Source organism: Ambystoma mexicanum, chromosome 5q (genome assembly GCF_040938575.1).
Source record: "Ambystoma mexicanum isolate Mex_15411 chromosome 5q, UKY_AmexF1_1, whole genome shotgun sequence".
NCBI lineage: Eukaryota > Metazoa > Chordata > Amphibia > Caudata > Ambystomatidae > Ambystoma > Ambystoma mexicanum.
The window spans coordinates 1,128,197,467-1,128,341,645 of NC_090933.1; positions in this window are offsets into that span (position 1 = coordinate 1,128,197,467).

The window sequence follows — 144,179 nt, forward strand, 5'->3', positions numbered from 1 at the left end:
TGACTCAGTAGGCAAGTCTCTATGCCAATAAATGCGTGGTTTAGTTTGCTTGAATGTCTTTGTAGCCCAAGTCCGCACTATTGTTCTTTATTTCTTTCAGGTGCTGTTATGGGCGGTTTTCTGATGGAGAATTGCCTCCTCCTACAACGCTGAGCAGAATTTCTGCGGGTGAGTATAGCGCGAATGCGTGGTGCTGAATGTCTTTAAATGGTCTTTTTTTTCCTGTGCGCGACTAACCTGCTGTTCTTTCTTTTCTGCAATGCAGGTGCGGCGCAGCTCCGGAGCGGTGATCGGTTGAACAGATTCAACAGAATACGAGAAGAAAGCAGTCTCCGGGTAAGTATTGGCTCTCGTTGCAGATATCTTCCTTTCTGCAGATGCGACGATTCGGAGAGCGGCTGATGGCACGGCTCTTCGGATGGATTGCTTCCGGTAAGGCCACAATCGCTGTTCTAATTCCTGTTCTTTTCCTTTCCTACTTCACAGGTGCTGATGGCTCATGGTCCCAGGACAGGTATGGCTGCTGGAGATCGGGTACAGGGACTGAGCAGACACGGTGAGCGTTACGCTGCAGGAGTACAGACTAACGCGAAGCGTGTTCTGTCTGTAGGGTGTGGTTTAAATAGCCCTGCAAGTAGTTCCAGGTACAGTAGTCCCTCCAGCCTCACCCTGCACAAGTAATCCCAGGTAAAGTAGTCCCACCAGCCAGACCCAGGGTTAGGCTGAATGGCTCAGCTCAATTAGGCTGGACTGTGTGTAGACCCATGCAGTTTACCCCAAGATGGAATACTATGAGCCTGGCGCCAACGGTGCCAGGACTGAGTCCAGGAAGTTCCAGGGCAACCTTTTGGGGCTTTATAAATCCTCATGGGTGGCAGTTACTGGGATAGGTTGGTCGGCTCCTGATGTGGAGCATGCATCATGACCGGAACATGATATGTTTTCCTTCATACACATGCACCCGGTTCTCAGATAATACATTGTCTTGGCACTGGCAGCAAGAGTGTAGAATGTTTTGGTATAATGAATTACGCAGTAACCCCTTGAACCCTACCCTGATGATGTCTGGACAAAGGGGGCCGGGCAATGCTTTCTAATGCTGTGAAGTTTGCTATATATGTGCCTGTTATACTTGTGTTCTCTCTCTCTCTCTCCTCATGGTGTCATTTACACATTGTGAGGCCCTGAGATCCATTTGATCAAATGCTAATATTGAATAAATATATTTGACTTTGGATCCTCGTGACTGGCGTGTCATCAGTATATGTTGGATGCTTTAATTCCAGTTTTTGATCCATCAAAAGGTACACCATTATACTGAGCTTTTGGTTGGAATCAGGGATTTTGATGTTTCAGTTTGCCAGTGTCCGAAGGCCCAAGCTCAGAATAAAAGGGACCTACACAGAGTGAAAGGGAGGTGTAAAATATGGTATCCGTTGCTTTCACTTCAAATTAGTTTGAAATTGTATATTAATTTGTGGGGCAAGTGGTAAAAGAGAGTGGGGAAGTTTAGGGCATGGGTGGTATTGAAGGGGAAAGGGAGAATGAGGTGCACCCCACAAAAAATAAAAAATCAGAGTACAATTTCGAAATAATGCCCACAAAATAAATGACATCAAAGTAATATAATTCGCTGAAATGAAATGGAACCTGAAAATATCATTGGAACTGGGGTAAGTGGGGGAAGAGACAAATAGAAAGTGATTCAAATAGATAGTTAGACACAACAAGCAATACACACATCGAAAGTGGGACAAATAGGGAACTACATGTCTGGGCGGGGTGACAGCATACATTTAGTAGAAATGGATAAGAGAGACCCAGCAGGACCCAGGCACAAGATACAATCTTTAAACATTTCTCATGTCTAAGTCCCGGACCACTTAAAGAATAGTTTAACTGAGTATATGCACAACTTTTTTTCCATTTAAAGCACTGACTATTCATTTTGGTATAAACAACCCAGATTGTGGGGCAACAGGAACATTCCATGCAAAAGCTATTTTGCCCCTATTGTATCTGCCTCTCACGCATAGCAGTGATGTTCTGTTTCTTGGCACTTTCTGTTCGCAGAGGGACTCACTATGTTTTTTTCTCATACATGTTTCTTTTACCATAGCTCTCAACTCACCCGCTTTTGGCAAGTGTCACCTGCCTTGCAAGCAGCTGAATCACCAGACAAGTCCTTCATACGCCCATTCACTTATATGGGCTCTCACCCGCCAAAAAGAAAATTGGGTGTTTTCACCCGCCTTGGTGACACAAAAGGTTGGGAGTTATGCTTTTACACATCAGATATTTGCTCGGATGGACTAAAAATTGTTGCAAATGTCTCTGCGACCTCTGTAGTGGCTCACACTTTGATTGGACCATTATATCAGGCTGGTGGGCAGTTGGCAGCCAGTGCAGCCTACCAGCACAGGGTTTATCACAATATCAGCACCCGGCCTGGTTGTGTGGTCTTGTATGAATGCTCACATGTTAGGTAATGGCCGCATTCTCTTAGCTACCTCTGTCCACTGCTGCGACCCTGACCAAAACGGCCATATGCCTGCATCCTGCTCATATCCCCTCAGTTTCCTTTTTTCAGTTTGCTAAACGAAATGCAAGCCACTTACCTGATGCTGCCCACGTCGCATAAACGGGCCTCATTTGGAGCACCTTTTCTATGTTCTTTGGCGTCCATCTTGCTTTGGGCTGGATTTTCTTTCACGCAATGCCGTCATTAGCACCCCAGACGTTTTACTAAGTCTGTTTCATTCAATACATACAAACCCTCTAACCCGTTCCAGTCAGCGGTCGTCAGTTCAGTTGTGATGTAATAATGACGTGGACCAATATGCATTCCGGAATACACACCTTTAACCTTCATATCAAATATTCCAAAGTAATGTCGTTATCCAGTCAACGACATTTCCCCATTTTATTGAAAATTGCTGCATGGTTTGATTTGCATCTACATTTTAATCTGAAATTGTTTGTTTTAATGCTTCTTGGAGCCCACTGGACTATGATAATCCTTGGATTTATTCTGCCGTTCGAACAGCAGCATGTGGATGAAAGGGTTTTTGAAAAAAAATGTTTTCTATATAATCCGTGCGAAAGGTTTGCAGAAAAATAAGTAACCCCTTGGTTGTATCAGCGCTCTGCTGAAGAATCCTCTTCAAAAAGGCTTAATTGTATCGGCTGACCTTCACATAATGGCTTCCCTCCTGCTGAGAAAACAGACCTGCGGCTCATTATCATTTATTGTGCACTGATGGCACAGACTGTTTGATGCATTTAAACAGCCAATTCTACCTTTCACTGGTACCCACTTTGCTGGCGCCAAAGAGAACTTTTTTGAGCTGATGCTCTCCTTTCTCTAAATAAATGTTTGACTAACACGTTCGCGTTGATTCGTCCGAATAATGCACTGTTAGATGAGTGCGGCTGCAATTTATTCTGTTCTTAGGTGTCATTAAAAATAAATGTGTAGAGAGTGACCAAATATTACAGATGTGTTGGCCTCTCACAACCTTTGTCTGGTGATAAAAAAAGCTAAAACATCTGCATACTTAACTCACACAAAAATCCAGACAACCACCTTCTCGCACAGCAAACCGCACGCACTTCTCCACACCGCAACAACAAACAACACATAAGTCGCACCAACAGCACACAAGGACTCACATCGATTCGATATTCACAACCAAGCTCAGCGCACGGTGAAAACCGAACTGAAGCTGCCCACAGGACATCACCTTTCTCACTTTCCTACTGCCTCTTCACCCTCTTCACGCGACTAATCCCACACCGCCTTCTTGTTTGCAGATCCACCTGAGCGCCCGAGGACTAATTCCATTGTTGACGGTGCGCGGTACAAATACCTTTAACATTATCAATAACATAAAGGATATTGCCATGTTTTGTACATTAAGGGCCCGATTCACAGAACCTTTAGCACAGTAAACACCCTGATTCACAGAGCGGTGCATAGTGTATTTTTGCAGTGCAAATTAACTTTGCACCAGTACAATGTCACTTTGCACTGCAAAAATACACTTTGCACTGCTCTGTGAATCAGGGTGTTTGTTGGCAGTGCAAAGCCACTTTGCACCATGCTAAAAGTTCCATGACTCCCAATTCCAAAAGCTGTATCCACAAACTCTAGCTGCATTCCCCACCTGGCATCCCTTGTTCCGAGTACCTCTTCTAATTACTGATTACTAATTATCCTGTCCTCTAATCATTTCACACATCTTTTTATCAATCACTTCCATACTTTGTGAGTTCCTCCTGCGTCAGCCCCATCCCCGGTTTCATTCCCTTCAGTCAATCACATTATAGCGCATCAAACACATTATAGACAGTTTCATCCATCTCCAGCTACTCTTTGTTTCCACCACTGTTGCTTCCACTATCACTACTCGTGCCAGCTCACTACACTATTCGTCATAGGTGGAACATTCCTTCGCAGCTGGGGTCTAGCTCAGTGACAGAAGTGTACCAAACAAGTAGTGGAACGGTGACTTTGGTGGGGTACAGAGTAGGAAGTAAAGGAGCAACACATGTTTCAAGGGCTGCAGTCATGGTGGTTGACAGCCAATGGAGTTGAAATAGACTGCAGTTTAGCTGTAACTGATATCCGGCGCTAAAGGGGAGACGTGTGCTTTAACCTCATAAAGAACTGTTTCCGGAATGGTGAAAATGGTTCCAAAAAGTAGTGGAGCTGTTAACAGTAAAAAATAAGAGTAGTGGAACACCGCTCCCAACCTTTCCCACTCACTTCGACCTCTGGGCTATTATCGTGCGAACACTAATAGAGCAGGGCGCTGCTATGTCACTGAGATACATGGACACCGGGTGGACAAGCTCACTGAGAGCACCACAATCGGGCCTCCTGCCAACCATTGCAGGTGTCCCGGCTCAGATGTTCTGAGGCTAAAGTCGACCAATCTAACGTCATAATCTCTCATGTGATTCTCGGTCAGCTGGCATGTGAATTGGCTGCAGAAAGAAGACATGCCCATTGTTGCATTCCCAAACATGGACTTCTGGAGGCGAGAGGCTGAAACTTGTGCCCTGGCTCTTTGTGGTCTTTTGGCAGAATAAAGTTGTGAATGCAGCTGGACCAGTTTGAGAAGGAGACATGCTATAGGGGCGCATTGCTGCAGTTATATGGCACAGGGCTTAGTCTAGTAAATCAGCAAGGGCGGTACACCCTGCTGCACTGTGAAGTCCTTTTGGCATGGTAGCCAGTGCATGTCGTCAGGTCATGTGGGTCTGAGCTTCCGTAGACTGGCACTGTGGGCACGGTGCATAGAAAGGTCCCCTCAGCCAGGGCAAAAAGACACAGGCAAAGGGAAATGCTGTTAGTGAGTGTGAGTTGACAGCTTGCTGCTTGTGCATCATTTAAGATGGGGAACACCGGGGACACGGGGCACTGATAAAAGCCCAAATGAATCCAAGTGTTCAAAGGACAGTTGTTCTGCCCTCTTCCATTCAAGATGGGCAGGCATTGGAATGTTTCCAATATCTTTGGGAATAAGATCCTTTTACTCATTACTATGCAGATGATGGAAATTGGAGGCTGGCCGAATGGCCCATTGTCCCCTTTACAGTTTTAACTTTGTCTATCAATATATGTTTTGAAGATGTTTACATTGCATACATGTTAACTTCTAGGAATGATTGTAGGTCTCATTAATGCTAGTAAATACCCGATTTTCCTTTCCCACGAAGAAGAAAAAGGATGAATTGAAAATAATGTAGACAATGTTGAGACAGTATCTAAGTGAAAGTAGTTAGAGGCCCCTTTCCAGCACAAGTTGCTAAAGTGAACTAAGTCTAAGGAGTGGGCAAGGTGTTACTTTTAAGAAATTAATACTTCTTCATAGCACCTCCAAACAATTCTTCTTCAGGAGAATTTGCAGGTAGATAGATAGAGATTTGTGGGGTATACTCCTGACATGAATGACTCTAGGTTTGCACTTTAAAATAAGCCTTAAAACCTCTATATTCTGCATTCGACCAGCTAGAGGGATACAGAATACGTGGGTGGTTAGAATTGAATAGAGCACACAAGAGACACTTTGGGCCCGATTCATGGAATTAGGTGTGCTGAAAATTAGGTACTTCCGTGCGAAATCGCACGCAAGTCCCTGTTTGTCGATTCATTGAACACAATGCGTGGGGCTAACCCGGGACTTGCGACGAATCTGCGCCGGTCCATCACGGCACTGTGACCCGACGAACGGCTTACATGATGGTCCAAGAGAAGGGCCAGCCGGGCCTGCGCTGCCACCTAAAAAGGGGGCAGGGCACGTGGAATGAGGAAGAACAAGAAAAAATGTGTGCATTATGAGGGTTGTACCACCGTCAAATAAACACACCACCCATACCAGGCACGTCATTTGGGGGTCGCCAGTGGTCACGAGAGTGACCGCTGCTATCTCCCGAGCGACCTCTGAAATATTTTTGCGACAGTGGACCTGGACTGGAGGTTGCGCTTTTAAAAATAGTTTGTTGTTTCAAAAAAGCGTGCAAGCTCCAGATTGCCTGCTGCCATGCCTGGGCTGCAGCAGGAACGGGAGTGGCAACAGCATCACAGTGTCTGTGATCGTAAATGTATCCTTCTTAATCTTGAGCTGAGCTCATCTGGAGATCGGGTGGGGCTGAGGGGCAGAGCTCTGAGAGCAGACAGCAGCAGCAGCAGCCCGGGTGCATGCAGTGAACGGAGACTGTTAAATCACAGCAAGGTAGGGTTTTCGTTTTGCAAAAAGATTTAGCAACCTATGGCGCTTACGTTGTGTTGTTGACCCTCCTTGACCAATGAATCGTTTACCTAACAATCTCCTCTCCATTTGGGTGCTGCTTGGCATTCTGCTCAACAGTCTGGCTCTGTGGAGAGCATCATGCAGGAGAGAAGAACTAGTTGCTTGACAGCTCTGTACCTAGTGGTGTCCATCGATCCGCATGGCACTGAACCATTTCAGTTGGTGCTATGTGCTTGGTTGGCCTTTGCTTCAGCGTATGGGAATCTGAAATGGTGGTGTAGGCTAACATGCAGAGTGGCATGCACCTAGGAGGGGCAGGTCCTTTTCAATGTTGATTTTGTGTTTATTTTTTGTGAAGGGCTCTGTTGTCGACCTGTACTCTTGTATGCTTGAGAGCGGGCTTATGCACAGAACTGTTTGGCAAATAACTAGTTATTTCCTCTTGGAGGAAAACTGCCTGCCCCTAGCAAGCTCCTCTTGTAATGTGCAAAGTGGTGCCATCCCTGGAACGGAACACAGATTACAGAAATTGTTGGTGCACTTTTTACACAAGTCTGTGGAATTACTGAAACCTGGGTGTGCCCTGTTTACCATTGCCCACAAGCAGTGTTAATACAGCTGCATGCTCTCGTTTTCTGCCATTATGTGGTGCTTTGGCTGATGTCTACTCCTGCTTACCGAATTCTATGCTTTTCGCAAAAGATTATGGGCACGTTTTAGAAACAATTATCCTTGTTTTCAAATCCATACCTACTTGTTCCAGAGTTGGGAGAAGGGTTTACAAGTTACTGTGTGTAGTGTAATTCGCTTGTGCATTTATTATAAAAAGGCAACATGTTCACAGAAATGTTTGTGCACATTTTGAAGCATTCCATCCCCTTTTTATTTGCAGGACTTTGCATGCAGCTGTTACAGAATAGCCATGCTGTTTATTACAGCAATGTCACCTCATGTTATTTTACAGAATTATGGGGGGTACATACCCAGAAAGTCAGAGCTGGCATGCTGTTCAGGATGTTTGTTTACATGGAAGAGGTAATGGGTGCCCAGAGTATGGGATGCTGTATGAGTGCTCTGTTTTCCCCAGGCTACTCTAAATTCATTAATACACAGTTATGAACCCTCCCAATGATATGTATTTTGCAACATCTGAAGCCTGAAAAGTAGATCCACGCAAGCTTGAGCAAGCTTGACATGTGGCCAACTTTGCTCCAGACCTGCAGATGAACTTGCCTGCTGTTAAATCTCAGTTATCAGTTTAAAGGTGTCCACTACAGAGTGTAATTTGCTTTCTGACTTTGAGAACATTCAGACATGTAATTGCTCATGTTACTATAGCTCATAAGATAGCTCAGTGGGGTGATCTGCAGGTTACAGGTTCAAATCCCAGCAAGGCCAGCTCAGCATTACATCCTTCTGAGGTTGATAAATGAGTACCAACACAGGTTTGATGATGTAGTGTCTATATGAAGCGCTTAATCGTAAGTGCTATATAATAACACATCATTATCATTTGGCGTTGGAGGTCTGCTTGCATTCATAGTAAATTGATAATATGCGCCTATACATACTGATATTAATGCTCAACATGGTAATCCATTCTTGTATGAAATGTGTATCACATTACAGTGATATCGTAACCATATATTTAGTAGTGTACTTAGGAACAATGCTATGTGATGCTTTTTCCTGTTTTATCAAGGGGTGAAAGGTCGTGTTCCCTCACTTCCTGTGATGTCGCATTGCTTCCTGTGATGTCACTCTTGGGGGCATGGGCCTCTGATGTCACTTCCGCTACCCGAGGCATTTTGGTGAAATGACGTCCCTGACCAATACGTGTGCAAAACAAACATATTCATGGAATTGAACAGGGAACGTCGGCGTGCGGAAAAAAGAACACGCAAATCCAGGAACACTTACGCCACGCGATAGCTGGCATAAATGTCAACACGCACACTAACCAATGCATAAAAAGCATGCGCGATCAACAAATGCATGGCTACAGCCACGATGAATGCACCATTTGTTGAAGCAATCATCCAGGGACACTGCAGGAGGAGGATGGCCAGGGTCTGGATCTTACACCCAAGGAACAGCCTTCTTGGGATGCCTGATGACCAGGTCTATGGCAGGTATAGGTTCCCCCCCATATCATCCTAGACCTGGTCACAGAGTGGGAAGGTGACCTCACATCACTCACCATATGCCCCCAAGCACTGAGGCCCTTGCAAAAGTTGCTGACTGCTCTGCATTTTTTGGTCACTGGCTCATTCCAGCGGACCACCTCCATGGTAGATGGCATCTCCCAGGCCACACAGTCTCGCTGCTTACATCAGGTGTTGGCAATCATAACTTCACGTCCTTCTGTCCACTGTCATATCTATATGCCCAGAACACTGTCAGAAAGACAAACAGTGGTCCAGGATTTGTATGGGGTGGCGCACTTCCCAAAAGTGCTAGGTGGCATTGATTGCACCCATGTTGCTCTACGTTCACTTAGAGCAGCAGAGCACATCTACCGGAACCAGAAACATTGGCACTCCATCAATGTTTATGTTGTGTATGATGCCAAGGGCATCATTACTGAAGTGTATGCCAAACTATCCTGGTAGCACACATGATAGTTACATCTTCAGGATGTCCCTACTACACCGGGCCCTGGAAGCTGGGAAGCATGGCAACATATGGCCCATTGGTGAGTATGAATGGCCATACACATGTAGGTATGTTGCACACAGACCAATAGACACTGCCAACAAATGACAATGACAACCATTCTCACCTCTTCAGGGGTCAGTGCCTACCCTCTGAGCACATACAAGATGACGCCCATACACAGCCCCAACACACCTGCTGAGGTAAGGTACAACACTGCCCAATTTGCAACTCAAGGCTTAGTGGAGCGCACATTCAAAGTGCTCAAGTCACGTTTCCGCTCCCTTGACCACTCTGGTGGTGTATTGCTATATACACAACCAGTAGTCTGCAGGATCATTGTGGCAGCATGTGTATCCTGCACAATGTTGCAACACGGCATGGGGTCCAGGTGCACATGGTGGTGGCACACCATCCACACCCACAGGCACACCGCTTGCATATGGCTGGGCAAAGGGCACGTGGAGAGGCTGCACGTACCCAGTTTGTGCAATCATTTTTCACCTAAAATCCTTCCCCTTTGGAGTGCACACAAGCACGCCAAATACCAGGTGCCATTCAATTATGACAATGGCCCAATCCACTGTGCCCACAAAACCAAACTGAGAAAGAGCCCTTGAAAGTGCAAAATTGTGTGCATCCCTTAGAACTAAAAAGACATTTCATTTTGTGTTTCCCAAAGAAACACATTGAAGAGGGAGGACACCACTACCGCCATGCCAACCATTACATGAAATCACCCCTTTGGCATCAAAAACATCCCATATGACTAACTAACATACAAGTCAAATGCATACGCAGCGATAAATCCTGAAACATGTCTGAGCTGCAACCATACATGGCTTAAAAAATGAACATGGACACAAAATACAACATGGACAATGGCATATAGCTGCACACATGTCCTAGAGTGTGTATGATGCGCACATACATGTCCCTATTGTGGGGTGTAGAAAAGTACTGCTGTATCTATGCAAATGTTACTCAACTAGTAACATGACCACAATAAACCCCATCCCAAAACCAACTATTAACAAGAGGTAATAGACAATTGTGACAAAGAGGGTGAACCAGCAGAATGGCCACATCCAGACATGCAGCAACTAAACTAGCCATTCCATAATGATCAAGATAAATGCACCTCTTACCTGTCCCCTTGGAATGCAGTTGACAGTCAAATTTCATCCCATGAAATAGCCATCATGCCCTGACGGAAGGATCTGCAGACAATTAACAAAATGAATCAGAGTGGAGCTAACACATCCATGCACCCAAAAACTGAAGACCCACGGGCCCCCCTCAGTGACATACAACACATGCAAACAACAACTCACAAGACAACCATCAACATGTGTCCCAGCACACATGCATCAACACCTGCAAACTGCATGCAAAACAAACACACAAAACACACACACTGACAAACAACAACAACCCCCACACTGCCTGCCCCCTCAATGACATGCTGCAAATGTGCATGTCACATATCCCCAGGGGAGTTGCTAGGTCTGGAAAAGAAAGGGGCTATGCTGATGTCGGAACTGTTGGGACTGGGGGCTAGCTAGCCTTTTGGCTGTAGCTCCTGAGATTCTATCCGGGGCTACAACCAAAAGATCAGGGGCTATAGCCTCCTTAGCCCCCCCTAGCAACGCCCCTGCATATCCCCATTCACAAGATAATAGCATATACACAAGGCATGTATCAGTCAACATGCTGCATGAAAATGAGAAGATATCACTGATGTAGATAATAGAGCCCCCAAAAAAGCAAGGACACCCCTGGAAGACTACCAATGACGTGATGAGGCATGCCATCACCTGCGTAGTATTGGGGCAGTGCACTGAACACAGTGCAAAGCACAAGAATGCAAGTCTGAAAATACTCAGCTCATGCTCTCCAGACTGGATCATGTTTGACGCAGCAATTCACAGCAGCCAATGTCAGACTGGAAACCTGGCCACCGAGGCAACTGCCATGGAAGACATAAGCAGACAAGACAAAGCAATGTGATACTGCAAGCAAGGATAAATGTATGCTAAACGTAGGATGCAAAGTAAAAGTGTAAAGTCAATGCAGACTTCATTGTGACAGTATACAATTGGTACACATGTGCATTCAATTCAATGCAACAATTCACCCAGCAGCGGTCAACTTGAAGCTGCAAACACCATGGTGCAGCATGCATGGGACATGCATGGAGCATGCATGTGAAAACACCAACACTGCAAAACGTAATGTGCCGGAACACAACATAGCATCCCAAAAAGTCCATGCTCGTAACTGGGGCTGGACACCATAATTGGGGAACCCAAAGCAAGAGACGCTGAATGTGCCGACAAACCATTACCCCACAAACATTTCAAGGGATGTGAAGTGTCACTCAGTACACATGGTCAAAGTGCAATGAGACACACACCAGCACAACCATCAACACCTGTCACAGGCAACAAATAGCCAGCCCTGCCACCCACTCCCAACCACCCAAGAAAGGCCCACACAGTTGGATACAATTGGATACCATGGGTACTGTCACACAGACATGTTCAACTGATGTACAACACATGGTTTGTATCTACTCTTGTGTACACTGGACAGGAGTAAGTACACCACGACATGGTTCACGTGGGGCAGTCATTCAAATGCAGCCAGATGTGCACCAGAATTATATATCTTGGTGATGCTTCACTTCACGTACTCAGGATCGACAAAGTTGGTCAGTCACCGGATGTGTCCTCGCAATTTTCCAGCCCTCCCACCCCTTACAACTGCTCCAGTAGAATGAATTAGCTCATAGCCTCTTCATTGCTCCATCAGCTCCTCCTCCTCTGGTGACCCCCCTCCATTTGCCGGAGCAGAGGCTAGGTTGACACCCAGCTTGGACTTGGTGCGACAGATGAGATCATTCCAGAGCTTCACTAGCTGTGCAGAAGTGCACTTCTCAAACCCTAAGGCGTTGATCTCATCCGTAAAATGCTGCCAATGCACCATATGCTGAGCAGGTGTATGTGTGCTCCACGGTTGCTGGCACATGTCACAGTAGTGAATGGTCACGTCGTCCATGAGGATCTTGATTTCTTCATCATGGAAGTTCTTCCTCCTCAACATGCCATTGCCCTGTGCCATATCATGGGGTTGAGCCTGTTCCTGCTGTGCAGGCTTTGCCTTCTTGCCACAAGGTGTTGTTGCCACCCCTGTGTGACAGGGACCAATCTGGGGTCCTGATGCCGGACCACAAGTGGCCTGGGACATGGCATTACCCCTTGTGGCTGGTGCAGCTGCCTCCACAGCACCTCCCTTACCCTATTGGGCTGAGGCAGCTTCTTCCGCAGCACATCCCTTAACCTTTCAGGCTGGGGCAGCTGCTTCTGCAGCATGTCCCTTACCCTTTTGGGCTGGAGCTGCTTCCTCAGCACATCCCTGAACCCTTGGGACTTGGGCAGCTGCTTCCGCAGCACGCCCCTGAACCCTTGGGGCTGGGGCAGTTACTTCTGCAGCACGTCCTTGAACCCTTGGGGCTTTGGCAGCTGCTTCCGCAGCACATCCCTGAACCCTTGGGGCTTGGGCAGCTGCTTCTGCAGCACATCCCTGAAGCCTTGGGGCTTGGGAAGCTGCTTCCACAGGACGTCCCTAACCCTGCCTACGTCTACCCCCTTTCCTCTTGGGGCCTCTCCACTCATGTTCCAGGTGTAAGGGAAAAATGGAAGGCACACCAAGCAACTGTCCTGGGCAATTTGAGTGAGGGGGCAGTCTATGTGATGGAAGGCATATTTCGGTGGGCCAGCAAGGCTGAAATGTAACCCAGGTGTGAAAAATATGGTATGTGTAACACACAGGCATCCCATAACAAAAATAAAAGAGTATGCGCTACCAGGATATCTTTCAAAATAGGAAAAAAGCAGTATGCGATACGTAGTGGCACCCAGCAACACAAGAAATGCATATGCGAACCCCAGAAAAGTACCAGGAAATTACAAATAATGCAAACGTGACTCACAGTTAACCTTGCAAATATCAAAAGTAGAGGCGCGTATGCGCAGAGGCAAATCCCTCACGAAAATAAGATGTTTGTACGGTCGCTGAAGTGAATGGATTGCGTGCAATCCCAAATTACAAAGTTACGCGCTGAGGGCCTTTCCTCGGATTTCACATCTCCACGCTTTTCCCGTTTTTTACACGCAAATTCTGTTCACTCTGTTTCCGGCTGCCTACATTGCGAGACATGGAACACCCACGCTCCTGCGCCCGTGCCATTTTACCTGCCTCAAACTGCCTCCAACTTAGCCATCTGTTGCTGCCTGTTCAGTGTGTGTGCCTGCTGCCCACCTGCACTGCGTTTGGAATGCCTGCAGCATTATTTCTGGGGTGCTGCCTGGGCTTACGAGGGAGGACCTGCGTTTTCACTGGGGTGCAGCATGGGCTTACGAGGTGAGACAAGCAATTTCGCTGGGGTGCAGCCTGGGCATGTCAGGTGAGGCAGGCCTTCTCACAGGGGTACTGAATGGTGGGCCAGGGGTGGCGTGAAGGCTTGCGCTGTGTTTGTCTGGGCTTGAGAGATAGGACCTGCCTTTTCGCTGGGGTGCAGCCTGGGCTTGCGAGGTGAGGCACTCGATTTCGCTGGAGTGCAGTCTGGGCTTATGAGGGAGGACCCACGTTTGCGCTGGGGTGCAGCCTGTGTTTGTGAGGTGAGGTGTGAGATTTTGCTGGGGCACAGTCTGGCTTTGCGGGGGAGGGCCCGCATATTTGAAGGGTTGCAGCCTGGGCTTGCGTGGGAGGACCCGCGTATTCACTGGGGTGCAGACTGGGCTTGCGAGGTGAGGCGCGCAATTTCACTGGGGTGCAGTCTGGCTTTTCGAGGGAGGGCCCACATTTCTGCTGTGGTGCAGCCTGGGCTTGTGAGGGAGTACCTGCGTTTTCACTGGGGTGCAGCCTGGGCTTGTGAGGTGAGGCGCACAATTTCACTGGGATGAAGTCTGGCTTTTTGCGAGGGAGGGCCCGTGTTTTTCCTGGGGTGCAGCATGGGCTTGCGAGGTGAGCTGCTCCTTCTCACAGGGGTACTGGATGGAGGGCCTGAGGTGGTGAGGAGGCTTGCACCATGTTTGTCCTTTTGCTTGCTTTTTGGTGTGCTTGGGATCATGTTGATGGGCGTTCCTTGCGCAGCTTGGTTTTACTTGTGCAACGTCTTTTAATGCGTCTCTAAATCCACGAATACACGTATCATACAAAATATTTTATGCACCGCGGCTCGCACAGGGTCCTCTTTGGAGCGTAGCCCTTGCTCAGTTTCTGCGCCTGATTCCATGAATCGAGCCCTTTGTATGCATTTTTCCATGCATAGATTTGCAAGTCCGAGTTTGAACAGTAGGGTTAATTTACTTAGCACCTTCATAGTGCTTAGATGACAGGTTCTTTGGGTGTATGCATTAATTGAAGAGAAGTATAGCTGCAGTATAGCACATACATACAGATTCATTGAGCTTAAGCATTCACTGCAAACACATATAACTGTGCTATATGGCCTACATGCAGCTTCGTAGAGCTGTATGCATTCATTGCAAACATGAATACCTTTCTTAAGCACTTAGAAAGAGCTTTCCTATAGAAAGTATTAGTTACATACATATACTATGTTGGATTTATGATTTAGACATTTAACAGTGAACAAGTGAAAGGGGGATTGTCATTTTGAATTAGACGTTAAAGTCAGGAAAATCCATTTAAAAAATATTCCAATCGCTAAGCTCAAGAAGATTTCAGAACAAGTTAAAAAGATTAACAACAACAACAACAACAACAACAACAACAACAACAACAACAACAATAATAATAATAATAATAATAATAATAATAATAATAATAATAAGTGGGTAGGAAGGTAAGCATTAATAGAAATACTGAAGAAAAAGAAACACAATCTATTAGTACAGGAACTATGGGGATATTAAAAGTGGACACCCAAAATGAGACCAACCATTTACCTCCACCCAAAATCTGGCACTAGTTATCTGCCAATTGTGATGTTGCTGAAAAGCGCAGTAGACAAGCTGCATGGCCCGACTGTGCACACACCCACAAGTAAGGATGGGACCATGCAGTGATGCCGGAAAGCATCACTGCGCATAATAAAGGTGTAATTACTCAGCATTATGGTAACATCATTGCATTTTTGCTTGATTCTTACATTATACGAAGAGAAGAGCAACCTCTAGCTTATAACCGTGTAATTCAAAGAGCTCTCATATTATTACAAAGCCAATAAAGGATGTAAATGTTTACATTAATTCAATGGAGAGTTTGCTATTCTTTTTCTTTCCATCAATAGATCTGTCAGCATCCTTGAGTGAACTTATGGTCACAGAAAGAAAGGTAGGGGATGCTGAAAAATCAGATGTATTTCAAAATCCTAGGTCAGCACCTTTCCACCTCAGCCAATTTCTCTCCAGAAGCCATGGCATGGATTGCCTCCTTCATAGGAGATAGATCCATCACAGTGTTTGCAGAGAATGCCAGTGCCTCCCCAGCACCTATCACGTGTGGGGTGCCACAAGGTTCTTGCATTTTCCCTACTTTGTGTAATATTCATGATACCTCTATTTGCCCTCATGGATTCTATCGGCATATCTTATACAGACTATGCTGATGATACACAAACTCTACTCCCTCTCTCAGGCAACTACCTTGAGGATTCCACTACCTTAAACTCTGTCTACCTGACCATGCAGGTCAGGTCCATGGCAACACCGCGTCTCTGCTTCAATGATGACAATGCAGAGTTACTTCTGGTGGGACCCCTTCATCGATTAAAAGGCTCGACCCCCAATACTCCTCATTTAATATTGACTGCATCCCAATCCCAGCCTCACCTTTTGTCAAAACATTATTCCTGGATGGCACCCTATCTCTCTCACGGCAAGTCAACGCGATAGCCTCCTCCACAGCCTATTCCTCCAAATTAATCAACGCATCCAGACCTTTTCTTTCCCCCGAATAGCTGCCTCACTAGAGCCCGAGCTACTATAAGATCTAGGCTCGACTACTGCAATGCCCCCTTCGAGGGTACAACTGAGCACAACATTTGAAAAATGCAGGTTATTCAAAACAATGCTCTTAGAGCGGCACTGAATATCCCTTAAAAAGATCACATCACTGCAGCAAGAAAAAAAGCCCACTGGCTCCCGATTCGTGAACAGATTATCTTCAAGACACTTTCCATCATTAACAGATTCTGGTTTAATAATGCAACACACTACCTATCTCAGAAATTCACTAAAACGTCCTCGTCCAGACCCACCAAGGGAAACATACACCCATTGCATCACCCAGCCTAAATTTAAATGGGCTTAAGTCGGAGGATCCAGGTTTCCAGCTGTGGCAGCCAGACATTGGAACCTTCTCTTGCCTACTCTGCTGGCTGATCACTCATACTGGACTTTCCAGAAAACGCTAAAAACATTGTTGTTCACTTAACAGTAAACGACCCAGCTCCGCCTCTACCTGTGACAAAGTGATACAGAAAACAATGCCTGTACTGAATTCATGTAACCTGCCATGTATCAGCGCCTTGATGCCTCAGGGCTTAGCGTGCTCTATAAATGTAAACATAAATACATTTTTTAAGAAAACACAATTAGACATTTGCAATGCAATTATGACTGGATTGTGGATCAGTTAACTATTGTACATGTTCTTGTAGATTCAGCTGTGGAGGATGGACCTGATAGTCTGAAATGCATTGGCTGTTGTTTCTTCTGCCTCTTTTGTGAAAATGCAATCAAACTATCATTAAATAGAATGCATAGTATGAAGAGCGGAACACCTTGTGTTTGTACCTGATTTGATATTACTAAGAATCAAGTGTTTACTACAAGCAGGCATCCCCATCCCTGGTGATGTGTTATCAGGATTAGTCAAAATGTAATTGAGAACAACCCATCTGTGTTTTATTGTTCTGTATAGATCTATTAAGTTACATTTCCAGCCCTATTGTTATCCGTGTGTATGTGGAAAGTAGGGGATCTGGAGGGGGGCATATAAAAGAATGTGGAATGCAAACTGCATCAAGGGTTCTTTTGTCTTAGGTCCATAAAAGACAGAAGCCATAAAAGAAGAAGGATAGAATATGTTCTCGGGTGTTGCAATATTGTTTTTGTTATAATGTACATACTAATATAGAATGAAGTTACACTTACCATATGGAATGTTATTCACTATTTTAATTTGTTTTTGGTGTTTGTTGACCACTGGCCTAACTTCAAGAACCAGTGCAGTGCTTTGCAACACTGGGTCAATTGTACTACAGGAAAGGGTCACAGGTTACAGCAGGGCATGCATATATTACATTTAAGCAATAGGGGCAGTAGTTAGGGGTGGTGGGTGGATTGGGAGTGCCTATGGTGCACGACAAGGTGCTACTTGAAGTGGAGGGTCTTGAGCTTCTTTCTGAATTACAGGGAGGCAGGTGCAAGCCTAGTGTTGATGTGTGTGAGGTTGCACTGATGTGGATTCGATTCTAAGAGAGTGCAATTCTCTTATGAAGGCATATGTCTTTCTATATTCTGACTTACTGAAAACATGAAAAGAAAGGATAGCTGAATGATTTTCTGTAGGGAGATGCAATAAGATAAACAATTATAGGTAAGGGAATGCAAAATAATGTACTAACTTTTGAAGGAATGGCGGGTGTTCTGGAAATGATGTCATTACACGTCGTTTTGTAATAAAATTCATTGAAAAAACTTTGTTAGAGGTTAGAGGGGCGTTATGGTTAAGTTTCACAAATAAAAACCTATGAAATTCAATGAAAATACTTTGTTAAAGGGAGGTTATGGTTACAAGTAAAACCGACAAACCTCTGAAATACGCCAGTTAAGGTAAGCTAAACAACCATAACTCGCGCCACCACCGTGCACTGCTAAGACTAACACCCAGGACATCATATATAACATCACAAACATTCAAGGTTGGGTCTATAATCTTTCTGAAAACCTTTGTCCACATTCGTCAAACTGCAACAAAGTAATAAGCCATCTAAGAATGTTGAGACCCCCCCTCTAATTTAGCCCCCTCTTGACAAAATCCCACCAAACTTTACAAAAACATTTATATCTAGATCTAAAATCTTTTTGCAAACTTTTGTGTAGATTTGTCAAATGGCACCACATGTATAAGCCTTTACAATATTTTGAGACCCCCCTCTAATTTTGCCCCTCTTGACAGAATCCCACCAAACATTGCAAAAACATTTATATTTAGATTCAAAATCGTTTTGCTAACATTCATGCAGATTCATCATATAGCACCACATTTATAAGCCTTTACAATATTTTGGGACCCCCTCTAATTTTGTTCCCTCTTGACAAAACAGCTCCACACTTTCCAGTTTCATTGAGTGGTGCCAAAGTTATAAGCCATCCAAAAACTGCTTTTCACCAACCCTGTAATGCAGAAATAGGCATAGATGCAGCCGAACATCTGAAGTGTTTGCAAACATCACAGAACTGTATCTGGACTGTTCACAGACTTCGGGCATGAAAAATACCCGTTTTTCAGCTCCCCAGAGATTTTTTAATAAGTTTGACAAGTTCAATGTTGTGTTTTTTAATATGTTTTTACTGCAAAGTTCGCCGACACCAGCGGCTGTCCATGAATCCAACATGTTGGGCATTTCCAAAAATCTGACGCATTTCATGCCTTTCACCATCCAATCAGTGGGTGCATCCGAACGGAACAGGCAAGTGAGTCAGTGGACCGAACCCAAATATCACTGATTTTGTTTTACCTACTTTTGGGCTGTTTTAAAAAGAAATACTGGATGGATTTACACCACATTTACAAAAGCACACTTTGAAGACCAAGCCGCCTACCCTGCCGCAGATTTGGTGAAATTCCGTACAGCGGTTTGGGCTGTAGATGTGAGCAAAATATTTTTTCCATTGCGTCTATGGAAAAAAACAGAAATTTTGGGACCCCCATTACAACTTTGCCCCCCCTTGATGAAACCTCACCAAACTTGACAGAAAAAATGCATACGAGCCATATACATTTTCTTGCAAAGTTTGGTAAGGATTCGTCCAGGGGGAGCAAAGTTATGAGCCTCCCAAAAAGTGCTCTTCCTATGGGTTGAGCCACTTAACCATAACTACAGGCCCTGTAATATTCAAAAAGCTACATTAGTGAAAAAGAAGTCAGATCTATCTTTAGTTCTATATGCAAGCAATGTTTGACTTTGTAGCACGATGTGAAGTGGCTCTACAGAAAAAAGGCTTCTTCTTTAATTTGGAAAGCATTTATCAAGAAGATGGTTTGGTGAACTAACAGTCACCATCATCATCTTAACTTTATTTTGGCATATAGCCCTAAAAGCTGTTGCACATAATACATTACAGTGTACAATATTTAACATGATCAACAATTACCAAAAATAATTGATTTACACAATAAGTTATTAATACACTTTCCAGAACAGCTTTCGAATGAAGATACATATAAATTCCAACTTTTATTGTAAAAAATAGCTAGGGCTATATTGACAGTTAAAACACTATATAAGATTTAAAAAACATAATATCCAATATTAAGATGGAAACAAAGTGTGTTAAAATTGAATATGGTTCTCTACAAACAGAAAAGAATAAAATGCAATCCCAATTATAGCTCTAAAACAACAATTAGATAAGGCCCAGCTATGAGTACATACAAATGTTCCTTTGGGTGTGGAAATAGGGATCATATTAATTGATGGGATTGCAGGTGTTGTAGAAGAATCAGTTACTAAACTGTACCCTTAAGCAGCTGCGTTCTTTTCATCCAGGCTAGATACACATATTTTGCTTCATAGCACGCTAGACTTAAATGTGCAGCCTGTCTGCACAAACTAAGCCCCTCCTCTGTTCCACGGACTGTAAGAGTTCATAAGGAGGAGGCTGACACACAGGTGCCATGGTTGTTGGCATACACCTTTATTAGTAATGAAAATAAAGAAAAAAGAAGAACTTTCCCTAACTCTATAATAGGGCTTTCCCTCACTCAACTAAAATACTAAGGGAACAGTCAAAATGTCTGTGTAAATCAGTAGTCCACCATCCTGTGTCAAATCCCTGCTTCTGTCGCTCACACCTATAACTAAACTAAAGAGGTAGTGGATCTTCTTGGTCCAGGAAAATGGCTCCCTTCTTCTGGACAGTGGCTCACATTTCCAGCAGTTAGGTGGGATCTTTACCTGAAGGAATGACCCAAACACACATCAGAACGACCCATCAGAAAGGTGCAATCCAACAGCCTTAGAATACCCAATTTCAAACTCAAAAAAACAGGAGGCTCTAGCTTTACAGTGTTGGCAGCGCAACTATGGAACTCTATCCCTGATTGCTTAAGAGCCACATCTCCCTTCCACTTCTTTAAGAACAATGTTAAAAGGTGGCTGCACTCCCGAGACCTGCGACCACATTTGCATGTATCCGTGTACCTAATTGTGCATATTACATCGAAGTAAGAACCTCTGTAATTAATGTATCTAATGTAAATATGTAAATTTCTCCTAAAAAATGTATTTGCATGTATATGTATTCTATGCCCATGTCATCTGTAACTATGAAACCTGTAATGCGCCCATATGCCTACGTGCTCGGTGCGCTCTATAAATGAATAAACAAACAAACAAACTGCCACAAAGAAGATGGCCCAGGAGTCTATTTGTGGGTGTGGGTCCCAGACCTGTTTTACATCACTCATCAACCCTTCTGGTATCCCACAAACCAGCCCGGCAAACCCAGATACCTGCAGGGCACTTGCTGGTGTTTTCCGGTCAGTTGTGGGCTTTTCAGCGTTCCCTCTCGGGCTGCTTTGCCAGTGGCTGTGGTGGCTCGGAAACGTCTTCTCCTTCTTGGGTTGTGCTTCTCTAGCTCACTACGCATACCAGTACCCTCGGTCGGCTGGATGCCCGTTGTTCCTTCTGTTTCGTTGGTCCATCCACGGCGGACCTGCCAGGACCGCCTCTGATGGCACAAAAGCATCTAGACTCCGGTTCTCCCCGCTTGTCCTCACTCGCCAGATTTGAATCTTGTGACTCCTCCAGCCAGGGTTTCTCTCTCTCGTGCCTAGTCCTTCCTCTATGTCAATGTGTGCTTTTCCAATGGGAGTTAGAGAACCACTAGAAGGCTCACTAAAGGTTCTAGGAATAGCCAGTAGAACTCTGAACCTCTTCCTCACCCCAGTACTTACCCATTGTATTCGTTTTGGGAAGTCTTTGCTCTTCTTTATCCAAGTATGAAGCAAGGATGTTTCTCTTGGGTAGTCCTTACTCTTCCTCATCCTGGTGGAAGTTAAGTACTGGGTTTCGCAGAGACACATGGATGTCTGTGGTACAGAATTGAGGGATGAGATGGTGGGCCTCATGGACTGAGGGAGGTAAAGGAAGTGGGTGGAATAAGGGATGTTGTACCGCTTTCTCCCTAGATCATTGTCCTTGTCCCTAGAAGGGGAGTCTCCCTCCATGGGATTGTCTCAGGCTGAGTACCACCCCCAGGCTGTTGGTACTCTTGTTCAGAGAGGAATTGCCATAGCATTTTGGTGCTGGACTGCCCATGTGACAAAGACTGATATGCAAATGGCTTTTTCCCATCTGTGAAAGGTACAGTGAGCAAAAAGTGTGTGCTGCAAACTCTCATCTCAGAACAGGTTATCATGCTATCTTCTTTCTGGAGAGGAGCGCCAGCTACCTTTTTTTAAATATTTGCAAGGAACTTGGGGTTGGTCACCCTAACTCACCTGGGGGCAACCAGACGTGGACTCCCTGCTCCCTGTTCACTGTGCTCTGAGAGGCGCAGCTTCACCTCACTGATGAGGCCCAACAAGGCTGAAACACGTGTATGGGGTTGCTGTTGGTACTCTTGTTCAGAGACGAATTGCCATAGCATTTTGGTGCTGGACTGGCCTTTTGGGCGGGACAAAGACTGATATGCAAATGGATATTTCCCATCTGTGAAAGGTACAGTGAGCAAAAAGCGTGTGCTGCAAACTCTCATCTCAGAACAGGTTATCATGCTATGTTCTTTCTGGAGAGGAGCGCTTGCTACTTTTTTGAAATATTTGCAAGGAACTTGGTGTTGGTCACCCTAAGTCACCTGGGGGCAATCAGACATGGACTCCCTGCTCACTGTGCTCTGAGTGGCGCAGCTTCCACTCACTGATGAGGCCCAACAAGGCTGAAACACGTGTATGGGGTTGCTGTAGGTACTCTTGTTCAGAGAGAAATTGCCATATCATTTTGGTGCTGGACTGCCCATGTGGGCGGGACAAAGACTGATATGCAAATGGATATTTCCCATCTGTGAAAGGTACAGTGAGCAAAAAGCGTGTGCTGCAAACTCTCATCTCAGAACAGGTTATCATGCTAGGTTCTTTCTGGAGAGGAGCGCCTGCTACCTTATTTGAAATACCACCCCCAGGGGGACTGTCGGATAGTGGTCTCAGCTCCCTAGCCTCATGGGAAGGGGCTCCCCCACAGGGAGAATGTGACGACATCTAAGGATTCCTCACAGCACGTTGTGCAAAATAAGCCAAGGTTTCAGATAAGCAGCTCACAATGGTTTCCTCTCCTCATCCACAGATGGCACAATTGCTGCTAGTCAATCCCTTCCAAGAACAGGAAAACTTAGTGACATTCAGGGTCCAATCTAAGATTTAAGAAAAGTGTACGAGCATATGAAGGAGAAATATACTCTAAAAATTCATACCCAAAATGATCTTTAGATGCCAAATATTGTGGTACCAAGGATAGATGTTCACATGCAGATACCAGCTTACAAAGATAATCATTATAAACTGCCTGTTAGATGCCACCCATCGTTTTGTTACCAATTTAGTGGAGATTTTCCTAAAGGTTGCTGAGTCCTAATGCCAACTGCTTCTCTCAACATGTACCAGCCAAGGCAAGTGACGTCTGCCTTCTAGAGACTTGGCATGTTGAAGGGCGTCTTTATGTTTTACTAGCCCTGGTGTCCCCCATACCCGGATCCAGTACATCAAGGGTGTTAGGCCCACTTCCTAAACAGTCATGTTGCGGTCTACCTTCATGTGTAAGGGTATATTTGGGGTACTAACTGGGAGAGAAAGCAGTATCTTTAAAGACTGATTTTCTATATTTGCTATAAATTACTATATCCCAAAACCTCTGCCGCATATCATATTGAGGCTGTAGCCTGGATTTTATCGACCTCCAGGGCTGGGAATAATGCACATCCTCTGTTCCCTGCAACCGGCTTCCTTACTGCCCCACTGTTTTGTCCAAAATGAGTATAGCCTTGTCAAACGTCTCGGGAGGAAAGCTCAGTGGCAACGGATACACGATGACACGAAGCTTAGAAACCTCTGGGTATTAAGAGTGTTATAAACAACCTATCATATCATCAATGTTGGTGGACCATTGAGAGTTTTCATAAAACCTCAGGCCAAGATCACCCTCATGAATCTCTTGTTGTAATTTGTTATTATCAACCTCAATATTCAACTGACACGTCCTAGAAAACTTCGGTCATAAAACTTTGGGCTTAGTTTTCCTTCCTAGAATTCATTTTGAGCCCATAGTTTACACAGGTCCTGGAAAAGATATCCATCGCCATAGGAATAGTGGACAAACAAACTGCATCATCTGTGAAAAATAATGCTGGGATTTTATCGCAGCCGAATCTTGGAATATCTGTGTTAGCTTCCAGCAGGGTAGTTATATTCACATTGATACCTATACAAAATGGCATTGGCGGCAGAACGCACCCTTGCCTAACACCCTTCTCTACCCCAAATGATAGTCTCAGTTTCCCACCTAATCCCCAAAGTAATGTGGCACAGTTCTCAATGTAGAGGAGTTGGATTAAAACAAGCAGGTGCGATGGAACATGCGTCTCTACCAGTGTCTGCCAAAGTTTTGCACGGTGAACACCATCGAAGGCGGACTTGAGATCTACAAAGATCTCATAGATTTGTACTTTTAGCAGCATTGTGTATTTCTGAAGAATTGTCATTAATTATACGCTGCCATACTGCGCCGACTTGCAACAAAATATTTATTCAGGCATAAATATTGCGAGTACTATGCTCGTGTACAATGTACTTGAAACACAGCCAACACGTGATTTGACCCAGGGGGTCTTTCTCCAGGCTGTACACATTTTGACCAACTCAAAATTGAATAAAACCCATAGGTCAACATACCATTGTACAAAGACTGGATCACAGGTGATTGAATTAATAAAACAAAAAAAAAACATATCTTAGATAAATCAATGTACATGTGTCAACATTACATATTAATCCACATTGGATTTAACAATGAAAAAGATTTTGAAAGAAATAATTTGTTCACAACCAAAAATCATATATCCATTGTTTGTCAATGTGTGTGTGAACACAGGACAAGCAATAAGAAAAGGACACCGTGGAGGGACAAGTTACCTACAAACACGCAATTGGAAGAAAAAGAAAATAAAAGAACAAGAAAAACACAAAGAAAAGCAAATTGAAAATATTTGGCTTGTCATAAACCATTGTCCGTGTCCAAAATAACACCCGGGCAGTGTCTCACCCTCATGAGGATGCTTCAAATCAAATGTGAGCCCTCTTGCTCAATGTGACCACAACTAGCTCATAATAGCATATTCAATAAGCCTATATGAATCAGTCAGTCTCAGATTGCAAAATGTCATACATTCTGGGATCCAGAGCCCCTGTCCAAATAAGGTTCCAGCCAAATCCTTGTCCCAATCCCTCATTTTCATTTCCATACACATCATCATTTCTCTCCCTCATTCTCATGTACATCCTCAATCTGGTCCCCCATTACCTTGTTCTTTCTTGCCATCACTGTATGCTTCCTTGTCTTTCATTACTATTTCTATGCACATCCTCAATCTGGTCCCCCATTACCATGCACATCCTTGTCACTGTTCCATGTGCCTTGTCATTCCAGCCCTTGATTTCCATTTCCATGTGCATCCTCATTCCTATTCTTCACTGCCCTCTGATGCTTATGTGATTCCCTCAATACCATGCCATCCTCACCAGGGTACCTCATCACCAAGTACATCATCCAGTCCCTCATTAAAATGACTGGGTATATCCTCTTCCCAGCCCCTCGTTACTGCATGCATCATCATTGCTGCCCCACATTAGCACATCCATCCTTACCCCAATCTCTCGTTAGTATGTAAAATACTTACCCCAGTCCCCTTTTACCAATAACCGCCTGCATCCTCTTCCCCGTTACTCAATACCACGTACATCCTATTCTTGGTCTCTGTGCGCATCTTCATCTCAGCCCTCGTTAACATTACTATTACTGTATGCATTCTGGTCCCAGACCCTCATTACCATTAAGGCCCCTCATTAACATTGCTAACCACATCCTGTTACGCTCACCTGGTTCCCAAAGGGGCGTCGATCGGACCCGGACAGCTGCGGTCTCCACCAACGTGATGCATAGTGCCGAGATGACTGTCTGGACTGGCCCGCCTAATCTCGTCTGCTTGATGCGTAGAAGTATTCTCCTGCAAGTGGAGAAAGGGATTTAGCCACCCGTGGATTTTAGTGATAGCCCACTCCCACTGTTCTCGTTCTCCCTTCTTGTCACCTCCGATATCCCCTTTTAGGAACCTCACCTTATGTTTTTAAATGATGAGCTCTCCATCCTGCATGGATTGCAGGGGCGCGTTGATGCCAGTTACTTCACTGGTTTCAAGGTGTGGAAGAGTTCCGGAGAATATTGACTCTGAGGTTCCTGGGAAGGTCCAGTAAGTATCAAGTTCATAGAGTTCAATATGTCCGATGATTCACTCTTGTCCCCCCTTCCTTCCTTGTCTTGCAGCTAAGATCGTGAGAAGATACCCTCGTGGCAGCTGGTGGCGCTCAGGTAAGAGTCTGTATTACCCGACGCTGTCCGTTAAATGTTGCACGTGTTTAACGTGTTGTTTTCTCTCTCTTTGCAGGTGCGGCACATGAAGATGTGGAGAGTTATAGAATAATGCCTCCGGTGGTAATCAGGTAAGTCTATGGTGATAAGAGTTTTATTTGTTGGTTTTCTCGGCTCACCTTGTTGTTTTCTTTTGTCCCTCAGGTGCCGGAGTTCGGCGAAGAAATGATGGAAGCAGCGCCGAATCGAAAGATGCTGCGAGGACTGATGAGTATGGCGCGGCGCTGCAGCTGGAGATGCGATGCGTACAGAAATGATGTTCTTTCCAGATCCGGAGGCGAGATGGATCCGGAGTCAGGTGAGGAATTCGAAATAGTTCATTTTCTAATCTTGTCCTTTTCTTTCCTCTTTGTTTTAGGAGCTCCAGATTCGAGGCGGGGGTGGCAGAAGACTGGATGCAGACTGCAGGCACGGTGAGCATTACGCTGCTGGATGCAGAATAACGCGAAGCATGTGCTGTTTTTCGGGCGTGGTTTAAATAGCCTCCAAAGTAGTTCCAGGTACGAAGTTCCCTAGAACCACGCCCGAGTAAAAAATAGTCCCTGTAGCAAAACAGTCCCATCCAGGCCTCACGTTGGCTTGGACTCACTAGCAGCATGGTCTGCATCAGGTAAGTAAAGTCTATGAGCCTGGCGCCTATGGCGCCAGGACTGATTTCCATGATGAGCCTGGCGCCTAAGGCGCCAGGACTGAACCCAAACAGCCCCCAGCCAGGGCTGTTGGGGTTTTAATAAGTATCTGGATGCCTACTCCCGGAGCTGATGGGCTTGGTCCTGATGCCCGGGGCTAGGCATCATGACACATTCTTGGCTCATTCCCGCATTGCCATTAATGAACGTATGTTATGTTATTTGCCATTTGTATAGCGCCTAGTGCCTCGAAGCACTGTGAGGATGAACGCCCTTCAGAAGACCATAGTCTGAGTTGAGAAGTAGTGAGAGGAGTGGTAAAATGCATGTGTGCATTTATAGCCTGATCGAAGGTAGGTAGGGAATGGCTACTTCCACAATAGCAGCTCATCTTATCAAGTGTGGGACAGGTGCTGTGTCAAATTGTCAAGATATGTGAACAACTGTACCAAATTTTGCATGGGACTCAGCTGTATTCTCTGGGTGGTGGCCTTTGGGCTGTTCTATGTTCAAGGTAGGGTGTAGGCATAACGTATGCATGTCAAGTGTGTGCGGCTATGTGAACAGCTGGAAAGACCACCATCGCGCTCAACTGCATTCCGTGGGGTGCATCGCAAGATTGTCAGCAAAATACAGTGGTGGGGGGATTCAAAGTAGCAAACCCAGCTTTTGGAATATTCTGTGATTTTGTGGTAAAACACAAAGAGTGGCCAGCTCCAGAGTAGCTACCTAAATTAGAAGCCCTACTCAGGCAAAATGCAAGTGTGGCAAAATACAAACAGTGACAAGATTCAAACAGCAATCTGAAATGGGAAACCTAGTCCTGAAACCTAGTCCCTCAAGATGCAAGTGTGGAAAATCACAAACATTAGAAACCGCAATCTACAGTGGGAAACGTGGTCCCGCGAGAGGAAAGTGTGGCCAAATACAAACTGGTGAGATTAAAGCAGCAATATGGAATGGATGGGGGACGTATTCCCTCAAACTGCAAGTGTAGCAAAACACAGACAATGGTTACATTAGAAACCTAGTCCCTCAAAATTCAAGTGTGGCAAAATAAAAACAGTGGCGAGATTAAAGCAGCAACCTAAAACAGGAAACCTAGTCCCTCAAAATGCAGGTGTGGAAAAATAAAAACAGTGGCAGGATTAAGGCAGTAATCTAAAATGGGAAGCCTAGTCCCTCAAAATGCAAGTGCGGCAAAGTGCAATCAGTGGTAAGATTAAAGCATCAATCTACAATGGGAAACTAGCAGCGCTTTCAAGCACTCCACCTGTGTATAAGTGCTGTATAAATAAACAATAAATAAATAAAACCTAGCCCCTCACAATGTAAGTGTGGCCAAATGCAAAGTGCCAATATGTAATGTACTGAACCCCCACTTGGAATACTTGGGGAAGCTCTGTGCCAGTGTGGCAAAATACATAGTTGCAAGATTCAATAAAGACATCCCTTACCTGGAAGTAGCTATAGGTGGATAGCATGGCACCCTGCGGGGCTGGGGTTGGGGTTTCAGGGCGTATGTGCTCATAGGGATATTAGGTTTCTAAAGGAAGGTGCCTACCATCCCTATCCCTCATTACCATGTGCATGCTTGTCTCTTTATTCATTACTATTCCTGCAAGCATTCTCGCCCCGGTCCCAATAACTGCACTTCTTTGTCCCAGATTTAATTGTCATTCCTGTGTACATCCTCTTCCCATTCTCCCATTACCACATGCTTTTTTGGCCTGGTCCCTTCTTTACCAAGCACATGCTCATCTCATTCCATCATTACAGCTGGCATCCTTGCCCTGGTCCTTTAGTGCTGAGCCCATCTATATCCCGGTCGCCCATTACCTTACACATCCGTCTCATGGTCCTTTGCTGCCAATACCATGCGGATCCTCATCATGGTCACTTATTATCATGACCCCATGCATATTTGCCCCTCATTCCCGCACACATGCTCATCCCAGTCACACATTACCAAGCACTTCTTTGTCCCAGTTCATCCTTTCCATGACCTCATGCATCCTCACCCTGGTTCCTCATTAAAGCATCTATCCTTCTCCCTGCTCCACATTATCATTACCACATGCATATTGTCCTGATGTCTCATTAAGATTACCCCGTGCATTCACCCCTGTATATTATTAGCATTTACAGGCACATCCTGGTTCTGGGCCCTCAGTAGCATCGTCATCATTATTCCATTCCCTGTTTACTGCATGCGTCCTCATTCCAGTCCCTCATTACCATGACTCCATGAATCCACTGACGGTCTTTCACATCCACTAGCCGGTCTCTCATTCCCATTACCTTGCCTATCCTCATATGAGTCCCCCATCAGAGCATACATCCTCATGACAATTCCTTATTTTACCAGATAACTACTCACCCCAGTCTCTCATTCCCGCGTACATCTTTGTCCTGGTGCCTGATTACTCTTACTGGGTGCATTCTCATCCCATGGTGACACTATTGGGGGACAGATGATTTCAGAGTATGGCTGAAAGAATCCCCATGGATGCAGTTAGATATGGCAGAATAGGGTCAGTGTGCACAGCAATTGCATTGGCAGTTCTGTAGGAAGAAACAAAACGTAGGCTAGCACAGGGGCAACGCCCATGTCTTGGAAGCAAGACCACGCAGAGCAACAGAGGTTCGAATCCCAGATCCACAGCTTGGTATAGTAATGGGTGCATTATAAAAAAACAAATCAAATAAAACAAAAAAAGAAAATGTGCAGTCGTTGACAGCAATGCTGAAAATGTGCACAAGTTGAGCCTGAATTATCAAGGCCACGTCCCATGCTTTACTGAAGGCAATAGCAGTACTGTGTGTTTGCACCTGGCAAACCATGCTCAGGAGCACAGCAAGGGACATCTGCACAATATAATTCTGCAATTCATACATTTTTAAAAAATAAATCACTCAGTACATCAGTTAGCATTAAAAAGGTACATCGTCAATAGTGCCGAATTATTCACAAATACATATCTTTCAATAGCTTTTTTTAAGTTGTAATTTGTCTACGTTTAAAACCATACAAATCAAGACAATTATGACCCAAGTATATACAAATATACAGAAGAATGTATAAAATATAACAAGGATAATAAAAGAATGAAACAAAAACAAGCGTGATCGCATTTATACGTTCGGTTTTAAAGTGCATTATCAGGAACTGTGAACCAAAAGCAGAATGGCATGTGCTTATAAGCATACTGTATTTTCAATTCATACATTTCACGGAATAGACACAAAAGTGGCTTGTTCTGCCCATTTCCCATAATTAAACTGCTGACTAGTGTTCACTAGCCATAATTTCATTACGGGACTCATCTTTATCAGCACTAATAAATTAATTAAACAAAGACCATTATTGTATGGCACCTTTATCCGATTAGTACATCAATTTTCCAATGTGTATTTGTCTACTCACCCATTGTTCTAAGGTGTGCATTTAGGAAAACAAAAAGTGCAAAGGATATACAACAGTGCTCTCCAACCAGTAGATCGTGAGCTGCTGGTAGCTCGCCTGAGGATTCTATGATCAGACCCCAAAATAAGCACTGTGTGTTTATTTTGGTGTCTGAAGTGCCTGAGACTTTTCCCCATCCCCTCCCACCTCCCACTCCTCTTCCTGTAAAGTAAACAGTCTAGAGCGGTGTGCAAAGTGAGAGGAGGGGCTGCATCTGGGTTCGAAAGGCTTGGGCAGTGTCCCAACATGGGGTTAACTATCAATAACAAAAGTAAATGGCAAATGTGTGTTGTGGCCATTGTCAGCAAGAGGTGCAATCGATGGCGCATTAGAAAGGGCCTGGGTGCATGAATCTGCATGCTGTGGAAAACAAAGCTGGGGCTGGGATTGTTTCAGTCTCACTGTGTTTCTTTAGATTTATTTCAGCTAGACGTTCAATCAGAATGGGGGAAATAAAGATACAGCTGTAATCGTTTTATCATCGCGCGTGTTATAGAAAAATAACAATCTGTGAGTCCCAGCTTGCAAGACAAAAGGTACATCTCGCTTTGCATGTTCATGGTAAAACTGAGAATTATTTTTAATATTTTCAGATATTGAGTTCCCGGTTTTAAAGTTCCAGTACCCAACCTGTATTAAAGCTAAGGATGGATTATGACGTGATATGGAGGAGCCCATCTCTATGGATGTCCCAAAACAGGAATTCAAGCGATAACTGCAATTTTACATTTAAGTAAACATGGAAAACTACTAGCTGCATTGTATTCTGGTTCTTGTCCACTTAGATTTATAAAACTAAACACGAATCTAAAGTGACATGTCTATCAATACCAGAACTTAAAAAAAAACATAATGTGAGATGTTTTACGAAACGATTGTTGGAATTAAGTGGGAAATGTGAGCAGTGGTTTGGATATATATATTTTGATGTGCATAGGATTAATATAGCTTAAACCTAGTTACTAAGTAACAGAGCACTGTACAAAATAGGGTGCTGCATACAGGGAGAGAACATAGAGGCGAGACAGGGTATGGGAGAACAATTAACAGGGCTGATCACCTTTGCACAAATCGGGAGATCTATAGAGATCTATCAGTAACCTGTACACATGTTCACATTCTGGCAAGGGATTTTCAGCTTTTCTATACTGGGCTGAAATGGTGCAATTTATGAGCACGGTTTTTGCTAAAAATTCAGCAAAACATATAATTTACAAGTAATGATCTAATACCTGAACAATTACAATATGTCAGAGAGTTGCACATGCAAGCCAAGCATGGCCCATTGATCATGCACCAGAATAACATGATTCCTGCAGGGAGAGGCAGCAATCCTGTGAGCTGTTCACTTTGCTACTGCCTCCTTCATAAAAGGGAGCAGGGTGGCATGTCGGCATCCATTCTGAATATGTCGCCCCTTGTTACAACCATACCCTTTGCTCAAAATGTTAATTTGAAGACTCATATGTTGTCTCATGTGTGCACACCACAAGTCACCACTACAAAACTGTTTTGTTCCAGTGTGAAAAGAAAATGTGCATCTTTAATCAACGGTGTCTAAGTTAAAGTGGGAATAAAATAGTAACATTAATAGGAATGTTGCAGTAATACACACAAATTATGAAAATAATTTTCCAAGAGGAATTTGTCTGCGATTCTAAAAAGTAGGTAAACTAAATGCTGCAATCCGAATGCTGTTAAAGAGACATCCTTCAAAAGGTGCTCATTATTTCATGAAAAACAAATGCTCTTTTACAGATGGTGCAGTTGTGAAGGGCAAAGTGTCTCCCATGGCGAGTCTGTTGTAAGCAAGTTTAAAAACGGTCCTGAATGTATGTCTGCCATGTCGGGTGTGCATTCACTGTGGCTAAAAAGGTATTTGCACTATCAGCCAATGTTATTGTCTGTCTCTGTGAATCTGCCTTTTTCAGACGAACTTCCTGAAATGAAAACCTTGATCCCATCTGAGGGCTGATGCTGTTTCAAGCTTTACACCAGATTACTGAGCACTGGTGGATAGCATGCAGGTTAAGCCTTCACATTGAATGTCCCGATTAGTTTACTACTTCTAATATGCTTAATAATTTTTAAGAAACAGCATCTAATAAAAAGTTATAAAATAAACTAAAATAAACATGTTTTTGCAGTTATTGATATATTAATATCACAGTCAATGCATACAGTATTCCTTTTTTATATGAAGGGCAAATAAACTGCCCAAAAACATCTTGGTCAAAATTCTCATACTTATGAATATCACCACCCTAGTAGCTCCTGCCTATTGGCCATTAACTACAAGTAGCTCTTGCCAACGAAAAGGTTAGAACCCCGGATATAGAAGTTCTGTCATACAAAAAACTATTGCCATCCGTTCCAAATGTACATAAAGTGTTAATGGCCTCCACTAAAGTCTGTCCTTTGTTGCATAACTGGCATCTACAACAAAACACATGTTGATGCCTAAAAGATCCAGTAAAGTAAATCATGAGTTATGACCTCATGTATGCTGCTAATTAAGATCTCACCATATATCTTCTACATCATTAAGTTCAGTGAAGAGCTGTTGTGCTTGACACACAGTTTTAATGCTCAGAGTGATCAGCATAAACAGGTGATAATGTGAAAGGGGTTAAGAGGTATAATTATCCTATAAGCATCTTATCAATAACAAATCATAGAGACCAGTAAGGCCTTAATAGAAGAGCAAAAGGGTCAGATTTTGGCATGTCATCAGGGAATAGGGGCTGAAAAAGATGAGTTAAGAAGGGAAAGAGAAACCCCTGAGCATAACCTCAGGACCCCTGACTTTAATCCCTTCTCATATGAACTAAGGGCCACCGGGATGGTAGACTCAATCGGCACAATCGGAAATATGGGACTGACAGATCAGTGCCTCCCAGAAATGGATGGGCGGGCATCTATGTACAGATTCCCAAATATTAGGGCTAGCCTCTCTGATCAGGAAGACTCCAGTGAGGGGAGAATCAGAGAACTGGATCCTCAAAAATATCACCTGCCAAGGGATCAGTCAGTAAAATTTGGTGGGGAATTCCATGAAACTAGACCCACAAAGAGCATCCTAAAAACCTCTTCCCAGCTAGGGCAGTGGGGGGGGGGTACTGAGCCAATCCTGGGAGCAAGGGAGAGTCAGAGGACTCTTCTGAACACCACAGGTCTCAAGAGACTAGGCCCCGAAATTCTGCAAGCCATTCCCAAGCCCGCAGAATCAGGGAGAGCCTAGAGGATCAGATAGCCACCTCCTGTAGCAGTGGCTCTGAGTCAGAGGATGAGTGGACAAGGGTGACCAAAACTAAAAAGGCCAACAAAATTAAGAGGGCGGCTACCCTGAAACAAATCAAGGCCATTAGAAGCGTCATAACTCCCTATCATAAAAATGCCAAATATTCAGTGCGGGAGCACCTCGAGTTGTCTGAGCAAATGATGGATACTTTCCACCTGAATGATAGCCAAAATTGCATTCAATATGTCAAGTGGACATTTTCCCCTGAATACTCCAGCTTCTTTGCGGTGCTGGAGGATCATAACCACTCAACATGGTCTACCTATAAGGCGGCCATCTTAAAGCATTTCCCTATATATAGAAACCCTCAAGAGGCCCGCAAGTCGGCCTACAATCTGCAATGTGGGGAAGACCAGGCCCCACAAGAATTTGTACAAGAGTTGAAATGTGCCTTTGCGCAGACCACCAGGAAGGTGCACACAGACAGTAGGGAGTTAATAAATACCTTCTTTCATGCAATCCCTGAATACATAATGACCCACCTTGTGAGGGACTTTCATGAGAAGAGATCACTAGACTGGGTCATTGAACAGGCAAATCGCATTTATGAAGTGCAGAAACTGGTAGAAAATAAAAGTACCAATAAAAACCCCAAACCAACCAACAACCCTGCTGCTGCTAAGGTGGCGGAGGTGAAGGTTGCCCCCATTTTAGATCTGGAGATGGGGGGCCTAAAAACATTCCTGCGCAAAATCCTCCTAATCAAAGACCTAGAAGGCCCTCGGGCCAATCCCAAACAGGGAGTCAGGGAGGTAACCCCACAAATGGGACCCCTAACTCACCCGACTACATCAGCTCCCGTTACAAAGGTAGCAGACCCATCCTGGGCTATGTGTGGACTCCCCCAGCCCAAGGGGGGGATCCAACCAGGCAGCTGCCGACCCAGGAAACTTCCATCCTAACTTTCCCCAGGAGGGCAGTAATCCCCCAAATGCCGGGATGAGTTTCTTTCCCCGGTACCCACCAAACATCAACCCCCAAAACAACCCTTCTTTCTTTCCCCACTTTCCTAAGCCCAGACAGCCCAATCCGGGAGAGGGGAGGCCAAAGGTGGAGGGGTACCAAAACTATCCCAACCAAGGTATTATGGGAGAAGGGATAGTTACCCTTCCCATGATCAATCTAGGAAGTGTCGGGTCCAGCACTTGTCTCAGGATCTGGGTCACATGTTGAGGGCTCAGCAGAACGCACAGATGAACATGGCGGCCCAGAACCCCTCAAATCAAGGGTCTGGTACTCCAGAGCAATGATGGGGAGAGAACCCTGACAACCCACCGGTTCCCAGGGAGGAGGCACAGAGGGAAGGGGGTGGAAAAAACTTAGAGGAAGCTTCCTTTCCCACCTGTGAGAAGCCCCTGGAAACCCAGGAACCAGAACCAGAATCTCCTGCCCCTGAAAGTCTGCAACCTAAGGAACAAAGGGCGGGAAGGAGAAATAAAGGGCCTAAAAAGACCCATTTTGTGGAGGAGGTTATAATCTTCCAATTTGAAGGAGAGGGGTCCTCAGAGGATTCTTGGAAAAGGATCTTCTCCTTCAGGGATGGGGGAACTCCTCCCAAAGAAAAATGGGTCCCGAGAGATCCTGATCAAGACTGGGTAGATGCGGGGATCGAGGTAAAACCGGCCATCATTGAACCCAAGAATGACCAGCAAGAAAATCACCTTCCCCAAACCAATTCTGGTGACTGCCTCCAAAAAGGGGGGGCAGACCAGAATCAGAACCAGGGGAGCCCAAAACTCCCCCTATATTCAACTGTCACCTTTCTCTTACAGGTTCCCAAGATCCCAAACAAAATCCTACCCAAATCCCCCCTTTGTCAGAATCAAAAGCAAATAAATTAACCCACCAATTGGCCCAAAATGTGCATTATCTTTGCCCCCATGAGGAAAAGGGGGGTGATTTTATGCCCCGGTCCAAATACAGGGGCAATGTACAATTTTTGGCACTGGTGGACACTGAATTCCAAGCCACCCTTCTGTCAAAAAGGGCCTTTGATCAGCTGAATTCGGGAAGGGGGGAGAAATACCAAATCCCTCTCACCCCTCTTCCTGGACAACTTCAGAACTTCAATGGGAAGGAAATTCCCGTCAAGGGGACTGCGGATTTAGACCTTAGAATTGGACGACACCAGGTGAAGCACCCGGTCATAGTTGTGACTCCAGAGGGCACGCCATGTTTACTAGGGAATGACATCCTGCATAGATTGTCCCCCATCATAGATTGTGTAAACAAGGTCCTGTGGACCCAGACTAACCGACCAATAAAATTAAAACATAGTGTGAAACATGTTAGTTTAAATGGCACATGCCACATGGTTGAACAAAAACCTGACCAAATTGAATTCCATTTCCAAAACCACCAAATCCCTGATGTGACAGTAATTGCAGTAGTACAATAAACTGGTGATGGAAGTCCACTCTATTTCTGAAAATCAACCTTCCTTCCAGTCTCAAGTGGCAATCCACACTGGAAGGGAATACTCTGAAATTCTATACACATTCACAATCAGAAAATCCCACTCCTATAGTCCAAAATGATGAGAAATCAGCTCAAAACTTGGCTGACATTCAGAAAATTGGAGAACAGTTGTTCATCCCCATCCGGTTAAATGGGGGGAAGGACTCTGTTCTCGCCCATGTGTGCATGAACAACGGTAAGAGCTTCATCAGCGAGGCCATGTTCCGAAAACTCAGAAAAGATCCAGCCATTCCCACATTTAAATTGTTAGACAAATGGGAAATGGACCTGGAAACACCCAATTCTAAACATCTCCTGCCTAGCAGGTGTATGCTCAAAATGTCCATAGGCAACAAGAGCATAGTCCATAATTGTTGGGTCGTGCAAGATGTTCCTGCTGCATTTTATTTAAGCAGTGACATTCTCAATCGCTTTGCCATTAGTTTGGACCTAATAAACTTCAAAGCCTGGTCCTGATTAGCGGGTAATCCCATGGATTTTGATGATCCAGAGAAAGCATTTCGATCAGCTCAACTGCTGCCATATGCAGTTGAAATTCAGATTGGAGAGGAAGTCACCATCCCAGAATGGACCTGACAATCCTCACTTCAAGTAAAAATTAAAAGAGGACAGAAACTGAAAAATCCTGACGCATATGTTCACCTCAATGCCCATTTCCAACAGCAAGGGTTGGGGTTAAACCCAGCACCACTAGTCAATACAGAACACAACACCATTCCAATAGTGGCGGATAACAGCGACTTTAGGAGTATCACTCTGGGCGCAGACACCACTATTGGAATGGTGGTTGATAACCGACATTATTCCATAGATTTAGGTAACAAACTGGTATGACCAATCCCCAATGACTGTTTTGACAGTGATAGCAACAATGACACAAAACCAGACAGGATCTTCACCCGGCATAGGGGGAATTTCCTGGTGTACTCTTCCTGCCCTTATGGTAAGGAAGAGGTGACCTGTGACTTTAGGAGGGATGAGATGATCTTTCAAGTCCACCAGGGCTGCCTTCCCCACCTGAAGCCATCAGTCCAAGTCAGTACTTTGACCAGGGAGTTCTCCACCCAGCTGGAAGAGGCTGCTGAGATAGCCAAACCAGAAGTCTTTCCGGGCTTCAGGCAGATGGTTAAAGAGAGAGTCAACCTAGCTGATGCCTGTGAGACTCTGGAGCAAAAGCAAAAAATGAAACAAGTTTTCTTAGATTTTCAAGATCTCTTTGCGGTGGACTCATATGACTGTGGTTGCACCGACATCCACACAACAACAATTCCCACAGGCCCTGGCATGACTTCAGTGTTTGCGGAGCCATATTGCTTGCCTCTCGCATCAGTGGAGTCCTTTACAGAAATAATTAAGAACCTTGAGTCCCATAGGAAAATTCGTCCAGACCACAGCACCTTCAATTATCCGGTGCTGTGAATTTTGAAACCAAACGGCCAGTGGAGACTCTGTGCTGACCTAAGGGAGCTCAACAAACGGGTACATACTTCTCGATGGCCTCTTCCCTACATTGACCAAGGGCTGGCCCAGATCCAGGGGTCAAAGGTATACACTGTCATTGACCTGACCAATGGGTACCGGACTGTACCTGTCAGTAGGGAGGACCAATACAAGCTGGCCTTTACCTTCAGGGGGCAGCAGTACACTTGGACCCGGACTCCCTTCAGATACATCAACTCCGGCAATGAATTTAATATCTTTCTGCATAAGGCCATGCCCGACTTGGGCGAAATGGATATCCTGGCCTATGCAGATGATGTTTTAATCAAAAGCTAAACTGTGGAGGAACACATAGCAGAGATCTGTTATGTTCTGACACAGTTGAGGGCTGCCGGAGCAAAACACTCTTTCCAAAAGGCACAGTGGTGTAGGACCCGTGTCAATTTCTTGGGGCATGAGATAACTCCTGAGGGTCTGTGTCTTCAGGAAAAGAAAGTAGAAGCACTCCAGAAACGAAAAGACCCCACAACTGTGCGGGAGCAAATGAGCCTCCTTGGACTGACTAATTATAGCAGAAAGTTCATTGAGCTCTATGCAGAGATCACGAGACCCCTGATCCATCTGTTGAGGGGGGGTCAAGTGGGAGTGGCATCCAGAACAAACCGAGGTGGTAAGACAACTCAAAAGAAGCCTCTCACAAGCGCCTTGCCTAGCTTACCCTGTCAAAAACAAGGAGTTCTCCTTGGAGACAGAATTCTGAAATACATGCTTGACTGCGGTATTATACCAAAAGTATGACAAGGTCAATAAAGTAATCTCCTATGCGAGTAAGACTTTATCCTCTCTGGAGGAAAAATTCAACGATTGTGAGAAGGCACTCCTGGCAACGGTGTGGGCATTGAAGAATTACCGCCCGTTTATCCAGGGGGAACACATCATAGTGGAGACTCCACATGAGCCTCTGCAATATCTTCAAAATGACAGAATCCGGGCCGGAAATGTGAGTAATTCCCAAATTACTTCTTGGATTCTGTCAATGCAAGGCTTTCCTGTAGAGGTCCGATATGGCCAAAACAAGAAGAGGCCCCTCGCATAAGGTCTGGCTGACTTGCATGATTGTGCCAGAGAAAACTGTCTCGAGAACGAAAGTCTTAAAATCAAGCACAACATGGAGGCATACCTTAAGTCCCCACCCAAAGTCTACGAAGAAGACTATTGTGAGGGAATGCCCACTGTCTATGTGGATGGGTGCTCCTACCATGTTGACAACAACAGGGAAAAGGAACTTGTGGCCGGCGTGGGGAATGCATGGGTGAATGATGCCCCAGAACCCTCCGCTGGGTACATAATCGGTCCCCAGAGTAGTCAAGAGGCAGAGTTTATGGCTGTGCATCAAGCCATCCTCACTGCTGTCCAACACCAACTCCACAAACTCCACAAACTGGTCATAATCACTGATTCAGAATATGTACGGAAAGGGTTCGTGGAGCATCTGGTTAATTGGAAAACCAGAGGCATGCTCTGTGCTAACAATAAACCACTGAAACATGGAAAATGAATACAGAATATTGATGATCTGGTCACCTCGAATGGGGTGACCGTCTACTGGAAAAAGATCCAGGGTCATTCTAAAGTAGAGGGACCAGACAAAACTGGAAATGACCTAGCTGGTCAGCTGGCCAAAACCAGAGCCATCCAAGGGGATCTACTTGAGATCGAGTCCCTGTTGGGGGAAATCCAGGTCACTGCTATCACTAGGTCCCAGACAAATGCTCACAATGAACTCTCAACTGCCCAATGGAGTAACGAGACCACAGATGCTGATTTGATTACGGCTCAAAAAGGGGATCCAATAATTGGTAAGTTTTATCAACACATTGAGGACCCTGAGAACTTTCCCCTGACGGATAACGATCACGTTGGGAAAGAGGACCTCAGAGTGTTGATGAAATGTCCAAAAGTTTTCTGAATCCAAGATGGTTTGTTGGTGAGCAGATCCATATCTGGCCATGACCAGTAGGTGGTCCCTACTTCATTCCGAAGCCTGATGCTAAGACACGCCCATGATGCGGCCACAGCCGGTCAAGGGGGGTTTCATACGAAATTAGAAATCTTGCGAGAGGTTGCATACTGGCCACACATGGGGTAGGACCTCGACCAATACTTGAAGGGGTGTCTTGTGTGTGCACAATTTCAGCCAACATCACTCACAAACCGTGCTCCCCTCCAAAAGAAGGGGGAGACACTGCCTTGGTCTGATTTGCAAGTCGATTTTATCAGGCCCGTGATTCGCTCCTCTGGGGGGAACGAGTACATGTTGACCAGAACATGCTTGTTTACTAAATGGGTGGAATGTCTCCCGGCCGCAAATTGCTAGGCAGAAACAGCAGCTGCCCTGATGATCAATCACATCTTCTCGCGTTTTGGACTACCCCAAAGGATTTAGTCAGACCGAGGTAGCCACTTTACTAGCGAAGTGATGACAAAGATGTGGGAGATACTTGGGGTAAAAAGGAAACTACACATTGCCTACCGGCGTCCTCTAGTGGTGGAGTTTAGAGGTACAATAAAACTATTGTGAGCATAATAAAAACGTTTGTGGCAGATTCTGGGCCAAGTTGGGACATTCGGTTACCCCTTGTCCTGATGGCCATCAGATCTACCCCTTCTCCTGCAACAAACATTTCTCCATTTGAGCTGATGACTGAACGAAGGACGGAGCTACCCCAGAATCCGCTCTACAGGACCCAAGAGCAAACCTTGATAAATGCCTCCGCAACTCATGAGTATGTTGAGAATCTGAGAAAACACCTTCAACATGCTTTTTCTTATGCTCAGCAGAATCTAGAAAGATCTGCAGAAAGTATGAAGACCCACTATGATCTTAAGACAACTAAAAAGGAATATCAAGTAGGACACCGGGTCTACTTGTACATTTTCCATAGGAAGCAAGCCAAAGAGCGCAACTTCCTCCCAAGTTGGTGGGGTCCTTTTGAAATTGTAGACAGAATCTCACCAGTCGCCTACAGAATCTGCATCCCCAAAGGCAGTTTGAAGAAGGGGAAGACAAGAGGGTCCCCATAAACCAGCTAAAGAGTTGCCACCCGAGGCACACTTTGCGGCAGGTAGAAGGGCTTACTGGAAACCCAGAAGGGGAAATTCCGGACACCTAGAAAAATTATTAAATCTTCATTGATTGCATCTAATAAAATGAGTAAAGGATCACTGAGTAATAGATGGGGACTATTGCTAATTATTAAGGAATGCAAGTGTCTTTCCCACTGCTGACATCCCACGAAGATGTGTGGACACAGTAGTGGGAAAATGTCCTTAACCATGCTATGTTCTGTTTTCTAGCACTGGAACTAAGGATCATCAACTCACCAGGGAGGACTCCTCGGGGACCGGCAAAAGAACCAAGAGCCTGGAGTGCCGCTCCATACTCCCAACCAGAACCAGCAAAGAGAGCGTGTTGCATCTATCGCTTATGGGAGAAGCAACCAGATGTTTCATATGGACCGGAAGAAAAATAATCCCACTTGCCCAACTCCCCCACGACCGGAGGGGAGGTCACAATGGATTCAGGGGGGGGATATGTGGATATAACCCATCAAAAGAGCTGCATGCCCTGCCACATACACCGACAAATTGGTGTAAAAGCAGGAATCACTGCCATCATCTGTCATCACTGCTGTCATCTGTCATCACTGCTGTCATCTGTCATCTGAAAATGCCCCTAAATACAGTTTCCTGATCATTGGCAATCTTAAAAAGTGCTGTTTTGGCACTAAATTCAGTTATTTTCCCCAGTGAATTGTTGAAAGGCAAGTGTGCTTAAATCATGGATCCTTCAGGCAGTCAGAGGAATCCAGGCATCACAGCCTGACAGCTGCCTAAAGGAATTGGCTGTAAAACCTAGCTTAAATGTATTTTCTTTGTCCTGAAAAATTGCAAAATCCACTATTTCAAGCATGTTGGTGAAGGGCTAATTCTTTTAAAATTTTTAAATCCTTTATACACTGTACTTATATTTTATATGTGAACTGAAAAGATTTTAATGTATAGGAATCCAGTCTGAAGCCAATCCACATGTGAATTCTGATCTGACAGTGCCTGGCCTGGGAAAACTGACATCTCCGTTTGACACTCTCTTGAGAACAGGAAGGCTAATGGCTGTTAATGGATCACGCATAATCCATCAAGCCATTCAATGGGGCTGCATTAGACATTCGTCTGCTGACTGACCAAAGAACAAAGGACATGCTGAGAATTGGCCTCTGCAAGGAGGAGCAGGAAGTGGGGGAGGTTTCTCAGTGAACTTCAAAGGACTGGCCAACTGCTCACTTTGGAAGAAAGAAAAACAAAACTGGACTGGATTTTGAATGGAAATTACTTGTTTTTTCCTCAGAACGTTATGACATTTAACATGACAGCCAAAATAAGTAGACAAGTGAAAAATACAAACTTATAAATCTGAACTCATGCTAGACAGTTGAAGATGTAGTATGAGTTCTTATTACATAAGGGACCAAAGATACTCTAAAACACTGATTGTGGCCAAACTATTAATGTTGCAAGCTTAAAATTGTATGTACACGATCCACTGATGAGCGCCTAGAGATGTGTCAAATTAGATATGATTGATCCAAAGTGTTATGGTTAAAAGTTATAAAAATCCATTGAATGACCAATACAACTCTCACAAAGATGGAAATTGAATGTAAATGTAGACAATCAAATGTGAAAAATATGTGTCTAATTTTATAAGGGTACATAATGGTAGAAATGTACATTTGTGCAAAAGTATGTTTTGGGTAAAAATCCAGGTGGGAGTTCCTAAATCCTGTCATAAGATGACAGCTCTGATTAGGCTGCCAACCAAAACAAATCACATGCCTGTAGCCACTCACAGACATGGGGGTGTGTTTTGAAGTTCTGCACATGCCATAAAAGTTGTAATGGATAAATATATGAGTTTGACTACACATAGACACACTGCTTCCAGAGAGACTGCTTCCAGAACACACTGCTTCCAGAACCCATCCAGATGTCCATGCAGCACCTTATTGCAGAACTTTTCAACTTGTAGCTGAATCCAGAATTCTACGAAAGATCAAGATTTCTTGGCAGAATCCAGATTCTAGCATTGCAAAATTATTGCTAGCCTGACCCCATTGCAAAAGTCCCAAACTTCAAAGGACTTAATTTTAATTCAGCTTGACTGGCTACCATTAGGCTTGCCCGCTGAAAACTTGCATCCGGCTATCTACCGTGTCCAATAACCAGAAGGGGCCCTTCCAAATCCAGTCTGAGATACAGTCCAAAATTGACCAGAACTGCGCCGCTGATCCAAATCCCTCCAGAAGTGCCCTATGCCGGTAGACGAGACCTAATTCATTGACCAGAGTTGACGGTCCGAAACAGTGTGATTGACTCGTTATATTAAAAATCGCATAAGGAAAAGTTTACTGCAAATTGACATTTTAAAACGTTTTACACGTGTGAATTAGCTTTAAATTATTTCCCGCTTTGACTTTGAGATTCCAACTGTTTCATTTTGATTAAATCATTGCTGGTGTTTGCTTGCATCTGTCCAAAGCAGCTCCCGTAGAAATTTATAATAATTTACGCATTTTTGACCACATTTGTTGTTTTTGCTCAGCCAATTTCAAAGCCATTTTGACGATGGAAAAGTCAATTCCGTTTTTCTCGTGTGTTTAAAGGGGAAAGGTGGGTGTGATATTCTGTTTGATCTGTGTAATACCTGAGCACCTGCTCTCTCCTCACATCTATTTAAATTGCCTTATGGTGGGTTGAGGGGTGTTGCAGGAGGAACCCTTAACCATAGTGCTATCTGTTCTAAACCAATCCAAAAGTATACTTTTCTTTGCTGCATTTGTTTTGTGCTCAGTATTTGATTCCTAGTGTATTAAAGATATTATTCAGTGTTCAACCATTGGTGATTGTTGTTACCTTTTAAAATATATTGTGATGTAAATTCTAAATACAGAAATAAATAATTACCTATGCATACTAGCCTGATTTCTGGTTCAGTGTGACGGGGGGAGGGTCTCAGGAGAAGGGTGTGAGATGAGTGGTATATCGTTCAGAATATTGAATTTATAGATAAAAATAAATAAGGGATTAATTTGCGCACTACATGCTGGGCGAGACTTGGGTGTGTGCCAGATTGAAATCACTTACACCAGTCAGTCTCAACTGAAGGAATCATGGTGGAAGAACCTAGCGTCTCCCATCACAGTATTGGCGAGGCGCCATGCTAGAGTGGCCCATAACAAATAATTCTTTGTTGTAAGTGTTGTACAAACCAGTAAAAAGTATAAAAGCAGTGCACAGGCAGAGAAAAAGATTATGATGCGGAAGAAAATAGAACTAGAGGGCTTAAAAAGAGAATGAAATGATGCAAAAGCTGGTGCAGTAGTAGTGACAACCAGTACACGAGAATGGCACAGGTGTTGCACGAGAAAAAGAGGGGATAGAGAAAAAGCTGAGAGGAAGAATGAAGGCAGCATACAGAGGTCTAACGAGATGACAAAGAGACATTGAAAGAGGATATGCACAGACACTGTGCAGGGACAAGAGCACGGGAGGCCTGGCAGTCTTGCTGTAGTTGGAATAAAGGACCAGATGGCTGAATGTAAAAAGGATCTAAGTGGAAGAAGAGCATAAGCAGGAACATCAAAAAAGAGAAGCAGGCGGAAAAGACGAGAGTAAGGGTGCGAATGTTGGTGTCAAAGTGACAAAGGAACGAATCCTAAGGATGTGAAGGGGATGAAAGTGACACAGGCCCACAAGCATTGTGCTGCGCAGGCAAAGGAGCGGTGAGGGTCAAAGATCTTCGCAAGTGTGTGGCCAGAGAAGGGAGGACGGCATGGGAAGAGGAGGGAACAAGGAAGAGGGAACTCCTGTGTTCCAAATTTCAGTATTCAGATGAAGACAGCTTTTTCTCACTTGCCTGAATTGTTTCCGGAATGCCTGTTTTGGCTTGACACACTAGATAAATGTTTGCTGCTTGAATCTTGCATCCACATCTTGTAACTCACCACGTATCTATACTTCCATGCACTCTATAATCCAGTGATATGAGAACTATAGTTAAAGCATTCCTTTATTTTTACAAGAAGATTCCATTCCCTGGAATTAGCACACCTCCTTCACCCTGTACTGCTTTTGGAATATATCAGTGAAGATCAGACTTTCATCTCATTTGTGCAAGTTTGTGTTCCTGGGCTTTGGGCCACATTACAATTTGGCGATATGTTGACAGTGTATCTGCCAGAATCACAGGACCATAGGACTCTATGGGGAGTTAAGCGGAATTACCACTAGCGCTAATTCGGCTGGCGGTAATTCTGCCGATTTTTGGTGGTAAAGTGGAAGATTTATCTCCAGCATTTGGCATAAGGAAAATCTTCCACTTTAATACCAAAGTTGTAGTAGGGCGGGGCGGTAATGCGGCGGTAATACATTGGTTACCCGGTTACCACTGCATTATTACTGTTTTTTCCAGCAGCACCACCATACTGGTTATGAGGCAAGCTACAACATAAATACTTGAGAAGGTTGTGCACTTTAACCAGCAGATCGCATGTAGTTAACTCGATCCCTTTACAAATGTAGCAAATGATGTTGGCGATAGTTCAGTAATTGGGCTAATTTTCAGTTGGATTGACCTTGTGTTGCTCCTGGATTGCAAGCACCCCTAAGCACCCCTTGAACAGGAAAATAGAGCAGTCCAATATTGGAGGTGTCGGTTTCAATAATGTGCAGACTGTAATGACGCAGTACAACCAGTGTCTTCTGGTTGCATTGCCACATTAATGATGTAAAGGGCATACTGTTTTGGTTTACTGAGAAGGTAAAACAGCGTATTGGACCACTGTCTTCTTAACAGGATTTGCTTTTTGATGTATACAAAATCTCGTCTCGGGTGGATAGCGCAGCGGCAACCTGCTCGCCTTGGAAGCAAGTCGACACGAAGCAACAGGGTTCGCTTAGAAACCTCTGGGTATTAAGCGTGTTATAAATGACAGATCATATCATATCATATGATTAGTACACATGAAGCAGTGTTAATTGTTTTCCCAAAATGATTAGTTACATTCAGTAGTTTTAATCATCGTGTATCATATCACACAATTGTTCAATGTTTTTTTGGCTAGAGGGTGACATTTATTTTACTGCTTGTGACTGGTGTACTATATTCCAAGAAACGCACAGAGTGCCTCTGCTTTCACTGGTAATGACCTCATGTTTTGTAGCAGGGCTATCTGTCAACAGTTATGTCTTTTGAGGAGGGAAACAGCATCGAGTTCTAAACCTTTCCGCAGTGGAAATGTCGAAGGTTTTAGTTTGCTGCTTCTGCAGTCGTTGCAGCCAAGCTTGCCAGGAATCTTCTACCTAGGGTGAAAGTGGCTCTACGCTGAGCCAAGGTTTCTGAAATACAGGCTCAGATATTCAAAAATCCATGTGCCAGGAAGTGATTCCAGGAAAAGAGTCGTAAACATGTATTCAATTTCTTTATTTAACATGCGTGCTGCACTCTTTCTTTGAAAATAGTGTTTAAAAGCATGCTTTCTTTTTTTCTATCTGTTCTTTCATCCTTCCTTTTTCTGGCCTTCATTATGCTTTACTCATAGGTTCTCAAAATTATCAAATGTGCTTTGTTTCATTATTCATTTGAGGCATTTGGGAATACACAATAATTGAATTTTGCCAGGGGAGCCGCGGTGAGTGCTGTAGTTTCTCATATATTATCTCAAGGTTGATGATTCTGAATTATTGATGTGAGTGCCCCCGCCGTGCTCCCCCCTCCCACCTCAGATGGACTGGGAGCTGCTGTGTGCAGAAGCCAGGTTGCTTTTATTTCCGTTAGTAGCAGCTCTCAGGGCATTGATCGAGCGATAGCGCTGTACTTTGATAATCACTCTTCTCTTCCATTAGGCAATAAAAGAGAAAGTGCAGTTATTAGAAGCTGACAATCGCTCCCCTGCAAGATCTTACTTACACAGCCGTCGTAAGCCGGGGAATATCGCACAGCAGGGGGCAAGGCCACCTTACAGGGAAAACCCCTTTGTTGACTCAATCATTACAAAATACAATGGGAGCGCCAATAAAACATGCGTCAGGCCATGACTCGGGTTCATGTCTGTGTTGCTCTCAATTGCCCGTGTGTTTCTTTACTGAACATATGTTTTGTGACCTGATTTGTTTTACGTGGCCATTCACCCAGACCTACAATGTTCTTGCAATGCATCCCAAATTGCCCCAGTCTTACCTCTGAAAGTGTTTCTTATTCATCTGTAAAACATCTGTCAGATGTATGGTGTATGTTGCTGCTTACCAATCTCAAAACCTTTAGTCCTTCGGTGCAAAACCTTCACACTTTGGTTATTGGTGGCTCCAGTTACAAGACACTTATGCCTGTATGTCTATTTGTGTGAAGCATTTGCTTAATGTACAAAGCCATGCCATTGAAAAGGTAGACAAATGGGATGGACGTATACATTCCACTGGACAGCATTTTTATAGAAACAATATAAACAATTATAGGGTGAGGCTTCACCCGAGAAGGAAGTTTGATCACAGGTCACTCGGTGACCAGAAAACATATGGTAATCAAACCTACACTTGCCCCAGCTGACTTGCCACAGTCCTCACTTCATTGAAGGACTTCTTCCTTCCAGTCAGATACCTACAATATGTAATACCCATATTATTCTATCAGTCCCTTGATGGTACTATAAAGCCCCTCCCGATGATTACCATACGTAATCCGGCCATTACCTCCTGCCTCCATCTTCGTCACAGTCCTTACCGAATTGAATATATATTAGGCAGTATCGGCATATACTGCAGAATGTCCAGAACATAAAGCGCCTAATTCACAGAAGCGTTTTATAACGGCGCATTCCCATAGGAAAAGGCTCTGTGAATCAGGCCCAAAGAAACAAACTCCCCTGGTGCCTAATTGCTGTAAAAATGATTTGATTTATAAGCAAATTATATTTTGTGCAACAGCCCAGAAGCATCCTGGACCCAATGTCTGTGGACAAATCACTTCCAATAGACAATTCCTAGGGCCTCATGAAAGTGTGAGGAATGGCCCATGTGGCCGTATTGCCAGTGTCTCTAAATGACAATCGCTACCGCCACTCTGGTTGTACAGCCCTTAGGGTCCATATAGGAGAGGCTGTTTAGAAGAAGTAGGCAGGAAGATGCAGAGAATAGGGAGGATCACAGGGCTGCCATCACTGTCAGCTCTCAGCACTATTGATAAACAAGTCACGGTTGAGGAAATATCAGAAGAGAAACTACCCAAGACTTCCACCTCAGAATTCCTAGCCTTCCTTCAACTGCCTTCAGCGCATTTGAAATTCTAATCCCAGTGCCCCCTCACAACGGCCCAAACAGCATGGATGCTGTACCTCCATGACACCAATACCTTGACAGTATAAGCCACGACAGTTTTCACCACATGTATACACCTACAGGGGATCCTACCCCCTACCTCTCCTGTATTGGAGTCATGACCAATGTTCCCTCTAAGCTGTGCGCACGTGCGCTTGCCCAGCTTCCTTCTCGGTGCCGCTCAGAAGATTTTTAGCAACGCACACAGGCAATTCTCACCTATTCAAAAAGATTTAATAAGGCAGAAGCCACAGCAATTACCTGAAATGGTCTTTCTCTTAAAATAAGCAACTCGTCTTGATATTCTGCTAATTTACATTACACCTCTATGCACCTAAAATCCCTAATAGCAAAATACAACAGAAGAGGTTGAAAACTAATATGGCGTTCACATGTCCGAATTTCTGTTACTCATTGTGCCTTACCAAAAGCGTCACCCACACTATATAATCGAACTACCAGCTCAAATATCGGATGCTAGTAAGCAGGCTATTTGGATGTGTAACCAAATTCCATACTTCCTCTTCTTTGTACATATGTCAGAAGAGGTTAAAAACTAATATAAATAACTGGTTCCATGAACAGAAGAATCTAACCAAGATATGCCTGCACACATTAACCAAAAATGTTCCCTCCCCACTCATGACTCCTAAACCTGACTCTACCACACTTTTACCTTATGATTCTAACTTCTGCCCCAGAGTACATTAAGATATTACTGGACAACACTGACTCTTCCTCTCTTGGCTCTGGGAAAGCGTAGCAGACGTTTACCTACATCTGCTTGTTTTATGTTTGTTGTAACATGAATAACGTTCATGCGCCAGAATTTCTGTTACTCATTGTGCCTTACCAAAAGCATCACCCACACTATATAATCGAACTACCAGCTCAAATATTGGATACTAGTAAGCAGGCTACTTGGATGTGTAACCAAATTCCATACATCCTCTTCTTTGAACATATGTCACGCAAATGCTTTGAAGCGGCCCCCTTGTAAGTTAAGGCATTATAAAACTCAAATATTAATTTGACCTCTAAAGATTTAGAAAAGACAAATGTGATGCTCAGCGTCTCCTACTTTAGCATTACTAACATTACCCTATAAGTAGAGAGCAACATTGCAATATCATTTACTTAGCCTACAAGGGATAATGGGTATGGACTATGCCTGGGATTACCCTTCTATAGTATCAGGGCACCGGATATTCAAACAGGACGATGCTTTTCACACAATTTGCATCATTTCCAAGTGTTCAGAGTTCCTTTGGGCATAGACCTTCACACATTATATGGTAACTCGCTTCGATACAAAGACAGTTTCACTGAGCACTTGTGCAATCCTACACAATGATATAAGGGTGGGGTATGTTGCAAACAATCTTGTATGCAGTGCAAAAGAATTTTGTACATGCAGAGTCATGATATTCGTAAATGCACATCCTATGTAGAAGCTTGCTTGCAAAGTATTGTGGTCTGCAAATATCCCAGTGAGTGTTTACTGCTACAATCCCTCACTTTTTGCAGTGCTCTATCAACTAGTATTGGAGGCAAGCACAGGGGCCGGGAAGGATATGGGTGGAAGCGTCACTCCTTGCAGATGATGAACAAAGCAGCAAATTCCAAAGAAGTCAGATGTTTCGACAGTACATTGAAGGAAATTTGTTGCGTGTTTGCTAAAGGATAGGAAATTCTAGTACCCATCTAGACAACAGCACCTTCTTTCTCTCTTTATGCTAAACAGCTGAGGGCGTTTCAATATAGCCAAGTGTTCTGTATGTGCAGTCTCTAGCATCTCCCTGCATCTTATCAGCTGATCAAAAAGAATTACAGAAGCGGGATCCATAGTTACAGAAGAAGGCACTCAATCAGTTGTATCTCTGATGAATTGATGCAATTAACTTAAAAGGCATATATGTGTGATTTTCTTCAGCAGTGCTCCATAATAAACCTCAGTAAGGCTCTTTTTTTAAATTTTATCTAGGCTGTGGTGCGGAAGGGTGGGCAAAACTATACACTTTATTATGTGCCCTGTTATTTCACTCCCTATGTCAGGGGCATAAGCAGGGCTCTAATCAGATTTTGCTCCCTACTTGGTGTAAATTATTTTTCAGGGAGTAAAAAAGTCATTAGCTATATGCCAATATTGATAATTTATACTTATTAAAAGATGTTCTTTCACCATAAAATTCCTTTTTATATCGGGCAATAATATTATTAGAGTTCCTTCCTTCCTATGCCACTGCTCAACTGGGCTCTAATTCTAAAAAAAAGCAGTAGAGCTTTGTAGTTTGAAGCAATGATATGTTCATTGTTTCTCATTTTTTGTTAGGCACATGTTCCTTTTTAGGGAGTAAAAATGCATGGTGCATATGTCTCTTAGCTATAAGGCTGGTGTTATACTACCAACAGGAGAACATAATGTGGATAGTAAGCAGAGGCACATGAATTTTGGATCATCATATTCTAAAGTGCAGTTATTCTGATGCAATTATCATCCTTACACAAAATATTAGAAGCATGTTCTCCTGGCCATTGAATTACTTCATTATAGTTACACCTGAACTCCTTTCAGCATGTTTTTGACACATTGCTTTTAATTGCCATTAATCCAGCTGCAAATGTATTCTGTCTGAGTTTCCTGACAGCCACATCAGTTATGACAAGAGATATTTGTGTTTTGCAATACAAATGAGTAATTTTCCAGTGGCATTAAACATATGTGGGCCTCATTACAACTTGGGGCAGTATCCCGCAGTAACTCCACCAGAATATGGCCCAAATGAATTGCTGTTACCGCCACTTGTTCCGGAGGAATTCCAGCCGGATTACCATTGGTGGTGACGGCGTGATTACCCATTCATATTGAGTCCATTGGACTCAATGTGAATTTTTTGGCGGAATTACTGCTGCAGCAGAAATTCGGACTGTTTCGGCGTTGAGTTAAAGGATTTACCTCCAAAATTTTCCTGAAGGCAAATCCTCCACTCCAGGCCTGAAATCGTAATTTGGCGTAGTGGTCTGGCAGATATTGAAGTTTTGTACTGGTTGATGCGTTTTCTGTATAATCACATATGACATATTTTATTTTAGACTATATGTGTTCGGAAAAAGTGTTGTAAGATTTTTAAAGAATTGCAGTGGCTGGGGAGAGGAAATTCCTTTGCAAACTCTCTTCTGCGATGGTAGCTCACAAAGTGGCTTACCTCATTAGTCTGTTGTGCACATTGAAAATAATGTGCGCACAACAGCCATCCGGTTCCGCACTTACAGGAAAACAATTAGAGGGAACATTGGTCATGACCCATGCTCTGTCTAATCTCAGCTACTGTACTAATAATACAGCGAGCATACGGAAGGTGGTATCCATTAAGACAACCATATCAAATACCCTTGAGTTGACGACAGCCTACAGGTGGAAATCCCTGAAGGAATATGAGAAAGAGCTAAGAAAAGGAGCTGATGGCATCATAAGAAAGTATGCACGACGTCTTCAGATTGTTAGGCGATCCTCTGCACACCAGTCCGCTACACACCAGAACACTGCTCACATTTCCCCAACGTCTCCTCCCACGGTTCGAGGCTCAAGTGATTCGGTGAACCCAAAGGACCGGAAACTCCGTACCAGCTATGGTGTACGGGCTCGATTGCAACCCTTTCTGCATTGGCAATTGCCTTGGAGAACGTATAGCAGAAGGTGCGGTGTTACGTCTCCACGTCGATCACGTGATCCAGAGTGGCGTTCATCACGTGACCTTGGTGGACGTCACATGACCCAGAGACGTCACATGACCCAGAAACGCACAGTATAAAGGTCTGAGAGACAGAACACTCATTGCTTCTCAGCTGTCTTCAGACTCTGTTTGGCGTTACGTATTGCTCCACTGTTACCTTGATCACGGAACTCTACCTCGGACTCCTTCGGATACCCTTTGTACCTTTGCTTGGAACTGTTTACCTGTTGCCGGACTTTGGAACACATCCTGACTTGTCTTTGGATCATCCCTTGGTACTTCACTGAACTCCTACGCCATTTCCCTTCTGGGGATCCAAGTCACGCGTCCACTCCTACAGGTGGCTGATCCTACATCCACACTATCTTACGGTCCTACTATTTCAGGGACCGCCGCATCATCTGAGTCTCGAACCTCTACTAGGTTCCCTGGGTTTTCCTAACCCCCGATAGGTAAGACCTTTTAGATCCTTTGATTTAATGAATATGTATTGTATTTGCCTGGTACTTAACCTCGTTCCTTTTTGACAGCAGCATCAGTGTTCCAGAGGTTCCGTGGATCTGGGAAGTCATCTCCCACCTGTGGCCTCAAAGGTCGTACAGTGGGTTTCTTTAGTTCCCCTGTACGTCACTTGGGGACGGAGGTCTCATCGGTCTACACGACACTCAAGTCAGAACACAGATACTGAATGAAGATGATGTATAGATCCTAGAGGAAAAGGACGAAGTAAAGAATCAAGTGAACTCTCAAGTGTAAAAGAACAAAAGCGATAGTTAGGTGAGGTTTGTAGAGGATGGCAATCCTGCCTGCTCTACAAGAACTGTTGTGAGTGATGAGTGTGTATTCTGGGGGGAAAGCCTTGTGTGCGATGGGTTGGAAGCCGTCAGAGAAACAGGTTTCCGTGATGAAGAAGAGATCTGGGTTTTCAAAGGTGATGATATTAATATGGTCTAGCTGCACAAATAACTGTTTTCTCCTGCTCTCGCATACTCTCCTCACTACCACTCAGCACCCACCCACTACATTCACTACACCAAGACACATTGCACAACACCTCTGCCATGAGAATGCAGCTATCCCTCACAGTAAAAATGTGGTCTAGCTGCACTTATGATGGTCCTCTTTTTCTCACATGCTCCCACGAACTACCTATCAGCACCCATCCACGTCCCATCTTGACATGGGTGTCTAGCAGGGACTTGGTCTTCCCTACCTACCTTCGTATTGGCTAAAATGCACATATACATTCTAAACCTCTCTGATGACTTTCCCATACCTGGACTTCTGCCCCTCAAGGGCATTCAACCTACAGTGCATTGGGACATTCACAACTCCTAAACCTTAAATCTTGACACTTTTTCACCATAATCAAAACACAGTCCTACAATATCTTGAGTAGTAGGTCAACTGGCACCTGACACTTCCCATTCTAGAGACTCAGTGAGAGACTTTAGATCCCCAGGAGGATATTGGGAGCCCTCAGCCCTCTGGTACAAAACTAGCTCAACTAGTCAAATCTTCAGGAAATCATTCTGTTATGGTATGTTATTCAAATTCATAATGCGCACGTTCACCCAGAGGCATCTTGGTGCAAGGATAATCACAGTAGTACTACCGCAATCCTGGGGACTAGTAGAAGAGCAGCGTTTTAGTAAGTGACGGAACTTCATTACTTTGTGCTGACCTTTGCTGGCACTCTGCCTCCATTCCTTTTCTCCCTCTCACCACTGGTGCTCTGAAGTGATCATCTTTGCCTTGGCTGCTGTACAAAACATTAAAATAAATTAATAAAGACTTAGGGCCTCATTACGAGGTTGGAGGTAGCCATGGCGCTATTAGTGCCATGGCTGCCTCCAAACTCGTTCCAACTCCGCCCTGGTGAATGGAGCAATTACCGGTCCATTCCAAGGTTGGCGGGACCTGTAATTCCCCATTCACCAGGGACATTCCCCATTCCCATTTGAGCCCACATAGGGCTCAATGGGAATGGGGAAGGCGCTAATAACGGTACCGCAAATTGCGGTACCGTTATTAGCTCTAGAATACGTTTGCGGGTCCCGTCCTTAACGCCTGAAAAAAACAGGTGTTAAGGAAGGACCCGCAAAGGGAACTCGTAGTAGGGCGGTAAGGGATTACCAGCACTGGTGCCCTTACCGGTGCCGGTAATCCCTTACCGCTCACCTCGTAATGAGGCCCATAGATTCCAAACATATAAGACTATTACAAAGAAAAATTACTATTACAAAAAAAATTACGGCCGCGCATTCCAAGGGCCGTGGGTTAAATAGGCCTGTCTGTGTCCTTATTCCGCATTTCCTTTGTTTCATCCAGGTAGGGCTGCAGCCCTTTCCTGCACCGGACCTCATCCCGTTATGGTCTTACCCCCTCCCTTCGGCGTATGAAGAAGAGGCTCTTTCTGCTTTTTACTACGTAAGCAACTATTAACTTTGAATACTGGAGACGTCTTATAAGGGCACTGAAAAATATTGCAGTCCATTTCTCAGATGACACAACGTGTGCATCCAACCATTCAAAAATGGCCGCTCCGCTCGCCTGATCAGGTTTGAGTTTGCCGCACCCACAAGTCAACGATTGGCCAACCGCTGTATTTACATCTCTGCCTGTGACCGAAGGCGGAAGCAGGCCGCGCAGTCGAAGGGCCATGGTTAAAAGGGCCTGTCTGTGTCTGTCCATGGCTGGATGTCGCCCGTCACCTGAACCAGCTGGTGGCCATCCCCTCCTGCCTTTACTGTAAGTAAACTTGTTGGGCCGACCCTCTCTCATGCTGCCTACCTCAATATGATCAATCCTGTGCTGAAAGGATAGCATCTTCACAATTACAATACTCCATTGTACTCCTACGTGATCATTCCCTCACCCTACGTGCCATATATTCAGTACCTCACATGCCAGCAGGAGCTGAGCCCACAGCAGAACAGTTGAACATACTGTAAGTGGGAAGACCACGTGTACACCATAGCTACTTTGTCCACGTGATGCACCTATCCCTCTAGATATTCTTGGTGCACACAGGCTGCATGGCTCACTGACACCGCTAGATCTCACTGTAATGGAGTATGGTCCTGATTTGCAGCCCACTGTACTGTCTGCAATTTTGTTGCACACCAGTTCGTGCCTACGTCGTACCGGCATGGCCTTCATATCTGCATAAATAGCCTTGCCTGCATCTGAATAAGCCCATGCCTATGCCCAATAGCCTATGCCTATGCCTGAATAGCCATGTATATGTCTGATTAGCCTATGTATAAGCCCAAGAGCTTATGTATATGCCTGATTAGCCTATGTATATGCCTGAATAGCCTATGTATATGCCTGAATAGTCTATGTATATGCCTGAATAGCCTATGTATATGTTGAATAGCCTTTGTCTATCTCTGTATAGCCTACACCTACGCCTGAATAGCCTATGTCTGGATAGTGTCTGCCTATGATTGAATATGCCATGCCCTTGCCTGAATTAGCCTATTGTAGAACCTGATAATATAGAGGCCTGGTTTGTTATCAGTACAGAATCATTACACAACCATTATCCATCATTACCTATTGTTCGAGAACCATTACCCATTTAGGAATCATTCCATCATTGCATCCTGTTTAGTTCTGTTTAGTACATGCAGACGTAGCATCATTATACTATCCACATTACATTATTAGACTGCCACTTTGTAACATGTGTATTTGCTTATAGAATGACACACTGTCATATTTGAAATGCCGTGTAGAGCCATGTAGAAACACAGTATATTTGTAGAGACACATGTAGAGATGTTGTTATGTATCATGTATGCATGTAGAGAGACACGTATGCATTGCACTTAGAATATGCTTTGAGCATATAGATAGCGCTTGGATTTGCGAGAGAAGTCGTAAATGCTAGAAAGCATTTAGCTGGCATTATAAAGCCATTTTGAATGAAAGGAGACACAGAAATGCCATTGGGATCTGTGTGAAGTTGTTATGAATTAGTGTGAAGGAAAGTAATGCAAACAGAGGTAACACGACCCTTGTCCGAGTGGAGAGCGAAGGAGGCCTAATCAGCATGGCTTGGTGTTCGCGGAGACAAAAAGGTGGGGGCTGCGCCACATGGAGAATGGGAGAGGTGCTTTTTGCAGGGAGAGCCTTGCACACAGACACGGAGAGAGGGACAGTGAATAGAGGAATATATGGGAAGATGGTAGTATTGCAGGCAGGCAGACAGAAGGCAATGCTAGTAGATATGATGAAATGTCACATTGACACAGAACACGACCAGAAAACAGAGTTATTGCAGTGAAAGTACATGCTACCCAGACATTCAGGCACTGCCTGAATATAGAAATGCTGACAGACAGAGAGCGGCATTTTTGGCTTAGAGAACAAATGTAACCATGGAGAATGAGTACGTCATTGAATAGTATAACCAGAGGTTAAGAGAGAGGAGTTTTTAGATGTTGATGGAGTTCGATGAGAGAGAGACGTTTTGACGTGGCAGTAATGCAGCCTTGGCAGACCAGCTTGGGAGAGATCTAGGGCTTGGCAAAGCCTTGAGGCAGTTCGAGTGACCAGATCTTGAGAGGCTGACACTGACTGACTGGCTCATTGCAGAGTTAGCGGGAGAGGAGAGGCACAGAGCTGGAGACCAAGGGAAGCAAATGGGAAGTATGGTTTATGGCCTAAACTGATTGATTAGAACAGACACTCACACATAGATAGTTGGGGAAATCAGACAGGGATTGTCTAAGAGAGTGAGTGAGAAGCATGGTGTGAAATGGAGAGGAATGCTGAATGCTGGCACTTGCCATATGTATATTGCATTAGACACTGATAGATCCAGCTACTCACAGGCTTGCATTAGAAGCCTGTAAGGCTTATAGTTACCACATAGCATGGTAGATTTGCACCAAAAGTATACAAGTGCAAATTTGAGATTTGCATTGTTTTAGGCATCTTGCCTTGTTATGTATGAATAGATGTATTTCTATTGTCATAATTGAATCAATTCTTGTGTTTTCTTTGTGTCTTGTGTTTTGTGTCCATGGGAGTAAGATAGGTGTATGTTATTAGGCATAAGATAGGAGTAACACAGAGCACATATGCCCTGAGATACGAAAGCAGGGGTGGCATAGTGATCCACACCCCCCTAGGAGATTGGCTAGGGTTGTCTAGGGTTGGATAAATTATCTAAGACCGGTGCATGGTTGCCCAAAGGGGGCTTGACCGTGGTAGGGTTTGTTTTAGGACTAACAGAATGGCGCCCAACGTGGGGCGTCACTAATGCTGGCTGATAACATGGAACAGAGGGTTCCACTTATCGATTTTGCAGCAGTCGAAGTTTGAACATCGTGTGCAGCTGTGTTTTGTTTTCTGTTAGGTTGTGGGAATACATTTTTTATGTTTCATGTTTTGTCTGTCTTGGGGTTGTTATGAATTAGAGCATGCTTTGTCCACAATGTTGTTCACCGTAGGAAGGGGAACGCAATTGTCTGACTGACTTTGTCCGGAATTTGAGTTTGGGAATTGATCCAGAGCAGTATTTCATGACTGGCAATTTTTTAAGGGGAATGAATGTACATTTATTTAGCCGAGCTAGAGAAACAGTTTTTTCTTGAAGACGCTTGTGGCATTTTGTTTGTTTGGAAATCCGCGGAGACTGACACTTTTTGGGGAAATCTGACGTTTGTTTTGGATTCCTATTGGTTGAAATTTGTGTGCACATTTTTGGCAAGCTGAAGACTATATCTGCTTGTTAGAGAAGTCTTGGAACTTCTTTTTTTAAACTCACTTGAGTGTCGTGAAAGCAATAAGAAATCGGCTTAGAAATATGCTTGATGACTGGGATGTATCACAACCATATTGAAAGTGAATAGTGAAATAGCTATGACAGAGATGAGTCCATACATTGGCGAGTTGCAGGCAGTAATATATCATCTCAGAAATGTAATTAAAGACTGGGAAAATGCCCCAGCAGTATCAGACTCATTGAAATCCTTTTCAACAGCAGTGATGGGCAGGAACAGAGTTCCTAGAGCTATGAATATTGTTCGCGGGGAGAAAGAGTTACCTCCGAATAATACGAGACATGAAGAGAGTGCATAGAGGGATTGCTTATGAAGATTTGAGGCATTGTGAAACTGTATCATTGGAAACATCTGTGCATGAAGGTAGTTATGTGAAAATCTTTGATTTGAATATAAATGACATTTTCGGTGGAAGTAACAGTATTGTGCCTATGTTATCGAGTAAGAAAATATTTTGTCTAATGACACTGAAAATTGGATAGCATTGAAGGAGAACGTTGATAGAGTGATTTGTGCTGAAATTGGAAGTTTTTAGATAAAGGAAGCCTAGAATTTTTGGAGTTTGAATGAGTGCATGGAGAGGAGGTTTGTTGACATTAGACATCGCGCAGGATTAGCAGACTGTTTATTTGAAGTGAAGGAATGTTGTTTGAATCTGAATTATATTGCAAATGTGGGAGGCAGTGTTCGTTTGAATGAAATTGATTTGTTTTTACAACATGGAGTAATTCAACTTTGTGAATACTTAATGATGAAAAAAGGGGAATGTGTGGCTAGAAGACATGGAAATACAGGAATTGGATCCATTCGAATGAGAGATACGCAATGGTGCAGCATTGGAATGTGCAGTTTTTGAATGTGAAATTTTTGGAGTACGTGAAATTGGCTGTTCTGTTTTGTTTTGAGAAGGACAGAGATGGAGACAGGAGTCATGCATTAAGCATGCATGCATTGAGCAGCATGATTAGACAGGCGTAGTTAGACAGATGCACTGACACATTGATAGAACTGATTGAGACACTGAGACACTAGCATTGATGTCTTTTGAGAGACATGGGGAGTTTAGAACTAGCTATGTGCCCTGCAACGTACAATGAGAAAATGCTGTTTGTTTTTGGCTTTGATTACATCTGAATCTGATTGAAGACTGATACTTGCACTTTTGTTTTCTTTTGACTCGGCTGTGTCCCCACCAGCCTTCCCTGCAACCCATGTACCTTTAGGGTCAGTGCCGGTGTGCTTTGGTCAGTCTCAGGCTCTTCTGCATTCTGCTTCGGGTTTCTCTGAGCTTCTCCCATTCTACGTTGTGCTCCGGCAACTCCACAGCATTTGGTTCCTCGCAGAATATAAGTCTTCACTCAACCCCACAGTCCCACTCAGTTGCACACCTGGACTTCTGTTTCTCCTTTTATCCAATTGGTCCGTCCATGGCAGACAAGGTAAGTAAGCTTTTACCTGCCTGCTAGCGTCTCGCTCAGCAGTCTCTTCTGTTCTCCACGCTGGACTCACGGTTCCTCCAGGGAAGTCCTTCTTTTGTTTTTATTGCAAGCAGGCATAGAAGACTAGACTGTTCATTCAAGTTCTCCCCATTACCCTTCCTTGTTCTGCACCTCCTCCTTCTCCCAGTGCTTGTTAAGTAGGTGTCCCTAAGATAGTTCCTGCTCTTTCCCCTCTCAGTAGCTATTAGGTTTTTGAATTTACAGAAATACATAGACGTATGGGATTCGATTTTATGGGATAGGAAGATGTGTAGGGTGTGGATAGAGGGTTGGTATGCTGTGTTCTCTGGAGATGTTCTCCATTGTCCCCAGAGGAGAATCTCTCCCCATGAGATTCTACCGCTGAGCATCACCCCCAGTGGGACCATTGGATAGAGGCCTAACCTCCGTGGCCTCATGGAAAGGGGCTCTATCTCGGTGGAGAATTGATGATATCTCGGGATTCGTCACAATAGACAAAGATGTAGACAGCCATGAATTGAGCATTACACTAGCTTTGTCAGCAAGCTTTCATCAGATCACATGAGGGTACTTTTGTTTCATATGGGGCTCTAGCAGAGAAAGTAAGGGGAAGGGCTAACCTCCATAGTGATCTTAGTAGAAAATCATCTTTCGTCCGATTGTATTTCTGACAAGGTTTTAACTTTAGGGAAATCACTACACTATTTTATCACAGGATATAAATACAATGTAACATAGAGACAGATGACTTAGTTGCACATCTGTAATGTTCTGGCTCTCACATTAACCCTTCTAAGACACCACATGCCCAGCTTCATTAACTATTAGACCCTTTTGGATCTGATTTATTTTTGTCTTATTAAGGCCAATTCTATATTCATTTATTATCTGGTATCTTTTGGACCTCATCCTGGCCAGAGGTTAACAGTGAAATGAGTATTAAAATTACCCATGATAAAAATGGGATCCACTGGGTGGGAATCAACCCATTCTTCTACCAGATTTAATAATAACGTAACCAACATAGGTCCCATAGGAATCTTACTTGAATGGGCATGTCAGTTTATCAAGTACCTTTTATATGACACTCAAATGAGGTTTAAAAAAAGAATAAATATTTGGATGGCAAACAGTCTTGCCCTGGCACCTTTGGCCCATTAAAAGGCTGTTGGCACAGCGCTTCCTGCAAGTGTGGGTCATACAAGCTGGCTCTCATGTACAAAAATTCAAGCTGCTTATTTGGCTTCCCTAAAAGCAGTCCACCACGCTGCAGCACATCCTTTTGCGAGTGCATAGAAATTTGACTGAATCACCCCCTATCCTATCCAAACTATATTGTCTTCCTCTGCAGGCAAGGATACTGTACAAGACGGCATGTATCATCTATGAAGCAGTCACAAGTAACACACCGGTTTACCTGGCACCTAAGATCCACAGATCTAGTGGCACACCCTCCTCGGACAGCAAATCAAACAACCGGCTTGAATTACAACTCGTCTGCAAAGAGAGGACCCGCAAACAATCCTTCTCTTGTCACACACCCATGCTCAGGGATTCGATACTGGTATTGGCTCGAAATGCCCCCATAATCCTCCAATTTGGCAAATATCACAAACATGTTTTTTTTTCAACAACCCCTGACCAAGGACTAATTCTATTGGATGCACATACCAACACACAGACCTCAACTCACAGTTCTGCACTACTGTTAAAACAAACAAGTCAAGCGCTGACTACCCACACTCTGTACAGTGCTCCGCTGCTCTTGAGCTAGTTCTGTGCTTTGAACAATAAAATAAAAACAAAATTATAAAGATAGGGGGATTTATGAAGTCCTTAAGAAAGCATGTAAGCAATCACTCAGTGTAGCTCTTGGGGGATGAAGATTCGAGGCTGGTGGAAGTCTCAAGTCCTTAAGAAAGCCTGTAAGCAATCACTCAATGTAGCTCTTGGGGATGAAGATTCAAAGCTGGTGGAAGTCTCAAGTCCTTAAGAAAGTATGTAAGCAATCACTCAATGTAGCTCTTGGGGGTGAAGATTCAAGACTGGTGGAAGTCTCAAGTCCTTAAGAAAGCCTGTAGGCAATCACTCAATGTAGCTCTTAGGGATGAAGATTCAAGACTGCTGGAAGTCTCAAATCCTTAAAAAAGCCTGTAAGCAATCACTCAATGTAGCTCTTGGGGGTGAAGATTCAAGACTGCTGGAAGTCTCAAGTCCTTAAGAAAGCCTGTAGGCAATCACTCAATGTAGCTCTTAGGGATGAAGATTCAAGGCTGGTGGAAGTCTCAAGTCCTTAAGAAAGCCTGTAGGCAATCACTCAATGTAGCTCTTAGGGATGAAGATTCAAGACTGCTGGAAGTCTCAAGTCCTTAGGAAAGTCTGTAAGCAATCACTCAATGTAGCTCTTGGGGGGTGAAGATTCAAGACTGGTGGAAGTCTCAAATCATTCACAAAGCCTGTAAGCAATCACGCAGAAATGGAGCAGAAGTGTCTAGAAAATATGCAGGAAAGATGAAAATTCTGAATAGATGACTCTCGCCCGCAAATGGATTTTACTAGCTTATATTCTGGTTGGCATGTAGGTGCTACTGAGTGATTCTTATATTCCCAGTTCAACTTCTGTTTTTCCAGCAAAAGAGAAAGAGATACCACTTTTCCAGAAGATACCTGGAGATACATTGATGGAGGTCCATCACCATTGAACAGCAAAGATTGCTATGACCACTGGTTGCTGAATGGGACTCCCTTGCAATAAGCACTGGAAATAGTGGGCTTTTCAGAAAGTACTCCTCACCTCTGCTTTGGACAAACGCAAACTATACATGTCCTTGTTTTGAGGAGTGTGATGAATCACTGGTACATGTTAAGATGTAAAAGCAATGTAAGTGGTGTGTTTCCTTACTTTCAGTATTTCTGAACCGCGCACCCATGACAGAGTGGCCACAGCAACAATTCCGCAGAGGTTGCCTCTGGAACTTCGTCGGAACTGCTTCGGAATTCACTGGGTGAATGCTGCAGAAGTATTACACGCATGTTGAAAAGAACAGCATCATGACCATGGGGGAAAGGGGAGAGGGCAGAGAACATGTTTAAAAAACCATGCACAAATGTCTGCCAAGACTAATGGGTAGTAAGGCTAGACTTAACGTAGGGCAGCCAATGTGAATCTTTAAGAGAGGAAAATAACTTTCCTTCCAAACAAATCCAAGGAGTAAATATATAAAAGGTTCAAGTCTGAACCCGGGGAGAGAGAAGCCGCCTGGAGGACCCTGCTGCCATCAAGAGCCTAGAGAAAAACTCTGACCATGGATACTGCAGCTGAAGGACACTGAAGTGCTATGGACCATTGTAAAGAACCATGAAGCACTGGGTACCCACGAAGAGCTGCTATGCAACCCTGAAGTTATCAGAAACCAAAAAGAGTTGATCTCCCAAATCGATATTCAGCCCAAAAGTACTGTGCATTCTGTAAACGCTGTGCACTGTAAAAGCACTGTGCCCCTTGAAAGTGCTGTCCACCCTGAAAATATTGTGAGCACAAAAGCATGGTGCGCTCTGAAAGCACTGTACACTCTGTGGCTAAGCCCTCTGCCAGGCTCTGCGTGGCTTCCAAAATACTCTGGATGATAGACAATGCAGGTGCAATGGGGGGCGCGGGGAGGGGGGGTGTTCCTGGGGCATTCTCACGCTGAGTTGCTTCACAGGGGACAGCCACACTTGAAACACTAAAACCGCCCTTCTCAGTATGGAAAATATTAGGGAGGCCCATTTGACAGAAACCCATGTCCTGTCCCCCAAACAGCAGACACAGTGGCACACTGACTCAACAAAACCTTATGGACATTCTTGTCACACTCACAATCTAACTGTAGACACTTTCACAAGCGAGGCCTTAACTGCGCTTTTACAAAACAGACACCAAGTTCCCAAGATAAGCAGAAACAGTAACCTAGTAGCTGTAACAGTACAGATGTTTGGCGCGACTGTATTCTCCCGTCGTCCTATTTTACCATTAGCAAAAAAGGTGGTTAGTCCACGGCTGTCAAACAATTGCTGTCTACTTGTAATGTGGGGTATACTTCATTTACCGGCATGACGCTTTTAGTGCGAAGCATTCAAGCCTCTGGGCGCTGAATGCTGAAGCAGAAGTGCCATCTAAACGTGTGTGTGATGCTGCTGCGGCTGAGTGCTATAGCAATGGCAGAACTAGAATCCAAACATCAAAGGAAACCATGTCCGTGACAGGCCCCCTTGGTAGGCTGGTCTCAGAAGCACAGACTACTCAATTCTCAGGAACGGCTTCCCTCAAGGAATCCCCTTATCAAAGATATCATCAAAACACACAGCGATTCCCAGTGAGAGGCGGCCGAGGACAGGTACCATTTAACATATCCACTGTGAGTTTGTTATCTTCTTTGCTGGGCACCCTCTGGCAATGATTTCTCTGCAGTATTTCAGAAGCGACATTGTGATTGGTGTCGGTAGTGCCATGTCTTTTTACTGCAGTCTTTCCACTTCATTTCTGATGCCTGAACAAAATGAAAACTAGAAAGGAAAGCAAATGCTATACTTTGCCGGATAATCTGTGTGTTTAATGTTATCTCATGTACAGGGCAACTGTGTGTTCGGCTTTACAAACTTTGATTTAAATCAGTCAATATTTATATTGTTTGAATATCAGCTCATAAAAGCAATTATGAACAACCTCATGTAGTCTACAATAAGGCAGCAAAAATACAAAAATGAGATTAACATGCATTCCTGATGCACAAAGGGGGGAGCACAAGTCAGCGAGGCAACACTTCTCTATAAATACTACTAATAATAGAAAGTATTCTCTGGTCCAGTATTCTGTACATGGCTGCAACGGGGGCAGCACACAGCGTGCAAGATTGTGAAGGTGGCACAGGACCGAAAGTGTTCAGCATCACCATGAAATAGGAAAGCTTTATTTTGAACTGTAAGTAACATGGGAGGGAGGGTTATCTCTTAGCAAAGGGGTTAGGTTTCATGGTGAATAATATTTCCCCTAAGAATGTGCCTGTTGATTTGTGTGTGCACTGGATTTCTCCCTCCTTGGAGCCCAGACAATCAGAGCAGAAGTGCAACATGCCCCTGCTAGACGAGGATGCAGTCATGGGGTGGAGGGTGATCATCAGCCACAACATGGAGAACATGTCCATCCTTTTCTAGCAAAAACAGTTTATTGTCTGTCCCTCCTCCTGCTGCCAAGACTAATTGCACACCTCCATCAGGTTTCTGGCACAAGGATCGACATCCTGTGCCTCCTCTATACAACAGGAAATGTAGAACAAGTGCATCAACCTTCTAGAATAAGGCACCACAGCTTTTACCTCCTCCAGATACCACGACATGGTGAACACATATCATTAAAAGTCTGGCAAAACCTGCTACTTCTTGTGTCCATCAAGCTCATGAGATAAGAAACTATTTTGTGCGCCTCCTCCAGCTGTAAGGCATAGAGAGCAAGACCATCAGTCATAAGGACCTATAGTTTGTGTCACCTCCGGCTGCCCTGAGATGGAGAGCAAGTCTGTGAAGCTCTGGTCCAAGGAGCTCCTGCTTGTGCTTCCTTCTGACACTGCGCAGTATCTCTGGCCCTTCACCCTATAGCATCAATCTGCTTGTCCTGCGAGCAATGGCATGTCATTTTTGACTTCGCTTTCCTGGCCTGAATGTGTGGGCTTTTTGGCATAACCAATCTAGTGCAACTCGGCACCAAAAACGAATGTTCATATCATTCTGATTCTTAACTGCTTGTGCAATGATTGCTGTCGATGCTAAGGCATGCAGCCATCGTAAGTTGTTCCCAGTGTTCCATGTGTTATGGTTTCACATACAAAAGCTATGAAACCTTTCACGTATAAAAACACCATTACTACAAGAGAACATTTTTATATACTTTTTTAAAAATTTTTTTATTTAAAATGATACAGTTTATATATAAACTTTTCATTTGAATTCTCATATACATTTCATTAGTTTACAACGTTTAAGAAAGGTGCAGACAACAAGACAAAAACAAGAAGAACACTTCACTTTAGATTATATTCTAAAATGTCAATCAAGAATTGAACAATTGTGAAGATTAGTTTTTTGTTTTTGCCTTCAAGCAGCTTAAGCCATCTGTCATCTTCTTCCTCTTGTTGCTGGGCGATGTTAAATGCTCCCCCGTAAAGGTTTCTCTTGGCAGATAATTCGGGACATACCATGACTAGATGTTTAAGGGATTCTATGGCATCTATGTCCTTGCAGTATTGGCAGAATTGTTCATCTTTTGGTATTTTGCGAATGTGAGCTAGTCTTTGTCGCGTCGGGAGAATGTTGAAACGAAGTTTCATGAATATTGTCTGGATAGTGGGGTCAGGAAAAAGTGTGAGATACTGGGGCAGTTCATTCAGAGCTCGTGTATCAAATGATGAAAGTAAATTCATGTTGTACCTCGTTTTGTCTTCTGATGTTTTCTGCCAATCATTACGTTGCAGTTTAACCTTTGCACGTTGTGGTCGTTTGATAAGCATTTCAACCATAATGTCTTCTTTTGTCATGGCCAGGAAGAGCCGTGACTTCCACTGTTTCAGCACTGTATTATTCATCACCTGAGGGATTTCCTGTAGGATTTGTAAGGCAGGTGTTTCTTCTCCATTTATGATTTTTCGTAGGAAATCTAGCTGTTTCCAGAGAACTAATGAGGCGAGTGATTGCAATGCTACTTCAAAGCGAATTTGTGGCATAGGAAAATTCTTGGGGAGATGCAAGATCTTGTGCCAAAATAAAGCTTCAAGCTTTTGCCAGTTTATAAGGGTAGATGTAATCATAGTTTCACTCCCATAGATAATTATAGGGATGACTTTCTGGCGATAGAAGGCCATAATTGGATTCAGTGAAAATTTGCCAAAACACTTATGAAGCATCACCCCTTGTCGAGCCAACGATTGAATTTTAGTCTCTAAAGTGATTGCCCAGGCTAATTCTGCCTTATGTTGGTTCAACACAACGCCCAGGTATTTGAAAGTAGATACATTGGCCACTGACTTGTTATCCAGTGTAAAATTTGATATCTTATTTCCAAATTTCGTATTTCGATAGGTAGTCAATTACATAGTTTTGTTTTTTTTGGTATTGATCTGTAGTTCGTTCTCTTTCATGTATGTTTCTGTCATACTTAGATTTTCCTGTAGCCCTACGGGTGTCTTATCGAGAAGGACTATGTCATCCGCGTACATCAAATATGAAATCGGCACTGAATTGATTTTCGGTGGGTTCAGAAGATTTGTTTTGATATTGGCAGAATAGTCAGCTGTGTATAGATTATATAGCGTTGCTGCCAACGGACAGCCCTGTTTTAGTCTGTGCCAAGTTGTTATCTCATCAGTGGTGGTTCCTTCTTTCGTTAATCTAATCGAAATTGTAGTATTGGAGTAGAGTAGCTTAATGGGTTCCAATATCTTTGGAGGGCATTTCCAACTCGCCAACTTTTTCCACAGAATGTTCCTATTTATGGTATCAAATGCCATATGCAGATCTATAAAAGCTGCATAGAGGGCGGTTTTAGATGATAGTGCTTCATGTTTTAGAACATTTAGAATGAATAGGTTCACATTCGTTTTCTACTTTTGGGGTGAATCCTGTTTGTCTGGAATCGAAGCGGTTGGTCCCTTTGGCCCAAGCGGACAAGTTTTTAAGGAGATATCTTGCGAATAGTTTGCCCAAAGGGTCTAACAGGGCAATGGGTCTGAAGTTGGCGGGATCATCTCTATTGCCTTGTTTATAGATCGGTATCAGTACCGCTTTGGACCAAGTGGTGGGTAATATCTTTAATGCGATGACCAAGGTTAGAATGTGATCCAACAGATTCGCCCAAGTCTCTGGATCTCATTTGAGGGCAGCATTGGAAAGTCCATCAGGACCGGGTGCTCTTGATACATTTAAATTGTTAATCATCTCTATGAATTGCTCTTTTTCCCAAGTAATAGTCCAGGTGTTTGTACTAATGGATTAATCCAGATGTTCAACTTGGTTTCGAGATTTATAGAGATTTGTAAAGTGTGTGATCCAGTTCTTTTCTGTGACGTTGGCTACCATCAAATGCTGCTGTGCTGGATTGCTATTTAGCAAATTCCAGAGGGATCTCAGATTTTTATTGTGCAAAGTAGCTAGCATGGCTTCTGCGTCGTCTTGTTGTACCTTGGACGCATTAGTTTTGTTCCAATTTCTATATGCTTGCTTGGCGTTCTTGATCTTTTTGCGATTTTCTACAGTGGGATCATTTGACCACTTCCGAATATTTTGCCGCATATTTTTTTTTTGCTGCTATTTCTGGGTTGTAATAATGACAATGGACTGGTTTCTTTTTTATATACATAACCTTTCAAAAACATCACTATTCCTGTATATTTTTATTTTTAAAGCGCTCATACAGCCCGCGGCATGAGGCGCTGTTACAGAAATTGCTTGTTTTTTTAGTTGTGTAATTGTTTTTTGTGTGTGTCTTAGTTGCATATTTATAATGCACTTAAACACCCAGAGGTTTCTAAGCATGGACACACTTAGCATATTCCCAGTTATGTAGAAGTTGTTATCATTTGATACCACTTTCTCAGGAATCTGGATAGATTTATGATCAAGGGTGTTTGTTGTTCATCCACAAGCCGATTGTAGTGATTTTGTAATATTTATTCACGGTTGACTTCTTTATTTATGTTTGCTTTATTGTCTTTGATTCTTGTTTATCACTTATGTTTAGGTTCAATGGTGCCTGTCTTCGTTCCATCTGCATGAGCTCATGTGATTCTCCTGTGAGCTCGTGAAGATAGAATGTCGGGCAGAACGAGTTGAGTGAAGGGAGCCGTAGCCCACTGAAATAAAGTTAAAGAAGAAAACTCCTTTCCGTGTCGCGTCACCTAATTTACAACGATCCCATAATTGCTCGGAGACAACAGTTTCTAGGTTGTTAATAAATCCAGCAAATTGAAGGCCTCTCAAATCTATGGTTTGCTCGCTTAGTATGTTGTAAGTGACTCCAATCAAGCAATCCCACTAAGTCAGTGCATGGTCTGGGATGTCCAAGGGAAGCCCTTATTTATATATTTTTATGGCAAGTTATAATCTGGATGATGAACCCTTGTATAACACCCCTCTCTCAGAATCCCCCCGACCCCGCTGAGCCAAGAAGTAGGTTTGTTTTGCAAATTAAAAGGTTTATTCGAAAAGTAAACAATATATATATATACATCACAATTTTATAATAAATTAATGTTTGATAGCACACTTGGGAAGATGATAGTGATCAACAATGGATAATGTTACAGTGGTACACTCTTTTGGATGGCTTAGAAGTGATATAGAGAGGATAAAGTAGCCTAGAATGCTTTTATGGCTTCAAGGACAATGCAATGAGGAATGAAAATGCAGTACAGAAAATAAACTTGATATGGCTTCAACAAAAGACAATGTAATCATTTTTCCTTGACAATTCACTCCCCCCTTTATGCAATATAAGGAGATGGAAAGCAGAGCACACAGTTCTCAGGAATCCAATCAAATACAATACAAAATTCAGTTCCCCCCCAGCAAGCTTAGAGGAAAACAGGTAGAAGTTTGAAACACAGGCCCAAATGCTTTGAATGTGATGACAATGAAGTGAGAAATGTGCTAAAATGCTTTTAATTCCCTCTAGAGGTTCAGGGTGGGTGATATCTAGTTTATATTAGTTCAGGCTCATTTTAGCAATGCTCTATGAGTAACTAGCAGGTTAAAATGAATTTTAGCAAAGGAAAGCAAGAAGCTGCTGATTTTTACACGTGGCTGAAATTGTGCAAAATGTCAAATAAGGAGTGGGAAGTCGGTTCTAGGCTCGTTGGAAAGCTTCGAATCTTAGCTTTAAGATGACAGTTAAAACTCGCTCCTAGCACAAACGGTTCCGGAGATAAGGCCGATTTCGTGAAGGTAGTTTTTCGGATTTGATATTTAAAAGTTCAAAATGACAGGTGACAGTTTTCAGCTTTAAAAAGGACAGAATGACACACACGATGCCTATGAGGTAGTTCTAAATAGGTTAAAATAGTTTTAATTAGATTATTTTAAACTAAGAGATTGGTTTTGGCACAGTGAGTACTCACACTATATTTTTGAAATAAGCCGTCAAGGTCTGGTCAGGTTGGACGGGACTTCTTGCCGGTGGTTCTGAAGTCCCGGCTATCTGGGTCAGCTCTGCTCTCTTGGTCTGTCAAACACTGGTTCTGCACTGCACAGTTCTCTCTGGATCTCTGGTCTCTCTGGATTTCTGGTCTCTCTGGATCTCTGGTCTCTGGAGGTTGATGGATTTGAAGTCTGGAGTCTCCCGGCAAAGCGTCCCGCAAGAAAGTGGAAAGTGAATGTCCCTACCTGGGTTTCAATGTTCCTTTATATATGTTTTGAAAATGGGTGTGTGCCTGGCATAACTGAGCCTGCCCCTCTCTACTTGACATTGGCCCAATTCTCCCCTCTCCCATGATTGGGAGAAGGAAATGGATTGTCATCATGATGAGGTCTGTTTATGGGTCAGAGGATCCTCCGCTGGTCAATTTTCCCACAAATCTATATTTGATTCAAATACCTATTTCCCAGATACACAAGTGGTTGACATTACATGTACATATTACAGATGATTTAAGACAGGTCTCTGTTCAAGCCCCATGTTCCTGCAAGCTGGGATTCAGAAATGACAACATTTTGCTTTTTTTGGTCGGTTTACCAATATCGGACATTTACCAAAAATTACACAAATGTGCGCAAGGAGTATGGACATTAATTGATGAAGCGTCAGATTTTTTACATGCAGACATTTGGAGTAAGACCCTATTTTCTGCTAGCAACCCCCCAGAATACACCACAGGGTCCTAACACCTCTTAAAATGTGCACGGAAAAATCCCAAGAATAATGATATTATTTACATAATTTTGACCAGTCCGCACTATGAGTTATCTATCGTTTTAAAATTATGCCCTGGTCAAAAAGGGGTGTGGCTTCCCACATCACATGGTGGAGTTCTGGTTTGTCCACTTCCCCCAAGCTCAGCTTGCTAGCAGAGGCAAGGCCCCTCCCAGTTTCTCCCAAGAGGAAGCCATTTTATGACCCCCCCAATATAACATTTGCCTGAGTCCAGGACAGGGCTTTGTTCAACTTCCTGCAGTCCCCAGGTGCTCCTCCCCTAACCCAATCAGAGAGGTGTCATCTCCTTTTGGCAGGGGCAGCAGGATGCAGCTAGGCCTGGGAAGAGTGGCTGAGCCGGTTTCTCCTGTCGGGGGTAGTTGTCAGGCAGAATTCAGCTAAATGTCACTTTAGTTCCCAGTTTTCTACATTCAAATCCAACTTACATGCAGCTATTTTTTATATATACATTAAATAATTACTTCCTTCAAGTCATTTCAGAATATAGTTTTACATTGTATCCACCTCTTAGCAAGTCTTTCCTTGGCCTGGTTTGGGTTCATTTGTTCAGTTTTACACCAAAGCCTGGTGGTTTTAAAACGCTGGCTTTCTGATATTGGTGAGCACCGGTATTGCATCCATTTTTGACATTAAGAAAATGAATTCCCCACAGTTCTGGGTTGCTTTTGGCAATCAGCATTGCCATTCACAATGGTTTCAGGCTACTGTGTGTGTAGCCCAATGGTGGTTTTAGACAGTGCCCTCCTGTGCTCACAGCATAAGCAAAAATGGGTGGCAGCCTATTCTTCATGTTTTCCCTGTGCACTCTCTGGGGAGTTCTGGCCATCATGATGTTTTCAATGCCAGTAACGCACAGTTTTATGGTAGGGCTTGGATGCATGGGTAAAAACATCCCACAATGTTCAGGTATCTCATTGCCTCAAGCTGTGGAATGTTACATAGCCTGCAGGAATGCTCTTGGATTTTGACCCTAGAGCATCTCTGTATGGATACAAGATTTAACTTATTAATATTATTATTTATTTTATTACAACTCTTGGTTTATCACAAACCTTTGTCAAAAACAAAGAAAAGAAGAAAAGCACATCACACACCAAACAGGACAAACACAACTCATCAGACATATGCGCCATCAAATCCAATGACAACAAGTTCCCATGATTATTTTGTTGGAAGAGCTTGTCTGCGCTTATTCCCTTAAAAAACCTCTTTTATTATATTAGACCAAAAGTTATTAGGTACTTTTTGGCCTAGGAGGTGTAGTGCCCACAGGAGTTCCGAGTCTTGTTGGTGTAGGTCCACTGCCCATTGTCCCAAATAATTTGTTCTTAGATCTGTCAGGCCAGTACAAAACAGTTTAATGTGCTTCAAGGTTTACTTTAAACCCGTCTTCTTGCACAAACAGCAATATGAGAAGTCAGCTAGTTTGTAGATCTCTCTGACCTGGTCCTTTTGAAAGAGTTTTAGCCTGAAGTGCATACATTGATTCCTGTACCAGGTACTGGGAAATTTGATCAGATATCTAGGCAAAGAATCCCTGGATTTATTTTCACCCCTCATTGCCGTGGCCATCTTATACAAATTCTATTCATCTTGGGTCTTGATCCAATCATCCTGCCTGAGCTTCCATTTCCCCTTGGCAGGATTATAATCAATTCTTCTAGATCGGTTCCCAGGTGTATCAGCTGGCTCTAACATCCACTCCTCCATTGGGCAAGTATGGCATTCCTATCATTCCTCAGGCCAGCATACATTTCCGGTGAAGTGCCAATTATTTCCATATCGACCTCGCTAATAACGAGATCAAGCCCAGCTTGTATCTGATAATGGAGATAGGAATTAGATTAAGAAGCCTGAGTATTTTCCTCCAAAATCTTCCTTCCAATGAAAACCAGATTTCCTAAGGGGTGGATAAAAACCCTTCCACTTCATACATCAAGGTCAGGGTGACATTGGATTTATAGAATGTCTGAATTGGAAGTAGTGAGAATTTTCCAAATTTTTTGTGAAGCAGGCAACCCAGGCCCTTTAAAATTCTAAGCTTTGCTTTCAACGCCAGCTGGTGGGGGAGATCCACCTTGCTGTTACTAATCAAAGCTCCTAGGTAGAACACCTCCTTAACCTGAACCAAAGGCTGTTTTTCAACATACCATTGGAACTGGGATCTTCTCTGTGGACCCTGAGGGCCATATACCATGATGTTGGTTTTGGCTGATTTCAAGGCCATCCCGTTAGAGGATAAATATCCATAGAGGTTATGCAAAGATTTCTGGAGGCCACTAGGTGTTGTAACGATCAAGACAAGGTCGTCAGGCATAGAGAAGTCTTGGAAGATGATGTCCACCCATATTAGGAGGGAAAGCTCTCATCTTGCTCAGATGAAGCCTGATGTCTGAAAGAAATAAGTTAAATTCAGGCCAATGGGCAACCTTGCTTTAGACTCCTTAGCGTATTGATATGAGAAGTTAAGAGCCCTTGAGCATTGAGGCGAATTTACACACTAGTAGATTGATAGAGTGATTTGATTGCTGCCATTAAATCTGGCGGGCAGTTCCATGCCTCCATTTTAGACCACAACAAATTTTATTTGATACTGTCAAAGGCCTTTCTTAGATCTATAAAAGCCAAATAGATCTTAGTGTGGTCCTTAAACGCTTTTCCTTTAAGGCGATTTAGCAAGAAAAGATTGAACTCTGTTTCAACGCCTTTCACAAAGCCTATTTGTTGTGGATCGTCTCTTTCCTTGCAAGCAATCAATTTCAGCAGCTGGCACAGAAGGAAAGCTGAAAGTAACTTTCTCAGTGAATCCAGCAAGGTAATCATATTAAAATGTGTCGGGTCAGTTCTGCTTCCTTTTTTGTAGATGGGTACAATTATAGCTGATAGCAAATTTGAGTGGGCACCACAAGGGTATCGAGTCTTTCTAGCGTTATCAAAGGTTTCTAGTGTGATGAATCTTTGTTAGGAAGTTAGATCCTGTATACAGGAGCTGGCTGAAAAAGGCCTGGAGACACCCAAACCCAGAAATGCAGCAAGAAACAAAGATTAGGTAAAAACCCAATCATACAGCCGCTCTCTGGAATCCCAAACAGGGTTCTGTATTTGTTGTAATTTTGCTATGTATAGTTCCTTTAGTCCAATTCTTGGAAAAATACGAAAGTCAAATATATAGTGGTTTTCAATGTTGATTTGTCCATCAATTAGGAAATTATTTTATTGAAAGAAGTGGCAAGTAGCCACCAATAATGTTCTTCGTGAGGAAGAGATTGCCATAAATCACTCTATCCGTAGACTTATATCTTGCCAATGCATTTCGGAATACAACAAATTCCTTCATCAGGGCAAGTCTAAAACATGACATTCAAATGCAATTGAATATCCATATAGACTAATTCCCATATTTAAAACAACGTAAATATATAAATATCAACATGAATAGTCATCATCCAAATAGTTGAAAAAATAAAGGTAAACACATACCCGACAATGTAATAAGCCGGATCAGAAGGCAGGTCAAAAGATATAAAATAAGAAAACAAATCAGTACAAAGGTAAGTAAAGACGTCCTATAACAAAATGGAGGGAATTGGGTCCATTACCTGATGTAGGTGAGTAATGGCCAAATCTATGTTTCAAAGGCCAGGCTGCTCCACCGTGTACAGCGAGCAGGTGCTGTAAATAGTAAAGTGAATATATATAACGAACCTACCCAAAGTGCAGCTAATCGCTAATGGAGAAAACCAACGTGGATTGTAGCTCACTATATGTAGAGAACGAAGCGGAGAAGTTCTCTCTGCGTTTGCTTTACCCTTGAATTCTTTAAGGTGTAGGGGATCATCGTCGGGTCGATTACCTTGTTCTAACTCACTGAAGGACACTTTCAGCTTCATTTTGTGGATCAATTTATACAGTTCAATCTTGGATTCAAAGAGAGTGCTGTTATGTGTAGGAACGAAGCTAAGTCCTTTCTGTAAGGTTTGGATCTCTTTAGGTGTAAGGGCTCTGGAAGCCAAATTGATTACTATCTTTTCTTTTGTTGTAGTCTTGTGTTTGGTCTTTCCTTTAGTTTTTCATTGCCGCCTCCTTGTTCTCTTCTTCCTCTGTCTAAAAAAGGAACCCTATTATTTCTTGATGCTTCAGTGGTGTCTGTTGTTCCTGAGGTACTTGCAGTTGATTCTTCTTCCTGGTTGGTGCTCTCTCTTACTGTATCTGTACCTGAGCTTGATGTTTTGCTTCTGTTACGTTCTTTTACGTGATGTTAACAGGAGCATTTATATGGACTGGATGCTCAGTCGTCAGTTAAAGAGTCTCATGAAGTACAAGGTACATTGTATTATTTTTAACTTTTACTGACACTACAATTTGGATGCTGGCAAAACAATTGACTCAAAAACATTTCTTTTCTCTCTTTCTCCACTTTTATTTTTCACTATTGTTGGAACACTTTGATGATACTTGAAACCGGTATGTGTTTTCCATTCATGTCAATGCTTAATCACTGTTGAATTATTTGGTTTACGATGTGTTACTTATATTGCTAAACACAGCATATTGTTGGGCATCTGAAAATTATTGTACGGCCCTGATGAAGGTTTGTGTAACCGAAATGCATTGGCAATTGTACAAGCTAGCCAGTATTTTCTGCTTGGCCTCACTAAATATGAAGTTGAAATATTGGATAAAGGGATTCATTAAGAGATGTGAATAAAACATTTCTTTTAAGAAAACTATCCACATGAGTTGTTGTGAATACCCATCATTTGAACTTAGATGTACGCTTAAAATAAATAGAATTCAAATGTGCAGCCCTGTGTAGGGCCAACTGAGAGCACCAGTTCTAATAGGGTGGATTCACTCTATTTTATCTTTGCTTATAGATCCCATATCTAAGTCATTACTTATGTGTGTCAGTGGATCATTAGAAACGCCAGGGGGGGGAATGTGCTGTGAAACTGAGGACAGAGTTAGGGGGAAGCCTGTAGAATCTACAAGAGGTTTATTTGATTTTAAAACTTTTGATAATCCCCCACACTCAGTGCCCTGATCCAAGTCTTTTTGCTATGTATCAGCGTCCTTTAGATCCATATTTTGGGGCTTCAGAACGGCAATCACAGTTGAAAATGTCTGTTTATTTGCGGTCAATAATTGAGAGTCTTCATGGTGCCGAACTACACGTCTTGTTCTGGGTAGACTAGAAAACAGCGTTGAGTTGTACATAATCTCTGAGCTGGGGCCAAACAGGGCTACTTCAATACAAGTGTGCCTGTTTGATAGATTTTTTACAAATGGTACAGGTGTCTATATTTCCCTTTCTGTTATTTTATGTTAGCTTTTCCCCTATTCAAATAGATTTCTAGATAGTTGTGTAATGACGGGGAAGGACAACGCTGTAGCATAAGGCACACTGCCTTAAATATTAAACCAGGAGCAGTTTATTTTATTTTATTTTTTACATTTATAAAGCGCACAAAGTGGCACTGGAGCATAGTGGCACTGTTACAACAAAGCTTCCTTAGTTACATGAAAAACAACAAGGCTTACTTGGTTACATGAAACAGCAACACTGCATGTCTGTGGTTCATGGTTACAGTGAGCCTGATACCAGACAGTTGCTGGTTAGTCGTGACATTGTTACAGTGAAAAAAGGGGGTCTCTATGGTTCCATGGTTACAGGAGAGCCAGAGATAACTCAATACCTTCCTGGAACAGATACCTGGCTGGGACTAGTGGGGTAGAGTGGGCTAGTTGAAGATCATATAACCCAAGAGGCACTGCACCTCCTACTAATGGCCAAATTACCACCCGGCAGCTCCAAGTAGTTAACAGGCCAACATAAAATATGCAGGCAAGGGCCGAATAAAGCCCTCTGATTTAAAGGCAATGCTAATAAAACACCAGTCTCCGGGGCTTCCACCGGCCAGACACATAATGGCACAAAACATTGGCAGAGCAGCAGAACAGTCTAGGCCATTGAAAGGGACGTATAAACATATACAAAAACAGATAAAAACAAACAAGAGGCAGGCCAGGTTCCAAAGATGTAACTATGAACTTGAGGCCCCTCACCTATCAAGACAGCCTGGTTGGCAGGTAAGAGAGTGTTCTGTCCTCCCAATCTGTTCAGGGTGAGTTAGGGGGAGCAGAAACAACAAAAATGTACTCAACAACAATGCAGAAGGGAGTACTCAAAGGAGACAATTGCCTTAAAGAGCCTGCATGGTCAATGGTAACCCAAGTAAAAAAACACCCCGCTGTGCCAGCTATGCCATACTCCTAGACTATTAAACAACTAGACTCCCTGGCTTTAAACCCCCCAGTGATGGCCCAAAACTTCAGAACCACCTAAATGCCTCTGGATGGATCCTGTATTAACAAAATGCACCTCAGCAAGCCCACAGGACCCTCAACAGGCCACAGGCCAGTTTTCCGAGGCCACTTCACTAGCCAGTCCTAGCTGAAGCTGTCTCGTATCGCTCCTATGGTATGACAGTGGAACTACGTCTCCAAGCTTAAGGAAGGCACCCAAGAGTGTCATACGAGCATCAAACTGCACTGTTTCTCGAACGAACAACAAGAGCAAGGAACAGCCACTTTGGAAATTCTACCCGTAGAAAAATAAAATCCAATTTGCAGTTGCCTCCCCCACCAAATTCTTATGGCTAGTTACGCCTTGGCCTGAAGATGTGAGTACTCATATCAAAAGACTTCTCCGGGCACAACCTTTTGCTCCTCTCTTAGCCAATGTTTGAAAACCTAAAAAACCATCCAAATCAAGGAAGAGAGTGAGCCATGCCTCTTGAATGCAAGTCAGACCAAAATCCTACAACATTGGGAATTAATCCATCAGTTTAAATCTAAAGTTGGAACAAAGGGTGCTCAGCTGATTTTCAGTCATGTAGAGAGGTTGTGATTCCTCTTGGCCTGAAGTAGAGGCCCTCCTAGCTTGCACTGTTATGATGCATGCCCCATCTGGCCCTAAGAATATTGTTATTGATAACAACTCCATCTTATTTGGAGGTGCCTGAATGACCAAGAATATTAATTGGTCTGGGACAGGACTGCCTATCTCTTGACATATATGTGGATCTATGCCCATTCGTCTAAATTAATCAAGGTGATTCCAAATTAATTGTGATACAATAAGGGATTAAAAATGGATGACAACTGAATCCAAACAATTTTCTTTAAAAACAACCATCTCAATGTCCTTGGATGACATACGTCTTAAGGCAGGAATGATTGTGAATAAAGAAAGTAATTTGGATACATTTAGGGGCAAAAAGTCTCTGTCCCTGTGTACAGCTTCGAAGCCCACCACACTGGAAATGCCAGGCACCATTTGATGCATGTCAAACAACTCCCTTGCCTCTTTGTCTTGTTGGAGCGTCACCCCCCAAATCTAATGTGATGTTAGAATGAGAGACAGATCCCTTGTCACTTTCTTTAGACAGGTGTGTCTCCTGGGCACCACCCTGAGGTAGTCAACTCTGTCTGTAAACACACATTTCCATGCCTCATTTTTGGTGACTTAAAGAATTCCTCAATTTCTTGTACAGTCATCAGCAACTTCTTTTTTGTGAACTGTCCTTTCTCATTTTGTGGTCTGTTAGGCGAGGCTTTTTTATCTATTTGTTATTCCACCCCCATTGTATTGATCTCAGAGATGTTCTGGATGATCGTTTATTATTTAAGTTCTGCAATATTTTGTTCTTTGTTTTCTATTTTCTCTGCTCTTCTGCAAGACTTTATTTCTCACTTCTTTGAAGGGGCTCTCCTTCTCAATTACCTTATTAAATCATACAATGTTGTTGGTTTCTGGTGCGCAGGTCAATGTACTTGCCATTGGACTTAGGCTCTTTGCAGGGAGACTTTTACACTCAGGGATAACCAAGCTAGATTGTGGGCCTTCCAAGATTACTTCAGTGATGTGGGTTTAGGAGTTGGAAACACCAGATGGCATACTGTCAGTCTTCTTTTTCTTCTTCCCTCAAGGAGGGGATGGCATTTTTGACCCTCCTTCTCGCTCTAACAACGTACACGTGAGCAGTGCATTAGCATTGGTGCGCAAGGCAGACTCCAGCTGAGTGCACTTCTGCCCACAAACAAATGAGCAGTGCTTCAGTGTTGGTACACAAGTAAGACTGCAGCTGACTACAGTTAGGACCACGCCAAAATACATTTGTAGTGGGAAAAGTCAAACACCAGCTCTTAATTTTGCTTTTGCATTTTTGGATGTTCACGCTAGCCTCTGTAAGATCCTTAAGTGTCAATTGGTTTATAGGGAACAGTTCATCTTTCTTTATTCAAATTCAGAGACACACTGACAAAATCATATGTTGGCCTGAAGAAGAACAAGAGGGATATAAAGGTCTGTGCACTGTGTATGTAGCTTGGCTCAGAGGTGTTTAATCATAGCAGTGAATTGTAGAGAGTAGATAGCATACCTGCTTTGCCTTTGGTAATGCAAGTCAAGATCAGAGGATACGCACTCGAAATGTAGGGCAAACACAGAAGTGTCCAAACAAATACAATACTGTAGGTTCTGAAATAGAAGGATTGTCCAAACAAGTCTCTCATAAATGGCAGTCGTTAGCAAAAGCAAAGGATTAAAAAACACTAACCACCCACCCTGCAAAGAAAGAAACAATAAATAATGGCTGATCAACTGGCCAGACTGTTTAACTGGGAATTGTACTGAGGAAGGTAATAGAAATAGGCAATATTTCAAGAAAAGTGAATGACACACACAACTAGTCTTATAACCTTCTTTATGACCAAGGTAGGGAAATGGGACCTAATCAGTCTCTAGTCTCTGCGATATGGCCTGGGCTCTACGGTAATTTTGTGAGTCTGGAACTGGCACCTTGCCCACACGTTTTCTTTTTTTTGCCTCTTGATGACTCAACAATATTAAGTCAGTCTTTGGGGCACTTGAACTGATTTGATATTTTGCTCCATGGCTTCAAGTTGGCTTGACAATACTCAATTATCTCTACAGTGTCTTTTAGGTGGCTTGACTGCTCGATGGTGCTTAGACACTACTGCATTGTCTTCGAGTTTGGAGGAGCGATGTTTTCGATCAGCTGCTCATTGCTGTGAAGCTGTGATATAGTCTGGTTGGCTTGAGGTCTATTAGGTTTCTCGGCTGGCTTGATTGGTCCATTCAATGGTATGAGACAGGCTCGAGGATTAACAGTGTTGTCTATTGTATGAATACTCAATGCTCAATGGTGGTTTGCTGGTTGGCCATGTGTCACAAACAAGGCTCAAGTCCTTATGTTATTCTGGGCAACAGCATTTGCCACAAGTAGGACTTTCTGAGATAGTCTGGGGATTTTCAGAGTTATTCTCCAAAAAACCACTTATATTGAATCTTTGTTCCACTACAGGGTACATTTGTCTGAGGAAATGCTAGGTGCACTCGCCCAGACTGGGTATCTGAGTGTCATGGTGTCTGATCCTATCGATCAGCACAGAAGTATTTAGTTCTACCGGTAAATTCCACCTTTGCTCCCAAAGAATTTGAGGGAAGGGGCCCTCTCCATCATTTGGTTCGGTTACTTCACTCCATTGGGGGAAGCTTTGAATCTTGAAAAACTCCAACAGTCATCAACAGGGTCAGTCTCTACCACTCATTTGTATCTTAATCCTAGTGGGGGACTGGTGGGTTCCAAGTCCCCTTCTAGGATGTAAAGGGGACATGTCCATTGCGTTGTGTTTTTCCACACTTCCCAGCACTTTGTTTTTATCATGGTTCTCGTGGTTCTCATGGTTGAGTCACTTTGTCATTATTTTCATAATCCCTGAATGACAGAGCCTAACCTCCTCCCCAAAAGCAGTCTAAATGTACTCCCGGGCTGTGATAGATTTTTCAGCAGAGAATAGTGATGTACCCAATGTAAGGCTCTGGAGAGAATTTGATCTCTGTGCTTAGTGCTAGAGAAACCACTACTACACTACCCCTGACGTCCTGCCAGACTTACTACTGAACAGCAAAGCTGTTATGCGAATACCTCTAGAGTATCTAGGAATCAATGGGCATTAGCCTTGTGTGCATGAGTAACCTTAGACATTATCAATATCTACCCTACACAGTCACATCACTAAACCAACAAGTTTTCACACGTGCAGTATAGAGTCATCCATAATCATAAAGAGAAACACATTATGAATGCTCATGTTTAGCTATATTCATCTATATCTATTGTCTTGTAGAGATAATATATGGGCATTAAAACAGTATAGTCTAACAGTATGCACTTCACAATATAAGCAATAAGTTGAATAGATGTACATCATCCTACTCTTCTATTAACTCCTAAAGTGTACAACCAATCAACAATGTATGTATGGCCATTGTGGCCCAGTAAATCTTAAAATCACACTAACCATCATGGTGCTGTCAGGATTGACGAGTTTGGTCACAGGTGATGTTATACATATCAGCTCCTTGGCCCTGAATAACACATTGAATGTCAGAAATCCATGGTTTCTAAGGGCAGTTAACTAGAAACAACCTAAAAGCAATCTAAATGTAGGTATACAAATTACAGGTAAAGCATTTTAATTCCCCCTGCAATGATTCCTCTCATCTGTCAGATTGGATCGATTTACTTATCCTGGCCAATCAAATATGAGAGGCAGCACTTGCTACTATGTGGTGTGCCGAAACTCAGTATAATGACAAACCCAGTGTGTTACCAGCACGGATGTGGTTGAAACGCTACCTAGCAAAAATATCTCATGATGTCCCTTAATGTTGTGACCTTGAAAAACAAACAAAAATATATTTTGCAGCAATTGGTAAAAATGGCTTAATTTAGGCCCCTCAATATTAAATGTCCAAATATTACAATTTGGAAAAATAGACAAGGTGCCAAGGTTTAGGCCCATGAGCAGTTTCTAGTCTCAAGGTAAAAGAGTGTGTATCTGTGTTTTAGTAAAATAGACAAAGAGCCAATTCTAGGTGATTAGATAAAAATGTGGCCATGACCCATCTATTGAATTAGCTGCTTACCTTCTATTACCCAGGCAGCCAAGTCTTATGGAATCTTCTGGGTCCTCCCATCTGACTACTCCAGACACTTGGCCACTGGCTGCTTCTAGAATCTGTGTCCCCTGCTGTCTTGTGCAGCTGGTTGTAAATGCATAAGCCCTCCTCTTCATCCCTAGTAGGTGTCATTCATTTAATCAGTGGTTTCAATCTTCTGGACCTAAATGCGAGGTACACGGACCATTGAAATAACTTTGGTTTAGCAAAATGTTTTCATAAGAAAGTGTCCTCCTTCTTGGAAATGCCTCTCAAGAAGAGTGTGCCCCATTTTTGGCTGCAATTAATTGTCCTTGTGAGTTGGTCCTAAACGCAATGTCTGGTGTCCATTGAATCAATATTGAATTTGAAATATGTTTATATTTCAAACTTCGGATTAGAACACATACACCCATCCAATTAGCAACTGCTTGTTATGGCTGACACTGCATGATTGAGCATTTTTTCTTTCATCGCATCAAATGGTAAAGATGCAGAATTTTCAACATACACAGCTACATGGATCATCATAAAATGAGAATCAGTTGGCTAACTGTTACACATTAGAAAGACGTGTCCTGCAAGAAAATGTAAACACACTTTTCTTACAGTGTGTAATGAATATCTTCAAAATAACAGATTCTCATTAACAAATAGCAGTGCTATGTTTTTGAATCTTCACGTTCTTTGATTTATGAAAGAAGGAAGACAGCTGATAACATTCATTGTGCATGCATTCCTTTGGCATTGGGCACTAAGCAATGTATTTACAAAATGATGTGTCAGCTATCCAAGACAGAAATTAACACTTTAATAGTTGTTCAAACTATGTGCAGTTTTCTTAAAACCTGCATTTTAAATTTAGCATAGCTTTTATGGCTTTAAATCAGCACCTCCTATGTCATTTGCAATGGACGCTTTTTACCTTACCAGTGTCAAATGCAACTGAAAAGGGTTTTGTAAAACTATTTGTATATATGTGTTTGCAAAGAAAACATTTCAAAGCCAATAGATGTGGATGAACAAATGTGAATATGCAACTATCTGCTGAAACCTATGAAAGTAAATAATCATTAATGCAGCCATATATAGCTTGCCTTGGATTGTCAGTTAGTCACTTCACAGGTATATTGATTTAATACAGGACAATTGGGTGGCAGCTGCTAAGGATGCTGACAATTCCAAGGTGTAGAATTTATCGCCACTTCACCAGGGCTTCCATAATGGCATTGTTCTGCCTATGTCCGCCTATTTCCTGCCTCACTAACATTGGAGGGAAGCCCTGGCTTCAATTAAGTTGCCTTTCACTAACCAACACCTGGGGGTGAGGCTCCAAGGATCTGTTTGAGTTTAGCCCATCTCTGTGAGTCTCAACTTTACATACATTTAAAATAAAATGTGAATAAGTCACTTAAATCTCATCCTGTGCTGTCCTGAAGCCAATTGATATTGACCCTGAAAGAATTACAGCTTTCTGATCCTTTTGCTATATCCTCTAAGGACCAATCAGTGCACAACAAATGGAGTACATTTATTTCGGATAAAACTAATGTGATGTGACAAAGGTCGGGTATATGTCCCTTCTCCCCAAGTCAGAGCCACCCTGTGTGAGGCCAGGTAAGTGAGCCTGCTCAACAATACCCTCTGTAGGGGTAGAGGCAAGCGGGATCTCACCAGGAGAGACTCCCCCTTTGGTGCAAGGACTCTCATTCTCAGGAGGAACTCCCTGGGGGACCCTTTAATGTAACACCAGTATATCTTCCTGATGACAAAGCCTCTGGAGAACAAATATAAATGTGTTACTGCCAACCTGAAATAGAAAATATATTTTTAAAATCCCATTCTACGGGAACGAAGAAGAGGTCCTATGGAGGCAAAGCGAACTAAATAGAGAATGAGAAGAAGGAATGGCTTCTTAGGCAGGCGAATCACTCCAACTATGTCATTCCAGAATAGGGAGGCGTCTGGGGAAGTGAAAATACAGACCATGAGATTCTATAGGAAACACATGCTGGCTACGAGGAGCTGAAGCAAGACGTGCAGCGTTCTGCAGTTGTGCAGAACCCAGAGCTGTCAGATGTAATTTGAAGGATAGCACAAAAAATGTAGCAGTGAAGAAAGAGGATGCAGAGCGTCTCGAGGAGATGAGAAAGAGAGAGAGCGAGAGACAGAGTGGTGGTGTGACCACAGGCAGTTCGTGGTGCACCACAGGTCCGATTAACTATGTCGAGGTCATTCGAATACCGTAAACTCAGAATGAGTGGAAACCCGAGAAATTAGACAGCCAACCAGAAAAAAACGAGGATACGAGGAAGGGAGAAAAGGAAACACGTTCTGATCCTGTGAAGAACCCAGTGACGTCAACACTCAACACATAAGTTAAAGGGGATAACAGGAGACCCGGGGAAGGGATTGTAGGTCATTACTGGACTACTCATACTCATCACAGTCTAGAGAGTAAAGACATAATATGAGTGGATGAGAATCATTAATGGGCTGCTCACACTCATCACAGTCTAGTGAGTAAAGACATAATACGAGCAGATGAGAATCATTACTGGACTGCTCCTAATCATCACAGTCCTGAAAAAAAATATATAATAAGAGTGAATGAGAATAATTTCTGAAAGGTTCATAGTCGTAATAGTAATGAGAACCCAGATGCAATAAGAGACACTGAGTATCATTATTATAACACTCCTACTCGACACAGACAGGAGAGAGAAAATACAAGAAGAATAGTAAAAAGAATCATGCAAGAGAAAGGTACTGGAAATTATCCAACTGATTGTATAGTAGATCAACAAGGTCCAAGGGAAAAGCCAGTACCAAAAGAGGAGTTTAACAACATTGTGAACATTTCTCAGGAAGCTAAGGATGAAAGGTGAGGAACATTCATTGTTGGAAAAAAAACATGGAAATAGAGAAGGACCATTCATTATAAGGAAACTCAGGAAAAGAAATCCAAGGTCAAGAACACATCAAATGGACTGTATCAACTTGTAAAAGCGATTACTAGAGATCAGCTATCGAAGAGTGGCTGAGAGATCAATCAAAGAAACCTCAGGAGAAGGGAGACCTCCTATAATTAAATTGTTAAGAGTAGTGGTTGGGTCAGATAGGTTAGAGATGGGCAGTGGATGGTTCTACATTTCAGACATTCACTGACAACTGACGAACACCTCAGTTTTGTTAGGTAGAGAAGCCTTGTAGAATAGGGAAAGGTAGGCCTTATCAATATTCTTTAATAAGACCATGAGTAGAATGTCTAATCAGAGTTCATATCCTTCTTCTGACCTTCCATATATGGTGTCAGAGTAGGATCTGGACCAACTGCTAAAAGTTGGGGACACGTGCAATTTACAAACCTAAGTTTCAAGGCCAAAGCCCCTACATTAGACACTGCCGAGACCATCGGCTTTGATGTGCACACCACCACAGAAATAGTCATACCATCAGGAGAAAGATGTTTAATCCCCACTGAACTAGTGCCGACCCTCCCAAAGGTAAATAAATATGAATAGCCTCAATTCCTGGGTTATCCTGGAAATATGGGTTAGACGTCATGGCAGGAATCATTGACCCCGACTATAAAGCCGATGTTAAGTTTCTCCTACACAATCACTGCAATAACCTTTACACTGTTAAAAGGGAGAAAAGACCACCAGGGAATCTTAGAAAAAGCATTATATCCAGTCCGTAATGAAATAAAGGAACACAATGAAACAGAGAGGATCACAGGGGTTTGGAGAGGCAGACCAACCCAGCAAAGAGAAACCTTCTCAAGACACTGAAGAGTCTGATCTTCTTCTTGTTTCGGCATTTGCACAAAGGAACAACCCAATATTAACTGAGGCCTCTGCTAAGGTGATTTCTGAAGAAGCAGGGAGAAGACAGTTTGGTCCCTTCTTTTTCTTAAAAAAAATGGACCTCCCTGCCCTACTCCTGTTTGTCTCATGTTTTGATGACCTGTCAGTTGTCCAAGGGTGGTCAGTACAGAGCCAACCAATCAACACCCCCAATGTTGGGTCGCCCAATACATATTAAAACCACCAATAGTCAATCGAATAAATGATGTTTTATTACTGTTATCAATTTAGAGGGAGTCTCAGGAGGAGCTATCAGAATATGTATGTAGTTGTCCTCATTAATCAATCCCTTCACCCCATAGGTTTTGGTAACTGTGAGTGCATGATGATGTTGCTGATAACACATTCATAGTAAAAAATGGGTGTTTTTGATAAGGCCGCTGAGAGTGATTACTTTTTTCTTGTATTCTTGTATGCTGGACCTGCTTTATTTGGATGTTAATAAAGCTTGGTGTTGCCTTTCACTTTGTCTACTTCCGTTGCTGAGTTTTCTTTTTTTACTCATGATCCTCTGTTTAATTTTGGTGTTTTTCCAGGCCATCTCAATGGATGGTAGCAAAGGTGAAGGTTCATTAGAGTGCCCAGATTGTCCGGGGCTCCCCGCCATGCGTGGCCCGCAGTCTACAGAGATGACATGTGGAGAGCAGCGTATCATGCGTAAGAGAGAAGAGGTCAACAGGAGCCCCTTAGAGCCCCTTGTAGAAAATTCCTGTTCAGTGCCTGCAGGACGTCCCGTAGGGCGAAGGGCGGCTGGCTGTTAGTGGAGACTCAATAACATAGAACCTCCACGGATCCACAGATGTAAGTATGACAATAGACCTGGCAAAACAGGGGGAAGGGATTGTTTTGTATATTGGGGGATTATGATGAGAAAAACAGATGAGATAAGAGATATATTCTGGGAATGCACGGGAAAGATCATGTGGTACACCTAGTTATGGGGTAGTAATAAAGAGAAGGATAACCTCACCAATAGTTGGGAAGATGGCTGTAATGTATATATTTGTGTAGTAGTTGCTAGTGCCAGCCTTGCGTTGTAAGGTAGCTTAGGTTTTGTGAAATTTGAATACTTTTTGTGTATATTTGTGTATATTGTGGAGGACGTGAAGTTGTGGCGTGGGCCAAGGAGTGTGGTCCGGTACGGGAGCAATGAAGTGGGGCTGCTCAGGGTGAGTGGCGGTTGTGGTGTCATTGGGAAGTTTTGAAGGGAACAGCGAGTTGGGGCTGCTCTGAACGAGTGGCATTTGTGATATTGTTTTGGAGAATTGGGTGACGCGGAGGGATGCATAAATATTAAGTGCAAGGAAAGGGTTATTGGGGAAGGGTGTGAAAAGGGATGTAAAAGAGGGTGAGCAGGAATTGAGAAGAAGAAAGGGTGAGACAAAGGAATGCAGACAGGGAACAAGAAAAGCAAAAGGAGGAAGAGAGGGATCGAGAAAGCCAATGAGAGATAGAAAGAAGTAGAGAGAGATGAAGAAAAGAAGTCAGTGATATTATATGGGAAGGTACACTCCCAGACAAAGCGAGAGAGAGGAGAGAAGAGCAAAGAGAAAGAAATAGGAGCTTAGAAAGACACCGCAAGGAAGTTGATGACATTCTTAAACGACATACTCTTCCAGATGAAGGAGAAGAAGTGGGCATACCAAGATGGGTTGCCAATAGTTACAGGAGTAAGAGGGGTGGCAGTAGCAGCACGATGGGAAGTAGAAGAGGGTCTCTGCAAGATGATGGGAGTAAGGTATTGGAGGAAGTGATGAGTGGAAACATATGGGACAAGTCCCCTGGGAGGCTAGACAGAGAAGATGATGAAGTGGATAAAAGTGAGGATACTATGTTTGAAGATGAAGACAGAGAGAAACGCAAAGAGGAGGAGGCAGCACAGGCCCCTTCTACAGGTATGTGGATAGGGAAAGAGATTGTGTGGGTAGATTTAGGAGAACCAGTGAGAAGGCCAGAGCCTGTTGAATATCCTAGGTGCCCGAAGGTGTGATGAACTAGTTTAGAAGAGAAAACGTCATACGTAAACAGACTAAGGGATTTACCAGTATGCAAGAAAATTAGAATGACAGACGCAGTGACAAAGGCAAAGGGTGCAGCTGCACCCAGACAGGGTGCTAGGTTTACACAGTTCCCCTTACTAGAAAAAGGGGGAGGGCTGCCGCTATATATTATGTGGCCACAAATGAACAAAAATAATTTGGTTTGTTAACTGCTAACACTGACACAAGGGGTGGGTAAATGGATCTATGAATTAGAGAGAATGACCGCTGGGATAACATTAGCGGTGGGTTGCATAAAAAGCCTGCTTGCTGCCACATTAGGGGAGCCGGCAAATGACATTTGGACGCGGGCGGGCTATCCTGAAGTGACTGCACAAAATACTGACTGTAGCAGAGCACACTTTAATAACTGTCAAGCTAACATATGGATACCACTTAGAGTTCAGTACCCAGATTCATCGGTTCACTATGATTTGAACAAAAACAGAAATAACTAAAACATTTTCAATGAACCTTAATCACTGAAAAAATACAGATTTTTTTATTTTATTTTATTCGTCCCTCTCAAGCCCCCCATTTCCCTCTGTTTATAGCCACATCCCAAACCCCTCTTCACCCATTTTCATCCCTTACCCCACCCCATGTATATATTTAGTCAAAAATGTTTTTGGGGATTTAAGGTTCGTTGAAAAAGTCATTACTTATTTTATTTTCGTTAACATCATTGGATACCAGATTCGTCAGATGTGAGCACTATCATGACTCGTAAAATGAGAACTGACAAAGATCTGATGATGTATATTCAGGAAATTCAGGAAAAATGGAGGATAAAAACGAGAGAATCATGGGACAAACATATGATAATGTTTTATCACATTTTATGCCAGGGGATTCCAGAGGAAGTAAAAAAGTGAGAAACCTGAAGGCGTCCTCACATATAATCCCCTGGGAACCTCTTCTCAGATGGTCTATGACTACAGCACATATGTAAGGCCACTTATAAAACAACTCAAGGAGGCTCAGGGAACAAACAATGATATAGCCTGGACAGCCAAGATGATAGATGCCTTTCTGAATAGAAGATAGCAATTAGCACAGCTCCCATGTTCGGGATTCCTGATTACATTGTAGAGTTATTTTTATTTTCCCATTCAAATGGAGTAATGATGATAGCTGTCCTTGCACAGAAAACTACCATGGGACTTAAGCCATTAGTGTTTTACAGTGGGATCATAAATCCAGTCATAAGATGCCTTTACCCATGTGAACAAGCATTGGCAGTAGCAGCCTTTACAATTGAGAAACCTGCCGCTATCACCATATGCTGAACATGCCCTATTTTCCAATCTTGAAAAGCTCAAAAGTGCATTGACCACACAGAGAGCCTCTGGGTATGAAGTCATTATATCCAACCCATCGATCAAATTTATTAGGTGTTGAGTGGTCAATCCAGCTATAGCAGAGCCAGTGAAGGAAGGAGACAACGTGCATGAGTGCACTAAGCACACTGAATATTATGATGAGATACTGCATGACAAAGAAAATGCCCTAGGAGGGAGGACAATTCTCATAATTGATGGGTCTTCGTCAATAGACCAAAGCACAGGCAAATGGCTCAGCTGGACAGCAGTAATAAAAGCAAAACTGAACGCTAGCTTTGAGAAAGTGATAAGTGCGCGATTACCAGTGTATTTCTCAGCACAGCAGCATAATTGGTAGCGTTGATATTGGCACTTGAAGCGCATGAAGACGAGGCGATAAAGGTGTATTCCGACTCTGCCTGTGTGATGTCATTAGTACACAAAGGACTGTCATGTTGGAAGAGGCGTGGCATTTTACACGCTGATAGCACACCAGTACAACAACAGCTGCTATTTCACAGGCTCGTAGAAGCACTCCAACTCCCACCAGCCATGCTGTGGGGAAGTGCGCAGCACACACCAGAGGTGCGGATTTCATTTCTCACCTCATGAGGCAAAAAGAGCAGCATAATTTTCTAAAATATCTGATTTTGCGACCGCAACAAACAAATACACACATGCACGCAACATTGTGATGAAAGAGGGTTTTGATACACTACCTATATACCACAAATCACAGAATTACAGGGTAGAGCACCACCAGCAGAGCAAGAGTTATAGAAATAAAAGGAGTGATCATTGTCCCCCACAGATGCAATGTAGCAGCAGGACAGCACCGGGAAACCAGTCATGTCTTTAGGGCTGCTGAAAGTAGCATTAGACCAATTGCATCACCCAGCACACACATCATTAGAGTGGGCCTCATTACAAGTCCGTCAGTAGCCGTGCCGGTAAAACCAGCAGGCTGCTGCCGGACTTGTGAAGTTTTCCAGTGTCTGCTTCACGAAAACACCAGGCTTTATAGCCCCGGCGGTCCATGATGTCAGGCGCCGGAAATGTTAATCCCCATTCCCATTGATTCCCAGAGGACTCAATGGGAATGGGGAACACGGAAGCACCAGGACCGTTGATAAAGGTGCTGGTGCTTCCGTGTAGGTCTGCTTAATGTGGCCGCTCTGCCCGGCAGGGTCCCACCTTGATGGGCACAGCAACTCTGGCAAGCAGATCTGTAGTGTGCCGGTCCAGTAACAACAGAGCCAGTGCAATAATGATCTTGGAGAAGTGGTTCATCCCACATTTGGCAGAACATGTCACAGATTTGATTGTAAATTGCCTCACTTGCCAAAAATTCACAGCTGGCCATACCTTGCGATATATGCTACTTATCGTATGTCCCTTTCCCTGATGGATTGAAGTAGGCCCATGTACGCATTCATATGCCACATCTGCTGCAAGTTCCTCATTTGTGGGTTCTTCCTAAGGTGGGAAGTGTGCGAAGTGCTCCGATCTGACAATGGGCCGCATTTTGTAAATTAAGTATTTGAGCACATCACTATTCTGTTGGGTATTACGGATACATTTTCGTCCGCTTTCCACCCACAAGCAAAGGGCACACTACGAGTCTGCCTGCAAGGGCTGTTGCACCTGACAGGTCTGACTCTGCTGGGCACAGCGGCCCCTACAGGCAGACTTGTCACGGAGGCACCAGCACTGTCAGTTACGGTGCCGGTGCTTCTGATTCCCCATGCCTGTGGAGTCCTATGGGACTGGGTACACTGGAATGGGGGCTTACAAAATCTGCTGCCTGACTTCCTGCTCCTGCAATGTCCCAGTGGCACGGGGAAGTCAGGCAGCGGATTCAGTGTTACAGGGTTGGCAGCAACCCGCCGGTAGCATCGGCGTGTTACCGCCAACCTCGTAATGAGGTCCATTGATTCCTTTATAGATACACAATTAAGTAAACCTTTTTGCTACTACATTCGCATGAAACAAAGCATGCCACTTAAACAATATAAAAGAGTAACAATGTTACCTATAACAATTTATTTATTTGGGGTTTTATCCTATTTGATGAGCACCTATCCCTTATTTGAAGTATGGATATCTCTCACGTTGTATTATTGTTTAATATAAAGGCCTATTTTGATTTTGAAAAAAGCTTTCTTGCCATAGTAACACATTTTTTTTCTGTGAATACGTAATCCTCAAAGAGACTAAACGTTTCTTCTGGTGGAAAATATGGGACTCATATTAGATATTCACTTGTAAAATTAAGGAGTAATAGCACTCCTAGTTATCTGCAAAAGGTGGACACATTATCATAATGCTTATACCAAAATGTTTTACATTTTGTAGTGTCTATTTTATTATTCTCATGGCATTGAGAGACTTGGTGCTTTACAATGTAGCCAGACCAGTGTACAGAAATATCACTGCTGCCACAATGACAAGTCAAATGGCAAAAAATGAATTCCCTATAGTAAGAACACAGACAAAAAGACTGAAATGTGTGCTAGACGACTCTGGGCACATGAATAAGTATATTATCAATTATCCTCAAGTCACTAATAATTTGTGGTATCAGCACATGAGCAGAGTAGGGATAGACATATCTGAAGAGAGCTGTTATGTGTGTTCCCTTGTCCCCTATGCCATGAGTACTTCCAGGATATTCGTAGCAACAGAGATACCAGCAAATAGAGCACACTGCCTAACATACCTAGCACTTTGCACTACTAGTGAACAATTCCAAGGGAAATGGGCTACCTTGCGATGGATCTTAAAAAATGTGTTCTCTTATGAAGATAAATACATAAAAACAAAAGCTATGATGAATGACCTTTGGAGATGTAATACGGTAATGAAATACATATTAAAAGGCCCAACTAAAAGAGGAGTTAGAGTAACAGACAATAAGCTATTACAGTGTACACATGCTGCAGAAAAAGAGAGGCCTGGGACAGCTGGGTCCTGGGAAAGACCCAAATTACTGATATAGTGACATGTATTTAAATCAGAAGGTTGGTTTGAAGGAATAATAGGGTGCAAAGCAAAAGCACTCCTGAAAATACCAGTAGAGGAGGTGCAAACTGCAAATGATGTATGCCTCAAAAAATGGACTGAATGTTCCAACTTACTCATGGATGGAGGATGAAGCAAGCCCACTACCCATAATACCTATACATATTAAAAGGCCCAACTAAAAGAGGAGGAGACCATAAGCTATTACAGTGTACACATGCTGCAGAAAAAGAGAGGCCTGGGACAGATGGGTCCTGGGAAAGACCCAAATTACTGATATAGGGACATGTATTTAAATCAGAAGGTTGGTTTGAAGGAATAATAGGGTGCAAAGCAAAAGCACTCCTGAAAATACCAGTAGAGGAGGTGCAAACTGCAAATGATGTATGCCTCAAAAAATGGACTGAATGTTCCAACTTACTCATGGATGGAGGATGAAGCAAGCCCACTACCCATAATACCTATACAAAATGCCACATTATGTTTTAAGAATGCTGGCCCGGCAAAGGTAGGAGAAATCAAGGGGTGCAAATGAATTTTCGAGGTGCCAGGCATGAAAATAGGCACCGCTGTTTTAATGGACCACTATTGGGCTGGTGGTTCAAATGCATACACAATTACCTCTGAATCAGGGAGGCCTATGTTCCATAGTGCCAATAAATACACCAGCTCAAGTAGTACCTTAGAGTGAAGTACACATTGGTGACTTCTCCCAAATGAATGCACACCTAAGAAACAAAAGCTCTCTTACCCTTAAATGCAGTAAAAGGGAAAACTATTTTTCAGCCAAATCAGTAGAGGCCTATGATGGCGTACCAGATGAGCATACATTGTTCAGTAGGCCAACAGTGTTCCTTTACATCTTTCCTTACTCCCGGCTTGCAGGCCTACACGAACGCCAAATGCTTGCAAATAATCACATTGGAATTGTTGCAAACAATAAATGCAACAGTGAAAGGCTTTAATGCCATAAAAGACACGCTGAGGGCCATAAGGTTTGTGACCCTCCAGAATAGCTATGTCCTCGATTTAATAACAACTGTGCAGGGTGGTTGGGGTGCAAAAATTGGGCCTTCATGCTGCATTTACACACCCCGCCATAATGGGGAGAATAGCCACCTTAACAGAATTACACACAAAAATGGTGGAGGAGGTGGATGAGATTAAAAATGATGACTGGTTTATCCATCTATCTATCTATCTATCTGTCTATCTATCTATCTATCTATCTATCTATCTATCTTCTATCTATCTATCTATCTATCTATCTATCTATCTATCTATCTATCGAAGTTCTTCTATTGCACCACTAACCCGAAGGCCTCAGGGCGCACACAAAAGAGGGGGAAAATAGTACAAACAACATATAACAAAAAAGAAATGGAGAGACAGGTAGACACAATAGACCAAAAAAAGCATCCTACAGAGCCAGCAGAAAATGTTGCAAGATGTTACAAGAGGCAAAGCAAGGGGAAGTTGTTAATAGCAGTCTAATGAGTTACCAGTGATCTGCATCAAATAGAAATATTTTTAGCTACCAGTTCTCCTGGATACCCACTTGGCTGGCTAATGCATTAAAAATACTAAGAGCCATAGTAGTACTGATACTATTGGCTTTCTGCATTTTAAGAATAGCAATAAACAGTTGCAGAAAGGCTGCCAAAGGAGCAGTTGGAATGAAAATAGTATATTAATAAATGTGGATGCTTGCGTGCATGAGTATACACAAACAGATGTCCTGCTTCGTACCCAGGCATTGGAAAGTAAAATTGCCCCTCCAGGATCAATGTTTTCTTGTCCTCAGGGCCCTAACAATTACATCGAGCACTGGGTATATTGTGACTCCAACAGGGAATTCTGCTGTATGACCTGGAGTGTGGATGAACATGTCAGACATACAAGCATCCTGAGGGGGGGCAAAGTATGGGTACTCAAAGAGCTGTAGGCAGGAGAGGGCATGCAGGGGAGTGTGGCTGAGGACTCAGATAGAGGGGGAATGTTGATGGGCAGATGAATATGTTGTGCATAGCTACAGCCCGTCCCACGGCCAGATACTGCCCAGGTGAGAAGTGTTACTCACTAAGACAACCGTACCACCCTTATTCCAAGAAGGTACAGCAAGATCAATGCAATTTAAACTTAAGATGGCACAGGTAAAACTAAGCTAACATTGCGACATCTTATGTGCATGTATTAGACAAAAAGAAAATGTGCACACAACACCAAGAATCTCAACACTAGGGGCCTCATTACACGGACGGCGGTGGACCAAGGTGCTATTAGCACCTTGGTCCATGCCGGTAAAATTCCGGCACCACCTTGGTGGAAAGGGGAATAACCACCCTATTCCAAGGTTGGTGGGGCGGTAATTCCCCCTTCCCCCATTGCCCTTCCCCATTCCCATTTTTGCCCCATAGGGCATAATGGGAATGGGGAAGGTGCTAATTACGGCACCGTAAATTGCGGTACCGTAATTAGCTCCCTGGTCCCTTTGCGGGTTGGTTTTTAACGCCTGCAGAAAGAAGGCGTTAAATTCTCCAACCTGCAAAGGGACCTCGTAGTAAGGCGGTAAGGTTTTACTGGTACCGGTAAAATACTGGTACCCGTAAACCCTTACCGCCATCCGTGTAATGAGGCCCTAGGTCAAAAATGCATTCATACGAGAAGAATATTTACATAGTTTCCATAAGATATGAAGAATACTACACAAGCAATATATAAGCTGAATACAACATGAACGACAGGCGTGTATAGCTTACTCACAATGAAAAACAACGGTAATGTGCAGCCACCTTTTCCAAAATGGAAGCCGCCACATGCTTCTAAATTAAACAGAAATGCCTAAACGATTCACAAGAACTCAAAATGCTGAATTTACAGATATACAGATCCGTGCAGAGCTCAGATAGTAGCTACGCAAACCAAGTCAAGGTTAATGAGAAATTAAGGAGGGTCTCAATGTCTCATAGAGAGCGCAAGCTAACAATTCCCAAGATGCAAGCCATATATTCTTAGATTATTTAGAAGAATAACCAGCCTTTGTAAGCCAGGTACAGGATAATTATAAGCCCAAAGACTCCATGGGGAATGGATCATGAGTGTCCCCAGTGGTAGAGAAAACCATAACACTCACGCTAACATTAGCTAAAATCCCAATAAATGCAGGGTGAAATTATTCCAAACACAGTCTAACAACACGTGACCCATAAGTGAAGAACACTGTATATACATTAGCAACAAACACAAATAGGACACCAGCCTCATTCCTCGTGCATAGTGCCATATATGAGATGCTACACAAAGCCAACTACACAGGAATCACCCTGGCTCATGGCCTAGAAATAAGGGATGGTATATTTTTTTAATTGAAAGGAAAGCAATACATGGGCCTCCCTCCCCTATTCCTGTCTCGCTCATGTCTTGATAACATGACAGTTGTCCAAGGTTGGTCAGTACGGAGCCAGCCAATCAAAACCCTCAAGGTTGGGCCACCCAATATGTTTTAGTCCAACCAATAGTCAATCGTAACAATGATGTTTTATTACTATTATCAATTTAGAGGTGGTTTCAGTAGGAGCCATCAGATTGTGGTTATACAATTAGAAGTTTAACCCTAAAAGAATGTGTATGTAGCTGTCCCTATTAACCGATCCCTCCACCCAATAGTTTTTGGTTACTTTGAGTGTATGATGACGTTGTTGATGACACATTTGTAGTTTTTGATAAGCGACAACCTTTTTGCATGTGTGCTGTCCTTGCTTTATCCGGATTTAATAAAGCTAGGTTTTGTCTTTTATTTTGTCTTCTTCTGTTATTGAGTTTGTTTTTTCAAACTCCTGATCCTCTGTATAATTGTGGGGTTTTCCCAGGCCATCTCAACAATGTGTTACTGCCAAACAGACACAGTCAATGGGGGTCATTACGAGGTAGGGGGTAACCATGCCGCTATTAGCGGCATGGCTACCCCCTTACCAGGTACTGGGTCCGGGTCCGGGTTCCTTGAATGAGGAATTACTGGGCCATTCCGACCTTGGAACGCCCGGTAATTCCTCATTCAAGGAACCCATCCCCATTCCCATTCAAGCTTCCATAAGGCTCAATGGGAATGGGGAGGGTGCTAGCAACGGGCCCATTATTAACGTTATTAACGGGCCCGTTGTTAGCACCCTGGTCTGCTTGCGGCACCCGCTAAGGACGCCTGGTTTTACCAGGCGGCCTTAGCGGGTCCCGCGAGCAGAATTCGTAATAAGGCGGAAGGGGTTTGCGGATCTGGCTCTTTTACCGGTGCCATTAAGCCCTTACTGTCTACCTCGGAATGACCACCATTATCGTTTTAAAATCCCGTTCTACCGGGGCAAAGAAGAGGCCCTATGGAGGCAAAGAAAACCAAACAGAGAAAGAGAAGAAGGAATGGCTTCTTACAGAGGGGAAGAGCTCCAACTATGTCATCCCAGAAAGGGGAAGAGTCTGCAAAAGTGAAAATACAGCCTGTGAGATTCGAAAGGAGACACACTGCCAATGAGGAGCTGAGGCGAGACGTGCAGCATTCTGCAGTCATGCAGGGCCCTGAGCTGTCAGATGTGCTACAGTCAGTAGCAAGAAACGCAGCAAGGAAGAAAGAGGATGCACAGCGTCCCAAGGAGATAAGAGAGAGGGACGCAGAGTGGTGGCGTGACCGTATGAGGTTCATGGTGGACCTGAGGTTCAATTTACTACGCCAACTAACAATTAACTGTGCCGAGACCATTTGCAAATGGCAAACTTGAGTGGAAACCCAAGATAACAGACCGTCAACCAGAAAGAAACAAGGAAAGAAAAACTGGTGCAGAGATGTGAGATGCCAGGAAGGGAGAAAAGGAAACCCGTCCTGATCTCCTGAAGAACCCAGTGACATTAACCCTCAACATGGAAGGTAAAGGGGATAACGGGAGACCCAGGGAAGGGAGCATGAATCATTATTTTACTATTCATACTCCTCACAGTCTAGGGAGTAAAGACATAATACAAGTGGATGAGAATTATCGTCACAGTCTAGAGAGTAAGGACATATTACAAGTGGATGAGAATCAATACTGGACTGCTCTTGATCGTCACAGTCACAAGAGTACAGATACAATATGAGTGAATGGAATCATTACTGGACTGCTCCTACTAATCACAGTCCAGAGAGTAAAGATATAATAAAAGTGAATGAGAATCAATTCTGGAAGGCTCATAATCATCATTGAAATGAGAACCCAGATGCAATAAGAGACACTGAGAATCATTATTATAACACTGCTATTCGACACAGACAGGAGAGAGAAAATGGAAGAAGAAAAGTCAAAAGAACCCTTCAAGACAAATGTATTGGAAATTATGCAACTGATTATACAGCAGATTAAGAAGGTCCAAGGGACAGAGAAAGGTCAGTCATTCCCATAAGAGGAGTATAACAAGAATTCAAACATTGTGAAAATGAACTGTTCTGAAATATAAGAAATATCCCACAGAGGAAAAATGATTGTTGGAAAAACACCCCATGGAAAGAGAGAAGGATCAATCATTATAAGGAAACTCTGGAGACGAAATACAAGGTGAAGAACACATTAAATGAACTGTATGAACTAGTAAAAGTGATACTATATCATCTATAGAAGAGTGGTCGAGAGATACGTCAAGAAACCTCAGGAGAAGGGAGACCTTCTCCTATCTTTAAGTTGTTAAGAGTAGTTGTTTGGGTCAGATGGGTTACAGTTGGACAGTGGACGGTTCTTCATTTCAGACATTCACTGATGACTAACGAGCACCTTAGTTAGTTTTGTTAGGTAGAGAAGCCTTGTAAAATAAGGAAAGGTAGGCTGTATCTATATTCTTTAATAAAATCATAAGTAAAATGTCTAATAAGAATCTGCATCTTTCTTCTGACCTACCACAATGCTAATATGGGTATTGGTTTGTTTCTGATCATACCCCAACATATCCCATTGGGAAGTAGACTCAGTATTGCATTTTTGGGCTTCTAACTTAATGCCAGAAGATATGACAGGTAATTAGAAATACCAATGTATTTTTATCAATGCAATCTGAAAGGAATTGACAAAGCATTCCTGCCATTATTATCCTCCTAGATCTCTCTGCAGACTTTGACATGGCTGACCACTCCATCCTGCATAACTATCTATCTCCAACATTTGGCATTGATGGGAGCTTCAAGTCTGCACTGGCCCTTACCTATCTTAACCTGCCATATTAATTGTGTCGATCCCCAAGGATCCATCTCCCCCTTTGCTTTTTAACACCAATTGCAAGTGGCAATCAGACTTAATTTCTACTTGTTCTGCCTGATTTCAAATGTATGCAGATGTGGATAAAATAACATTCACACCTGCTTCATTGCTCTTGGACCTACTTTGTATCCCCTCTTGTCTACTTTAATTCCAAGATTGACTGATTGACAACCACCTTCATCAGAATACATCAAAAACTGATGTCATCTATTTTAGTTCTAGACAAATCCCTCATTCACTCATGTTCTCCTGGCTTTCAACTGCTGAGGTTCCCCCTCTCTCCTCCTTCACAAATAAAACTGTTTGGTATTTGACAGGCTCCTTACTTTTTCTCAATAGATCCATAAGAGCATGAAGAAATCACACCTTCTTCTTCACGTCCTCATGAGTATTCTCCTTCTTTTGAACATGTCTCAGAGAGTGTAAATTACCTTGGCGATGGTAATGTCACACCTAAACTATTGAAACAGCCATACTGGGCTCTTCCCAAATGCCTACCACCTATACTCAAGACATTACAAAACAGGGCATCTGAAATCCCCTGACAGCATCACCCCTGTGCTGAATGATTTGCATTGGCTTACTCTGACAGTTTGCATCACATTCAAGACACTATGCATCGCTGACTTTTGTTTTATCCCTCTGCTCTACAAAGGACTGTGTTTATTGTATTCTCGTTTCCCTACCAATCACCACCTTGGTTTAAGTAAAGAATAAATGGCTTTCTTCAATATAAAGACACTATGGGCCTCATCGCGAGTTAGCGGTAGCCCTTAAATGCAGCGGTAACGGTATTACCACCACATTTAAGGGATGGCCCGATCACGGTTGGGCGCTAAATGTGCTGCCCTGTTTTCCGTGCTATTAGCGCTAGCTTTATTATTAGTGTGCAGTTTTAGTGCCGAAAATACCCCCAATGTGGAATGGGGATTCACCATTAACGCTCAGATGTGATCTGGCGGTATTAACGCTGGACCGGCTGGCGCTAACGCTATTGCAGTGGCCGGTATGACAGCCGGGATACCACCCAACCCTATATGAACACTGGCCCTTGGTACTGCATACAGAAAGCAAAGACATCCATCCAGGTGACTTACACCCTCCAACCCCAAATCCCTTGTAGTGCTGACCTTCAAGAAGAAGAAAGAAGCTGATCAAGCAACAGGCACTGCTGGGGCATCGGCATTTTACAATAATCCACGGGTCCTCAGATATGAAGAGAACTACCTCTGATTTCAGAACGAAAAATAAAAACATTTCATAATCCTATGATCTCACCTCCTGGTATCTCCCTACTCAAATGAAGTTTGCACATGTGCATTATCTGTGTTACACCTTCCTTACGTATCGTGCCTTGGTTATTAGCCTCAGATGTATCCCCACCTCTCCCATATTGCCATTTGAAATGCATGCATTGTTCATTTTTTGTTTGTGATGTTATCATTGTTTTTCTGTTGTCAACCTTGTTCTCTATCATAGGTTTGCCCTTCTCCCATGCCACATCCCATGTATTGATACACATATTTTGCAAAGCTTGTAAAATAACAAATGTCACATTGCCCTGTGACACCTGTGCTTTGGGCGGTGCTCACAAATGGATCCTAATAAATTACCAAGTAATACAATAAAATAAATGAGGTTTCATGAATTTCAAATAAAATCAAATTGGCTCCAAACAATTGTGGGCCTAGCACAGTTTCTTGACTAATGCTATGTTTCTATTGACCAGTATCCTTTGGTACAGATACAGTAAGCGGTGCCAATAGACATATGCACCATGTTACACCATCGTCCTGGTGCTAGATGCTCTGAAAGTAAGATTTACATGAGAAAATGCTGCACAGTTTATCATGCGCTCATTCCATGCTGCATGACACTTCATTTTTGGAAGGCTGCGATTTCAGCACCCATCTGCAGGTGTGTCTGCACTGCACCCAGCAGAGGTATACATGTATCCACTTCATGGATGTCATTGATTAAGTTGCATTGCATACTGAAGGAGCATACTTATTTAGCAATGCACCCCTTCTTGCAGAATACAACTTCACTTTGTTCTTACCAATTCAACAAAACTCAAGAGTCTATTCGAGTGTGTAAGTGCCTGTCACTTCATGAATCCAAAGAAATACTAATAGGCTTCTGGCTGCCCCTAACCTCGTATTGCAGGTTTTGCTACCGTCAATCCATAGCAAAACACATCATTAGCTTATTCTGTGTATGTTGAATCTATTTGCTGGTTTTATCAGAAATGTGAGACCCTGTGTTTGTGTGCATGCCTCTAGTGAGGGTCATGATTTGCAAATATGCATTCTTAAAGACACTACATTCCTGCCCTTTCAATGTTTTGGATTGCAGTAACAGGATGACATCCCCCAAAGCGTTTTGGGAAAGTGCGACTTGTCATATTTTAATGGACGGCAACAACCATGGGTGTTAGTAATTTTATCAACTCGTGTCAGATTATATGCAAAACATACCTCATGTATGCAATCGGTACAAGCAGATACTTAAAAATACTATGGAGCTAATTCAGAGTGTGGCGTGAAGCCTGCCATAGTTCCACCGACAAGGACTATTGCCATCCATCTTTGGAGAATGACTGTGAACCACGCAGTATTTATTGCAGTGTAAACAACGAGAGCGGAGCCTTGTCTGACAGTGGACATACCGAAGTCCCCCACCATCAACAGAAGTGGCGTGAAACACCACCTGGCAGCAGTCAGGCTACCAGCGGAAGTAACGTCCAATAGCTTACAGCGATAGTCAGACCACTGGTGGAAATCACGCTACCTCAACCGCTGCTGCAGAACTCCAGCAAAGTTACTAGAAGACAGTGAAATAGCCCATTACAGCTGCAGATTGGAGAACCAGAAAAGGCACAGGACCCTATACAAAGGCATTCCAACTCATCAGGCACAGGATGAGCAAGCGCCCCCACATTCCACAGGCACAAAACTGCAGCGGTTGGCAGACAACATGATGCCAGTGGAGGCATGACTCCTCAATGCAGAGATGCATGCCTCTAGTGGCAGTGAAAAGAGGGACATATGGTTGGAACTGGCAAATGGCCAAGGCAATCATGGCACTGCGTCACGAGAGAAGGCAGAGCTATGAAAGAGGTAAAATGACACCAAGCGTGCCATGTGCAAAAGAATTGCCAAGGCCCGGCAACCAAAGACAGCACTGGTGAGGGGGACCTGAAACCATTGCATGGACCATCTGGTAACAGAAAGTGCTCATACTGATTGAATTGGGAAATGTCTTAGGCCCAGAGTAGGGACATGATACATGATACAGGTGAGTGAGGGAACAACACATGCTGACATACAGAAAGAGCCCAGGCACATCCAAACAGGTATACGTAGAGGTGCAGCATTGACACATGTCAACCAACATATCCACCACACCAAGTGCACAACCACTCAACTTCATACAACACCCATGAGACATACATATACTTGTAGATTGCAACTAACACAGATATCAACATACCACATGAGCAGAATATGATGCCATCTATGTATGCTTTGCACCATGCAGGCAGCTCATTACTGCAGTCCAGCGGGCCTGGAGCTGCACATGCCAAACATCAGAGAAGTAGTGGCAAGAAGCATTGCACGTCAGTGGCAAGACACATTGCCAGTGCCTCAGGAGACACCACACAAGGCAGTGACAGCAGTGCAGACCCAGTTGCCACTGACACACCCACAGCCATGGTGGAACTTGGTAGCATTACTGGTTGTACCCGACCAACCCCAGCAGCCCCAAACCACATTACAGTCCCACTCTGATGTGGGAGCAGTTAAGCAGGAGGAAGTGGTGCCACCCAATGACCTTGCAGGCCAGCAGCCCATGCAGCAGGGAAATGAGGAAGACCGGCAGGGTGGAATGCAACATTACTCAGACGACTAGGCTGACGATTGGCCCACCACTCCGCCTCAGACGTCCACCCCCAGCAGACTCCTCGTGCAAAGGACAATATCGAGATACAGGCTCAGAATGCGTGGAAAGTAGCAGGCCAATGAGACCATTACCACAAACCCAGACGGCAGTTCCAAGCAGCAGAACAACAGCTGCACATACAAGGGAGGATTCTCTTACAACAACCAGCTCCTAACAAACCAGAATGAGATCCAAGCATCACTTAAGGAATCCCTAGACATGCACACATCAGCCATCATGAGCCCACATTAAAAAGTAAAGGTGGACCCGTATTTCCTGTTCTGGAGCCTCCGCCTTCTTCCGGCATTGGAAGTTGCCATGGTGACTGTGTGGACTCAAGGCACAGAGACATTGCTCTGCAACGGTACTGTTTCCCCGTCACACGGACTAAAAATCAATACAGTCACATAACTGCCAGCACAATGTCATCACGTCAATCATGTTCACTCCGGGTCCATAAAGAACTGCCAGAAAGAACTGCCGAACGGCAGTAGGAACAATTCTGACTGAAGTAAGTACCCCTGATTTTGTACGCTGTTGAAGAACTCGTTGTTCTATCCTTAGATCCTGTTTCCTCGTCACAGACTGCCTCTGCCTCTCAATTCTGATTGATTCTGCTGTTATCATGGTATACAATCTTTTTCTGCCTTGCTTTTGGATTGTCCCTTTGTTTATCTGCTTTTGTACTCTCCGAAACTTGGGGCCTCATTCCGAGTATGGTGGTAGTCATGGCGCTATTTGTGCCATGACTGCCTCCCATACCGGTACCAACTCCAGTCTGGTACAATGGGGACTTACAGGTCCATTCCGACCTTGGAGGGACCGGTAAGTCCCCATTTACCAAACCATTCCACATTCCCATCTGAGCCCTCATAGGGCTCAATGGGAATGGGGAGGTTGCAAATAACGGGCCAGCGTATGCCAAGCCCGTTATTTGCGCCCAGGTCCCTTAACGGGTCCCGTCCTTAACACCTGGTCAGACCTGACGTTAATGAAGGGAGCCGCTAAGGGACCTCATAGTAGGGTGGTAAGGGATTACTGGTACCGGTCTCCTTACCGGTGCCCGGTATCCCTTACGCCCTACTCGGAATGAGGCCCTTAGTATTGGAATCTGTCCCTAGTACCTTGGGATATTACTAAGTCCTCTTACTAAGCATGCAATGCCCAATCGTTAGTTCTGACGTATGTATAAGTATTTGTCAGACATTACTAGCTATTTACAAAATTTGTCAGCTATTGAGTTAATTATTCGGGAGAATCATCATTAGCAGATATTGGCATTTTATAGCTGGGAACTTACATCACATTGCACGTATTACTTTCATTCACTAGGCACTACCAACAAAATCCTGGGTGTTTACAAAATTTCCAGGTTTTAAAATCAAAACTCCAGGTACTCCTATCAGTCGCTGCCAAAATCACCTTGGTACTCACCCATTAACATATAATGTCCTTTTACTAACCCCTTTGGGGTTCTATCGTGTCAAGTTAGCACAGCATGGCCAGATTTCAATATGCCCAGTTAGCACATGAGTAAGACATTCCATTATGCCAGCCAGCATAGGAGTTCACATTCCTTTACTCCACGTTGGTAGATATGTGTCAGATTTAAGTATAGCCAGTTTTCAGTGTAAGGCTTGTTGAGATGCATGTCCAACTAACATGCCCCCCAAAAAGATTTAGGTTGAGGAAAATATATTGAGACCAAAAAGAAAGCAAGAGGTGTGGCTGTAGTGGGAGGGGGTGAGCAATAGGTGACAGTTAGTGTGCAGGTAGCGAGGGCGTAGTGGGTTATGTGTCTTGAGAGGGCCCATGTGTGGGTGGTGTGCATGCAGGGTTTATATAATATAGCAATCATCAAGTCAATAGCCAGACCCATCCTGTGGCAGAAACAAACTGAAGCACTGCCATATTGAGATTGAGGCCTAGGGTGACAACGGCCGCGATAAAGGCAGTAGCGCATCCTGGCACCCAGTTCCAAAGCTCTTTCCTACCCCCTTCCCATCCCAGGCGTTAGACGGAGAGGCCTTTGGGCCGGATAGATAAACCATCCATTTTCTCATGTTGCAGGCATGTGAGATCAGAAAGGAATGCAAATAGATGAGCACGGGTATGGTTGTGCCGATTCCCAAAGGGCGATCTCCTAGGAGCAAGGGCAGAGGTCTTGAGTTGCCAAAACAGCTCAACACATATTTTAGGCGGGAGCATAGGGCTCCTATTGAACTGCCAGATGCCGACAATCCGCACCCTTGAATCCCTCACAACTTGATTGATTAGTGTACTTCTGGAGAGACCCAGGTGCGGGCCCTGGGAGCAGTTGCTGCTAAGGGGTAAGTATAGAGCATGTTGTCCAGTGTTTTGTACTACGAGGTGCATGGGGTGGTGGGGCGCCTGTGTGTCTGGGATCCGAAACAGTTCCTCTCGTCTTAGAAGGCCAATATGACCTTGAAAGTATCCACTGAGCTCATGTCCAATTACCAGGTGTAAATCATGTGAGTTGTCCATGGGGCGGGAAACATTCTTACATGGCTCGCCAATCATGATCATAGAATGCAAGGTTGCAAAGCCAAAGCCCACGTGGAAGGGGACAGGCCTAGGATATCTGTAGCCAATCAAAATTCCCTAGAGGGCAGTTGGCATTTACATAGGGGATAGCCAATAAGGGTGGGAAATAAACACTTTACGCTGTTAGCATCATGAGTGACAACCTCGTCCTTTATAATGTGTTGTTTGCTTTCAACTAACCAGTGAGCTCCGTGGCAGTCCACATCAAATGTCCCTATTTTTCCTTTCTGTATAAGAAATAAAACTTTGTTACCCTTGCAAAAGGTGCCCCAAGCTTCTTTCCTTAGAGGATTGTTTGTTACTTTCTGGTTGTTGGTGGTCTGCCCTACACGCTGAATACTGTTATGCCAAGTTCCAATTTGACAGAATGAAAAGATTTTCCTTATGCCTAATTTGTTCAGTAGAAATAATATAGCATTAATGGCCACCGCCTTTTATTGATGCATGCTTGACACTCCAGCTACTTGTACATGTATGTGTATTCCTTGGTAAGTACATCAGTTGCAAATCAGGAACCCCCACCAGATCATTCATTCAATATTCCACGCTCACTCATCCACATGTGTGTATGTGAATTTATGGAAAGTATACATCACGCGCCTAGATGGGCAGCAAAAGAGCACTGTACATAGAGGATCATCAATCACAGGATTTACATGGCATTACAGACATGTGGCAGCATTCACGCAGAATCAGATGAGCACATTACAACATACATAGTTGATTATCCCCATTTAGCTCAATGGCCCCAGACAACTTTATGTTCAGTTACCAGTCTACAGTTGCTTATCTGCACTTACTCGCACTGCCACTAGCTGACCCTTGTTACTTTCCTGTATGCTATTACCCTGTACTGCACTTTCCCCTCTCCCTTTCCCCTTGCACTTCTTCCTTTCCCCTCCTCCCTTGAACTTGCGCGATCTGAATGACACCTGGCCTAGTAGGATCGTTGTATGTCTCCCCTTGTTTTCCCCCCCTCCCTCCTCGCGCCTTGAAACACTTGTGTATAGGCACATTATAAATACCATATCATATCATATCATATTATATCATAGCACAGAAAGGCCATATTGCAGTAACATAATAGGTGTATTTCCAAAGGGGCATGTAGTTGCTATTGACAGATAGCAGATGTTTATTGTTACCCAACTTAATGGTTCTCAATTTATGACCCTGGACGAATAAAGGACTGAGTGACCCTGCCAGGGTTTGAACCTGGGACCATGAGATCAAGCATAGGTCCCTGTAGTGGATGCATTAATCCAGTGAGCCACAGATCCAGCAACAGTCCAAGTTATCATGGAATGGCCAGATTCCATAGCCCCACAGATCACAGAAAGGCCAGATTTCGTTTTTTCCAAAAAGCACAGCAGTGGCAGGTTCCGTATTTCCCAATTAGAACATCAATGCTAGATATGCATCCGGGGAAGGGTGGAAAGTGAATCAGGTGGTTGGATACCCAGGTGAGAACACACATGGCCTCATTACGACTTTGGAGGTAGCCATGGCGCTATTGGCGCAATGGCTGCCTCCAAAATCGGGTCCGGGTTCCCTGAATGGGGAATTACCGGGCCATTCCGAGTTTGGAGGGCCCGGTAATTCCTCATTCTGGGAACCCAGGCCCGTACCTTCCCCATTCCCATTTCAGCCCCCATAGGGATCAATGGGAATGGGTGCGGGAGCTAACAACGGGCCGATTATGATCAGCCCGTTGTTAGCTCCCTGGTCCCCTCGCGGGACCCGCTCTGGATGTCTGGTAAAACCAGACGTCCACATCGGGTCCGCCAGGGAACCTCGTAATATTGCAGAGTGGGTTTAACAGCGCTGGCACTATTACCGGCGCCGTTAAACCCATTCCGCAATAGTTGTAATGAAGCCCACAGTGTAAAGCCTGTATTTCTCCAGCAATCCAAGGCCCTTCCATAGGTGCCACCATCTTGATTATGGGAAGGCAACAAGGAGCCTTTCTTGTTGCCTTCCCACGGCCCACCCTCTCCCTTCCTCCCAAGACATCCTGCACTCTTACTACAAACCCCCCCCTTCCTCCCCACTTACCTGCTGGACTGGAGCATTGTTCTCCAGTCCCGGCGCTCAGTCCCGCCTGTAGCCGCTGGCACAGACATAGAAAAGAAAGGTAGTCCCATTTCTATTTCTTATGGCACCACCCATCTTGGTTTTTTATTTAATTTTACTGGAGATTGGGCTCGCACAATGTGCGAAGAGTCTGTCTCCAGTAAAAAAGTTAATAATAAAACTATTTGCACCCCAGAGTGTGAATAGCAATCACCTCCACTTAGGGGGGAGTACTTGGCTGGTAGCGTCCCTGAGCCTTCACCGAGACTGTCGCTTCTCTGGGCCCTGCCTAGGTTCAGGTTGGCAGGTCGTTACCAGCCCTGTACTTCCCATTAAGCAGCGGTGATTGCTACATTCTGCTATTCCCAGTTCCTATAATAACGGAGTTCATTGTTCCAAGACAGCAAGACCAGATTCCACGATGTCAATTTATCACAGTAATGCAAGATTGCATAGGATGCGATAGATTGCTAGGGCGAGATTCCAACACGTCCATTTAGCGTAGTGATTGGAAATTCCATAGGCTCTATAAGCACTAGACCATAGGGCTCGAATCCCTCATGCACATGTAGCCGAAAGGCAGTATTTGCCATTATTCTCTGCTAGCAGATTGGGATCAGATTAATGTGTGTTCGTTATCACAGTAAGAGCAGAAGAGACAGCTTTGGGGGAATGGAGCGTGCTTACGCACCCCAGCCCCAGATAACCCCACAGAATCGTTGCCATGGAATGCTGGAATATGGAGAAGGGCTGGGAGGGCAGAATTAAAGCAGCAAGTCATCACAGTACACCCACAGGCTCTCGAGTCCTGCAAAGTGTGGGGAGACATGCATAGGGAGAGCAGAGTGACTACACCCATCTCCCACTGCTGTACATACTGTGTACTGTCAGAAAATGCATGTCAGTTACAAAGGCACATGAGCCTTCTCGCAGTGTCCAGATCAATGTACACATACATTTACCCCCATACATTATGCAGTGGTCGCATTCCAAGATCACATAAGCGCTCTGGCCAAGTTGAGTCAAAACAAAGAAGGCAGAATGTGGCATGTACATTTTAGCATTTAGCAGTAAAAGTGTGGATAATTGCTACCAATAGAATTTAGGGTGCATTCACAGTTGGAGAGTTAGGGAATCCGCAAAGTAATAAAAACTGAAATGTTTTCTGGTGATATGAGGGGTGAGGCCCTCATCCTTTTAGAAAGATTTAAATTATGTGAACGTAATCCAGGATAAAGACACAAGCAATGTTTTACTGCATACAAAAATGTGTCTGTTTCCTAAATGCCATACGTAGGTCTATAGTCACAAAACTTTTCACTTTCGTGTGTCAAGTGTGCACTCAAGAGAGCAAAATGGCTGAGTTCTGCGCGTTGAAGAATTTGCAAGAGTGAAACTGTCTTTAAAATGATAGGTTCAGACAACCTGCGGAATCTGATTTGTGGCCAGCGTCAGGGCTCGACAGTCTACATTGCATGGCCCCTGCGCAAAGTTGTATCCAAACCTTTTCTTTGTTGGTTTTGTAAGAATATAAATGTTAATGTTAAAGGTATTTATATAGCGCACTGTCACCAACAGAGTTGGTCTCCAGGCGCTCAAGCAGATCTTTAAACAAAAAGGTGGGGGTGGGTTAGTGGGTGAAGAGGGCATAGGAAAGTGAGAGGTGGTGTACTGTTGACAGCTTCAGTTTGCTTTTCACTGTGCGCTGAGCTTGGGAGTGCATATGGATCGAAGCGGGTCCTTGCGTGCTGTTGTTGCGATCTATGTGTTGATTGGTGTGGTGAAGTCCGTGCGGTTTGCAGTGGTAGATGTGGTTGTGTTGGTTTTTTGTGTGAATAAAGTATGAAGAAATTTGAGATTTTGGTTAGTGGGTTGTATGTCTCATAATCCCTGTAGTTTAGTTTATGTATCAGAGGGTCATACTGGGTTGGTATACTTCCTCTCTAAGTCTACTGACTGTCCAGTTTATGTGGCGATACTGTCTCTGGTACCCTGGTTCCAGCAGATTAATTGGCTAAGTACCCCAGGTTCGGTGAACATCATCCCTAGTTCGATAGTGGTGCCATTTTATCATTAACCAGCTCTCTTCCATCCATTCACTGTCAGTAGTTTATTTGGGGGTTTAGACTTCTCTTCCCTTTCCTGACTGTCTAGTTTTAGGGCAGTCGGATGAGGCTGGCCTCCAGGTGAGTTATTGACCTTAGTACACCCAAGCGACAAGCATAATCCCTTCTTAGGTAGTGGAGTTATAATATCATTCCCGCTCCTTCTGATCTAATACTTTTGGTGTTCCATTGCTGCTTGTGCCTTCGAGGGATGCCAGGTGCCATTGCTGGGTCATACCTTGCTCTCCCCTCCGATTGATCTGTGGTGTTCGTAGGTATGATTTGATGTGGATTGTTTGATAAGTGGATATGTTACAGATCTGTGTATCCTTATTTTATAAGGGTTGATGATTTAGGGAGTCAGGGTAGGTTGTTCTCTCAGCCTAGTTCCTCTGCGTATGTTCTTATCGGCATTCTTTCTGGTTATGGGATGAAGAGCCATGATTTGAGGAGTTTCCTGAATTGTAGGTGATCTCTTGTGTTCTGTATGTTCTTTGGTAGTTCGTTCCAGGTTTTTGGGGTGAGGTGAGAAGGATCCTCTGAGTTTTTTCTTGTATGATTTGGGTTCTAAATGGATGTCGCTGCTGGATCTGAGTGACCTTGCAGTGTGATGTACGTTTATTTTTCTTCTAAGGAACTCTGCACCTTGGTTGTGGATTGCTCTGTGGGTTATGCACATTGATTTGAATGTGATCCGCTGTTTGATGGGTAGCCAGTGTAGCTTTTTCAGCGCTGGTGTAATGTGTTCTCTCCTCTGTAGTTTAAGGAGCAGTCCTGCTGCCGCATTTTGTATGCGTTGGAGTTTATTTAGGAGTCGTTCAGGCAAGGTTAGTTATAGGCTGTTGGCATAGTCTAGCCTGGACATGATGAGGGCGATGACGGCAGTTGTTTTGTTGGTGAATGAGAGGAATGGTAGGATCCTTTTAACCGATCACAGGAGAAAGAAAGATTTCTTGATTAGGGCATTTACTTGTGGCTCTAGAGTGAGTCTGTTGTCCATCAGGACTCCCATGTTATTTACAGTCGATGATGGGGCAGGGGTTTCACCAAGATCAGTTGGCCATGGGAAGTAGAGGTTGTCTTCTCTGTCTTTTGTGATGATAATTATTTCTGTTTTGCCTGGGTTGATTTTAAGGTAGTTTAGGTTCATCCAGTTGTATTTTTCATGAAGGCAGCTCTCTAGTGTTGCGTTGTCTTCTTGTGAGTCTTGTATTTTGTAGATTATTTGTGTGTCGTCAGAGTAGTTGTAACAAGTAAGGTCATGTCTTTCGATGATTTTAATTAGCTGTGACAGGTAGATGTTGAATAGTAGTGGCGAGAAGGATGATCCTTGTGGGACTCCGCATGATGATTCTCATGGACTTGATTTGTAAGGTTTCATCCATATTGTTTCCGTCCTGTTTGTTAGGAAGGATCTGACCCAAAGTAAGGCGTTGTCAGAATTCAGAATTGTTCCAGTCTCCTGATGAGGATGCCATGATTAACTGTGTTGAATTGCGCAGAGAGGTCTAAAAGTATCAGAGCGGTGCTGTTTGAGTCTGATTTCGTCTTTAGATCACCCCAGATTGAAATAAGTGCTGTTTCTGTTCCTCTCATCGTTCTGAAGCCTACTTGTGCCTGGTTTAATAGATGATGTTCTTCTGTGAAATCTTGGGTTGCTCTATGTATGTGTTTCCAGGAGTTTATCTGGGAAGGGGATTTTGGAGATGGGCCTGTAGTTGGAGAGGTCCTCTACATTTCCTGTTATATCCTTGAGGAGTGGTTTGATGTATGCAGATTTGAAGGCTTGAGGCACTCTTCCTGTTGAGATTGATTGGTTGAGGATGTTCCTATAGTATTCCATTGGTGTTCCTTGTGTGAGGATTGATTTGTAGATGTCAAGGGGGCAGGGATCCACGGGAGCCAGATTTGTTGCTTTGATTTATGAGTTTGATGAAAGTCTCCAATGATATGTGCGGGAAGTTTTGGAGTTTGTTCTGGTGTTCCTTGTATCAGTCAGTGTCTTCAGTGTCTTGGTTGCATGATCTGTTTTGAATGGTCTGTTGGATGGTCATGATTTTATTTTTGAAGTGGTCTGCAAGGTCATTGCATAATTTCTTCGATGGTATTGGAGTGTTGTTGCAGCTAGGAGGGTTTTTTATTTTGATTATGATTTTAAACAGTTCTTTTTGGGTGTTTGGTGCTATGAGGATTCTGTCGTCGTAGTATTTCCTTTTTGCTTTTTGTATTTCATTTTTGTATGAACGGGTATGTTGTTGAAGTTTGAATTTTTTTCACAGTCTTTATGTTATGTTATGTTATTCAGATTTATAAGGCGCCAAAATCCTGTGGGCATCCAGGCGCCGAAAGACAACAGTGGTGGAGAAAGCTAAAGGAAAATCCTAATTAAACAGAAAAGTCTTTATCTCTTTGCGGAAAAGAAGATGGTCCTCCGTTTTATGTATCTTGATTGGAAGCGCATTCCAGGCTTGTGCACCCCGAATATGAAAGGCCCGTCCCAGGTCCTGAGATCTTTTAGTTTGTGGCAGTACCAACAAACAGCCCTCCGTAGATCTCAGACATCTGTTTGGATGGTAAAAATTGATCCTCTCTTTCAAATAGGAAGGGGCATTTCCGGAAAGGCATTTGTGGCACGTGATAAGCAATTTAAATTGAATACGAGCTGCCACTGGGAGCCAATGCAGCTTTCTTCTGGCAGCGCTAGTAGGTTTGGAACTTTTCATCTGGAAAATAATTCGGACCGCTGCATTTTGAATTTTCTGCAACTGTTGAATGTTTGCTTTGCTGGCTCCTCCCAGCAGTGCATTGCAATAGTCAACACGTGGCAGAATTACTGCTCTTACGAGTTTTATGCGGTTTTCCACTGATATTAGCGGGGCAACTTGTCTCAATACCTTAAGATGGTAGTTGGTATTAGAGGAGATGGCTGTGAGATGTGCCTCGCTGTCAAGGCTATCTTCCATATTGGTGCCCAGAGTCTTGACTTTCTGCGCAGTTTTGATTTGATTGCCTTCAATGGAAAAACAATTATATTTTTGATTCAATTTGGATCGAGTGTGTTGTGGTCCAAAAAGCATCAGCTCAGTTTTAGCGGCATTCAAACAGAGCCAGTTCACTGACATCCATTGTTTAATAACATGATATGTTGCAGTCAGAGTTTGTTCGTCAACTTCATAGCTCCCTGTTATGTCCAAAACCAGCTGAAAATCATCTGCATAATTGCAGAAGAAGATCCCCATGGACATAGTGGTAGTATATAAATATTAAACAACAAAGGTGAAAGGCATGCCCCCTGGGGGACTCCACATGTTATTGTTTGTGGCTCGAAGACACAATCACCCCAGTAAACACAAGACTGGCGGCCCTCCAAGAATGATCTGAGCCAAAAGATGGCGTTGCTGGATAAGCCTCCAACAGTGGCCATCCTTTTAAGTAAGATTTTATGATCCAGCAAGTCGAAAGCTGCCAAGAGATCTAATAACATCAGCAACCACGACTTGCTGTTCTCCAGTTTGCCAAGCATGTATGTTTGTAAGTCTAAGAGTGCAGATTCAGTTCCATGAAAGCTCCTGAAGCCTGATTGCTTCACATGTAGCTTTCCGGTATTGAGTACGTATGATTGGAGCTGGGTGGTAGCTACCTTATCAATTAGTTTTAGGAAGAACAAAGTATTTGTAATTGGTCTTAGGTTGGCTGCATCCAACAGATCCAGACCAGGTTTTTTCAGTAGTGGAGTGACTGCCACACTTTTTATAGATTGAGGAATAGAACAAGTGCGGAAGGATGAGCCAACAAACCGGCAGAGGAAAGGGGCGAACAATTTTCGCTGTTCCAGTGTATTGTATTTGGATGGAAACATTTCTCCTGGATAATTGGTGTGATGCATATTTTTTAGTAGTTCCAAAATTTCAACTGGGTTAGGTTCAGTGAAATTGAAGGTGCCTGAGGCAGCAGGTATAGAGGGGGGATCATGTGGAGGAGGAGTCAATATTTCCTGCTCAATTTTCTTTTGGGCTTTCAGCAGCTTATCTGCGAAAGCCTTCTGAACTCTGTTCCAATCATCAGTAGTGGGTTTGATGTCAGAGTTACAGACCAGGGGTTTCTCCCAGGTTCTGAAGAGACAGAAAAGTTCCTTAGTCTTATCTCCAGCCTGGTTTATCTGATCATCATAATAAGATTTCTTAGTCTCTATGATCAATGTCTTATATTGCTTTTCAATGAGCTTTCATGCTAGCAAATTCTCATTGGATTTATCTTTATGCCAGGTGTGTTGTGCCTGTCTTTTGTTAGCTTTGAGGTCAGCTAATATAGGAGTGAACCACTTGTGGCGATTAGGCAAATCTTTGATTGTTTTGTCTTTTAGGGGAGCATGCTTATCCAACATCTCCAACATGACCTCATTATAGGCTTCTGTGAGCCTCTCAGGATTATCCTGTTCTTTGGTTTTATCCATGAGCGAGCCCACGTCTTTAAAATGTCAGAGGTAATCTTCTTAAAGTTACACAATTTCACTATATGTGCAGTGGTATGCACTCTTACTGGTTTAACAGGGAGCTCCAAGCAACACGTCAAGAGATAATGATCGGACCAGATGCATGGAGTAGTGGAGATAGGCCCAATTTGGACATTTCCTCCTCCTATCCAGTCCAGAGTATGTCCCTTGATATGGGTCGGCTCGGTATTACAGTAGACAATATGATGGGTTTTCATCATATTCTCCAACTGTAGTGCTTTTTTATCTGTCTTATCATTTTTCCATAGGTTAAAATCACCTAGCATTACTAGTCCCGAATTAGTAGTCAGCAAGGGCATTACTAGGTTAACTAGGTCGTTATTAAAGTTACCTCCATCGCCTGGTGGACGGTAGAGTAAGACCATATTCAAGCTATAATTCGGGTTCGAGGTCAACTTGACATGGATAATATCGCAGCCCATGCAGTCTATTTTGACCTCATAGAACCCCAACTCTTTTTTTACATATTAGGGCTACTCCGCCTCCCATACCATTGTCTCTATGTTTCCCAAAGAACATGTATCCAGTAGGGGTCACCTGTTCAATAGTTGGTCCATGTGCTTCTGTAAGCCAAGTTTCTGTGAGGCACATGATATCTGGTTTGTGTTCCAGAATATAATCGTGTATTTCAATATTATGTTTAACCAATGAGCGAGTATTTAGAAGGGCATTGGTTAGGCTGGTAAGGGTGGGAACATTCCTACCAACACCACCAATATTGTCTTGTTTATGTTTATGAGGTATGGCAAATGGCTTGGCATTTTCAATCCTAACAGCAATCCCAGCATTGGAAAATATACCCTCCGGCAAAGCAGTGGATTTCTCCATATGGTTAAGTTAATAACAAAGCGGTAAGCCTACCGCTTGGACTTCTAGTAGTCTCAGGTTAGGAGAGTATAACGCCGAAAACGCCTGTACGCGCATGGACCCGCACAGACCTGCTCATCTCATTCGCGCCTGCGCGTTTGCGCCTGGGGACGAAGAAAATGCACGCAGTGAACTACAATGCTTCTGGGTAAATTAGTTTAATCACCCGCTTGACATGTGTGTACCGAGAAACTCGGTTTAGCACGCGGATGAGGCAGCAAGATACAATCTGCTACAAACAACAGTAAAGGTTTCTAAAATCAAATAATGAATTAGGAAAACTACTCTGACTAACTCCAAATTGGTTTCAATGATGCACAACTAAATATTTCTAACAGTTTAAAACACAAATTAAAACAATTTTAAAGTTCTCACACGGACTGTCTATCTTTAGAGAGGACGATGCAAGGTCTGGCAGATATACCCACACAGACCTGCTCTACTCGTTCCCGCCGGCGCGTTCGCGCCTGGGGACGAAGAAAATACGCGCGGTGAGCTACAATACTTCTAGGTAATGTAGTTTAATCACCCGCTTGACACGTGTGTACCGAGAAACTCGGTTTAGCACACGGATGAGGCAGCAAGATACAATCTGCTACAAACAGCAGTAAAGGCTTCTAAAATCAAATAATGAATTAGGAAAACTACTCTGACTAACTCCAAACTGGTTTCAATGATGCACAACTAAATATTTCTAACAGTTTAAAACCCAAATTAAAACAATTTTAAAGTTCTCACACGGACTGTCTATCATTGATCCTCCATTCTAGTTCTAGTTTTCGTTTTTTCCTTTTCATGACACCAAGTAGTGGGTTGAACCATTTCGCCGTTGCTCTTTTGTGGGATGGATTGAAAGGTTTTTTTTTGTGATACTGTCGATTGTTGTGGTGATCCAGTTGTGAAGTATATCTATTTTGGTGTCTAGGTCAGCTTCGCCCATGGTCATTGTTTGTGGTTTGGTGATCTCCCGCCGTTCCGTTAAGTTGGAGTTTCTTATGGTTCTCCAGTTTCTTTTCATGATGATTGGTAATTGTTCTTGTTTCCTGGTTATTGGGGAGGACAGTGTGATTACGAAGGGGATGATGAGGTGATCTGAATTAGTGGTGCTGTGGTAACTAGTTTTTTGTTGGCGAAGATTGCATCTAGTGTATGTCCTGCCGTGTGGGTAGCTCCTTTGACCAGCTGATGTAGTTCCATTGTTGTTAGTTGGCCGTTAAGAGATTGTTTGTGAGATTGTGGTTTCTTCATCGAACCAGATGTTGAAGTCTCTGAGGATAATCAGTTTGTTACGCTCTATAGCTAGGTTGGTGGTCGCTTCTATGAAGTTGTCTATGAAGGCCGGATCATACATTGGTGGTCTTTATATCAGTATGAAGTTCAGGTTTGTTCTGGGGTTTGTTGATAGACGTGTGATTAGGGATTCACATTTGTTGATGTTTAATGGGTCTTCTGCTTTAATTTCCAGGTGTTCCTTGTCGATGATTGCTAGTCCACCACCTCTTTTTGTTTTCCTGTTTACTTGAATGCACTTGAAGGTATCGGGCAAGCAGTTATTGGGGGTGATCTTGTAGTCATCATCTAGCCATGTTTCGGTTACGAAAAGGATGTCAATGCTTCCGTCACTTAAGAGGTTCTAGATTTTGGTGGCGTGTTTGGACATTGATCTTGAGTTGATTAGATTGCAGTGGATCTTTTTGGTGTCATTTCGTTTATTTTGTGTTCTGGTTTGTGGGTGTTCAGTTGGGGTGCTTTTTTGTTGCCTCGGAGCGGTAGAGGTTCTGTGAAGGTGGTTTCGTCGTTGAATCAGTCTGTGAGACTGATAATTGGGTCGCTGACTTCTATTGCTTTTGTGTTGCCTCCGAGCGGTAGAGGTCCTCTGAAGGTGGTTTCGTCGTTGAATCAGTCTGTGAAATTGATAATTGGGTTGCTGACTTCTATTGTTTCTTCTTCTCTTATCATTTGGTGTGGGTATCGGAAGTGGCCATGTGTTCTTGGGATGTAGGGAGTAAGGGGGTTGGCGTCATCCCATTCTCTTCTCTGGTCCCCTCTTCTTTTGTTCCATTGTTCTGGTGCTTTTATTTTCCAACCGGAAATGTTGGTGTTGTTGGAGTATCTAGGTTATTTGGGTGATGCGAGGTATGGTGTAAGGTATAAAGATTTTTCTCTTGTGATGTTTGCTCTGTCGATAGTATTGTTTTGCGGGGTGTGTTCTGTATTAAAGGCATCTTCTGCTGGAGCCAGTTGAGCTTGTGTATCCATGTTAATAGTACTGCGTTCCTTTTCTCTTTGTCTGAGTCCAATTCTGTGTCAGGTCATTTTGGACTTAGTTGGTCTGGGTGTTAGGTAGTAGGGGCAGTTTCCAGATGTGGTGCCTCGTGTCAGGCTAGTGTTGATTTTAATCTTCAATTGTTCCATCTGCTTGTTTCTGAGGGTGTGTCTTTGTTCGGTCAGTTGGTTCTTGGGTCAGTGGGATTAGTTCTGTCAGTTGTTTCTAATCCTCTTGAGTTGTTTTGTCTGGAGGTTTTTGAGGGTGTGTCTTTGTTCAGTCAGTTGGGTATGGTGTACCTCTTACAATGGGGGGCTGTCCTGGGGTATTGTACGTTAGAGGATGGGCGTATGGTTTGGGCTAGGGTGCAGGTAACTGTGGATGGGATTATGGTACTAGTTGCAGGTTTAGGTGCTTGCTGGCTGTTCTGGGTGTCGGGTTCCTAGGATTCAGTAGTAGCAGTTACTGATAATACCTAGGCTACTGACGGACCAGAGGTGGAGAGTTTAGGAATTTTACATGTGGTTTACAATGAGATTGTATTCTTGGGTGTGGTGTATCAGCAGTCTGATGCGATGTAGGTTTCAGCGGGAAACACGCTGATTGATCGGGAAACGTTTTGGCTACGCAGATGTCCGGTGCGATCAAGTGTCAGGTTGGGGACGTCTGGGTGGCAGGGGAGGTTTAGATTTGAAGGACGTTGGTGGTAGTTAAGGCCAAATTGACGCCCACTTATCTGGCGGAAGGTTCAAGGCACTAAGTGGCCGGCAGCAAGTAGACACCTAGACTGAGAGACCTTGTAAGTGATTTCAATCAGGCACTTCACCTAAGTCAACGCCTAGCGTGTAATGCACAACGGAAATCCTTATTTATTTGTGTCTAAAAGTTCTTTTATTCTGAACGATGAACCACTCATATCACGCCCCTCTCCTGGAACCCCCCCGGTCACACTGAACCAGGAATCAGGCTGGTTTGCAAAGTTAAAATCTGTATTTATGTATTACAAATTAAATCACACTATGTTTAATGGGTATACAATAATCACCAATGGGTGATGTAACACTAAGCAATCTCTTCAATGCACAAGGAGCAATAGTGAGCAAAATAATTCAGCACAGAAATAATACTCTTGTGTGTGTGTTCAAATCAAATAGCAGTGTGGTTACTATTTCTCCCTGCACACCCCACAACCCCCCAAAAGACAATGTAAAGAGATAGGAGGAGAGAACAGGTTTCAGGAATGGCAAAATTCAAACAATATATCAATCCCACTTTCCCTCCCCAAGCAACACAAGAGAAAACAGAATTGATTGGCAATCAGTCAGAATGGTTTTAAAACTATCTTGAGAATGGAATGGGGAAAAACACAAAGAGGCCGATTCATGGAATTAATGTGCGCTGAAAAATCCCGCGCAAGCGTGCGAAAGCGTGCAAATCGCAGTGCAAGTGCGAAAATCGCAGCGAAACCTGCGCACATCATTTCATGGAAGTCTGTGCGCGTGTAAATCCATGGATGTGTGCTAAAATCCTGTGTGGCGCACGCTGGCGCACACGTCTTCAAACAGCGTGCGCTACGCGCACAGTGAAAGCGCACATAGCGAAGCGCACACAACAAAAGTAGGCGTAACATGGGGTGTAACACGCAGAATGGGGAACAACACGTGAAAATGTAGGCGTCACGGGAAGTACAGGAGACAAATGCGCGGAACGCCCACACGCGCGCCTACAACATGTATTCATGGAATCGAACGGGGCTAATGCGTGCGCCAAAAAAGATGCGCTAATCCGGAAACACGTACGCCAGTTGGAATCAGGCATATGTGGACCCGCGCAGCATAAAAGTACGCGCAAACAACAAAAAGGCTCAGACGCCAAGATGAATATACCGTTCCTCGCAGCAGTGGTCATGGAATACCGCAGGAGGAGGAGGAGGATAGTTAGGCCAAAAAATTTTACACCCAGAACCAGCCTTTTTGGGATACCTGATGACCAGGTGTATGGGAGGTACAGGTTTCCACCTCACATAATACTCGACCTGGTGAGTGAGTGGGAGGATGACCTCACATCACCCAACCTGTGCTCCCAAGCACTGAGCCCCTTGGAAAAGATGCTCAATGTACTGTACTTCTTGGCCACTGGTTCATTTCAGCGGACAAGTGCCATAGTGGGGGGTCTCACAGGCCACGCTGCCTGCAGCAGGTGTTGGCCATCATGACTGCACGCCCATCAGTCCGCAGGCACATATACCTGCCCAGAACACCTGCAGAAAGGCAGGCTGTCATCCAGGATTTTTACGGGGTGGCACAATTCCCCAAAGTGCTAGGTGCCATTGACTGCACCCATGTGGCTCTACGTCCTACCAGGGCAACTGAGCACATCTACAGAAGCCGCAAGCACTGGCATTCCATCAACGTGCAGGTAGCATGTGATTCCAAGGGAATCATCACCTCAGTATATGCCAACTATCCAGGGTCCACTCATGACAGTTTCATTTACAGAATGTCAACCCTAAACTGGGACCTAGAAGCTGGGTGGCATGGTGATACATGGCTGCTTGGTGAGTATAAATGCCCCAGCACATGCATGCATGTCAGATACTGAGTAATGTCACAACCCCACTAATGATACCCATCATCACCTCCCCAGGGGACAGTACCTACCCACTGAGCACCCACATGATGACGCCAATTTGGAACCCCACCACCCCACCTGAGGTAAGATACAACACAGCCCATATTGCAACCCAGGGCATAGTGGAGCGCACATTCAGAGTGCTCAAGTCACGCTTTCACTCTCTTCACCGCTCTGGTGGGCAGCTGCTATACGTGCCCCCAGTAGTGTGCAGGATCATAGTGGCAGCATGTGTCCTGCACAACGTTGCAACACGCCGGGGCCTGCCGGTGGACATGGTGGTGCCCCCACATCCCCAACCACAAGCACGGCTGCTGCGCATAGGAGGGGAAAGGGCAAGTGGTGAGTCAGCCCGTACGCAGCTGGTGGCAAATTACTTCACCTAAAATCACACCCCTGTGGAGTGCACACAGTTCTGGCACATACCAGCTGACAATCAATAATGATGACATAAGGGACAGTCAACTGTCACAACCATACCATCCTGAGATTTGTCACCTGGAATTGTTTCATTGTGTGCATCCCTACCTGCCGAAAGACAACCAATGCTGTGTCACAAAAAAACACACATTTATGCTGCATGAATGACTACCCCCTTGCGAAATACAACATGAAAATAGCGCCATGTCACCCAACCCCAACCCAGCTCCGCCACCCAACACACCATGGCATGTCATGCAATGTGAAAGCAAACAAAGCAATGCACAAGACCTGACACAAGTGTCACAAAGTGCACTGTCCCAAATGGAAACTGCCCACAGACAATATGCTCCCAGTAATCAATAACAAACAGCACACATGAACAAATACTTACCACCAACACAATACAGCAACACACCATGAAAGATTGCAAAAACATGACAGTACTAAGTCAAAGTAGTGGTAGTCTTACAACCTGAATAAGCCAGCACATCGACCCCTTCCAACTGTAGAGTGTTGCTGCCACGCAAATGTGTCAGTGTACTGCATACAACATGAACTCCATCTGAAAAGGAGACGGCCTTGTGAAGACATGAGGAAGGAACCTGAAAATTAGGAGGAAGATATGGATGCACAAGCACATATCAATATACCATGCAGTGTACAACAATACCCACTAGGGATGTACACACAATATTGACTACAGACTGATCACACAGCTCATGGGAGCCCAATGTCACTGTGTAAGTCACTGTCACTTGGTCACACCCTTTGCAAGCCCATGGAAACGGGAAGCAGGAGGGGTGTGTGTGTCACGAACCCAAGCATCTAACCCAAACTCAGGACAAGCCTGCATGTGCCCAGCCGGAATACAGTGGATGCCTACGGGAGCCACACAAGGCAACACACTGTAAAAAAATAAAAAATAATAAAATCAAAAATGGCCATGTGGGGGTCAGGGGGGAGGCCACCCAGGAGGTTCGAGGACAGGGTGCACACCAACACCCACCTGCGTGGATGTTACGAGAAAAGAAAATACCTCCATGTGCTCATGGCCTGCACGGCTATTCCATTGTGGGAGAACTGCTGTCGCTCTCTTCACCCTCTGCTGCTGCATCAGGAGGTGGTGGCACAATGGGAGGCAGCCCACGCAAAGCCCTGGTATGGTCCTCCATGGCAGCAAGCATGCAGGTCTGGAAGGTCTGATTCTGGAGGATTAAAGTGCGGAGATCCCCATGCACCACCTCACGGGTTGCCTGCACGTCTGCACGCATGGCCTCGCGGGATGCCCGGATCTCCTCACGTGTTGCCTGCAGCTCAGCTGAGAGCGAACGTGTGAGCTGCTCCAGCTGCTGTTCTGCCCTAACATTTTGGGAAGCCTCAAGTTCAAGCAGACTCTGCCTGAGGTTATGGAGTTCTACCCTCAGGGCTTATCTGTGGCCCTGTGACTCTATTGATATGGATTCGCGCAGAGTCTCCAGTGCCGCCCGTCGTTCCCTGTTGGACGCCAACATGTATTCCCTCTGTGATTGGCAAATGGAGTCTGTTGCCTGCTGTTGTTGCTCCATTTGCCTTTCAGGGGGGATAATGGAAGTGGCCACCCTCTCCATTGCCTGAGCCATAATTTCTACTGATGCTGCCTGTTGGGTTGCCATACCGTACATGGAGTTTTCCCATACAGTATTGCCTGGTGGCGCACAGCCACCACGTCAGCGGGCACCACACCTGTTCGGAGCAGGGCGATCGGCACCTAGCTGTGCTGGCACTGCCTGAGGCTGCAGGACTGCATTCCCCCTCTGATCTGCTGGCCCAGGAACAGGATCAGATGCTGTGGAGTGTGACCCTGCACCTGTAACCGCCAGAGGTGGACCTACCAACACTGACATCCCCATAGAGGGTTCTACCCCTGGTGCAGGTGGGTTGGTCAGAACAGAATCCCTGCCAGAAGCGCTGACCTGCGACAGCACATAAGTCTCATCATCTGACTCAGCACCTGAATAGAGGTCTGGGGAGCTGCACCCAGAGACACCCCTCGACAGTATGGTCTGCAGTACCAAAGTGTTTTCACCCACCACCACACCACGTCCCCCACTAGTGCCTGGTCGTGGCTGAGAATCCTCCTGGGTCTGCACCATCTCCTGAACCTCACCAGCATCAAGTGCGTCGTCACCTGCAAAAACATGAAATACAAGAAATGGAAACAGACATGAGCACCATAGCACACACATAGGCCCGACAAGACAGAGATCCTGTACATGGTTTACACATGTCCCACATGACTATAACCCTGACATGCATGCACTGTCAATGAGTTTGAAGGGGAGTCAAAAAGGCAGACAATGAGGACACCAAGATGGAAAAGCAACACATTTGTAGCATGTTGTGTAGCACTGGCATCACACATCAGCCTGTGAGTGGCATGTCCAATACACATACATGACACATGCCAGCACACAGATGTCATGTAGCATAGCCATGGTAAATTAGACAACTACAGCGATATGTCAGTGAATGAGTACTGTCACACATCCATGTCACATGGACATGATGAGAAGATTAATGCAGAATAGTGTTGCAAAATATGCATGTGCAACACACTGCAACACATCCAGTGTACAATAAGACAGTGATTGTAGGCAGATGTACACATCAATGGTTGGTCACTTCAACATGACAGGAAACAACTATCATGTTCCACATGCAAACAGGCCCTAAAAATAAATTTCAGCAGGCCAATACTCCCTCGCCCTGAATGGTCTAATCATTCACATAACCAGGTAACGAAAGTGGCACAATGTGGGGTGTAAACAATGACAGAAGCATGTCACATATGTGGCATTAGGGATGAAAAAAGCATATGAAAAATGGGATAATCTAAACAATTAACCTGAATGAACACAGAAAAAATCAGAACAATGTTGTTGCAAGATGATAGTTCAAGTGCAACTGCAGTAATGTGGGGCTAATTGGCTACTGTGGGCAGAAGGGATACTGTCATACCCAAATCAAAGGCACATGAATGTATTGGAGGAAGCACATGGGTGACCCATAACACTCAGGAGTACACACCCTCACCTGGCACTCAATCAGAACCCGTCACCCAAACAACATACACATGGATTACACACACATGCATGGGCACTCACCGGACAATGCGTCGTAATCAGGTAGGTCTCCCACGCCTTGTATCTGTTCCTCTGTGATGAAGATCCCAGCAACAGACTCATGTTCAGTGAGTTCGTTATCCTCTGGTGGAGACCCACCGCCAGTCACCAGAGTAGCGGCATGATTTGAGGCCAGCTTGTTCTTTGCTCTGCGTTTCAGGTCATTCCACCGCTTGTAGCAATCATCAGCTGTGCGCCTCACAAATCCAAGGGCACTTATGCGGTCCGTGATGGTCTGCCAGTGTGCCCTACATTGATCAGGTGTGGTCTTGCACCCTGCAGTCACCACCATTTCGCGGCTATGTGCCGACACATAGGTCACAAGTGCATCAAGTTTGGGGTCATTAAAGCTAGGCTTCCTTGACGTGCCGGACTGTGTAGCCGTGTCTGGGGTCTCAGCCTGTAGTGCCAGAGCACCCTTCTTCCTCTTTTTCAAAGGTGGAGCGGAGCCTGAGTGGCTTGCGCCGCTCTGATCAGTAGGGACAGAAGCGCCGGTGGACTGGGCTCAGGGAGTGTGCGAAGGCACAATGACCATAGGTCTTGGTGCAGGCATTAGCTGAAGTGTGATGTTGGCAGGGGCAACGTCGGTTTGATGGACCTGGACCAACACTGTCCCAGCTGGGAGACTCAGAGCTGGGGTGGATAGAGCTGCAACTGCCCCTGCAGACTCCCCACCCTGCCTACTTGGGGCAGCAGATGACATTGCTGCCCCAGATCCACGTGGCCTGGTGACACCAACTTGCACACATGGCTTAGACTTGCTGACCTGGAAGACAGCCTGGGAGTCATCCCCTGCCGGGTCAGGTGCCACAATGGGCTCGTCCAACAAGGGCTGAGCTGGGATGGTGTCAGCCACGTTTCCCTCAACCATGGGGGGGGAGCATGGGTGTCCCTGATTGGTCTTCCGCACATGGGGGTCTAGGGGCACCCTGCAAATCATGGCCACGTCCCCTACTGCGCCCACCACGCCCACCTTTTGGAAGTCGGCCACCTTTGACTCCCTTACCGCTTGGTCGCCTCCCAACCATGGCACTGATGTTGTTGTGCGTATGGGAGTTGCAGTAAACAATTGTCCTGGGCAATTGGGGGTGAAAGGGGTAGGGTACTAGATGGAATTCGTACCCTAGTGCTCTAGCAAGGCTGTCTGTGACCCCGGGGGAAGATGATGGATCACGCAACGCACAGGCACCCCGAAAACAAAAAGTAACGTGCACGCAACCCTTCATAGACCACGTGCGTGGAAAAATGAACCCGCACTATGCTGTGGCACCCAGAAACATAAAAATAAGAGTACGCGTGTTACATGCAGCCTACAATGAACTCTGAAGGGGTACGCGACACATGGGGCAAGCACATTTGGTAAATACGTGCGCGACTCACCATCTGCCTGGAAAAAGAACGTGAAAAAGACACGCGTTGGCAACACCCCCGCCAAATGAAAAATTGTACGCTGTCTGAGGAGACAGGACAAAAGAAGTAGTGAACGCTTTTTGAAGAAACAGGCCCAAAAAAAAAAATGAACGCTGTCAGAGGTAACAGGGAGTATGAACTTGAAACGCTGTGAAGTAATCATGTGTGAACCGACAAGAAGTACAGAATTCACCCACTCGCTCTCCACGAACACATACAAGGCACGTACAAGGAAATGGGGTCCTACACGTACCTTTTAAACCGGCCCACACGTACAACGTCACTTACTCGTGTACGTGCTAAGGCCCTTTCCTCCCATTACACAGCTGACACTCGGACGTGCAGTTCTTGGATATGTACACATGCACCCGTGCTGAGGGAAATGCCCGCGCGTCACGTCACAGACACATAGGCCATTTCTTCGGATTACACGCATTCACACGCGGACGTGCATTTTTTTCACGCGCAATGAGACACTATGCCCACGTCACAAGGGAAACGCCTGCGCGCGTCACGTCACAGAAGCGCTTACGCGCTAAGGGCCTTTGGTCCAATGAAACCGCGTACGTGTGCTGACGCGCTTACGCGCGAAGGGCCTTTCCTCGAATTACACGCTGACTTGCAAGATTTTCATATGCCAAATCAGTCCGTATCAAGCTGGCCATGCAGCAACACATGGAAGACCATGCTCCTGCCCAGAAGACTGATTACTGCCCCCCAGAACCCCGAGCACCCTCCCACCTGCCATCTGCTACTGCCTGCCTGCCTGCTGCCCTTAGCCCTGGTATTTGGTGCCTGCACATCAGCCAGGGTTCCAGTTGCTGTGTCCACCCCTGCTGGAACAGAAGACTCCAGACTGGAATACCATCGCTCCACAGCCCAGCCCCAGGACCCAGTTGCCCACCCACGTTTGCCTCGGGGGTCGCCATGTTGGGGCAAACACCATCTGAGACCACTGGCGACCCCCAGCCAGAGAGGCAGAGGGCCACCAGCTTCAGTGTGAAGGAAGTTGGTGTCCTGGTGTAGCATGTCCTGGGGCAGTATGATGCCCTCTTCGGAACATCACGTGCCAACAAGGAAGGACGGGAGAGGATCTGGGACGACGTAGTGGTTGCCATCAAAGCAGAGGGGGTGGCAACCCGCAACATCAAGCAAGTCAAGAAGCGCTGGGAGGACTTCAGTTCCAGGACCCTCCACAAGGCCCGGCGCCTCGCGGAGGGGGGCCGGGTCAGCATGAGTGACATCCAGATGAGGGTCCTGGAACACGTATGCCCAGCGCTCCACGCCCAGATCCTTCAGAGGAAGACCGTCTGGAGTTGAGCGGTAAGTGGCCAAGCATTGTTGTGTGAGACAGGGCATGTTGCAGTGTGCTGGTAGTCTGATACTTGCCTGTATGTGTGACATGGGCCATGTATGGATGTGTGTATGCAGGGACATCATGTTCATGCACGTGAGACCAGTAATGTGTGAACCACATGGTTGGTGCATGAGTTCCAATGCAACATGGGGAACTGCATGGCAAATGCACACAGGAAAGCATGCCAGTGTCTGTTCTTGCACATGGTGCGGGTGTGAGGGATGGGTGCTGCTGTCATGTACATGTATGGTGCACATATGTGTGTGTCTGAGAAGTGTGTCTATGACTTTGATACGCCATGGATTCATGACACATGTCCGTGATGATGTGTACATTCACTCATGCAGTGCTGTCACCGTTGTATGCACTGTGTCTATCCAATGTGTCTGATGCATGACCCTCCGGTGATGTGTGTGCATGGGATCAGTGTGAGCCATGATGCATGTGAGTTTGAAGGCAATATTTTGATTAATAGAGGCCCTTGTACATGGATGCTGATGTTGATTGCAGGCGCCGTGCCTCTTTATGCATGTGTGTTGCGTGCATTCACCCATGTGTTGTGGAGAGACAGGATGGAAGTGACGTTAGACACTGCCACTCATGTGTTATTGCTTCCTGTCTAGGCGAATATTGTACTGTACCCTGATGCTTCTGTTCTATGTCTCCCTCTATGCAGCGTCAAGTGAAGAAGAGGGCGGAGACAGCGCTGTGGAGCCAAGCGGCGGGGATGCCTCCACTGTTCAGCCACCCTCCCAGGACTTGCCATCATCCAGGAGCGAGGGGGCTGGTGCCACGTCTGCCACTACAGCTGTGGCGGAAGGGCCGGGTGAGCCCCCACAGGGGCTTGCAATGGCAGAAGACGGTACAGAGACATCCAGGTTGGTGGTCTCCACAGAGGAGGAGGAGCCCGCTACTGAACCGCACATCCCTGTGACTGCACCACCATGCACCAACAGGGATGCCCCATCCCAGGCCAGGTAGGGGAGTGTGCCATGTCATCTGCCTCTCCACTACCCGCGGGCGAGGGGTCCAATGAACGTATGGGCTCCATCCTGATTGGTGTCGCGTTGCGCACGCGTGACATTCGTGATGACGTGCATTCTTCCTGGGCGGAGAACGCACGCACGCCATCACGAACAGCAGCATCGCAACGTGGCACTTTTGGGAGGGGCCCTGGTTGGTGGGTTCCTACATGTGACGCGCACTCTGGCGGACCTCTCCTCCTCTGTTGAGACTATGCGCCAGTCGTTCTCCCTGCCGTCTTCCGGCCCAGATTCCACCAGGGCCCCCTGTGGACCTGGCCTGACCAAGACAGCCAGCTTGGTGGAGATCCCATCCCTGCCATAGTCAGGAGTCGGCGGTCCAGCAGGGGTGGACACCACAACTGGAGACCAGTTGATGGAGGATGTGCAGGCATCATCGGACAGGGCACATGGACAGCAGGAGCAGCAGCAGGAGCAGGCTCTCTGTGGGAGCAATGATGGCTCGGGCCATCAACATCAGGGGGGCAAACATCGGCCAGATGGCAGGAGAACCCTGGAATGGATGTGTCTTCCATGTGGCTGCGGTTGGGCCAGCATATAGGTGCGGAGCGGCGGTGGGCGGAAGAGGCGCGGCTCACCATGGTCAGGGTGGAGTTCTCCATGTGTCCGGCATGGAGGCGGCCAGAGTGCCTCGAGGCGACTCCCAGGGAGTTGGAACAGGCCATGAGTGTGAGACGTCGGGACAAGGACAGAGGCCCACCTCCAGCAAATAGACATGGAGTTCGATGATGCCCTGGCCGAAAACATCACTGAGTGAGCTGCAGGACTTGCCCGTCGCCATTGTAAATAGTTAGGTTTCCTTTTTTTTCTTTATTTTGGGGCTTTTGGACTATGCCCCACACTTTTGTAAATCGTTTTTTTGTTAGGTAGGTTATTAGATAGGTTTCATTTGTTTCGTTGGGCTCATGGACCCTTGGAAATTTGATTGTACATAGATGGACGTTGGATTGATTTTGATTTTGTACATGGATTAATGGATTTTTCTTCTGGACAATGGATTGTACATAGTTGGACAATGGTTTATTTTGAACTTTTTCTTTTGATTTCACCATGGATCAATGGATTATTTTTACGTTTCCTTTGGATTTGCGTTGGTGGAGGGAGAGTTTGGACTATTTTTCTTTTGGATTTCTTGGTATTGGTTATACTTTTCATTTACTCTTCTTTTGCACATGCTTTTCATTTCATGTTTTATTGATTTATTTTTGTACATAATACATTTTCTTATTTTAGTTCCATGTGTGGGATTTGCTCATTTGGTTAATGCATGTGAAAATGTGGGTTTACACAATCAATGCCAATGAGTGTGTGTGTGTGACGGACATGTCTTGATGTACATAGTTGACTTTTGGTTTGTGTCTTGAGATGGGCATGTCACTGTGGGTTTGATTGGGAAATCATTGCATCTCAGAAACGGGGTGGCGTGCTGTGGTATTTTGGTGTAAAAGTGGGCCATGATTTGGCATTTTTATTTCATGTAGTGGGGGACATGAGTGGGGGCCTGCTGGCAGGTGCCCCTCACTGCTGGGGGGTGGGGATTCAGGGGGACATGAGTGGGGGCCTGCTGGCAGGTGCCCTTCACTGATGGGGAGTAGGGGTGCAGGGGGACATGTGTGGGACATGAGTGGGGGCCTGCTCGCAGGTGCCCCTCACTGATGGGGCTTGGGGGTGCAGGGGGACATGAGTGGGGGCCTGCTGGCAGGTGCCCCTCACTGATGGAGGGTGGGGGTACAGGGGGACATGAGTGGGGGCCTGCTGGCAGGTGCCCCTCACTGCTGGGGGGCAGGGGTGCAGGGGACATGAGTGGGGGCCTGCTGGCAGGTGCCCCTCACTGATGAGGGTGGGGATGCAGTGGGACATGTGTGGGACATGAGTGGGGGCCTGCTGGCAGGTGCCCCTCACTGATGGGGGTGGGAGTGCAGGGGGACATGTGTGGGACATGAGTGGGGGCCTGCTGGCAGGTGCCCCTCACTGATGGGGGTGGGATTGCAGGGGGACATGTGTGGGGGCCTGCTGGCAGGTGCCCCTCACTGATGGGGGGTGGGGGTGCAGGGGGACATGTGTGGGACATGAGTGGGGGCCTGCTGGCAGGTGCCCCTCACTGATGGGGGGTGAGGGTGCAGGGGGACATGTGTGAGGGCCTGCTGGCAGGTGTCCCTCACTGATGGGGGTTGGGGGTGCAGGGGGACATGTGTGGGACATGAGTGGGGGCCTGCTGGCAGGTACTCCTCACTGATGGGGGTGGGGTCCAGGGGGTCATAGGTGGGGGCCTGCTGGCAGGTGCCCCTCACTGATGGGGGTGGGGGTGCAGGGGGACATGTGTGGGACATGAGTGGGGGCCTGCTGGCAGGTGCCCCTCACTGATGGGGGGTGGGGGTGCAGGGGGACATGTGTGGGACATGAGTGGGGGCCTGCTGGCAGGTGCCCCTCACTGATGGGGGGTGGGGGTGCAGGGGGACATGTGTGGGACATGAGTGGGGGCCTGATGGCAGGTGCCCCTCACTGCTGGGGGGTGGGGGTGCAGGGGGACATGAGTGGAGGCCTGCTGGCAGGTGCCCCTCACTGATGGGGGGTGGGGGTGCAGGGGGACATGTGTGGGACATGAGTGGGGGTCTGCTGGCAGGTGCCCCTCACTGATGGGGTGGGGTGCAGGGGACATGGGTGGGGGCCTGCTGGCAGGTGCCCCTCACTGATGGGGGGTGGGGGTGCAGGGGGACATGAGTGGGGGCCTGCTGGCAGGTGCTCCTCACTGATGGGTGTGGGGGTGCAGGGGGTCATCAGTTGGTGATCACTAGTGCAACGTGACACGTGGCCTGGCTGGGGGGCATGGCCATGGTGGATGGGCTGCCTGCGGGACATGTCCAGGGGTGCAGGGTAGTCCCCTGTGGTGTGGGCTGCCTGCAGGGGCTGTGGAGGGGGTAGAGGGGACACCTGGGAAGACCCACACTGACAATTCACGTGTAGGACTCCCCGCGCACCACACTGGATGCACGTAACCCGCTCTGACAGCAAATTGGCGTGTGAAACCTCCTGCGCACCCCAGTAATACATGTAGCCCGCTCGCACAGGGCCAATCGCATGTGAAAGTTCCCGCGCACCCCAGTAATACACGTACCCCACTCGCACAGGGCCAATCGCGTGGGAAACTCCCTGCGCACCCCAGTAATACACGTACCCCGCTCGCACAGGGCCAATCACGTGTCAAAGTTCCCACGCACCCCAGTAATACATGTACCCTGCTCGCACAGGGCCAATCGCGTGTGAAAGTTCCCGGGCACCCCAGTAATACACATACCCTGCTCGCACAGGGCCAATCGCATGTGAAAGTTCCCGCGCACCCCAGTCATACACGTACCCCGCTCGCACAAGGCCAATCGCGTGTGAAAGTTCCTGCGCACCCCAGTAATACACATACCCTGCTCGCACAGGGCCAATCGCGTGTGAAAGTTCCCGCGCACCCCAGTAACACACGTACCGCGCTCGCACAGGGCCAATCGCGTGGGAATCTCCCCGCGCACCCGAGTAATACACGTACCCTGCTCACACAGGGCCAATCGCGTGTGAAAGTTCCTGCGTACCCCAGTAAAACACGTACCCCGCTCGCACAGGGCCAATAGCGTGTGAAAGTTCCCGTGCACCCCAGTAACAAATGTAACCCGCTCGCACAGGGCCAATCATGTTGGAAACTCCCCACGCGCCCCAGTAACACACGTACCCCGCTCGCACAGGGCCAATCGCGTGGGAAACTCCCCACGTGCCCCAGTAATACACGTACCCCGCTCGCACAGGGCCAATCGCGTGTGAAAGTTCCCGCGCACCCCAGTAATACACGTACCCCGCTCGCACACGGCCAATCGCGTGGGAAAGTTCCCGTGCACCCCAGTAATACACGTACCCGGCTCGCACAGGGCCAATCGCGTGGGAAACTCACTGTGCACCCCAGTAATACACGTACCCCGCTCGCACAGGGCCAATCGCATGTGAAAGTTCCCGCGCACCCCAGTAACAAATGTAACCCGCTCGCACAGGGCCAATCGTGTGGGAAACTCCCCACGCGCCCCAGTAACACACGTACCCCGCTCGCACAGGGCCAATCGCGTGGGAAACTCCCCACTTGCCCCAGTAATACACGTACCCCGCTCGCACAGGGCCAATCGCATGTGAAAGTTCCTGCGCACCCCAGTAATACACGTACCCCGCTCGCACAGGGCCAATCGCGTGGGAAAGTTCCCGTGCACCCCAGTAATACACGTACCCGGCTCGCACAGGGCCAATCGCGTGGGAAACTCACTGCGCACCCCAGTAATACACGTATCCTGCTCGCACAGGGCCAATCGCATGTGAAAGTTCCCGCAGGATTTGTGCGCTGTGCATGGCGCACGGGGAGGTGTTGGGGCGTAACTGGCGCTACTGCAGGGTCGCTGTGCCACTCTGCACCACGGCTGGTTTTGGATGCTAAAATCCATGAATACGCTGTGCGTGGAAATGGATTTTAGCAAACGCGGCTGGCGCAGAAAGTCGCACGTGCACACTGTCCACCAGCCGCGTGCGCCACTTGTGCGCTGAATTCTATGAATTACCCTGTAAATATGGTTTAAATTGCTGAAATTGTTTAAATTCTTATGGGAGCCGCTTTAGATAGTTACAGACAAACACTAGCAATGATTTAATACTAAGCAGCAATGTGAAATCTTAGAACTGAGGTCGGAAGCAATCAACAGTTGTTTTACACGTGTCAGAAATTCCCTAAACGAAAATTCACTGCAAACTTGTCAGTGTGCGATAATCGCGTTTACGGGAGAACTGTATGGATTTGGGATGTGGTTCTAGATGTGAATTAAAGCTGTGGATGTTAGCTACAAGCAGAAGTTGAAATAGTGTTTCTAACACAAAGATCGGGGAAGTTATGGACGTGTTAGCAGAGGTCGTTTTTCTGAGACAGGCGCAAGAATGGGAAACAGGAATGCAGATTTAAAATGACAAAAAGGATTTCTTACACTAGGTTAAAGACTACAAAAAGTATAATGCCACACAGGAAGGCCATTCACGGCTGCTCATTACAGTTCAGGTGTGATACTCTACTTTCTGTTTGGTTTGGGAATTAATTTCTTAATCAATCAATAGGAAGGGTTTAGGAATACATATGAGAGAAAAGTCCATGCAAAGATAGTTCAAACGATACTGGCTCGGAAAGAAATAGAGGATGGGTTTGAGATAGGGAATGACTAAGCAAGGTACATAGGCTAGTGGCACAGTTCTATCTATAGATACTCACTATATGTGTTTCAAACGGAACCGACAGGGATTCTGGTCAGGGATTCTGGTCAGGGATTCGGATTGGCAGTGTCAAGGCACTCTTGACACCGCACGGCACAACTGAACTGGATCTGATCTGCAATGGCTCTGGTCACAGCATGGCACAACTGGATTGGATCTTTTGGTTCTGGTAATAATTCCTTTATCAGGCAAGCAGTACAGGCTGTTTCTTTGGTTCCCCTTAGGTTTCTGGGGTGGGTTCTGGTTCTGGGAATTTAAGGCCTAGCTGAAAGTGGTTCAGGTATATGGAATGGGCCTTTCTGCTTTACAAGTTTCTGGAGTCTGGAGCAAGGAAGATGTATGGTTCTGCTTCAGGGTGCTCCGCCAGCAAACGGTTAGTGGGTGAATCTGTGTGTGTCTTTTCCTGTCCTGAGCTGTCTCTATGTATGCTTATGATAAAGAGGAGTGTGTGCTGGTTTAAGCAAATTTCTACAAATGTGCGCATTGTATATGGGCATAAGCGTGTACAGTTTCATACTTTTGGCATAAATCCATTTGGTGTAAAACCATATTTTCTGCCGTTTCTTCCCAGAAGAATATCACAGAGTTCTGGCACCTCTTAAAATGTGCCGCCAAATATTAGATTCACAAATCTGTTGTTTACATATTTTTCACAATTTTACACAGTAAATTATCAGTCTTTTTAAAATTTCTTTTTGGTCCTTGTTAAGCAACAACTGGTTGTTTGTCCCCGCCTCCTTCTTCTCCCTGCAGCTCAGAAGCAGTCTCCTCCCAGTTCCTCCTAGCAGAGGCCATTTACGACCCTTCATAATTAGCATCTCCTTGAACTGGAGGAAGTCCATTGTCCCCTTCCCACAGCAGTCCACAGCAGTCCAAATTCTCCTCCTACCCTGTAATCATCACTTAGGTGTGATTTCCGGCTGGAGGGAAGCAGAAGAGAGAGGCCTGGCCTCTATGGGGGAAGCTCTTATACTGGTTTGGCTGCTTTTAGTCAAGCTTAAATTCAAATGTCATTCTGTTGCATTTTATTCTTGTTTTAAAACACACTTGTTATTTCAAAACAAGCAGCTATAATACTGATTCCAGATTCTAAACCATGGGATTAAACAGTTACAACTTAGGTTACTCTCAATAACAGGTCACTTAGTTTTCAGACATTAGATTTCAGTTGTATAAGTTTACAGTTTTAATGCAGGCTTCTGACAGCTGTAATTCAGGCGGCTGAGGGTACTGCACCCAAATTTTGACAGATTTCACAGGCATGCAACTTTTGCTGTGGATGTTTTTATGACAAAATCAGCTTTGCAGGACATTGTAAGTACACAATGATTTCTTGAACTTAGTGAATTGTAGCACCCAGCAAGAATATTGGATGTTTGAGGGTGTTTTGTACTGACATTCTGCAATTTAAGCAACCAAGAAAAAGGATTTAAAAGCAAGATTTTGGATTTCTTACAGCAAAGCACCTCTTTTCCCTCTGTGCTCCATTTTTACTTGTTGTGAAGCCCAGTGACATGTTTCAGGAGTGAGATCTGTGTTCCACCACTGACAACATGCATGGTAGATTTGGCAGCCATCTTTTCGTGTTACAAAGTGCGATTTTCAACGATGTTGGCGCGTACAAGGGATTTGTGGCCATTTTGATAATTCTGGCACCATCAGAACACAGGGATGCTGCATGCCAGAGCAAAAATAAGTCAATACATCCCACAGAGCCCACACTGCCGACTTAAGTTTGACCGCCCGTCAAGGTGAAGTCGGGAGATTGGGATGTTCATTCTTTCTTTTTGGTCCATGTGGAAAAATGTGTCTGCTTCTCCCATCAGTGCTTGATCGACAGGTTCTCCTCGCCGGTTCTGAATGGGAGCATGGAGCGATACTCCAGGCTCTTTGGGTCTTTCCTCCCAGTCCCCAAGTGGTCCTCCTTGGTAATTCGATGTCCTTGGTTTCCAATACTATGAGACAGAACAGAGCAGGGTTATGGCCATTTCCCCACCACTATTCATGTAGTGGGGCAGATGCATACATTTAATATACTTTACAATTCTTCTCGCCTGTAATTACTACTGATTTTAACAGGTGGAATGGTTTTACAGTTGGAATTTTCTAGGGATCCAGAATATCCCCCTCTGGGGCTCCGGTTGGCTCCTCTATTTGCTGCAGAGTATGCCTGGGATGGCAACTCTTCAGCTGGTTGATGTGGACCCACTTGTATTCCCCTTCTGCCAAACTGCCCTTGGGGATGCGGATTTTGTAGGCGACTGGTGAGATTCTGTCTACAATTTCAAAAGGACCCTGCCAAGTAGGAAGAAATTTGAGCTATTTGGCTTGGCTCCTTTGGAAATTGTACAAGTAGACCCGGTCTCCTACTTGGTATTCTTTTTTAGTTGTCTTAAGGTCATAGTGGGTCTTCATACTGTCTGCAGATCTTTCTAGATTCCGCTGAGCATTGGCAAAAGCATGTTGAAGGTGTTTTCTCTGAGTCTCAACATGCTCATGAGTTGTGGAGGCATTTACAAAGGTCTGCTCTTGGGTTCTGTAGAGCAGATGCTGGGGAAGCACCATCCTTCGTCCAGTCATCAGATCAAACTGAGACATTTTTGTTGCAGAAGAAGGGGTAGATCTGATGACCATCAGGACCAGAGGTGATCAAATGCACCAACTTGGCCCAGAACCTGCCACAAACTTTTTTAATATGCTCACAATTGTCTTGTTGTATCTCTCAACTCCACCACTGGAGGCTGGCTGGTAGGCAATGTGTAGTTTCCTTTTGACCCCAAGTTTCTCCCACATCCTTGTCATCACTTCGCTAGTGAAGTGGCTACCTCAGTCTGACTCAATCTGCCATGCAATTTTGGGCCGGGAGACATTCCACCCATTTAGTGAACAAGCATGTTACGGTCAACATTTACTTGTTCCCCCTAGAGGAGCGAATCACGGGCCCAATGAATTTGACTTGTAAATCTGACCAAGGCAGTGTCATACCTCTCTTTTGGAGGGGAGCATGGCGTGTGAGTGATGTTGGCTGAAAATGTGCACACGCAAGACACCCCTTCAAGTATTGGTGGAGGTCCTGCCCCATGTGTGGCCAGTATGCAACCTCTCACAATCTTTCTAGCATCGTATGAAACCGCCGATGACCGGCTGTGGCTGAATCATCGGCGTGACTTAGCATCAGGCTTTGAAATGAGGTAGGGACCACCCACTGGTCATGGCCAGCTATGGATCTCCTTACCAACAAACCGTCTTGGATTCAGAACATTTTTGGACATTTCATCAACACTCTGAGGTCCTCTTTCCCTATGTAGTCGGTATCCTTCAGGGGAAAGTTCTCAGGGTCCTCAATGTGTTGATAAAACATACCAATTATTGGATCCCCTTTTTGAGCTGCAATCAAATCAGCATCTGGGGTCTCCTTACTCCATTGTGCAGTTGAGAGTTCATTGTGCGCATTTGTCTGGGATCTAGTGATAGCAGTCACCTGAATTACCCACAACAGGGACTCCATCTCAAGTAGATCCCCTTGGATGGCTCCGGTTTGGCCAGCTGATCAGCTAGGTCATTACCAGTTTTGTCTAGTAACTCTACTTTAGAATTACCCTTAATCTTTTTCCAGTAGATGGTCATCCCATTCGAAGTGACCAGATCATCAATATTTTGTATTAATTTCCCATGTTTCAATGGTTTGTTATTAGCACATAGCATGCCTCTGGTTTTCCAGTTAACCAGGTGCTCCACAAACCCATTCCATACATAATCCGAATCAGTGATTATGACCAGTTCGTGGAGTTAGTGTTGGACAGCTGTGAGGATGGCTTGATGCACAGCCATCAGCTCTGCCACTTGACTACTTCGGGGACCGATTTTGTACCCAGAAGAGGCATCATTCACCCATGCATTCCCTACGCCGGCCACAAGTTCTTTTTCCCCATTGTTGTCAACATGGTAGGAGCACCCACCCACGTAGACAGTGGGCATTCCCTTACACGGGTCTTCTTCATAGACTTTGTGTGGGGAATTAAGGTATGCCTCCATGTTGTCCTTGATTTTAAGACTTTCGTCCTCGAGACAGTTTTCTCTGGCACAATTATGCAAGTCAGCCAGACCTTGCGCGAGGGGACTCTTCTTGTTTTGGCCATATCAGACCTTCACAGAAAAGCCTTGCATTGACATAATCAAGGAAGTAATTCGGGAATTACTCACATTTCCGGCCCAGATTCAGTCACTCTGAAGATATTGCAAAGGTTGGTGTGGAGTCTCCACTATGATGTGTTCCCCCTGGATGAACGGGCGGTAATTCTTCAATGCCCACACCGTTGCCAGGAGCACCTTCTCACAACCGTTGAATTTTTCCTCCACAGAGGATAAAGTCTTACTAGCATAGGAGATTACTTTATTGACCTTGTCATGCTTTTGATATAATACTGCAGTCAAGCGTGTATTTGAGAACCCTGTCTCCAAGAAGAACTCCTTGTTTTTGACAGGGTAAGCTAGGCAAGGCGCTTGTGAGAGGCTTCTTTTGAGTTGTCATACTGCCTCGGCTTGTTATGGCCCCCATTCCCACTTGACCCCCCCTTCAAAAGATGGATCAGGGGTCTTGTGATCTCTGCATAGTCCTCAATGAACTTTTTGCTGTAATTAGTTAGTCCAAGGAGGCTCCTTAGTTCCCGCAGAGCTGTGGGATCTTTTAATTTCTGGAGTCCTTCCACTTCTTTTTCCTGGGGACAGAGACCCTGAGGAGTTATCTCATGCCCCAAGAAATTGACACAGGTTCTGCACTGCTGTGCCTTTTGAAATGAGAGTTTTGCTCCGGCAGCCCTCAACTGTGTCAGGACATAACGGATCTCGGCTATGTGTTCCTCCACAGTTGAGCTTTTGACTAGAACATCATCTAGATAGGCCAGGTTACCCCTTTCACCCAGGTCGGTCATGGCCTTGTGTAGAAAAGTTTTGAATTCATTGCCGGAGTTGATGTATCCAAAAGGAGTCCGGGTCCACATGTACTGCTGCCCCCCCCCGAAAGTAAAAGCCAGCTTGTATTGGTCCTCCCTGATGACAGGTACAGTCCAGTACCCATTAGTCAGGTCAATGGCAGTGAATACCTTTGACCCCTAGATCTGGGCCACCCCTTGGTCAATATAGTGAAGAGGCCATCGGGAAGTATGGACCCATTTGTTGAGCACCATTAGGTCAGCACAGAGTCTCCACTGGCCGTTTGGTTTCAAAATCCCCAGCACCGGATTATTGAAGGTGCTGTGGACTGGACAAATTATCCCACAGGACTCAAGGTTGTTAATTATTTCAGTAAGGGACTCCATTGATGCGAGAGACAAGCGGTATTGCCTCACAAACACTGGAGTCATGCCAGGGTCTGTGGGAATTGTTGTTGTGAGTCCACCGCAAAGAGATCTTGAAAATCTAAGAAAACTTGTTTAAATTTTTGCTTTTCCTCCAGAGTCTCACAGGCATCAGCTAGGTTGACTCGCTCTTCAACCATCTGCCTGAAGCCTGGAAAGACTTCCGGTTTGGCTACCTCAGCGGCCTCCTCCAGCTGGGTGGAGAAGTCCCTGGTCAAAGTGCAGATCTGGACTGATGGCTTCAGGTGGGGAAGGCAGTCCTCGTGGACTTGGAAGATCACCTCATCCCTTCTGAAGTCACAGGTCACATATTCCTTGCAAAAAGGGCAGGAAGAGTACACCAGGAAATTCCCCCCATGCCGGGCAAAGATCCTGTCTGGTGTTGTGTCATCGTCGCTATCACTGTCAAAACAGTGCTTGGGGATTGGTCCTAACAGTTTATTACCTAAATCTATGGAAAAATGTTGGTCATCAACCGCCATTCCAATAATGGTGCCTGCGGCCAGAGTGATACTCTTTAGGTCGCTGTTATCCACCTCTATTGGAATGGTGTTGTGTTCTATGTTGACTAGTGGTGTTGGGTTTACCCCCAACCCTTGCTGTTGGAAATTAGCATTAAGATGGACATAGGCATCAGGGTTTTCAGTTTCTGGACTCTTTTAATTTTCACTTCCAGTGAGAATTGTCGGGTCCGTTCTGGGATGGTGACTTCCTCTCCAATCTGAATTTCAACTGCATATGGCAGCAATTGAGCTGAACAAAATGCTTTTTCTGGGTCATCAAAGTCCATGGGATTACACGCTAATCGGGACCAGGCTTTGAAGTTTATTAGGTCCAAACTATTGGCAAAGCGAGTGAGAATGTCACTGCCTAAATAAAATGCAGCAGGGACATCTCGCACGACCCAACAATTATGGACTATGCTCTTGTTGCCTATGGAAATATTGAGCATACAGCTGCTAGGCAGGAGATGTTTGGAATTGGGTGTTTCCAGGTCCATTTCCCATTTCTCTAACAGTTTAAATGTGGAAATGGCTGGGTCTTTTTGGAGTTTGCAGAACATGACCTTGCTGATGAAGCTCTTACCGTTGTTCACACATACTCGGGTGAGAACAGAGTCCTTCCCTTCATTTAACTAAATAGGGATGAACAACTGCTCTCCAATTTTCTGAATATCAGCCAAGCTTTGAGCTGATTTCTCATCTTTTTGGACTATAGGAATGGGATTTTCTGATTGTGGATTGATATACAATTTCAGAGTGTTTCCTTCCAGTGTGGAATGCCACCTTAGACTGGAAGGAATGTTGATTTTCAGAAATAGAGAGGACTCCCCATCACCAGTTTGTTCTCCTACTGCAATTACTGTCACGTCTGGGATTTCATTATTCTGGAAGTGAAATTCTATTTGGTCAGGTTTTTGTTCAACCATGTGGCATGTGCCGTTTAAACTAAAATGGTTGACACTCTGTTTCAATTTTATTGGTTGGTTAGTCTGGGTCCAGAGGTCCTTGTTTACACAATCTATGAGGGGAGACAACCTACGCAGGATGTTATTCCCTAGTAAACAAGGTGTGCTCTCTGGAGTCACAACTATGACAGGGTGCTTCACTTTGTGTCGCCCAATTTTAATGTCCAAATCTGCAGTCCCCTCGACAGGAATTTCCTTCCCGTCGATGTTCTGAAGTTGTCCAGGAAGAGGGGTGAGAGAAATTTGCTATTTCTGCCCCCTTGCCGAATTCAGTTGATTAAAGGCCCTTTTTGACAGAAGGGTAGCTTGGGATCCAGTGTCCAACAGCTCCAAAATTGTACATTGCCCCTGTATTTGGACCGTGGCATAAAGTCTTCCCTCCTTTTCCTCAAGAGGGCAAAGATAATGCACATTTTTGGCCAACTGGTGGGTTAATTTCCTTGCTTTGGACACTGACAGAGCGGTGATTTGGGCAGGATTCTGTTTGGGATCTTGGGAATCTGTAAGAAAAAGGTGACAAAAAGCAGGGTGAAGTTTTGGGCTCCCCTGGTTCTGATTCTGGGCTGCCCCCCCTTTTTGGAGGCAGTCACCAGGATGGGTTTGAACCAGGAGTTCTTCGTGCTGGTCATTCTGAGTACTGATGATGGGCGGTTCTAACTTGGTCCCCACATCTACCCAGTCTGGATTTGGATCCTTTGGGACCCATTTTTCATTGGGAGGAGTTCCCCATCACTGAAGGAGAAGATCCTTTTCCCAGGATCCTCTGATGATCCCTCTCCTTCAAACTGTACCTCCTCCTCAAAATGGGTCTTTTTGGGCTCTTTATTTCTCCTACCTCCCCTCTGTTCCTTGGGTTGCAGATTTTCGGAGGCAGGAGATTTTGGTTCCGGTTCCTGGGTTTCCAGGGGCTTTCTACAAGTGGGGAAGGAAGCTTCTTCCAGGGCTTTACACCCCCCCTTCCCCTTGTGCCTCCTCCCTGAGAACCAGTGGGTTGTCAGGGTTCTTCCCCCGTCATTGCTCTGGAGCACCAGATCCTGGATTTGAGGCATTCTGGGCTGCGATGCTCATCTGGGGGTACTGTTGAGCCCTCAGCATGCGACCCAGATCCTGTGCCATGTTCTGGACCTGGCGCTCTAGCTGGGACACCCGCTCTGGCTGGTACCAGGAAGGGTAGCTATCCCTTCTCCCAAAATACCCCGGGTTAGGAAAGTTTGGGTACACCTCCACCCTTGGCCTCCCTTCTCCCGGATTGGGCTGTCTCGGCTCAGGAAAGTGGGGAAAGAAGGATGGGTTGTTTTGGGGGTTGAAATTTGGCGGGTACCTAGGAAAGAAATCTGGTCCGGCATTTGGGGGATTACTGCCCACCTGAGGAAAGTGAGGAGGGAAGTTCCCTGGGTTTCCTGCTGTCTGGTTGGATCCCCCCTTGGCCTGGAGGAGTCCACACATAACCCAGGATTTCTCTTGTAGCGTGAAACTGTCATGATCTCTGCTTCCAAAAGGTCAGGGTTTTCCCAACTCCCTTGGAAGAAGATCCATAACCCAGGTTCCGAGTGCCAACCAGTCCCAATTGGGACCTTTTGGACCCAGTCCTGGCGCCAGTGGCACCAGGCTCATAAATATGCCCAGTCCCAGCGCTGGAAGCGCCGGGCTCATAATGCTTGGGTGGACTTACCTGTAGCAGACCATGCTGCTTACTTGCCTGCCAGTTGAGCCTCTGATCCTCTTCTGTTTGGAACTACTTTTCCTGTTGGGTGGGGCAGGAACCACTCCCTAGATTCAGAACCCTGGAACTCTTCTGGAAAGCAGGAACTCTTTTCTTACCTAGGCGTGGCTGTGGAAGGAGACACCTAAGCACTACAGGAGGCTATTTAAACCACACCCGATGGATGAATCTTGCTTTGAGTTATTCTGCATCCTCTGCAGCAGAACACTCATCGTGTCTTCTGCATCTGATCCTGGGCCTAAGGAAAAAGGCTTACCATCCTGAATCCAGTCTTCAGCAACACCTATAAAGACAAGAAAGAACAGGTTAGCATTACGGTCTTCAGTGACAGCTCTTCACTTACCTGGTCCATCGGATGTCACCAACGCCTCGCGCTGCATTCCGGCATCTGAAAGACAAAGGCTTACCTACTCTTCGTGCGCTCCGGAGGTCTTCACACTGCATTCCGGCATCTGAAAGACAAAACAAGGTGTGTTTAAAGACATTGGGGAACTTTAATACTCACGTGCCATTACTCCTTTCCACATCTAACCCAGTGGGTATTCCGGCACCCTGCAGCCGCTCCGAACTTGTACCTGCAAAATAAAAAGACAGTTAGAGCGCATCGTGAAGCAGGCAACAAGCGCTTACTTACGTGCTTCCAGGCGCTTCTATTCATCACACGGGCTCCATCTTCAACTCACTTCAGCCCGTCATCCGCCATCGCCGGAACCCTGCAAAACAAGAAACATCATTACTAAAGACTTTAAAGACATTAGAATTACTCGAAACTTACCGTTCATGCAGTAAACGACGGACAGCAGTCCTCTGAAGTCAAGAGGCCTGCTCCCCTTATCCAGTGAAGAAACTGGTTACAGCACCCTGCCCCGAGGCAGATGGAGAGCATGGCGTTCACTTACCTAAGACATCTTACCCTTCGAGTCAGACATACAGTGCACAGAGGTCCAGCCCAAAGAGCCAGCCGTGTGTTACACATCACCTTTGAAGATACGGTATACGCCCAGTCAAGACCGGCACCTCTACGGGAATCAGGTGAGCGTTACAGAACGCAAAGCCTACCACAAAACTCCCGTCCAGGCGCTATGGAAACCTCGGATACCGACCAGCTAGCCCAGTTACTTGGGGAACTAAGGGCAGAAGTGCATGCAGCCCGTCAGGAAGCGAACGCTCTAAGAAGGGAACTGATTATTTCCAAGGAGCGAACAGATGATCTCGCTAGACAATTGCTACAGTCACAAGCCGGACAGACCCCGTTACCCGCATCTGGGGGAAATCTTCCTTCTACATCCTCTATGAATCCAGTGCAGATCAACCTACCCGGGAATGTACCTCTGGCTCCGCCCGAACGATTTTCTGGTGACCCAAAGAGGTTTGCAGTATTTATCAATCAGTGCCGGTTGCATTTCTTATGCCGGCCAGCAGCCTTTCCAACTGATCAAGCTAAAGTAGCTTTCGTGCTTTCGTACCTTAGTGGCAATGCGGCAGACTGGTCGATCCCTCTAGTAAATCAAGATGATCCGGTCGTCCATGATTTTCAAGCTTTTCAGCTCAGTATGGAAAAACTGTTCGCAAGACATTCACAGGGGCAGGCCTTGGACAATGAGCTTCTTTCGTTGCGACAAGGTAATCAAGACCTTTTGGCTTATATTGCGTCTTTCAACAGACTGATAGTGGAAACTCAATGGCCTGAGGACAAAAGGATTACGCTGTTTTATAGAGGTCTACGTGGAGAGCTCAAAGATGTGTTAGCCCAAGTAGTGAATCCCCCACAAGATTGTTCGGACTATATAGACTTAGTCGTTCAAATAGATCACAGACTGCAGAACAGGAAGGCCGATCGTTCCAAGTTTGATGCTCGAGTATTTTCCAAACCGCCAACTCCTTCCAAAGGAGTAGACTCCGGGGAACCCATGCAAATAGGGGGTCTGAAAGGTCCTCTAACACAAAAGGAGCGGGAAAGGAGAAAACAGTTGCAATTATGCCTCTATTGCGGAAACTCAGGGCATTTTCTTCAAGACTGTCCGGTGAAACCTGCCAAGAAGGCAGTAGGAGCTGCAGTTACCAAAGTTACAAACTCTGAGCAGGGAAACGACCTCGCCCGACAAGAATAGAGGTCCTCTTGCCGAGCGTGAAAACCAGTTCCGTGACCTCGCATTTCGTGATACCTATGGTCCTCATTAGCCCTGATAATCCGGATCGATTACATGCAATTGAAGCTTACGTCGACAGCGGTGCCATCGGCAATTATGTGGATCATGAAATGGTTTTGAGGATGAATCTAACTCTTTGTCCCAAGGCTGTAAAGGACGTCATTACTACGGTGGATGGTACGGAGATAGCCTCCGGGCCAGTAATGCATACCACTCAAGAGGTGACGCTAGTAAGTCAAGATGGACACCATGAGAAGATCGTGTTCGATGTGATCAAGGCCCCTCAGTTTCAGATTATTCTAGGAATACCTTGGTTAGAGAAACACAATCCTCTGATCGATTGGCGAGCAAGAACGGTCCAGTTTCCAGAATGTGTCTCTACTTGTCACCCTCCACCTGGTGTTGCACTGGCAGCAATTTCTTCAGAGACTCCCCAGTTACCTTCCGAATACCTAGAATACCAAGATGTTTTCCGGAAGGATCAGGCTAACTCTCTACCTCCTCATAGGTCTTATGACTGCCAGATAGACCTGATACCTGGATCTACTCCTCCTTGTAGTAGAATTTATGCCCTCACCGAGCCTGAGAACCTTCACCTTCGACAATACCTGGATCAATACCTGGCAAATGGGTTTATTCGTCCTTCCAAGTCCCCTGCTTCTTCAGCTTTGTTCTTCGTTCCAAAAAAGGAAGGAGACCTTAGAACTTGTATAGATTATCGCTCCCTGAACCAGATCACCGTTAATAATAGATATCCGTTACCTTTGATCCCTGAACTCCTGGACCAAGTCAGAAAAGCATGCATATATACAAAGCTGGATCTTAGAGGAGCTTACCACTTGGTACGAGTAAAAGAGGGCGATGAATGGAAGACGGCCTTCCGCACCAAGTATGGGCTATTTGAATATCAGGTCATGCCCTTCGGACTTTGCAATGCCCCGGCCGCCTTTCAATATTTTATGAACGATGTCCTCAGAGAGCTCATAGATGTGTGTGTTGTTGTTTACATTGACGACATCCTCATTTATTCTTCATCGGAATCTGAACATCGGAAACACGTGAAAATGGTCCTCGAAAGATTGCGTCAACACAAACTTTTCGCTAAGTTGGAAAAATGTGTTTTCAACGTGACTGAAGTTGAATTCTTGGGATTCATATTATCACCTGGCGGAGTGCGTATGGATTCAAAGAAGGTCGATGCAGTTCTCAAATGGCCATCACCATCCTCCGTAAAAGGTGTGCAAAGCATGTTAGGCTTCGCTAACTTTTACCGCAGGTTTATCCCCGAATTCTCTCGAATAGTCCAGCCCATCACTGCCTTGTTAAAGAAAAACAAACGTTTTGAATGGTCTACCGAGGCGGAACAAGCTTTCCAGGATTTGAAGACAAAATTTATCTCTGCACCAATCTTAAAACACCCTCGCCCCGAACTCCCCTACATCGTGGAAACTGATGCTTCAAGCCTTGCCATGGGGGCAGTTCTATCACAAAAGGACCCGGTAACCAATCAGTTGCATCCCGTGGCATTTTGGTCCCGCAAATTCTCGCCTCCTGAAATCAATTACACGATTACTGACAAGGAACTTCTGGCTATCAAGTCTGCCTTTAAGGCTTGGCGGCATTATCTGCTGGGGGCCCGACACACCGTTACTGTGATTACGGATCACCGAAACCTGCAATATTTGAAAACCGCAAAAGCCCAATCCTCTAGACAACTCCGTTGGGCATTATTCTTTGCCGAGTTTGACTTCATAATTACCTATCGACCTGGTACAAAGAACGGTAAAGCTGATGCCCTTTCTCGGATGGGAGTGGAAGAACACTTGATCAACCCTAAACCTGTACCAATCATTCCCGAACAAAGAATTCTGGGTGTAATCGCCACAGAATCCATAGAGGAAGTTAAGGATAAAGCCATGCAACTTGTAACTCCAGCAGACATACAGAATTGGCATCTGCAGGGAAAGGACTTTGCAGTAAAGGACAACTTATTGTATTTCCAAGAACGATTATACCTACCCAACACAGATTTACAGAAAAAAGTAATCTCTTGTTATCACGATTCTTTAATGGAAGGACATCCCGGTATGGCCAAGACCTCAGAAAAGATCAAGCGCTACGTCTGGTGGCCGTCTTGGAAAAAAGATATCAGAGACTTTATAATGTCCTGTGCTTTATGCGCCCAAAACAAGAGTCAAAAGGAAAGACCAGCAGGCCTCTTACGCCCTATTGACATCC